Raw genomic sequence first — 112,419 nt, 5'->3', positions numbered from 1 at the left:
TGTTAGTTTCAGGTGTACAGCTTATCTGTCCATTTCTGATCTCTCCCGTGAGCTCTAGACTCAAGTATATTAATAGCCAACATTTATTGAGTGATTACTATGTGTATTATCATTTATCACAAAATTCTACCTCTCCAATAGTTACTTTAGTATCTCCATTTGACAGAGACAAAACCTGAGACACAGAGAGGTTAAGTAACTTGCCCAAGTTCATACAGTTGGTGGAAGAGTCTGGATTCGATCTCAGGCAGCCTGACTCCAGAGCTCATGTATCACCTCTCACTGCTTAAGATGCCTCTCGGGACTTCCCTGGTGGTGCAGCGGTTAAGAATCTGCCTGCCAATGCAGGGGACACGGGTTCGATCCCTGGTCCGGGAAGATCCCACATGCCGTGGAGCAACTAAGCCCGTGCGCCACAACTATTGAATCTGTGCTCTAGAGCCCGCAAGCCACAACTACTGAAGCCCACACGCCTAGAACCTGTGCTCCGCAACAAGAAGCCACCGCAATGAGAAGCCTGCATACCACAACGAAGAGTAGACCCCGCTCTCTGCAACTAGAGAAAGCCCGCACAGCAACAAAGACCCAATGCAGCCAAAAATAAATAATACGTTTATTTTAAAAAAAAAGAATGCCTCTCGATGTCTCCCCTTGGATGACTTAAAGGCGTTTGAATGTAACATATACAAGGCAGAAAGCATAAAACAAAATTATTCCTTGGCTTTCCTCATCTCCATAAATTGTACCACTAGTCACCCGGTTGCTTAAGCCCAAAGCCCATTTAGACACTGGATTTCTCCCTTCTCTGCTCACCCATATCCAATCCATCAGCAAATCCTGTTGGTTCTTCCAACCTAACCCAAGCCACCATCCTGTCTTGCCTCTTCCTGGACTTGCTGCTTCAACTCCTGACCCCACCAAACCATTCTCCATCCTGCAGTCTGGCAAGCTTTTGAGAAATGTAATTCAGATCTTATCACTCTCAGGCTTAAAATGTTCAGTGTTCAGTGTTGTCCCATTTTTCGTAAGAGGAAATTGCACTCCCTCCCATGGTTCCTAAAGCCATTTCTGATTTGGTTCCTGGATACTTCTCCAACATCATCACACTCTGTCTCCCTCGACTCAGCAACTCCAGTCATACCAGTTTTGTTGTGGTGGTGATTCTGTGCAGAGGTCAAACCCTTTCTTTCTTCACAGTCTTTGTATACAGTGTTCCCTCTTCCTGGGAGGTTTTTCCTCCTGGTTTTTGCATGGTTAGCTCCTCTGGCTTCCAGTTCAAAAGTCACTATTAGGGAAATAGTCATTTTTAACCATGCTCTTCATGGAGAAGAATTTTCCCTAAACACCCTGTGGTTTTTTTTTTCCAAACCTATTTCTTCCTCATAGAGGTGGAATGAGTTACCTGGTTGGGGGAAACCAGGGTGACCAACCATTACGGTTTCCCCAAGACTGAAGGAGTCCCAGGCCATGGAACTTTCATTACTAAAACTGGAAAAGTTCTAGGAAAACTGGAATGAGTTGCTTGCCCTACGGACAACAGCCATTGAAGAATTTTATCCACTAGGTAGGGTTAGTCTATCGAATATTGTAAACACAGATTCTCAGGATTTTCTTCTCCCTTTTGACACGGACTTGAGGGTGCGTCTATTTCACAGACCTGAACTTTCTCTCAGATAGACTGCCTAGACTGGGGGAGTTAGTATATAATTTATTCTTGCCACTCCCAACTCAATGGCTTAAAATAATACAAATCATTAACTGGCTCACAAATCTGCAATCTAGGGAGGGCTCACAGGGCATGGCTCATCTCAGCTCCATGTGGCATTAGCTGGGGTAACTTGACTCCAGTTGGGAGGGCTAGAGAAGCCACTTCCCAAATGGATCCATCTCATGGCTATCTGTTGGCTGGGAGCCCAGCCAGGCCTGTGGGCTGGGGGCCAGGTTCCTTTCCATGTGGGCCTCTCCATGGGCTGCTTGGGCTCCCTCAAGCAGGGATAGCTGGGCTCTAAGAGGGAGCATCCCAAGAGAACCAGGAAGATGCTGTACCATCTTGACCTAGTCTGAGAAGTCATATAACATCACTTCCACCAGAGTCCAAGGCCCACTCTGATTCAAAGGGAGGGAACACGGACCTCATCCCTCAATGTCACACTGTAAAAGGAGCACGTGAGATGGGAGATTCTCATAATAGCCAGCTTGGAAAACACCATCTGTCACAGTTACCAATCCCTCTTTTGACCCTCACACGAAGCTACAACTCCTAACCTGGACTTTATCAGTCATGAGGGTGCTATTTTGGGAATTCCCGGTGGTCCAGTGGTTAGGACTCGGCACTTTCACTGCCGGGGCCCTGGTTTGATCCCTGGTTGGGGAACTAAGATACCACAAGCCTCGAGGTGTGGCAAAAAAGGTGCTATTTTGGTTCTCCACTTATTGTTTCTTTTGTCTTATTTTTCCATTAGTTTAGAAGTTGAACAGAGAAATATTTGGATCTCTTCAAAAATCTGAGTCACCTTTTCAGAACAGCCTTCTGATATACATTTACTCTGTATCACATCTCTGCTTATATCCTTCATAATTATCATAATCCATAATCATCTTTTCTTGCTTTGTTTACTGACTACCTTTTTCATTAAGATGTCAAGGGCAGAGACCATGTTCATCTTATTCACCTCTATAGTATCCCCAGTGACTAGTACAGTGCCTGTCAAGTGCTTAATAAATGTTTGTTGAATGAATGGCTATGACCTTTCCAAAGGAGAAATACCATTTTCATTGAGGAAACCATAGTGGCACTGCCCTGCTCAGATGAGGGTATTGATTCTCATAAGTATGAAACATTGATTCTCATAAGTATGAAACATTGATTCCTTTGGTGGAACATGACAGGATGATATCAAGTCCTGGGATTAGATATACTTTGCCACGTAAAGGGCACAGAACTAAGAACTCTGACCAGATTTCTGGAGCACGAAACCTGTTTAAATTCCAGATGACTAAAGGAACAGGACATGGAGAAATCACATTTCCTTCCTATCCTTAAAATCTGATTGTTCTAAATGTTGGCCTGAAAATGAAAGTCACAGAAATAAACTAATAATAGTTCTAGCAATTGTGCTGGTTGGTATGGCTTTTGGCCAGCTTGAGCAAGGGCCATCTATTAGGGAGAGGGTTGAATTTTAGTTGAAGTGGACATAGCCTGGACTTGCCCATGGGAAGAGGAATCATTTTCTCCTCTGCAATTTCAGGCTCTTTCTTCTAGACTAAGACCAAAGTTATCTCTCGAAAGGAAAGAGAAAGTTATCTGGCCAAATTTGAGCCCTTTCTTTCCTTCTGTTTGATACTGGCAAAGTAAACCATAAAATTAGAGCCAAGATGAGGTCCTAAGCTTGTGTACAAGCACTGCTTCTCCTAGACAGTAATGGATGGGAATGATGAGGGACACTTGATGGAGTCTGATACTGGTCCAGCAAAGAATGGTGTGGACAGTAGTAAACTTCACCCTATCCATACCTCCCCTCCCTAATGCAGGAGGCAACACCGTCAGGGAGCTCGGTGCAGTTCCAGGGATAAGACCTGGATACACAGGGGTTCGTTATACTTTTATCACTAAACCTATGTCTGAAAATTTCCCTAATGTTTTAAAATGTAATTGTTGTCATGATACTCACTGGTTTGGAAAAACTTATCGGGCAGTTTAACTTGATTTGGGACACACTGTCTGTTGTATCATTCAGACTTGTAAGATGCTTGAGGCAGAAATGGATCAGAATCCCAGCACTGAAGTCCCCTCAGCGGGAGGAGGGCCATCGTCCCTCAGGAGGAGCCACGACAGAGAATGGGAATTCCCACCATGTGCCGGCGCCACTGCAGCAGGCCCGAAACCCTACCTGGACCCTTCCAAGCTCCCCTCCTATGAGCCACCACATCCCACCCCACACGCCTGGCCTCGGTCAGGCTGGTTTCCTTGCTAAAGCCCATAGTCACACGCCTGTTCTTCTCCATAACTCCTCTTAGGTTGTTCCTCCTGCCTGAAGTTGCTGGAGTTGGAAAAAAAAACAGACCAGAAACAGGACTCCTCAAATTTCAGATAAGTGACAAATAGTTTGTAGTATAAGGAGCTCCACCTGGAACACCCTCTGTCCTGGTTTCCTGATTACAGGACCTCTGGGCACTCATTTTGAGGAAGCCTTCAGGAGTGGCTCTGGAGACTTCCCTGCTGACGCTCCAAATGCAGCATTTCTCTGCCCGCCCTCCCTAACTGCAAGCAGCCTGGCGACAGAGGCTGGTGACAGGTGCTGAAGGGTGCTCCCTTTAGCACCTCAAGTGATGAGTGTTCCGAGAACTACTTCCTGGTCATGCAGAAGGGTGGGGACAGGTGGCAGCTCAGAGTGGTGAGAAGCCAGTGTGAGTGGCAACTCTCCATCAGGGCTACAACATTTCAGAGCTGGAAGGGGCCTCAAAAATCATTGTTTTGGGGGCTTCCCTGGCGGTCTAGTGGTTAAGAATCCGTGCTGCCAATGCAGGGGACTCAGGTTCGATCCCTGGTCCGGGAACTAGGATCCCACAAGCCTTGCAGTGCAGCCAAAAAAAAAAAAAACCACAAAAAAACATCACTTTTGTTTACAGAAAGGGAATCTGAGAGACAAGTGACTGCCCCCATAGGCTGACTGACATGCCTGGAGCTAGAAACCCGCCTCCCAGGCAGAAGCTTCTTCTGCTGACTCACAGGCAACAGGGCTGCAGGGTGATGTTCTGGTACCAGCATGGGCAGCTGGGTGCCCTTCTTCCTCTTTTTGTTGGTTAAGAGTGAACTGCGGCTCATACCCCTCCTTCCTCTGACTGGGCATTCACTGCCCCAGTTCCAAGGAAATGCTAACACTGGGCGAGTTCAACTTAGTCCATCTGTATGGAATGAACACATCAGACATCACCATCAGACTACCATACTGTTGAAAGTTTTATTTATTTGTATTTATCCACTTTGGGTGGATGCAAATTTCAAGATTTGACTAAAACCTCATTCTTTGAAAAGTAATACATTACACAAGGAGTAAAGAGGTTAAGAGCATAGGTTCTGAAGACAAACTGCTCGTTCAAGCTTCGGTTTTGCCACTCACACCAGTCACCTAATTGTGCCCATTTCCCTTATGATATAAGGCACATGTTAGCACATGCCGGGCACAATTATTAAGTGCTCAGTAAGTGCTGACATTATTAAGTTCAAACAGCACCACTGGTGAACTAGGTACAGATTTTAGAGATGGATACTGTCTATGCCTTCTCATAGTTAGGTGGATGCTATGGTGAGCATTTTAGATCAAGAGGCCTTTGGGAGTAATTATGAGAATGGTGGAGGAATGGATGTCCCGTGGCACCCAGAAATAAATGTCAAAGGAGCCCATTTCATAATATAGCAACTTCCGGGCTCCCAGAGAAGTGACTTGGAGAGGGTGGGGTAAGGATGACAGCAGCCCCACCACTGCTGTGCATGCTGACCTTCGGGGGATGCTTCCTTCTACCCTGTAGTGAGATACTCAAGGGGGCAGGAAAAGAAAGAGCATCCTTTGACCCAGGAGATGAGGCTAAATCACCCCCTTGGCTCAATCGCACTAGGCGTTCAGTGCCCCAGTTCCAAGGAGCTGCTAACAAGTGCTGTTCACACTTGTCCACTTACCAGGCAAACAACAACACAGATCTCCCCATATGCTGCAGGCTCAACTGAATGAAGCTGCAGTAAAGGACTTCTACTGAACGTTCTTTTGCTGCTTCAAATTAGACAAGGTAAGAGGTAAGGGAGTACAACACATAAAAAACACCAGCATCAAACAAAACACCAGCTCTACACACTTCCTAAACTCTTAAATTCACATTACAAGAGCCAAGTATGAAAAAGGTATGGCAGGGAACAAACAATGGCATTTTCCCCCTCTTCCTCAACAGAAGCCACAACAGTTACTGATATTTATTCCCTTGTGAAATTCATTGTCTTATTTCATTATCCAAAGAGGAAGTTCTGTCCTTAAGGATACCCTAAACTATGTTATTACTCTGTGGCATTAGCAGCCTCCTGGTACTGGGACAAAAAGGCAAGCAGCTCCTTCCATGTACAAAGTTGTTGATCCATAAATAGCACAACAATAGGATCATTTCACTGTTACCAGGTCTCCTGGGAGGGTCCCCACATGCCTTACCCAGTGGGCCCTGAGGTCAATATACTCACAGCTAAGCAGACTGTGAGCACTTCTAGGCAGGAAGGCATCAAAGTAGAAAAGAAGTTTCTAGCACTGGAAACTTCCTGCAGTTCACAAACAGTTCATATAAACTAAGTGTAGTTTTCCAGGAGAAGAAATCAAAGTTACATTTTGATAACTTCATCTGTTTCTAGATTGTTATTTTTCAGTACTGCTACAATTCTTAAACTCCGAAAAGCTGAGGAGTGGAAGAATGATCCTCATCTCTACAATCTGAGATTATAACCTTGCATTTGTTCAGCAGATAAGAGACTGAAGCTATTGGGTGCCAGGCTTTGCTCTCCTCCGTCTTTGAGAAGTCGGCCCGTTGACTTTATAAGAATAAGCCACGAGCTGTAGAATTTACATTTGCCAAGTTTATTTAACATTTTCCTTTTTTAAATGGTGGCTTCAGATCTGACTATCTAACTGCACAGGTATAAGTACATTTTTTTCTCCTACAGAGGTATAAATCCTTTAGAGTGGTGTAGGTATGAAATGTAAATTATTAGATGTAGGTATGTAAAGGTAAATTATTCTACTTTTTTCTTTTAAAATTATTATTATTATTTTGGGGGGCTGCGTCAGGTCCTTGTTGCTGCGCGCGGGCTTTCTCTAGTTGCGGCGAACGGGGGCTAGTCTTCACTGCCATGCACGGGCTTCTCACTGCGGTGGCTTCTCTTGTTGTGGAGCACGGGCTCTAGGGCACACGGGCTTCAATAGTTGTGGCACGAGGGCTCAGTAGTTGTGGCGCACGGGCTTAGTTGCTCCGCGGCATGTGGGATCTTCCCAGACCAGGGCTCGAACCCGTGTCCCCTGCACTGGCAGGTGGATTCTTAACCACTGTGCCACCAGGGAAGTCCCTATTCTACTTTCATTAGAAATTTAACTTTAGTCCTCTTTCTATCACAGAGTGATTTTCATGAACCATAAAACTATTCTAGAAAAAGCTATTTCTGGTCTTTTTGTTTTATTAATTGGTAAAACTTCCACAAAATTTTAATCAGTAGCAAACCATATAACAAGTTTGTGTTTTTAACATAACGTTATGACTTCAATTATTATTTGAGTGTTCTACTTTGGGTAAAGTTCCTACAAAAGGACAAGAAGAGAAAAAGTATAAGAAAACAGACTCTTTCTGCTTAAATCCACAAATGGCAGGTTCACAGTGGGCTGGAATAGAACCAGCAGGGGTCTTCAGAAACTCGAGAGTTTTAGATTGAGGCTGTGGAGATTTCTTCCACAAGCCACTCATCAGGAACCAAAATTCTGAGCTAAAGGAACTGCTGGGGGGCTTTCCTGGTGGTGCAGTGGTTGAGAATCTGCCTGCCAAAGCAGGGTACATGGGTTTGAGCCCTGGTCCGGGAAGATCCTACATGCCACGGAGCAACTAAGCCCATGCAGCACAACTACTGAGCCGGTGCTCTACAGCCTGTGTGCCGCAACTACTGAGCCTGCATGCCACAACTACTGAGCCCACATACCACAACTACTGAAGTCTGCGCGGCTAGAGCCCGTGCTCCGCAACAAGAGAAGCCACCGCAATGAGAAGCCCGCGCACCACAATGAAGAGTAGCCCCCGCTCGCTGCAACTAGAGAAAGCCTGCGCACAGCAACGAAGACCCAACGCAGCCACAAAAAGAAAGAGGAACTGCTGGGCTGGTCCAGTGCGGCATTTCTCGTGTCCTTTCACCATCTGATTAAGCTACCAGTAAAGGCTAAGAGCATTCACACCTCACAAAATCCTTGAGTGAGATCTCTCATTCTCTGTGGTTCTCTCTGTGTCAGGTAGCACGACATCCCTTCTATACAGAGGTGGCAGATGGCCAGGGCTGGACCACGAGCCACAACAGGGCTGTGCTAAGAGAATCTGTGCATAACGTGCGGAAGGCAGAGGCTCCCTGCCTCTCGTGGGCATCAGAAACACCCGTGTACCTTTCTAAACGTTCCAGGGCTCGGACCCCTCTCCCTGCCTCTACAGGTGGGGCTGCAGGTAAGCGTGCCTAGCAAAGCTTCACTGGCTTTCTGATGTGTGTCGGAGAGAACCAGCTCCTGGCGTAGTTTCTGCCAGGACTTCACAGCCGGTATTTTGCACAGCTGGAGATGACTGATCAGTGACGCATTTTACAAGATCACTATTTTAAGAATTCTTTGGCCACCCTGAGTGAGCGCTGCCCAGGAAAAAAGGCATGCATAAAATGTTCGTTCCTTTCGTAACTAAAATTAGGATCTTAAATGGTCTCTTTACTTTTCACACTTTACTTCTCTTTCTGTGGTAAAGCCAGGATGTCTTTTTTGAATTCTTTTTGTAGTTAGTTTGATTGAATGTTCTTCTACAAGGTTCTTCTACAATTAGTTCTGCTACGCATCTCTTGTTTTAAAGATAAAGAGGGGACTTCCCTGGTGGCGCAGTGGTTAAGAATCCAGCTACCAATGCAGGGGACACGGGTTCGAGCCCTGGTCCAGGAAGATCCCACATGCCACAGAGCAACTAAGCCCACGTGCCACAACTACTGAAGCCTACGCTCTAGAGTCCGCGAGCCACACTGCTGAAGCCCACGTGCCACAACTGCTGAAGCCCACACGCCTGGAGCCCGTGCTCCGCAACGAGAAGCCACCGCAATGAGAAGCCCACGCACCTAATGAGAAGCCCACGCACCGCAACGTAGAGTAGCCGCAGCTCGACGCAACTAGAAAAAGCCCGTGCACAGCAACGAAGACCCAATGCAGCCAAAGATAAATAAATAAATTTATAATAATAATAAAAAATAAAGATAAAGGGATTTGTATATTAAATGTTCTTCTATAATGTTCTTCTACAATTAGCTCTGCTACTAATCTCTTGTTTTAAAGATAAAGGGATTTGTATATTCCTAAAAAAATAAAATTGAAATCATTCACCTTAGTAACTTCTGATAAAGATAAACCTGATTTTAAATTACTACTGATTTTGACCAACCTTTTAAACTTTAATTTATTAAAGAGGATCACAATTCCTTCCCCCATTTACTAACACCCACAGTGTTTCAAATTCCCAAAAGGAAAGTCCACAATACCATGCTGGAGAATTTCTCATGTGTCAGCTTCTGCAGTTTTTCTCTGCAAAGGAGCTAGGATCACCCCAACATTCCTCTCCTCACTCTCGGAGCTATACAAACTATGCTTCTCAATATATTCCTGGACAAGGTCTGGTACCAAGTAGCGAATGCTCTGGCCCCTTCTGAGGGCTCGCCGGATCTTTGTGGATGAGATGTCATTGGTGATCCATTCATTCACCAGGTGAATGTTGTTCTGGTGTTTCCACAGCACGTCGGATTCATAGATGAATTTCTGAGCATCATTTCCAGCCCGAGTAATACATATAAGCCCATAGTCTCCCACGATTTTGGTGATATCCTCACCCTTCCACAGATTGGGCACACCAAAGGACTCCAAGAGATCTGCTCCACACAGCAACTTCACCTTTGGCACACCTGGGAAGAAGAAGAAAACAGAGCTTCAGGGTTTGCCTTTTTTTCTTTTTTTAAAAAAATATTTATTTATTTATTTGGTTGTGTCGGGTCTTAGTTGTGGCAGGCGGGCTTCTTCGCTGCAGCTTGCAGGCTCCTTAGTTGTGGCATCCAAACTCTTAGTTGCGGCATGCATCTGGGATCTAGTTCCTGGACCAGGGATCGAACCCAGGCCCCCTGCATTAGGAGTGTGGAGTCTTAACCAACTGTGCCACCAGGGAAGTCCCAGGGTTTGCCTTTTTAATAACGCCCTGCATCAAAATGAATGCATACGTGTGTTCTTCTGAGTTCATAGTTTCTATCAGATTCAGATTCTCTAAAAAGAGATCCAGGATCCCTCAAAAGTTAAGGTCGACCTCCTGCAGGATAAATAAGCTCAGGGTGCCTCTGACTCTCCCCTCCTTCCATCATAAAACTAACAAGGGGTGGGGAATTCCCTGGTGGCCTGGTGGTTAGGATTCCGGGTTTCCAATGCCATGGCCTGAGTTCAATCCCTGGTCGGGGAACTGAGATCCCGCAAGCTGTGCAGTGCAGCCAAAGGGGAAAAAAAAAAGAAAAGAAAACTAACAAGGGGCATTTTCCAGGCACCCACACATACTGAATATGAAAGTAAAATACAAAGGGGGCTTGCTCAGCTCTAGAGTCTTATCAGCTATCATTGGTAAGTCCTGGCAAAACATACAGACCTTTTGTTTTTGTTTGCTCTAGTGATTTCTTTTGACTACAATCTTGTCTTTGTTCAGCCCACTTCCTCTTCCGTCCAGGCCTTTCCAGTACAGGTGAGTCCTGCTGCTGATCACAGCTACTGGCTTCCAGCTTCTCTTGATGGTGTCTATAAAGCAACAAAGCAATAGAACATTTCTCTTTCTCACTATGGTCAACTGAAACGTCATCCCTCTGGAGATGCCTAGGAGCCTCTGATGCAATGTTAAAGGTTGGGAGCTGTTAAACACATTTAACCACAGGTACGATGCCGAACTACTCAGAATGGATGCCTTCGAATACATAGTATTGCTGGGTCGGAACGGATGCTGGCTAGGATGTGGCATGGCAGCCCTGGGCTCTGGCTGTCAAGAATGGAAAGCAAGGAAAATCCTGGGAGCACAGCAAATGGTAGCTATTACTATTCTAAGCTGTATGTGTCTGTGTCATAAAAACAAGCGTTAACATTGATTACAGAAAGTAAGTTCCCTAAATACCAATGAGGTCCCTTCTGAGAGCACGTTCATAAGTCCAACAAAGTTGGACTTTGTTGTTCTTAAGTCCAACAAAGTTAGCCTAGGTACCCAACTAACACAATCGGCTATATAGTACTGTACTGTAATAGGTTTATAATACTTTTCACACAAATAATACATAAAAAGCAAACAAGTATATACTGGACCCCGACAAGTAATCTCTTACCATGTCAGCGTGGTGGCCAGACCCTATAGACTGGGACAGTTTAAGAGCAGCATCGTTGGCAGCAGAAGCAGGAACAGTTTCTTGACTCCAACTGCAGTTAAGGAGGCATGACCTTGAAACAAGCCACCACTTCTACTCTTCCAGCCCTTTCAACATTTCTGCATGAGCACCTAAAATCCCTTTCTGCTTAAAATGCTCAGAGTGGTTTCTATTTCCTATCGTAAGCCTAACTGATATGGTTAGAACCAGAAGGTTCGAACTCTAAGAACAGACATTAGACAGGTTTTTCCAAAAGTCCTGGTGTTTTATACTCAAGAGAACATTCAGCAATAATTAGATGTTACTCACTCTGGTTTCTGAACCCTTAAACTGGAGCTGTTTCAGCGTTCTGAGCACGGCGATTTGTCACAACCCCCATATGCTGTCAGGGAAGCAGTTCCCAAAACCAGCTCTCTCCGTGATCAAGCATCATGGCTTCTCTTCCTTAAATTACCTGCCTCTCTCTTTTATACTTAAGAAGACTGACCACAGTAACATCATCTTACAACTTCACCTTTCTCACTTGGGGCACAGACAGGCCAGGTGTGCTTCCTCTATTCTTTAATAGGGATATACAGTTAACAAGTGTGCAAACATCTCAAAACACGGTGACGGCCATAAAGGCTGAGCACCACCCACACCCTGTTACCATGTGATAACCTCACACAGGAATGGCATGGCAAAGCTGACTGCACCATGGATACCTTAGCACCGTGGCAGTCTCTATCCAATCCTGTTGAAGACTTTCCCATGTATCAACTTCCAACCATTTTGAGTTCTTGGTGGCGAGTTCTGCCATGATAACTCGGTGATGGGCAGAGATGAGTCCTTTCTTCTTATATGCATCGCCGACGGGAGAAATTATGCCTTTGATAACTTCATATTTCCCTGGGTAAAGAAGCAGATTTGATATGAGGTATTATAACAAATTAGATTTTATGCACAGGAAATATCATCAATATGGTTTCATAATCACAGATTTCCCCCCTCCTCCTTTTTTCACAGGGATCCAGGTTTATTTATTTACTTTTAATTGTGGTAAAATATACATAAAATTTACCATTTAAGCTATTTTAAGTGTACAGTACTGTGACATGTTGTACGACCATCACCACCGTCCATCTCCAGAACTCTTTCAACTGCCCCAAGTGAAATTTCTGTACCCATCAAACACTGACTCCCCATTCCTCAGCAGTTTAAATTTTGATTGATGTTGCCAAACTGCCTTGTAAAAAGCCTTAATCTATTTGTATACACAGGAGCCCATTCCTTCCCAACACCTGATATTTGACATTATCAAGTTTCAAAACTTGTGTCAATGTGATGGGAAGAATATATCTCATTTTTTATTTTAGTTCCCTGATTATTAGTGAGTTTGGACACCCATCCATCTATCAGCACACAGCATGATCACTTACGTAACAAAACAAAGTAAATCTGTGTGTATGTAGGGGAGAAAAAGTTTTCCTCGACCCTCTTAGGGTCCCTGGTGGGGTGTGAAACAGACAAAGATAGATTAACAGGAGAAAAGCATACAAATTTACATAATGTAAGATTTATGTGACACGGGAGCCTTCATAAGGAAATGAAGACTCCAAGAAACAGTTAAACCTAAGTACAGTAAGTCCCCTACATATGAACCTTCGAGTTGCGAACTTTCAAAGATGCGAACGTGTGTTCGCATGTCCAATCACATAAGTTAGTTAACATGTCTGGCGTACACTGTCACGTGCACTGCATCCTCTACAAGTGGTTGTGCTTTTGTGTACTTTACTGTACAGTACTGTAAGGGTACAGTAGTATAGTATCTTTATTTCTAGCTAGATTTGTAAGAGGACGACTTCACTGAACTCCTTGCTGTGCAACACAAGGAGCTTACTAATGAAGCTGTGATGGAATTGGAGGCCCAGAGAAAGGACAAAGAGAGAGGAGAGGAAGAAGTAACTGAAGAACTGAAGAGATTCACGACTCAGGAAGTGGCAAGGGGATTGTCTTTATTTGAGGCGGCACTGTTAGTTATTGAGGCATAGGACCTGAACATAGAACGGTACACGAAGGTTGCGGCAGCCGTTCAGAATGCAATCCAGGGCTACCAAGTCATCTATGATGAGAAAAAAAGAGCTACTACCTAGATTGTTTTTTCAAGACGGTAGATGGAATTGAATCCAACAAGGAACCAAGGAACCAGAACCTGTGCCATCAGCGTCAGGCGTGAGTGACATTGCAGCTCGCCCTCTGTCTCCTGTTGCTGACGATCCTTCAGCTCTACCATCTCCCACCTTCTCTCCCTCCTCCAGTCAGTAACTCTTCTTGCCTGTTCACTCGATGCCAGCCCCTGTATGCCAGCTGTTGTCCTGTACTACTGTACTTTTCAAGGTACTGTACTGTAAGATTAAAAATGTTTTATTTTTTGTGTTTGCTTGTTTTTTATGTATTATTTGTGTGAAAAGTATTATAAACCTATTACAGTACAGTACTATATAGCCAATTGTGCTAGTTGGGTACCTAGGCTAACTCTGTTGAACTTACAAACAAATTGGACTTATGAACTCACTCTTGGAACGGAACTTGTTCTATATAAGGGACTTACTGTATTTTTATGCTAGATTAGATGAAGGGTAAACAGTCATGGCGGAATACGATAGGGCAAAGAGTACAAGGTAAGTATAGAAAACTCAGGGGAATTTAGCAAAGAATGTTTGCTTGACTTCCCTTTGTCTTCAGAGATAAGGATGCTCCTTTTCTCCGGGTTTAGGGAGAGCACCTCTCACATGAACGTTTTACGATCTGCTTCAGGGAAGAGGGGTGGAGGGAGGAGGTCAGAGTGATCTTCCTGCCTCTGCTGTTTTATCAAAGTCCTTCCGCTTAAAATATCCAATATGCCAAAGTGCTGTATTGTAGGGCAGTGCATCCTGAACCCCATCATTGCTTTTGGCTACTCTTCCTACCTGTTCCATTCATGTAGTCCCTGGCCAGCTCAAACAGCCTGAGGTGCATATTGGTGATAGGATTAAAGGAACCACAAGCAAGGAGAACCACTTCTGTCTTCTCTGAGTTTTCCATGCTGAGAATTTGAAGTTGTAGATCTAAATGGAAAACTCTGACACCTCTCTTACTGTCTACAAAGGAAAAAGAAAGTAAGTTCAGTTACAGGGCTTCTGATGTCTTTCCATGTTCTCATTCCAAAGAGGTGGAATAAATAGTTAGCTTCACTGACTATGCTGGGTGAATTGCAAAAATGACCCCTTTTCTCCACCCGTCCTTTTCAGCGTGAATTTGCAGCTCCTACCATACAGGGATGGAATCTCCTTCGCACCCTTTGTGACTTGCTTTGGCCCAAACAATGTGGCACACAGGAAAGTGTTCCCATTCTGAGCCTAGGCCTTCGAGGTGTTGTACACTCCCACTCTCTTTTGGACTCCTGCCCCTGACATGAAAACAAACCCAGGCTAGCCTGCTGGAGGATGACAGAACTTGCAGGAGAGAGCTGGTGCTCCGGCTGACAGACAGCTAACCATCAGCTATGTGGTTGAGGCCATCCTAGACCATCCAAACCCCAGACAATCTGCTTAGATGCACGAGCAAGTCCAGGTGAGATTAGCTGAGCCTGGATCAGATCAGCAAACACACAAGCTGAGCCTAGACTCATGAGCAAAAATGAATGTTTGTTTTGCGACTGCACTATTGTGGCCGGGTTAACAGATACAATGACATTATCATCCACCAAATATAACTCCCCAACAACCCGTCCTTCAAAACCGTATTTTGCCTCTTAGTCAACATGGTCATGTTATCACTTTCAACTGAGTAACAGTTTACAACGGACAAACTCTTTTCCATATCAGTTATTCCATTTGATCCTTCCATCACCCTAATGAAGTAATGCAAGGCAACTGAGTTTAAAATTTTATTAAAAATTTTTTATTAGGGCTTCCCTGGTGGCGCAGTGGTTAAGAATCCACCTGCCAATGCAGGTTCGAGCCCTGGTCTGGGAAGATCCCACATGCTGCGGAGCAACTAAGCCCATGCGCCACAACTACTGAAGTCCACGCACCTAGAGCCCACGAGCCACAACTATTGAGCCCGCATGCTGCAACTACTGAAGCCCACGCGCCTAGAGCCCGTGCTCCGCAAAAAGTGAAGCCACCACAATGAGAAGCCCGCGCACTGCAATGAAGAGTAGCCCCCGCTCACTGCAACTATAGAAAGCCCGTGGGCAGCAACAAAGACCCAACGCAGCCAAAAAATAAACAAATTAAAAAAAATTTTTTTAATTAAACGAATTCACGTATATAGATTTGAAATCATAGGGTGACAAAAGGCCCATAATGGAAGCAACAGTCATTGGCCATATCTCACCCACCAACCCCTCCAACCAAATCCCTAAGAGGCGACCACTTTTAACTTTTTCAGCTATTTCTTCTGGTCGAAGCTATGGTAATTCTATATTATGTGCTTATAATATTATTTCTTAATTTATTCAAAGAGTGTCTATTTACTTTCTCTCATGATCAAAGAAAATTAGCTCATACACCCCCATTACACTCAGGCTATATACTTGGGAAGTTTGGGAGAGAGTCGTGAGGGTGTATGAGAGCTAATCCTCATAGATTATGTATAGGGGGGAGAGATAGAGAGAATCTCTAGTCTATGCTGAAAGTCACCTTCTCCCACAATTCTGAAGGCATTGCTTCTAGACTGCAGTGCTAACAGTGAGAAATCCAAAGTCACTTCCAGTAATTCTGATCCTTTTAATGTGGCTTATATTATTTCTCCCTTGAAGCTTACGAGAACTCTGTCCCCAAATGTTCTGAAATTTTACAGTGATGTTCTCCAGTGTGGCTCTATTTTCATCTATTGTGCTGGGCCCTGAGCAGGCCCTTTCAATCTCAGAACTCATAACCTGCAGTTCTATAAAATGTCCTTGAGTTATTTCGTGGATGATTTTCTACCTTCCATTTTCTCTGTTCTCTTTGGAAATGCCTAAGAGTTAGAGCTGAAGCATCGGGACTGGTCTTCCAATTTTCTTACCCTTTCTCTTCTCTTTTCCATCTCTTACCTTCATGCTCTAATTTCTAAATATCCTCAAATTCATCCTCCAATCCACCTATTGAGGTTTTCATTTCTGCTATTATACTCAGTTTTTTTTTTTTTTCCTTTGGGCCACATCTCAAGGTTTTCAGTATCTTAGTTCCCCGACCAGGAATCGAACCTGGGCCCTCGGCGGTGAAAGTGCTGAGTCCTAACCACTGGACTGCCAGGGAATTCCCAATACTCAATGTTTTAGACCTTTGTCCTCTGAATGTTCCTTTTTATGGTATTCTGTTCTTGTTTCACCAATGCATTACGCTCTCTTATTTCTCTACCAATATTAATGATACATTTTATATTGCCTTCAAAGAGCTGATAGGAAGTTCTAAGTGGGTAGGTAGGGCTTCTGCACAGTGGGTTTCATTGTATGGTAACTTGGCTGTATTACAGGTCTTTCTCCTGGGATTGGTCAGCGTCCATAAAAAAAGTATCCTCCAACCTCCTGCCTATATAGCATAACAGCTACAAACCCCTGCTCTGAAATCAGGCTGTCCAGGTTCAAACCACAGCTCCAATACTTACATGAGCTGGATGACCTTGGGCAACCTAACCTTCCTTTTGCCCCAGTTTTTCTGTCTTAAAACAGAGAAAATAATATTACCTACCTCATGATTATTGTGAGAATGAGACAATACACATATGCTACATAAAGCTGCTTTTGGCAAGTAACAAACACACTATGAATATAGCAATTATTTATGTTGCATATCATGTTGCTGTAATTCAACTCCTTTTTTTAAAAAAATTATTTATTTATTTATTTATGGCTGCGTTGGGTCTTCATTGCTACACGCGGGCTTTCTCTAGTTGCAGCAAGAGGGGGCTACTCTTTGTTGCGGTGCACGGGCTTCTCATTGCGGTGGCTTCTCTTGTTGCGGAGCACAGATTCTAGACGCAGAGGCTTCAGTAGTTGTGGCTCACGGGCTCTAGAGCACAGGCTCAGGAGTTGTGGCACACGGGCTTAGTTGCTCCGTGGCATATGGGATCTTCCCGGACCAGGGATTGAACCCTTGTCCCCTGCATTGGCAGGTGGATTCTTAACCACTGCGCCACCAGGAAAGTTCCTCAACTCTTTTTGATCTTCAAAAAAAATTTATTTCAAATGGTTCAATCAACTATTATTACTCTACTGAATCTGTTTTTTCATGGAGGCTTTTTTCCTGAAATTCTTTCTCTAATCTGGGCTGAAAATCTCTAACCCATTGTGCATCTGTCATTCTGAAATATGACATTTCACCTCTCTCCTAAGGGAGATCCCCTATTTCTTAGAACCATGTCATTGTCTTTCTTGTTTTTCTTCCTAATTTTTCTGGAGCATATCCTCAAATAGCTTCATAATAAAGGGCAAATGGGAGATAAAATAAATGTCTTTATTCTTCCTTAACTGAGAGAATTCTAGGCTGCAATTTTCTTTTAAAATTATGAATGCATTCTTCATTGTTTTCTGGCACCGAACACTGCTCTTGAAAGTCAGGTGCTATTCTGATTCTTGTTCCTTTTCATGTAACCTGCTTTGTCTTTTTGGAAGATCTGAAGCATGTTCTTTTTATCCCAAATGCCATAATGATGCATCATAGTGGGGGTCTTTTTCATTCATTGTGCTGGGACTCAGTGAAGCTGTCTATCTCCAACTCAAAGCACTCAGTTCTAATTATTTCTTTAATAAACACTCCCTATTAACTATCAATAAATAAAATACTTTCAGGAGTTCCCCGGATGCCAAATTGCTCAAAGTGTTTTGGGAACTTTTAGGGAATCACCTGTAGAGCCTGAAGTATTTTTATAATTAAAGTTGAAACATAACGAATGACAATAAAGAAACCAACATTTGGGAATTCCCTGGCAGTCCAGTGGTTAGGACTCTGAGCTCTCACTGCTGAGGGCATGGGTTCAATCCCTGGTCAGGGAACTATGATCCCACAAGCCTCATGGCGTGGCCAAAAAAAAAAAAAGAAGTAAACTAACATTTATATGATACTTTCTAACTTACAAACTACTTTTCATGCACATTATAATTTAATTCTCACCATAAAAGAACAAAAAATGGCCAAAGACATTTAGTTTGTTCCGAATAATAACCTATTGTTAGATATTTAGTTTTTCTAGTTAATCATCTATCATTGGTCATTTAGATTTATCTAATTTTTCACTATTACAAACATCTCGAAGAAATAATAAGTTGAGAATGAGTTGGAAATTAAGGCTATAAAACATCTCACTGTGTACCTGTAAGCCTTGCCAACACTCAGAAGACCTGTATCAGGACCATTTATTTGTAGCCCAATTGTGTTCAGACCCAATTGTTAGTCTGACCAACTTACTTTTGCTCAGATTTTATGCTCGCGTGAGACAAAGTTAGTGAGTGGCAGAACCAGGGCTAGAATTTAGGTTTCCTGACTCCTAGGTTCTCTCTCACCAAAAAGAAAAATTCGAGATAAGTTGGAGGTGTGTAGATTGGAAATGAGCCCTTCTGGCTGAGGAGTTGAGGAATGTGAACTTCAGTTCCTTAGACAACAGGAAACTTTGACGGTTTCTGAGCAATGGAGTGACAACAGGGTTCTAGAAAAACAATGCTCTAGAAAAACAATGCTCTAGAAAAATAAGGTGACATGAGTGTTTAAAAATCCTTATATGGTTGTATGATCTTGACCTGATCACTTAATTCTGTGTCTTAAGTTTCCTCAGCTGTAAAATAGAGATCATGATATGTTACGGCAAAGTGCTTATGACAGTGCCTGATGCATTGTCAAACAGCTACCAAATAAATGATAGCTGTTATTTGTGAGGAAAGTGATAATACTGATGATGGTGATGCTATTGGATTAACTGGAAGGGGCAAAACGATAGGAAGGCCAGTTACAAAGTAATGAAAGCTTCAATTTAAGTACAGTCAGTGGGAATGGAAATTAGGAAACATTTATTCAATAAATACTTGAGGTCTACTCCAAACAGTGGCAGGGATCACAGGGACACTGCTAATTGTTAATAGGAAATAAAGGAGAGAAGAGTCAATAATGCTCCACACAGCATTAAAAAAATGAGTTCACTGGTTAGAATGATTTAAATGTCCTACCTTTCAATTATCATCCCAAGGATGATACCAGGATTCACTTGGGGCTTGTTCCCCCCCTCCCACTCCTTATCTGCCCCCCCAATTCCCATGCAAAGTACCTGTGGTATTATGGAGTGGCCCTGGGCCCACAGGGAAATCAGGGTATCTGGCCAGCTATTGAGCATGCTCTCAAGGACCGTGGTGGAGGGGCCTGATTCAGCTGGAGTCCAGCGTCAGTTCCAGCCCCACCCATCTCAAGTTTCAGGTACCACTCCCCAGGGGGACTAAGCTGTGAGCTGAAGAACAGTAAGCTTGAGAGCAGGAGGTGCAGATCCCCTGGGAGCTGCTGGCTGTGCAGGGAAGGATGGAACAAAGAGCTTGAAGCCCCTCCCTGACCTTGGGGGCGAGCTCAGGTTTCCAGGTCCTCCCCAAGGGAAGGGGTGGGGAAGGGGTTGGGGGAAGCTGATCTCTCAGCTTAAAGGAAGCTTTCTCTCTTTTCACATTTCATGACCTGTCTCAAATATCCAGCTCAGTTCTATTAATTCACTGTTAACACAGCCAGCTTTAGACTTTAGATCCTCAAAGCCATAGAAGAATTCGGTTACAGCGAGCTTCTATCTATCATAGCTTAGAGTGGCTTTCAAAGAACAAGGATCTGCCCCTCTCCATTGGAGAGTACTTCCTCCGAATCCCCGAAGGGTTCGTGTGGAGGGAAGGGGGCCTCGGCAGGTGAAGAATGAGTGTAGAGGAGGTTTAGAAGCTCTAACGGGACTGTTCTGGGTCTTCCTTGCCTTTTGCTCCAGGTGCTCAAGGACCAGGGCCACCATGATTCACTTCTGTCTGGCTCATACAGCCTATCACTTGCACTGCTGGCTGCCAAGATCTCATCAGCTCAGGCTGTAAGTGCCCCTCGTCAGCCCACTGTGGCAAAAAGTTCATTTCTTCCTGAGGCTGTCCTGAGGTTGAAGTAAAATTTATTTTCAACTTTAAAATCACTGACTTTAAGTTTCAAAAACATTGATGTGTAAACATTAATGAAACATTTTGTAAACATTAAGTCAGTTTTTAAAACATTAACTTAAAAAAAAAACTGTTTGGCTTTTCTTGTCACACTTCAGAATGCTCAATATAATTAAATCTATTTTGACCGACTGTTAATGCAATTGACTTGACAACTTCTCAGATTTACACCTCTAAAGGGACACTATTCCTTTTAAAATAGTAACCTTAAACATGTAACCATATTCTAGTTCTAACAATGTGCCATTGCTTTAGTCTGGGGGTATATATATATACATATTTTTTTTTTTTTTTTTTTTGCGGTACGCAGGCCTCTCACTGTTGTGACCTCTCCCGTTGCGGAGCACAGGCTCCAGATGCGCAGGCTCAGCGGCCATGGCTCACAGGCCCAGCCGCTCCGCGGCATGTGGGATCCTCCCGGACTGGGGCACGAACCCACGTCCCCTGAATTGGCAGGCGGACTCTCAACCACTGCACCACCAGGGAAGCCCTGGGGGTATATTTTGAAATTGCTTTTTGTTTTGAGTACCTTCACTGGGGGTAAATCTTTGTCTTTGGAGGGGAGATTTAATTTCTACAAATACCCTAAAGTCATTCGGTGCTAAATCCAATTAATAAAATAAATGAAGGTGAATAACAGTTTACAGTAAAGAGGTAGAACTATTAGTTAAGGAATAAGATTTTCCTACATGTGTGGAAACTATGTAAGTGTAATCTCAAAAGAATTTCAAAATTGAGCGGTAACCACAGACCTCATTTGGTTGTGTAAGTTGTGGTAGGTACGTTAACTCACTCAGTGTGAACCACCTGGCTGGGGGGAGAGCGAGCACAGTACAGGGCCACAGGGTCCTAACCATGCTGTAGCTCACCCTCTGCTGTAGCTCTACTGCTCGCTACTACTAGGTGTTTGTCCTCAGACTAGACATTTAATGTTTCTGAGCCTCGGTTTCCTCATTTATAAAATGGGAAACCACAGTCCCATTTCATAGGATTGTGTGCATATTAAATGAGAAAGTGAATAAAAAATGTGACACATTTGTCTACTAATTATGAATATTAATAATTCTTACTATTGCTTGTGGGTTGTCTTATGGCATTAACTTACAGCCATGGTAAAGAAACGAAGGTTCTCAGGGACTTCTCTGGTGGTCCAGTGGCTAAGGCTCCATGCTCCCAATGCAGGGTGCCCAGGTTCGATCCTGGTCAGGGAACTAGATCCCACATGCTGCAACTAAGAGTTCACATGCTGCAACTAAAGATCCCGCATGCCGCAACTAAGACCCAGCACAGCCACAATAACTAAATAAATAAACAAATAAATAAGAAAGCAAGGTTCTCAAGATTCCTTAGAGACCAGTAATCACAGTGATATAGTAGGAGCTCAATAAATGGTTACTATTATTCTTACTAAAGTATTATTAGACATAATTTTGCTGTAATGGGATGGATCTTAGTTCATCTTTGCTATGTTTAAAACTTTTATTTCTGTGGTTTGATGTAACATTCTCGTGAAACAGAACTTGAATTTGGTTTCTTGAAGGCATTTTATCACTGAAAAAGTAATGTATCATGTAACTCACTGTATCCCATGCAGCCAAGTGACAGTGTTCCTGTTTGGGATCACCATTCTGACCCTCCAGTTCTATGTTCTGCTGAAGTAAGTTCTTTCTCCAGCCAACCCCCTCCCCTGGCAGCTCAGCATGCACGTCTTACCTGTGGAGATGGCTCGGGTGCCCTCTGCCATTCCTGTTACGTGTTTAATTGCAGCCTGCCCCATTGTTTTGCCCCTATTATCAATGGTAGTCACCTGTTTCACCTCTTCGAAGAGTCAAAAATCTCAGTACAGCCAGGAGAGCTGGGATTTGGGCAGATTGAGTTTAACTTTTAGTCAACAGTTATTTCTTCTAGTATAAGAAGTCGTCAAATGGGAAACAACGAGAGCACCGACGTTTCAATTTATAAATTCCCTAGAGAGCAGTCCCAACAGCCTAGCATTAGCTAACTTCTGCAAGGCTGAGGGTGACACAGGCACACTCAACCAGATTATGACCTGACCTGTTATTTCAGATTCTATGCTGGAAAGTAGTTTTGGCTGAAAAAGGCAGTTAATACCTTTTTCGGGCAAACGAGGCAAATGCAATTTGATACATTCAAAATCAACTGCAGTTCTAAAAATCCTAAAAAAAAATCTGAAAACTTAAGTGATGGGGAAGGAATGGAAACCGTGACACTCCTTGTAATTAGCCTAACTCAAACTTGCCAGCTTCTACTATAAGAGGTTTGTGTGTGGTAGGGCATATTTCCTTACTCCAGAATTTCCACAAAATGCTTTTTCACCAAAATATCAAATTAACATGAATTAGAAAAATGGTAAACATTATTTGTCCACCAATTAAGATATTAGTAACTCTTAATAATATTTTTATTAATGCTAGCATTAATTAATTTGCAGTCACAGTAAAGTAACCAAGGTTCTTAAGAGGAGTGAGTTGCCTGGAGCCAAATGAACCTAGTGCCACAATTAGAATTCAAGGATCAGGGCCTTCTGGTGTTACACTAACAGCGTGGATTTCTTCTAATAAGTAATCAATTTATGTATGACCCAGGGTATTGATTTTTAGGCCCAGATCTTCTCGATACTGCAGTCAACCTCTCCTCACCAACCTGGTTGGTAATATCATCTTTACTTTCTTCACAATTGGTAAGTGTGCAGTCATTCTGTCAGGCACTTTTAAGTGTCTACTATTTGCCAGACACTACTAGAATAAAAACAGGTAGAATAGGACTTCTTGCTCTTCAAGAGCTCAAAGACCGAAACCTAAGAAGAAATTCACATTTAGAATTCAGGTGAAGGGAATTCTTCTTTTTGGTTTTAGTTTTTGGCCATGCCGCACGGCAGGCGGGATCTTAGTACCCCAACCAGGGATCGAACCCGTGCCCCACTGCAGTGGAAGTACAGAATCTTAACCACTGGACCGCCAGGGAAGTCCCTGAAGTGAATTCTTAAAAAGTTCCTTAGTATCTCTTTTAGTCATCCTACAACTTGAATATGAACCCAAATTAAATTAAATACTAATGTTTTGTTTTGATGTTATAAAATTCTTTAGTTATAAAAATATCAGATTTATCCACTCATTCAATAAATAGTTACTAAGGAGATGATATAGGTAGAAAAACAGGGACCTCAACTAATTGAAGTCAAAAAATGATACAGAAGAGTTGGACTCTGAAATGTGCTGAAGTTTTAGGAACACCTTAAACTAGTATATTTTACTTATATTTTCCTTTGTATGTACTTTTAAGAGTGATGTGAACTTTAAATTAAGGCTATGTCTAAATTTTTATAAAGTGAAAAAAGTTATTGGATGCCTTAACATGGTTCTAGAAAGAGCCTCCAGAGAATTCCCTGGTGGGAGGCCAGCTCAAACAGTAATCCCACAACAGCAGGAGCTACTTCTTCTCTCTGACCTTTCTTGCCCTCATTTCTAAAATGGAGATAAAAATACCTGCTTCACAGTTTTGCTGTAAGGTTTAAATGAAATAATGGGGGAATTAAAAAAAAAACTGTCACAGTTATTATCACTAGCATTGCCGATAGTAAGCACATGACCTCGATCAAAGGAAAACCTTAGCCTGGCTAGGTTTTGAGCACTTTTGTTCCACAATAGATACATGAGGAAACACCTTCTATTTAGGGTCTGCATTCAAGAGTATACTTCTGAATGAAATAATGCCATTTTGCAGCAACTATATGATATCACTTATATGTGGAATCTAAAATATGATACAAATGAGTATATCTACAAAACAGAAACAGGCTCACAGACATACAGAACAGACTTGTGGTTGCCAAGGAGAAGGGGGAGTGGGGGAGGGAAGGATTGGGAGTTTGGGGTTAGCAGATGCAAACTATTATATATAGGATGGATCAACAACAAGGAACTATAATCAATATCCTGTGATAAACCATAATGGAAAAGAACTTGAAACAAATATATGTATAACTGACTCACTTTGCTATACAGTAGAAATTAACAAGACATTGTAAATCAACTATACTTCAATAAAAAAAAAAAGAGAAATGTATTTCTGAGATAATTCAACCCAGTAAACTGAGGCTGTTCTGCTGTCCTTTTAGGTTTTACCGTGCTGCTTACTCAGATGGAACCGGTCCCACAGGCACTAAAGAGGATGTTTTCTGTATTTGGTGTGGGGTCCTTCAGTGAAGGAGTCTGCCCCGTAGTGTTAACATTTTTGGCAACCGACTGTGTACGTTCTTAAATACTGAATTTCCAAAGGCTCATCTTAACCTGAAAGCTTGGCTGTATACAATGCACCATTAGTCCTCAACATTTATTTTCTACTTACACTAGGCATAGAGATGGAGAGATAGAACTCCTCAGTAGACACATCACAGTTAAAACATTTCAACAGGGAAAGTTTAAAAATTCCATGAGAGATTTTTCTTTTTGTAGAGTGAAGTCTGCTTTACTAGAATTAAAAAAAAAAAAAGTTAAGACATTAATCAACAGTGGTAGGAACTGCTGGACGGGGCTGGCACATTAAGCAGCGAGCTTTCCATCTCCCGCTAAGTTGGTGCCTTTGTTTAAACCCTTTCAGCAAAAACATTTAAAATATGTATTGCAATTAAAAGACAAGTATTCCTAACAGTTCTTTCTTCCTCCCAAATATAGGAAAAAAGGACTCCTGAACTTTACTACTTGCCTGTGATGCTTTCAGTAAGCAGCGTGGTTTCTACAGGTAAGCAAAAACTTCCCAAGTAACCCATACCTATTTAAAGGCTTAACCAGTCCTTCAAGGGAAGTAAATGCTCAGGTAGGATTCTTACATTGCAAGGGGAACGTATAGCTCCTCTTAAGGCAGGAGCTCCAAGAAGCTGCTCCAAGAGTTTTAAAAGCAAAGAAAAAGCAGAGAGGGTTAGAATGGGATATAAAAAGCCATCCTTCTCACATTATTTCCACTCCATTTAATTAGATCCCATTCTTTATCCTACAGTGTTTTGCTCAAGCCTGGGGCTGACTTGGCTGGCCAGTGTAACCTGTCAAAGGCCAGATGCTAAATCAACAGTCTGAAGCTGACATCTGAGCCTTGCTGGTCCCCTGCCTTAGATATATGTCTTGGCAGGTTAAGCCTTTTCCAGCAGCCTTGTCATCTGACTACTGCCAGCAAACATGTGACCATCTCCACCCTGCCACTCCTAGACGAAGTGGGGTCAGCTGAACATCAGAGCCACGACAACAAGAAGCACAGCAAAACCAGTCACTGGGAAGAAATTTGTCAGGTGACAAGATTAATGAGCACTGACAATGGATAAAAAGGAATCGTTCAACCAAAATCACTGGGTCGATATCACAAGCAAATTCAGCCCCAGTAAGGATCTCCTATTAGATACTTTCAAGATCATTAGTACTTTGACTTTCTGAACCTCCTTTTCTGTTTCAGTGAAGTTAGTAGCATCAGCTGGATGGCCACTATAAAAGTACTGAGAAGGAAAAAGAAAAATATAGATCTTAGTAATGAACAAAGGTCTAGTCTCAAAAGAACACAGTGATCCAGAGTGTATATTTGAACAAGGTCAATCGATCACTTCTTTAAAAGTGCAGTGGGAGATTTTAGAGTAAAACTCATCACGATCTCCCCTACCTGGGCTACACCAATCTCTTGCATCATGACAGTCAACTGCTGTCTAGAGAAAACAGCCAACTGACCTGCATGATGTTGTCTTTTGACTTGTTCTGTGTGTATGCACAGATTCTGAGGGATTTTAAGTAGTAGTTAGATACTCACAGATGCTCTCAAAGTCTTTAGTAAGTGGAGATAATGCCATTTCTTGAGGGGAAGAACAGTATCTCTTGGCAGAAGGAACAAGTTTAATACAAACATCTCGCAACACATCTATGACAGACACAGATCTTCACAAATGGGAATGATTGTTTTCCATCTGCTTCTCTGTTCAGGTGATACTTGCTGCAGGGGAAGTTACCCACCAACACACTATCCATCCACCACACTGACATTTTCTGAGCACCTTTCACATTCCAGACATAGCGCTAAAACTTAGGAGTTAGAAACGTGAGTAACTCATAGGTTAACAGTGAAATCCCCTGAAATAATTCTTTTACTATGGTTAACAGAAACTATTTAAAAGTAACACAGCCTTTTACATTCTCTAGACCTCATTAACCAAATATCAACATGTCAGATGAATGTCAACTTATCTCAAGATAGGATTTTTATCAGAAGTTTCTTTTTTTCTGAACTATCTTGCCCCTCACCCCCAAACCTGATCTACTTGAAGATCTCAGCTGATGACAAACCCATCCTTCCAGTTGCTATAGTCAAGTACCTCAAATCATCCTAAACGCATTGTTTTTCTTTTCCCATACCCCATCAGGAAGTCCTAATGGCTTCACCTTCAAAATACATACAGAATCCAACAATTTTTCGCTAGTTGGAAATTTTTAACTGACTTTTTCTAAATGCAAGAGGCTGCTTCTTAAGACCAAGGCTTCTTGGTACTTCTTTTTTTAAAAACTAATTTATTCATTTGGTTGCTCCGGGTCTTAGTAGCAGCAGGCGGGCTTGCAGGCTCCTTAGTTGCAGCACATGTGCTCCTTAGTTGTGGCTCCAGGGCTCCTTAGTTGCGGCACACGGGTCCCTTAGTTGTGGCATGTGAACTCTTAGTTGCAGTATGCATGTGGGACCTAGTTCCCTGACCAGGGATCGAACCCGGGCCCCCAGCATTGGGAGCGTGGAGTCTAACCCACTGCGTCACCAGGGAAGTCCCTGCTTGGTACTTCTGTGTCTTGAAATTATGCAACATTCTTAACGTAACTCCAGAAAACGGAATTCTGTTTCTTAATTGATAAGCATAACTTGAAGCAAAATTTAACCAGCACCTTAACCCATAACCTATAAAACTGAATTTTCATGCACATTTATGCTGTTATCATTTCCTCCAAAACCAAGTCACCAGAGTTAATTTCATTAAGAAACGTTTATTTTATGCTACCAATATCATATGAAATACAAGGCATGCTCTTTCTCCACACAGGTGAAAAGTATAAAATTCTAAAACTGCTATTTTTTAGCCCCTCATAACTTAGACAGCCATGATCAGCAATCGTCCCTCACAGACTGACAACACTTTCTGCTATAACCCATGTTTGCTCCGAGTGGAAAACTTTTGCTGAGCAACTTCATGGGGGATGCTTTGTTTTAGCAGTTCTCAATCTGCGACCTGGGCTTCAGAGGTACAAAGTCTCTGAAGTTGTAAGCAAAATGTTGGGCATGTGCACCTATGAGCAACTTTCTGGGAGAATGTAAAAGGAAGTCTGAGAAAATAAAAACATTAAGCATTACACTCATTAAATTTACTATAAGAAAAAAAATACTTGATGTTTGACATCCACTACTCTCCATTTAAAATTTAAAAAACGGGGCTTCCCTGGTGGTGCAGTGGTTGAGAGTCCGCCTGCCGATGCAGGGGACACGGGTTCGTGCCCCGGTCCGGGAAGATCCCACATGCCGCGGAGAGGCTGGCCCGTGAGCCACGGCCACTGAGCCTGCGTGTCTGGAGCCTGTGCTCCGCAATGGGAGAGGACACAACAGTGAGAGGCCCGCGTACCGCAAAAAAAAAAAAATTAAAGTTAGTCTTCACACGACTTTTTCCACAGCTGCTAAACCCTAGAAGTGAAAACTTTCTAATTACTAATTGAATTGAATTGAATATTGAATTTCTAAATGCTCATCTAATCTGAAAGCTTGGGTATATTCAATATACCATTAGTCTTCAATATATACTTTCTACTTAGATTAAAATTAAAGATATGTAAAAATGGAATTCCTAATTAGACATATGTCATAGTTAAACATTTCACTGGAGAAAGGTCAAAAAATTCCACAAAGAATTCTCTTCCTTTTTCTACTTTACTATAATTTTTTCTAAGTTAATATGGAACTGTTGGAAGATTGTTTTAGGGTGTCCCCATGCTCAGAGTTTGGATTTTATCCTGTAGGGAATGGGGATGTTTTAGAGGGCTTAAATAGGGAGTAATATATCAGTGCACTTTAGAAATAATTCTCAGGACTTCCCTGGTGGCACAGTGGTTAAGAATCCGCCTGCCAAGGCAGGGGACGTGGGGTTGAGCCCTGGTCCGGGAAGATCCCACATGCCGCAAGCAATGAAGCCCATGCGCCACAACTACCGAGCCTGCGCTCTAGGGCCCGTGAGCCACAACTACTGAGCCCATGTGCCACAACTACTGAAGCCCACGTGCCTAGAGCCCATGCTCCGCAACAAAAGAAGCCACGGCTCACTGCAACTAGAGAAAGCCCACGCACAGCAACAAAGACCCAACAGTCAAAAATAAAAATAAATAAATAACTTTATTTTTAAAAAATGCATTCGTATAATGGCATATTAAATAATGGGGCTATGAGTAAAACAAAGTAAGGCAAGAGGATAAGGAGTGTTGGAATTCTAAATAGGGTGGTCAGGAAAGGCCTCACCATGTGACATTTGAGCAAAGAATTAAAGGACACAAGGGAGTGAGCCATGCAGACACCTAAAGGAAAAATGTTCTAAGCAAAGGAAACAATGCAAAAGCCCTGAGGCAGAAGCAGGCCTGCCCAGTTCCAGGATCTCCAGCGAGATCAGAAGGGCTGAGCAGGAGTTAACAGAGGGAAGGAGTTTTGGTAGATGTCATCAGCGGTAAAAGGGAGCCACTGCAGGGTTTCTGAGCAGAGGAGTGACATGACCAAACATATTTTCAAAGGATCTCTCTGGCTGCTAAAGCTGACAACAGAATGTAGGGGGAACAGGGTGGAAGAAAGGAGACCAGATGGGAAGGTACTGCTGTAACCCGGGTGAGAGATGATGCTGACATGGACCAGGGTGGTAGCAGTGGAAGTGGTGAGAAGTCATTCGATTCTAGATATATTATAAAGGTAGAGCCAATGTGATTTGCTGATGGATGGAATGTGTGCTGCGAGAGAAAGAGGAGTCAAGAATGACTCCAAAAATTTTTGGCTTAAGCAACTAAAAAACTAGAGTTACCTTTAACTGAGAAGAGAAAGGTGGTCATGGAATAGGTTTAGGGGAGAAGATCAGTAGTTCAGCTTATAAAGAAGTTAAGTTTGGGATGTCTATTAAATATGCAAACAGTGGTGTTAAGTAGGTAACACAGAACAGAGCCCAGGTCAGGGGAGAGGACAAGAGAGTTACTAGATTTGCGGTCATCTGCATATAGATGGTATTTAAAGTTGTAAGACTGGATGACATTACCAAGAGACTGAGTGAGACAGAATGCAACAGCAGTGTGGGCATCACCGGGGAACTGGTTAGAAATACACAACCACAGGCCCTACCCTAGGTCTACTGAATCAAAATTTGCATCTTAACAAGATCCCCAGGTGATGTGTATACATCTTAAAGTTTGTAACGCTCCACTGGTCCAGGTGAGAGATAATGAAGGGTAATAACAGGAGGGATGGTGTCAAGGGTTTACAAGTAGATGAGCTGAGTGAATGGAGGAGGGAAGGAGGTGAAGGGAGATTTCTGACTTAAGAGACCACTTAGATGGTGTGCCGAGAGTCAACAGAGAGTATTAGGGGAAGCACAGGTTGGGAGGTATGAAGGGAAAGCATAAAGAGACACACTACGGTTTTAAAGGTGCTGCTGAACTTGAGGTATACACAGGACATCCGAGTAGGGAGATCTAGTAGGTAGACAGAAAAAGAGAGAGACTAGAACCTGGCAGTAAAACCCAGAGACACTAAAGACTACCTTCAAGGAGATATCACGGTTAAAAGAAGGCTGTTTATTTGATTTGATTTTTTTTTTGAAGAACAGAATTAGAATGTTGGTTGGTTGAGGGAAAAGCACAATTAGGAAGCCACACAGCCTGCAAGAAAGCTAATAATTCATGGAGAAAAGTCCCTAAGGAGGCCACAAAGAAAGGATTTTTTTTTTTTAAGAAAGGATTTTAGGTACAAATTAAGAGCATAGCTTAAAAATAATGAGGAGAAATGAAAACATACATCTACACAAAGAATTGTATGGTTTGGCTTTATACGTAACAGCCAAAAGCTGGAAACAACTCAAATGTTAATCAAGAAATGAATGAATGAATGAAGTTTATTATTAGCTCAAATAATGGAATACTACTGAGCAATAAAAAGGAAGAAACTACTGATACAAATAACATGGATGAATCTGAAGAGACATTATTTTGAGTGAAAGAAGCCAGATACAAAAAAGAACACGCTATATGATTCCAGTTATATGAAATTCTAGAAAAGAATTTATAATGACAGAAGACAGATCAGTGGTTGCCTGGGGCGGGGGAAACTGACAACAGAAGGGCAGAAAGCTTCAGGGTTCCTGCTATGGAATCCTTATTTTTTCTCCTGTGCTCTTCACTGAATGGCAATACATTCACCCATTCTCTTTGGATGGGCTTGTTTCTCAAAAATAAATATCCAGTTATACTAATGTAACTATAATGATGGTGACAACTATAACAGTAACATTCGTTGAGTTCTTCCTGTGTGCCAAGCAATATAATATACTTACAATATACTAAGCACTCACGTGATCCTTACAACACTCCAATGAAGTAGGTACTATTTTTTTCTTTCTTTTTCCCTAGCATATGAGGAAACTTAAGCTGAAAGAGGTTGATTAACTTGTTCAAGATCTCACAGTCTGTGTAACAACCTTGACTCTAAAAGTTCATGCTCTTACCGTTACACAAGATTTACAATGGTACGTTATCTACTCGTAGACATTAGAAAGAGGTCCACGCATTCAGAGTGCCTTTGGCTCATGGTACTTCTTTTTTTTTTTTAGATGTTGGGGGTAGGAGTTTATTAATTAATTTATTTATTTTTGCTGTGTTGTGTCTTTGTTTCTGTGCGAGGGCTTTCTCTAGTTGTGGCAAGCGGGGGCCACTCTTCATCGCGGTGCGCGGGCCTCTCACTATCGCGGCCTCTCTCGTTGCGGAGCACGGGCTCCAGACGCGCAGGCTCAGTAGTTGTGGCTCACGGGCCTAGTTGCTCCGCGGCACGTGGGATCCTCCCAGACCAGGGCTTGAACCTGTGTCCCCTGCATTAGCAGGCAGACTCTCAACCACTGTGCCACCAGGGAAGCCCCATGGTACTTCTTATTAGCCACTCAAGTTTCATCTGCCCCTGCATATTCCCTACCTAGTTGGAGCAGCTAGTGCTCTCTGGACTCCCATCCCAAGTCCAAGTTGAGGTGTCCTAAACCTTCCCAGCTGCCAAGTAGTATTTATCTGGTTTTCCAGTTATGACTCCCAGTTCTGAGGTTTTCTTCCCCAATGCTCTCTCCTGTGACTACCTACCTAACATTCATTCACCTTTTCCCAACATCTTCTCTTCCCTATTTCCCCTCCAGGCTTGTATTCTATTTTTGTTTGAGAACTGGAACCCAAACCAATTTCTCTTGTCTATGCACTAGGAATACTTTTTCATTGTCCATTAGCTCTAAAGAGAACTCAAAGGTATGTAAGAATACTCTCAGCATAGAACCGCTGAATCAGATTGTCACCGAGAAACAGCACGCAAATACAACGCACGTATGGTGAGGCCTTTCCTCCACCACTTCTAAGACTGTACACACTAAAACCAACATAAATGCCTAAATAGAACACCTTATTATCATCATCAAAATTAGGGGATGAACACAGTGAGAAAATGTTTATTCAGCAAGTTCTTCCAATGATGAAAGAAGTATATTTTCCAGTTTTGTTTTGTGTGGCACTGGCCCTAACTATTTGTCATTGAGAGTTCGATATTCCACAAAAACGTTGACGCTTCCACACATATTCACATGTCAAAAATTAGAGTTAATTATATTAACATAACAGCCACTTACTTTTACAAAGCAAATTCTGTGAATCTGAAGCGTTTTGCGAGGTAGGCTATTGGAACCATTCCAACTGGTGTGTCAACAGCCTTCTCTAAGTTGGACTTAGAAGAGTGGTTTCACATGCAAATTGTAACTCTGAGAAACAATTTACGGTGATAAATTAAGACATTCTATGATTGGACAAACAATTCATTCTGGTGGAGTTCTACGGTAATCTTGGAAGTTTGTCCTGGGTGGCTGAAATATAATTAACTTTAAAGACAACACCTGAGAAACAATTTCGCCGTAAACCCTGATGTCGTCTTGTGGACTAATGACTTCAAGGAGATGGGCTGGGAACATGTGAAAATGTTTTAATTTTCTGAGTAACTTCTAGACTGTTGCCAACAGCTAGCAGTCTCTCCTCAAGAGGAGTGAGTGTCCCGCTTCCAGGAACATGGATCCAGTCTTTTATAGATTTGGAAATTACGGATTTCAGAAAAAAGAAAAGTGCCCCGCCAAGCCCAAGAAGCCTCTAGAAAAGGATTTTTTTCCCCAGGGTGCACTCACTTGTTCCAGAGGCAAATTTACCGAGGTTTTCGGTTCCACAGAGAGAAACAGAAACAATGAAGGGGCAAGACTCCCTGTTCCAAACTTGAATGTGACCTAGCTTCAGGGACAGTTGTACCTTACCCTCAAAGACCCTAAGCAGTCCTGAGCTGACTCCACCAGAGACGGGTTTTTCAAGAGCTCTGGGAGGTGACTTACCTCCTCCTCAGGGCGGACCAGCCCGAGCTCTCCGAGAGACGCTCCGCAGCCCGGACGCTAATGAGGGTAACACCCGCGGCCGCGCCCTCATTGGCTCCAGGAGGCCGGAAGTGCGTGCGTCTGACGGAAGTGCTCCTCTTCTACGCGTCCGCCGAGCGGGGCCCCTCAGGTAGGCGGGGCCCCTGGCTCCGAACTCTGGGACCGAGTGATGGGTGGAGGCGGAGAAGGGACCCCGAGGGCCTGAGGAGGTGGTTCGGTTTCTGGTCCGGAAAAGCGGAAGAGTTTCGGAGGCAGCGGATTCCCGGCGACCTCTGGTGGCAGTCGGGCCTAGTCGAGCCGGCCGCCGCACGACCCAAATGCGGGAGCTTCATGTTCCCCGTTGGGAGATGGGATTTGGGGTTGTGATCGGGGCTGCTCCCTGACCGCTGACTCCCTGTCCGGATGGTTGAGGTCCAGACGCTGCTCACTTCCAGCCGGGAAAATGTATGCGCTCCTTTTCCGTGGTTTTGGATATGACAACTTCCTTCAAGGCAGATCCGGGTGCGGGGTTTTCCTGAGTAACACTCTCGGCCTCACTAGAAAAAAACCTCAGAAAGACTGCCAGAGGCACAGTCGCAAGAGAAAACGGGTTTCTCCCCCTCCTCCACACCCCCTCCCGCCCCTATGATGTCGTCCTAGAAAGAGAGGGTGTGTTTCAGTTGCAGACTGCCCAAGTGGCAGTTACTGGGACTGCTTTAGGTATACGTTTATGTATAGTAAATAAAACCACTTTTTAATGGTTTCCCTTTTCCCAGCCAGCTCCACCCCCAGGTGGTTTGAACTTTGAGCCTCTTATAGTCCTGATGAACAGTTTCGCTTTCCTCAAGTTTAAGACACTTGGAACTTCAAGAATTGGAGGTTTATGCAATTTGAGACCGGTCCGCACTGAGCAGAGTTCAGAGGATTAAGAGACAGGTGAGCATGAATGAGTACCTTAATTCTCAAAAATTAAGTTTTTGGGCTTCCCTGGTGGCGCAGTGGTTAAGAGTCCCCCTGCCGATGCAGGGGACACGGGTTCGTGCCCCGGTCCGGGAAGATCCCACGTGCAGCGGGGCGGCTGGGCCCATGAGCCATGGCCGCTGAGCCTGCGCGTCCGGAGCCTGTGCTCCACAACGGGAGAGGCCACAGCAGTGAGAGGCCCGTGTACTGCAAAAAAAAAAAAAAAAAAAAACTTACAGTTTTTGAAGAATAATTTTGCAGTTTCGGTAAAAGGTGCACCACCTTTATTGAATACTAGGTGGTGCCCGTGAGTTAATCTTTCTGGGATAAATCTCAAATAATGTAGCATGAGGGTAAGGTTTTTAAAGCATCTTCATCTTCTCTGAAATTCATTTAGAATAGCTTTACCTCCTTACAGTACGTTGTGCCTTTATACAGTTCATTCAGTTATCGAATATGTAGTCTGTATTAAGTGCTGAAAAGGCTAAGAAAGGAATCAGACCCATTTCTGCTCTCAGTTTACAGTCTGGAGAGGAAGACAGACAAATAAACAACAAGCTATGATGAAATCACATATAATTCAAGGCAGACATAGTGTTAAATGGAGACTAAGACGTAGAATGCCGTGGCAAAAGCAATCAATTATCATTATTCATTTACCATTTATTTATTCAATACCTTCTATCTGCCCAGCATTGTGCTAGACGCTGGTGTATAAAGAAAATGTAAAATCCCTACTCTCAAATAACTCACAATGTAGTGATTGGGAGGGAACCAAGGAAGGCATTATGGAGAAGGTAAAACTTGACCTTGAAGGATGGATGACTTGGCCTTGATAAGTAGAAGAAAATGCAGGCTCAAAAGAGAAGGATGAGGACTTCCCTGGTGGCGCAGTGGTTAAGAATCCGCCTGCCAATGCAGGGGACACAGGCTCGATCCCTGGTTCAGAAGATCCCATATGGTGCGGAGCAACCAAGCCTGTGCGCCACAACTACTGAGCCTGCACTCTAGAGCCTGCACGCCACAACTACTGAGCCCGAGTGCCTAGAGCCCGTGCTCCGCAACAAGAGAAGCCACCGTAATGAGAAGCCCACGCACCGCAATGAAGAGTAGCCCCCACTCGCCACAACTAGAGTATGCCCGTGCACAGCAACAAAGACCCAACGCAGCAAAAAAAAATAAGTAAAATTTTTTTTTTTTTTTTTTTTTTTTTTGCAGTACGCAGGCCTCTCACTGTTGTGGCCTCTCCCGTTGCGGAGCACAGGCTCCGGACGCGCAGGCTCAGTGGTCATGGCTCACAGGCCTAGCCGTTCCGCAGCATGTGGGATCTTCCCGGACCAGGGCACAAACCCGCGTCCCCTGCATCGGCAGGCGGACTCTCAACCACTGCGCCACCACGGAAGCCCTACCCAGTCTTTTTTTTTTAAAAAAAAAAGAGAAGGATGAGCTTCTTCTCTGTCCCTTTAATCTTGCCTCAGGTAGTTTCTTGGCTACTCCTCCCTTGATTAGCAGCTATTCAGAATCCACCCTTTGGAACTCAGGGAAGGTCTCGAAGGCTGGAGTCTTACCTGTAAGAAATGGTGGACAGGGAGTTCCCTGGTGGCACAGTGGTTAAGAACCTGCCTGCCAGTGCAGGGGACACGGGTTCGATCCCTGGTCCAGAAAATCTCACATGCCGAGGAGCAACTAAAGCTGTGTGCCACAACTACGGAGCCTGTGCTCTAGACCCCATGAGCCACAACTACTGAAGCCCGTGCTCCACAATGAAGAGAAGCCACCGCAATGAGAAGCCGGGGAACCCCAACAAAGAGTAGCCCCTGCTCGCAACAACTAGAGAAAGTCGGTGTGCAGCAATGAAGACCCAACACAGCCAAAAATAAATAAATTTTTTTTAAAAAGAAATTGTAATAACAAAAACCTTATTTCTGATATTAACAAAAAATACAAGATATCTAAGAACACCCAGTGTTTAAAGCCTTTGTGAATAAAATAATACTTTTTTTTAAACTAGAGATCATAAAAGAAAGCTTTGATAAGTGGAGAGATATATTGCTTGATTGGAAGTTTCAAATTTTAAGGATACAGATTTTCTCCATATTAATTTTAATGTAACCCCTGTCAAAATTTCAACTGAGGGACTTCCCTGGTGGTACAGTGGTTAAGAATTCGCCTGCCAACGCAGGGGACACTGGTTCGAGCCCTGGTCCGGGAAGATCTCACCCATGCACTACAGCTACTGAAGCCCGCGTGCCTAGAGCCCATGCTCCACAACAAGAGAAGCCACCGCAGTGAGAAGCCCATGCATTGCAACAAAAGGTAGCCCCTGCTCGCCACAACTAGAGAAAGCCTGCGTGCAGCAACGAAGATCCAATGAAGCCCAAAATAAATCAATAAAATAAAATTAAAAAATTTCAATTGAATTTTTTTTGGAATTTGTCAAAATGATTCTTAAATTCATCTAGAAGGGAAAATGTACAAGTATAGTCAAGAATTTTGGGGAAAAAAAACAATAATAGAGCCAACTCCTTATCAGTCATCAGTATACACCAGCTCTAAAGCTATAATAATTAAAATAGTAAAGTAATGCCTTAGGACCAGAATATTATCAATGAAACAGACTTGAGTCTGTTTCTATTGAGTCTCAATTAAAGGTAGCATAAATAAATACTAGTAAACAGTGTTGGGGCAGTTGGCTATCCATTTGAAAGAAAATAAAAGTTAGATCCCTACTTCACAGCATTAACAAAAAAATAGTATATTTTTGGGAATTCCTTGGCAGTCCAGTGGTTAGGACTTGGTGCTCTCACTGCCATGGGCCCGGGTTCAGTCCCTGGTCAGGGAACTAAGATCCCACAAGCCCCACGGTGCAGCCAAAAACAAAAACAAAATAGTATATTTTAAAAAATCTTGAGATGGTCAGGACTTGCTTTCATGGGACACAAAACTAAGAAAACATAGAGGAGAACATAGGTTTGGCCATTAAAAATAATAATTTACCATAACAAAAAATGCCATAAATAAAATTTAAAGCCAGGAGACAAGAGATAATATTTGCAACATAATTGCAAGGACTTTATATCCATGTTATATAAATCAGTAAGAGAAAGATAATCCAGTAGAAAAATGGGCACATTTCCAAAGAAGAAATTCACATCAAAAGTTGTTCATTGGGTTTCCCTGGTGGCGCAGTGGTTGAGAGTCCGCCTGCCGATGCAGGGGACACGGGTTCATGACTCGGTCCGGGAGGATCCCACATGCCATGGAGCGGCTGGGCCCGTGAGCCATGGCCGCTGAGCCTGCGCGTCCGGAGCCTGTGCTCCGCAACGGGAGAGGCCACATCAGTGAGAGGCTCGCGTACCACAAAAAAAAAAAAAAAAAAGTTGTTCATGCCCACAAGTCATTAGGTAAATGCACCTAAAGACCAATAAGATAATACTAGGAGTATTCTGAGTCCTGGAGTGTACTTATTAAGAATGAAAAAGAATGTTAAAATGAATCTTGTAAAGCAGAGTCACGCCTGATCTGTTTCTTTATAAATCTGTATTTTCATCTATCAAATATGTTTAAAGTAAGATAGACTAATAGTTAAGACTTCTAATTAATTTGTGAATTCAATTAAGAAGACTCCCAGGCATTTTTGTGGGGTGTTACTACTATATGCGTTTCACCTTTTATATATAAATTGAGATTTTTTTTTGCACGACAATCTTCCCCACACCTGTAGCTCAGAAAGAGTATAGCCAATTTTTTTTTGGCTGTACCACGCAGCATGCGGGATCTTAGTTCCTAGACCAAGGATCGAACCAGCACTCCCTGCAGGGTAAGCGCAGAGTCTTAACTACTGTATTGCCAGGGAAGTCCCCACCACTTTTTTGTGTGTGTGTGTGTGTGTATAGCCTACTTTAAATTGCTTTATTGTTCTACTTAGTAAAATGGCTTCCAGAGGAAAGACAGAGACAAGCAAATTAAAGCAGAACTTAGAAGAACAGTTGGATAGACTAATGCAGCAATTACAGGACCTGGAGGAATGCAGGTAATAGTATAATTGTGTGCTGCTATGCTGTAAAATGGCTTTTGTCTCCTGCAGCTAGATTATAAGCTCCATGTGTGCAGGCCCATGTGTGATTTTGGTTTCCCCTGTAGTGTTCTTCACAGTGCTTTGTCTGCTGGAGAAATAAACTCAGTACTGGCTTTGGAGTTAAAAAGGCTGGAATACTGAAAGTATTTAGATTAATTTCAAAGTGAATGTGAACTTGGGCTAAATATTTAACCACCTTAAGTTTCCATTTCCTTGAGTATGAAATGGAAATAATAACACCCATCTTGTCTTCAGTATTTGAAGTAGGCCCTGCCTGGTATCAAGCTGAGAAGGTACTGCTTGAACTTCTGGTATGTCTTCAGCCTTAACTGCTCAAAGAAATAAGACTGCTCATTGCCTTTTTAACAACCTGGAAAGACTATTGTAACTATTGCAGATGAGGGAACAACACAATGCTTGGCCCAAAGCAGGCACTAGATAAATGGGAGCTGTTTTGTAGTAAATGTTTAATAAATGGCTTGTTTGGAGTACTCAGATGGCAAGTACTGCATTGCTGTTGTATTTCAAGGTGCATAAAATTTTACCTACCATTAATGATAATGATGGTAATAATAACAGCTATTTATTAAGTACCTATTATATGCCAAGTACTTTCCATATTTCATTTAATGCTCATAGCAACCCTATAAAGTAAGTACTATGATTATCTACAGCTTATACAATAGATAAAAAAAACTCAGACTTGGCTAGTCAAATATCTTGCCCAAGGTTATACCATTGATTCAGAGACTGCTTAAAAGGAAGTTATTATGTGGTTTGTTTGTTAAGTCTGTCTCATTTTGGTTTAAAAAAAAAATAAGAAAGTTTAATTGTCAGAATTGCAGGAAAACGCCCACACTAATGTCTGAACACATCCATCATTAGTATTTTGATATTTCCTTTCAGCCTTTTTCCCCCAGGATATTTTTTGTATATTTATGTATCTGAAGTCTTAGTGTATAAATACTATGATTGTTTTTTTCTTTTGGAACTCTATATTTTTCTATATTATGTTCACTGTACTTCAGAGAGGAACTTGATACAGATGAATATGAAGAAACCAAAAAAGAAACTCTGGAACAACTAAGTGAATTTAATGATTCACTAAAGAAAATTATGTCTGGAAATATGACTTTGGTTGATGAACTAAGTGGAATGCAACTGGTAAGCATAATTTACTTACATTGGTGACACAGTTTGGTTTTTGTTGTTGTTTTTTTCCAGTAAGTATATTTAAGATAGAAAATGTACCCTCTTTGGGGTTTAACTTCTAGAGGAATGTCTACTTATGGATAAAACAGCATTTGCTTCCAGATCTTCATCTAGTTATATATTTGACTCCAGTGACATGCATAGAAATAGCAAATGGATACTAAAGTTGTAATACTGTTTGAGGAACAAAGAAGACCTATTAAGAATTGAAGACCTATCAATCAAATATTGTAATATCTGCTTTGTTGGACTATTTTGGTTAGTTTTCACCTTCTTGTATTTCTAGGCTATCCAGGCAGCTATCAGCCAGGCCTTTAAAACCCCAGAGGTCATCAGATTGTTTGCAAAGAAACAACCAGGTCAGCTTCGGACAAGGTTAGCAGAGGTAAAGTTTCTTTAAATTGATCCAGTCCCTGTATGTATTTCTTTTCTCAGCCCAAGAATTTGCTCATTATGTTATTCTAAAGTTTAAAAATTGGTCATTTGAAAATGTACAACACCAAGAGTGAACCCTAGGGACTTCCTTGGCAGTCCAGTGGTTAATACTCTGTGCTCCCAGTGAAGGGGGCCCGGGTTCAATCCCTGGTCAGGGAACTATATCCTGCGTGCCGCAACTAAAAGAGCCCGCACGCCGCAACGAAGACCCGGCGGAGCCAAATAAATAAATAAATAAATAAATTTTAAAAATAAATTAATTACATTTAAAAAACAAAAAGAGTGAACCCTAATGTAAAGTATGGACTTTGGGTGATTACGATGTGTCAGTGTAGGTTCATCAGTTGGAACAAATGTACCACTCTGGTGAGGATGTTTATAATGGGGATACTATGCATGAGTGAGGGCAAGGGGTATATGAGGAATCTCTGTACCATTTGCTCAATTTACTGTGAACCTAAAACTGCTCTAAAAGATAGTCTATTTCAAAAAACTAGTCAGTTGACTTTAAAGCCACAACCCACAACTAGGTTTCTGACAAAATTAGTCCTTTGAGCAGTGGTTGTTGATAACAAATAGAGGTTTAACCAGCATATGGCAGTTTAAATTGCTACTGACTGCTTCTGCTACAACTTCACATTTAAAGTTTTACTATTTATTTCTGGAGCTCTGAATTGAAATCCCATCTAGCATTCATTAGCAGCCATGCTTTATGCATGTGTGGCCTTTCCCATCTAAGAATTTCAAACATCTTTATAAACCTGACACTTGAGGAAGTCTGTTTATAGACTTGAATATAGTTAAGACATTAATAAGTTATTTGCAGCCATTGGTAACTTAATAGCATAGTGGTTAAGAGCATGGATTTGGATCAAACTGTTTGGATTTGTACCCCTGTTCTACTGTGGACATATGTGACGTTGGGGAAGTTATTTTCTTCAACCTCTTTTTTTTTTTTTTCTTCTTTTTTCTTTCTTCGGCCGCACCATGCGGCATGTGGGATCTTAGTTCCCCGACCAGGGATCGAACCCGCGTCCCCTGCATTGGAAGGCGGATTCTTTACTACTGGACCACCAGGGAAGTCCTTCTTTAACCTTTTTTTGTGCCTGTTTCCCCATTTGTAAAAAGGCAGTAATGATAGTCCCTACCTCTTATGGTTGTTATGAGGTTTAAATGGACTAAAATGTGTAAAGCACATAGAATAGTACCAAAGCATAGTACATGCTATCAATGTTTCTGGTGGTAGAGGTGATATTTAACCAAAGTTCCAGGAGATCTGTTACCAGTTGTCTCATTCAGGCCTTTAGACCACACTTCAGTTTAACGAAATAGAATTCTTAGAGGATAGCTCCTCTTTAAAGAAGCTATTGACCTACTAATTCCTCAGTAGAGTTTATAACTAAGACAATGGTTATGATTAGTATCAAGATTTATTAGAACTGTGTAATAACATTTCTATCATGTTTGCCTTGAGTTGTTTCTATAGTTCTTTATAATATTAATTGGTAGAGGACCTTTTCTTTAAAAAGTACATCTGAAAAGCTTGATTTTATGCAAAGAATGCTTTTAACTTAAATACCATATGCTTTGCATTCATCTATTACAGATGGATAGAGATCTCATGGTAGGAAAGCTGGAAAGAGACCTGTATACTCAGCAGAAAGTGGAGATACTAACAGCTCTCAGGAAACTTGGAGAGAAGGTACTTGTATTTAATTTAATATATTAGGTATAAAGAAAAAGTGTGAAGTATTTGGTATAGAATTTCTTGATCTGTGATTTAGTTTGTGGTCCTAAGACTTTTTTTTTTTTTTTTTTTTGCTGTATGCGAGCCTCTCACTGTTGTGGCCTCTCCTGTTGCGGAGCACAGGCTCCGGACGCTCAGGCTCAGCAGCCATGGCTCACGGGCCCAGCCGCTCCGTGGTCTGTGGGATCTTCCCAGACTGGAGCACGAACCCGTGTCCCCTGCATCGGCAGGCGGACTCTCAACCACTGCGCCACCAGGGAAGCCCCTAAGACATTCTTAACAGTGATTCCTAGAGCCACTTTGTTCACATTTGAACTCAGTCCTTTGGGTTTTGTTCTGTTTGTTTAGCTGACTGCAGATGACGAGGCCTTCTTGTCAGCAAACGCAGGTGCTATACTCAGCCAGTTTGAGAAAGTCTCTACAGACCTTGGTGAGTACCCTCGTATTTCTGAAAGCTGGACATGAATTACTGCTCTAGATTGACAGATGGCACGGGTGAGATAAAATGATGGCCTTTTCTTGAGTTTAGAGGTGAAACCAGAATTGTTTTCTTTATAAACCGCTTTTTAATGGGTTTGTTTTCCAATACTATTTAATTAAAAATAATCAAATTAATATAGCCTAATGCTTTAAAATATTTCAGCTAAATGTAAATATAAAAGTAAACTAAAATGTTACATGTTCTATTTCATACCCTAATTAAAGTAAGTATTTGTAACCAATAAATTGCCCTATGTGGCTTAGTTGTTTGTGCAGGGAAGGAAATTGTCGTGGCAGTGGGGAGGGTCAGGGATAATGCGCTGATAATAAAAACTCGTTTCATTTTCTGTTTTATCATCTACGTGATAGATTTTCCTCTCTTTACCTGGAACTATAAATGCATTTGAAATGACATTTCTGTTTATTATGTGTCTTTCTCCTTAGGCTCTGGCGACAAAGTTCTTGCTTTGGCAAGTTTTGAGGTTGAAAAAACAAAAAAATGACATGGTGTGAAAACTTAGGACATTGATCGCATTCTTGTTGTAAATGGCATTTTTCTTCCGGGGATTCTGAGTCATGGCAAAGAAGTCAAGAGATTCATGAAGTGTATTAATAACCTAAGAAAAGGTGACAGAAAAACATACTTAAGGCTTTTGTTTATGCCCTTCGTCATTGTGCTTTGTGTAGGGGTACCCACTTCTGTGATCCTGGACTTGTTGGGATGGAGGGGCTCACTGGACCTTATTCATTATGATTTGTCTGTTTAAGAGAAAACAAAATAGTGTCTCTGCCTGTCTTTATTGAGCCTCCTTGTTTTTAGATGCTGGTAGTAAATGAAAAGATGTGAACTGATGATTCTTTTCTGCTCATAATTTATCCCCACTTGTTGGAGTAAATAATGTAGCAACATCAACAGACCTCATATGTGTTCACAGAACTTTAGAGTTCTGAGTGATCTTAGAATCATTTTCATTTTACAAACAAGGAAAGTAAGGCTCAGAAAGAGCAAGTGACTTTCTTAAAGTCACATTAGAGACAGAGCTGGGAATAAGACTTGGGTGTCCTGTCAGTTTAGTGTCCATTGAGTTTTATTTCTTTATTTTGTGCTGCTTTTAAAAAATAATTCCCACATATCGGTATAAGTCCGTATTTATGAAAATTCAGTGTCCCCAAAAAAGTTGTCACTGAGTGACCATTCCCCAGCCTGTAAGCTCTCAGTATGAATGGTGCCCATTGTGTCTCTGAGTTTTGAGCTTGGAACAATGGGAGCCCTGTTGAGAGTCTCCTGAAGTAACTTAACCTCCTGCATTGTTTCACCAGGGAAGCAATTGGAAGTGGCAGCTCGAGGCCCTCCCTGTGTGTGACCTCTTTGCTGAAACCCAGAGGGTGGTGACTGTAAACTACTATTTACTCTTCAGTTTTGGGAGAAACACAGAATAAGTTATGAGAAGAAGCCGGTTTCTCTCCTGAGTGTTTATGTCTCTCTGCATGCTCAGATGTATAGATTTTTCCCATATGCATGTACGTCACCTTATTTCCTAGGCTCTGGCCACTTTATATTCTTTCACATTTTTCTCAATATTCTTTTTCTTTAGACTTTATACAAATTAAAAACATTTAAAGCTTCTTGTGTACTGTAAACTCTACTAGGTGCTCTGCCAACTGGACAAATTAGGGGACCTCAGCTACATTAATGCCTTATTTGGAACTTTTAATGGGTAATTTTTTATATATTGGTTTATGATGGTCACAAACTCGTTAAATTGTGACAAACTAAGAAAAAGCAAATTACCTGTTATTCATCTAGGGCTTTATGGTCAATCACCATTATTTCATTATTCTGTGTGTTTTTTTTAACCAAAGTGAAATTCACATGACCATTTAAAATTCATCATTTTAAAGCGTGCAGTTCAATGGCATTCAGTACATTCACAGTGTTGTGCAATGACCACCATTATCTAGTTGCAAAACATTTTCATCCCCCACAAAGGAGACCCCATACTTACTAAGCAGTCATTCCCTCCTCCTTCCAGTCCTCTAGCGACCAGTAATCTACTCTCTGTCTCCATGGATTTACCTATTCAGGATATTTCATATAAATGGGATCATATAGTATGTGACCTTTTGTGTCTGGCTTCTTTCACTTAGCGTAATATTTTTTAGTTTAATCCACATTGTAGTGTGTATCAGTACTTTGTTCGTTCTAATGGCTGAAAATATTCCCTTGAGTGGATACCACTTTGTGTTTATCCATTTATCTCTTGATGAACATTTGGGTTTTTTCCACTTTTTGGCTATTGTGAATAGTGCTGCCGTTATGAACGTTAGTGCCTAAGTATTTGTTTAAATATCCCTTTTCAATTCTTTTGGGTATATACCTAGGAACAGAATTACTGTTTGGGTTTTGTTTTAATTCATAGCAAGATTCCCTTCCAGTAGTAGTAAGACAAGGAAAATTAGGAATATTTTATATTTGAAAGAGGCCTAAATGAATCTGGAGTCCTTAATTTTGGTTTCCCTTAAACTTTCTGTAAGACTAACCTCAGTGAAATATTTTGTCATTAATCACATTAATATATTCATTTTGTAAGTGATGACTAGTACTTAATTTAAAATTAACCTTCGTTTCAAAGTGGCCAGGTTTGCAGTGCCTAGCAAGACACTGTCAGTCATGGCCGTGTGACCTTTGGTAGATGACAATATATATATATATTTTTGGTGACAATATTTTTTGAGCCTCATTTTCCTCATCTGTTCAGTGGGGATCATAGGAGCTAACTACTACATAGGATTACCGTGCATTCCCCTCTCTTTCTTAATGTAGAAAGCTTTACATTGGGGTTAATCCACAATTTAATAGTTTTTTCAAGGGCCATATGATATGTTTATCACAAATTTGGTAACTTAGAAAAATAATTTGAAAAGTCTATACAACTATAGTTATTAAATGACTTGTAAACTATGTTCATGTTATGTTCATATTTTGCTATATTTAATCTTCTGGTTTTTTAGACCTCTTGGGAGGTCTCAGACTGCAATAACTAATGCTAAGGCAGCTTTTTGACATCCTTGGGTCAAGCTAATATTTTAAGGGAAAGAATTCCTGCATTTTTCAAAGAACTGGGGTTGCCGCAGAAATAAATTCCAATGATCAAGTGTCCAACCTGGCTGTTTAATGAAATCTAATAATTTAAAACAATTTCTCTTTCAGTGTTTTGCTTTGTTTTTATCCTGTGAGTGTTAAGTTAGGTAGAGGAAGAAATCAAGCAGTAGAATGAGTTGTTTCCAGGAACGAGTTGGAGTTGGGACAGATGGGTTGTTAACTTTGGTCGATAGGCCTTTTATTGAAGACACTCAGCCAAAGAATGGTCATCTTAGGCAAAATAAAAGACTGTGCAAATCCACCATCGGAATAGTATCTTATTACAGTGACCGGTGGATAGTTTGAAATTATTACAGAAAAAATAAACCCAGACCATTTTGCCTAGAGCTTTTCAATCGCTTTCCTGTCCACTTTTTTTTCTTGTCTTTTCATTACTAAGACCAAAGAACACTCTTCTTTGCCTCTCAAATTGTTTTTCAGCATTAATATGTAAATTAAAACTGTCAGCACTCCCACAGACCCCCGTGAACAAGCTGTATAATTGCTTCCAGTCTGTGTGGCCCTGGAATTGAAAAGATTTAGAAACTGGGGAAACTAGTACTTAATATTTTCATTAAGTTGCAAAAAGCAGGTTAGAAATATGGCTCTACTAGATATCACCCTAGAATATGGCCTTTTGACATCCTCACTCATTTTCTTTTTGAAAGCCCCTCTCCCTGCTCACACTAATAGCAAGGTGGAAAGACTGTAATGCTGAAAGGGCCTCAAACACAAGGGGTTAGTGACATTCTTAAGAGCTTACAATGCAAAGTCCATGCTGTTCCAAGCAGAGGACCAGGAAAGTTGAGTGGTTTGAGGCTGTCAGTTGGTAGCTTCCTAACACTTGGTTGTTTTCCTCTGAGAGCATCACATTCCTTACAGCCTCAGACAATGGACTACGATTAAAAATAAACAAGTAGGGCTTCCCTGGTGGTTCCCTGGTGGCGCAGTGGTTGAGAGTCCGCCTGCCGATGCAGGGGACACGGGTTCATACCCTGGTCCGGGAGGATACCACATGCTGAGGAGCAGCTGGGCCTGTGAGCCATGGCCGCTGAGCCTGCGTGTCGGGAGAGGCCACAACAGTGAGAGGCCCGTGTACCGCAAAATAAAATAAACAAGTAAAAAATATTTTCTATAAAGGAGGTCAAGGAGAACCACCAATTTCCTTTTGAGTTAAGAAAGAAGACAGGGACTTCCCTGGTGGTGCAGTGGTTAAGAATCCACCTGCCAATGCAGGGGACACGGGTTTGAGCCCTGGTCCAGGAAGATCCCACATGCGGAGCAACTAAGCCCGTGCGCCACAACTACTGAGCCTGAGCTCTAGAGCCCACGAGCCACAACTACTGAGCCTGCGTGCCACAACTACTGAAGCCCGTGCACTTAGAGCCTGTTCTCCGCAACAAGAGAAGCCACTGCAATGGGAAGCCCGCACACCACAAAGAAGAGTAGCCCCCACTTGCTGCAACTAGAGAAAGCCTGTGCGCAGCAATGGAGACCCAACGCAGCCAAAAATTAATTAATTAAAAAACAAAAAGAGGAAGATACTGCTAGTAAGAGTCTTTTCTAAGATTATGTATCAGTCACAGGTCCTCTGTCCTCAGCTTCTGGCAACTGTGACTGAACTTCTGAAGCCTTCCCACAAGAACCTCTGATTTTGTGTTTCAGTCATAATTTCAATACCTGGTTTAAGAGTTTAAGTTATTGTAATTATGTCTGTTCATTCTAAAATGTCTTAGTTCAAGTACTATTTTTTTGTTGCTGCTAAATTGTCATATATGTAAGAAGAGTTCAGTGATTTTTTTGGCTTGTATGAAAACCTGATTCTTTTAGGCCTGGCCTTATTCCTGCAATACTCATAAACCAGGCAGGCCAAGTTGAAAACTGAGGCAGTGACCCTCGATGATAATTTAAAAAATAGGTAATCTAGGTAAAAGTAAATATTTGGCCTGGATTAGGTTGTAAGTGATTGTCTTAATCCTATGGTTGACCATGTTCTTAGAAAATGTGGTGTTTATTCATCTTTAAAAAAAATTTTTTTTTTCGGCCACGCCACTCGGCATGCAGGATTTTAGTTCCCTGTCCAGGGATCAAATGCATGCCCCCCTGCAGTGGAAGTGCCGAGTCCTAACCACTGGACCACCATGGAAGTCCCTTAAAAAATTTTTTTTTAACTTAGCACCTCAAATTTTACGTCACGTTTATTCTAGGTCTTGGTAAATTATACCTTAGATTTGGTTTTTAAAGCTCTGAGCTTGTAAATCAACTATACTTCAATAAAAATAAATAAAAATTTTTAAAAAAGATAGCAGCCTGTAGGAGGCAATAAATCTGGCACCCTATATCAATGCTTGGAAGAGAGTCACCCACCGATCAGGAAAGTCCACTTTAAATTCATAGAAGCAAGAAATAAACTTCCATTGTGTTTGAACCACCAAAACAAACAAGACCTCTGAGCTTATACTCATTTATTTAAATATTTTGTTTCATATTTACTCAGGAGAGGAGCATTTGTAATTTTCGAGCAAACAGGCAAAATCTCAGCCCCTTAGCCTCAGCCTCGTGGCATTTATTTTCATCTTGTCTTCCAGAACTATGAGTGGTTTATTCCTCTGCAAGAAAATACCATGAGCAAGAGTCCAAATAAAAGAGTACGTGAGACATACCTAAATCTACTTTCCATTCTCAGGAAGGAAAATGTGAACTCTGTCTTTAACTTGTGAGCCTAGAGCAGAAATGAGGGATGTGAGTGTGTGCTCATTCATGTGTGTGCCTCTCTTCTGGGAACCTGACTGCTCCCACAGTACTCTTACGACCTCCCACGGTGCTGCTCTTGCCAGAGAGGGAGGTTGATTGTGCCAGGTTAATTTTGTTACAATGAAGGCACTGGACAAATTGTGTACACTAGACCCTTTTACTTTGAAAAACTCAAAATGTGCTTTCCCTGGTGGGGATTAGGTCTTGAAAATGAAGAGAATGGGTTTTAGAAAAATCTTAACAACAATTACTATGTGGAAGCAAGGAAAGCTTCTGTCTGCTACCTCTTCTGATTGTGATGTCATTTATTCTTTCATCAGGCATTTATTGAGTGCTGAGATACGCCAGACACATTACTTGGCTCTTTTTTGTTAAATTTTCTAAAATGGATATTGAATAGAGTCCTTTTATTAAAAAAATAAGACTCTTAAGTGTTTATATGGTTAATAGAAGTTTAGATATCCGGCTGCATCACCAAGAGGTTTATTTCACAATGATAAAATGTGTTTTAAATAGACCTACCCCTCCCTCCAAATTTGTCACTCCATCATAGTTAGCTGGATCCTTAGAAACATTATTTCAGATGTGTATTCACATATTATAAGGAAGATTACACTGGGAAATAATTCTGATCTGTACAATTTGATCTAAATGATCTCTTTCATCTATAATTTTTTACCTCATTTTAAAATCAATCTTGTAGGAAATTCCCTGGCGGTCCAGTGGTTAGGACTTGGCGCTTTCACTGCTGTGGGCCTGGGTTCAATCTCTGGTCGGGGAATTAAGATCCTTCAAGCCATGCAAAGTGGCAAAAAAATTAAAAAATAAAATAAAATCAATATTGTAAAATGCATATCTCACTAAAATACACTTGACCCTTGAACAACACGGGGGTTGGGGGTGCCCACCCTCTGCGCAGTTGAAAATTCATGTACAATTTGACAGCCCTTGGTATCTGCGGTTCCACATCCGTGGATTCAAACAACCACAGGTTGTGTAGTACTGTAGTATGTATTTAGTGAAAGAAATCGGTATAAATTGACCCACACATGCAAACCCATGTTGTTCAAGAGTCATCTGTATTTATGTTATTAAGTCATTTTGGAGAATATTAAATGGAAAGAAAGTGGGAATACTCCTGTAGGGGAGGAAAGATCTCTTTCCTCTTTTTGTGTTCTTAACTGGGACCCCTATAACAGAGGCAGATTAACAAGAGAAAAGCATACACATGTATTCACTGTAAGTGTTATGTGACATGGGAACCTTCATAAGGAAATGAAGACCCAGAGAAACTGTTAAATCTGAGTGCTTGTATGCTAGATTTGATGAAGGGTGGAAAGTCGTGGGAAAATGAGATAGAACAAAGGTGAGCTAAGTGTAAGAAACTGAGGGAAACTTAGCTAGATCTGTTTGTTCCCATTCCTTTCTGTCTCTTCTTTGAAGGTAAGAATGTTCCTTCCTTCCAGGTACTGGGGAGGGCACCTCTCACATGAGGGTTTTATGACCTGCTTCAAGGGAAGGTCGAAAGTCCTTACTACTCATGCCATTTCTCAAGTTCCATCAGCTTAAAATAGTCAATATGCCAAGGTGCCATATCATGGGGTGGTGTGTCCCCTGAACCCTGTCACTACATTTCTAATCCTAATTGTGCCACTCTTTTATACTTAATTTTGGTCTCATTTTGTCAAGTCACCTTCCAAATATTCATGTAGATATTTTGTGAAGAATAGTTATTAAATGGTTAAATGGCTTTGAAACTACAGTGTAAGGAACTGTACAAAATTAAATAATGCCACTTTCATTAAAATATTTAAAATCTTAAAATATACATTTTAAGAATACTAAATAAAATAGAGGCGTTGTGTTTGGTTTGACAAAGGGAAGCTTGTGTTCATATCTAGATATTTGAAATAACAGGAAATTAAGATCATAAAATATATTAACTAGGAGTACCTAATGTGGGGAAAAGCCTACAATTCTGTTTCTCCTGTCTTTTCGTTTCCTGGATGTGAGATTAATTTACTTTTAAATTTCCTTTAATGACATAACTTGTGCTAAAGAGATCTTATAATAACCCAAGACATCCTAGTGAAAGGATGTTATTGGGTTTGTGGGAATTTGTGTGTTAATATTACAGTCTGTCTCAGCAGGGTATCATTAGCAGCAGAAATGGAAGGCAAATTAAAACTAGTCCTTTTATCTTTTCCAGACACTGCAGCCCCTTTAGCATGCTGTTTCTATATGTCTTCTCTGAAAAGAAATTAAATGGAAATTGCGTGCTCAAAGTTGTTTTAAAGTCACAAGTGCCACCTGTATGCTTGCTTAAGGACTCCCTGCCTCCTCTTCTCTGTGAGCATGTCTTCTGCTTTCCTGAGAAAGCTTTTCTACTTATTAGTAAAATAAGTGTCCCTTTCTGTTCTGTCTGTACTTAGCCACCAATTAGTAAGATGGGTAGAAATGCTCCCATGCTGAGCATCCTGCTGGGGGCATGGAAGAGGCTGACACTACTTCATGATGTGAGCTATATGAGTGCCTTTTTATCTCCCAGGAGAGGTTCTCAATAGGTTGGTCTGCCCCCTGGAGCCTGTAGCTATTTTAGTCTAACTACTCATTAAAGTCAATCTAAGATATTGCTAAAGCCTTTGGATTCTTCAAGTGCATTGCCTCCACTCGAATTCAGCTAAAAATAGTTCACTTTCACTCCCCAGAGCTGCTTCCAAGTTACATGAACTCTCCCCTCAGCCTCACACTCCACCAAAAATATTGATGTCCACAGCAAGACTAGCTTCTTATTAAAGACCCAGGACTATGGCTGTGAATGCATTCCTAACTGCAAGAATGGAAGAAAAGAATGAATCCCAGTTAAAGCTAAGCCCAAGAATGTGAGATAAATCAGGACTTTGGGGGGGAAAACGGATTTGTTTTCCTCCCAAATAATAAATTTTTTAAAAAAGAAAAGAAAAATAAATGCAAAAAACCCCACCCCCCCCAAACAATAAATTAAATCTAAAAATTGATGAGAGTACATAGCACTGTGCCAGACTCATGCATCATAAATTGAATGCCTGCTGTGCCATTCTAAGCTGATAATTCTAAGCTGATAATATTATACAGTTTTATATTCTGTCCGGTAAAGGCTTTGGGAAAATTAAAGCAATTGTTTGGGGGCTAAAGCAAGGTGGGTTAGGACGAAGAAAGCAACAGACTACCATGTATTTATTCTCCATCAAGAATGGAAAATGCCTTGATGATAGCTGCTTTGATATATTGGAGTATTACTCAACAATTATTTATTCAGACCTTCCTCCCTTGAGGTGGAATATACTTCCTTATCCCGCTGTTTGGGGCCTGGCAATTAGACTGAATTTGACAAATGGGCTGTTTATGGATATGACTCCTGGAGAGGTCTGCAATGTGCTTCCACAGTTTGTCTTGGTACTCTTGCTCTGCCGTTCATCATGAGACGCATGTGCCCTTTGTGGCCTCTGGTTCAAGGAGAATGAGGACACATGGAGCAGACTTAATCCCAATCTACAGCTAAACCCTGTTGGTCCCGGCCTGACCCAGCAGAGTCACAGCCAACCCACAGCCTGAAGTGTGCCCACACCAGGCAATTTGCAGGCCCCTGAACAAAACCCACAAATGCTTGTTAAGCCACTGAGTTTCGAGGTGGTTTTTTTATGCAGCAGTCACTTGCTAATACGCCGTTCTTATCCCACTTTAGTTCATTCTCCTTGCAAAAGCCATAGTCATCTATTTAAATACAAATCCAACGATGTCATATCCTTGTTTAAACCTTTTGGTGGTTCTCATTACTTTTGGGGATAAATACTGAATGTTTAGCATGACCTATGAAGTCCTGTATGATAGGGGCCTGACCTCTTTCCCCATCACTCTGCACTCCAGCCACCCGGCCTTCTCTCACAGTAGTTTGATCTCACCATCCTCTCTTGCTTCCTCATGGCCTTTTTATGGGCTGGTCCCACTGTGTGCTATCCTCTTCTCCCCACTCTTTGCTTAGTTAACTCCTACTTATACCTCAAGTGTGAGCTTAAATATTATTTTCCCAGGGAAACTCTCCCTGACCCTAATGCAAGGTTAGGTTCCCAATTATATGGTTTCAGAGCCCATTGTGTTTCAGCTTTTGGCACTTAACTATAATTGCAATGAATTATTCAGGTGTATAATTCATTGGTGTATGTCTTATCCATGATGAGGGCAAGGACAGTATGTGTCTGATTTGCTGCTTTATCCCCTGCCTCGCACAATGACATGCGATTGGCTAAAGAGACTATGCTTGAACAAAAGCCAGGGGATACATAATAGTTCACGTGTGAAACGTTGATGAAGTTCTGAATCAGTTCAAATGAAAGGTCCCGTAAGAACTTAGAGGAAGGTAGTGTGAATATTGGAACAAGGTCAGAAAAAGACACCTGCAAAGAAAACACAGTCTCTTGTTAGTCACAGAGCCAGGTTAGTTACAGTAATAATGAGCGTTAGATCTCTAAATGTTATTGAATTAGAAATGAAAACTCCGATTGTAAGAGGAAATGTCATTAGCTGCCAGGGGATTGACAATTTGGAAAGGTTGCACTGTAGAACTACCAGTTAGTTTCAAACAAGTGGAGATTGTCCAAGAATTTAAAAGTAAGATCAAACTGTGCCTTTTTTGAGCTCTTAACTTTTTAAAATAGTGTCACAGCTTATGTAATAGGAAGAAACCGTTCTAGGTATCCTGATATATGCAAAGAAAAAGTAAAACCTACCAGGAATGACACGACGTTTGTAATTTGAAGTGAAAATCTCACGAAGGTTTTAGTAGAAAGCACAAAGAAAAGAAAATCAAGGATGGAGCTTCAAGCGTTAGACTTCCAGTGCCCTTAGTGTGTATGAGCAAGAAAGATGCATCTCGAGGGGAGACTTGGGACTCACAACCTCAGGGTTCACTGGAGCCTACGAAGACCTGGCTGAGCCTCGTCCTGTCACTCCCTGGCCTGCACATGCCATCACAGAGGGCAGCCTGTGGAAGCCATTTCATTTTCATATTACAGTTTTTCAGCAATGTATACAAATGTAGCCTAAGTTGCCTTTTTTCTTTTTAAGGGAAAAAAGTGGTAGAGGATTTAAAAAAATTCCTTAGCTGTTAAGTATCTTGGTCTATTTCCTTTGGCTCTATAGCTTGAGTGAATTAAAATGATTTCGACAGAGGATTCTAGAGTGCAGCTTCTTTTATTTTCCTTTTGCCGCCTGTGTTGACTCTCATGTTCTTTGCTTAAATAATTAATAATCATTAGTATCTGTTATGCAGCGTGTGGGAGAAGAGTGGATAATCTGGGATCCCAGGACATTTGCACTATGCCTGTCCCCTTTGCATAAGCTTTCATGTGAGGCTCTTCATTAGCTGGCACCAGGGTGTAGATTTGCTGCCCTCAGCCTGTACTGTTTATTAACTATAAAAAAAGAGCCCCATCTGATTCACAACCAGCTGGGGGCAAGTACTGCTGATGGGAAGTAATTTCCTAGAAGAGCAGTAATGAAGAAAGTGAGGGGAGCGGTGTGTGCAGAAAACAAAGCCACAAAGTTCAGTTAGATTGAGCAACCTCTGCTGGACCAAAATGCAAAATCTAAGTGTCTGTCACATCACTGCAAAGCCCGACCTCAGTCTTACAAATAGCAAGTAGCTAAACATATAGATGTGGAACAGGAGGGTTTATACTCTCAGGTAGGTTTGAAAATTTCTACTCTTAGAACAGTGAAGGGTAGGAGAAAAGCTACAAATATTTAATAACAGGCAAAGCTACAAATATTTAATAACAAATATTTAATAACAGGGCCTGTTATTAAAGGAAGGAATTGCTTGTCAGGAATGGTCTTTTCAGTCTCACCTAAATACACTGGTAACATTTCAATATCTACAGATATAAAATGCATTCGTTTGTGCAGGGGGGAAAGATAGCTGTTCTGTCATTTATTACCAGAGAGTAGAGACTCTTTGCTTTTAGGGATGGTAATTTTTTATGCTTAATTAGACGATAACCAGCTGGAAATAAAAAGGTGATACTGTGCTTAAAGACTAATAGGCTGAATATTTGGATCCAAATTGAGGCCTTATGTTGGTTTGTCTTTACTAGGTGAACATTTGAGGCTCAAGAAGTACACTTATTAGGCATGTTGGTGGGGCTTCCCTGGTGGCGCAGTGGTTAAGAATACGCCTGCCAAGGCAGGGGACACGGGGTTCGAGCTCTGGTCTGGGAAGATCCCACATGCTGCGGAACAACTAAACCCATGCACCACAACTACCGAGCCTGCGCTCTAGAGCCTGCGAGCCACAACTCCTGAAGCCCACGCGCCTAGAGCCTGTGCTCCGCAATAAGACAAGCCACCACAATGAGAAGCCCGCCCACCGCAATGAAGAGTAGCCCCCGCTCACTGCAACTAGAGAAAGCCTGCACGCAGCAATGAAGACCCAATGCAGCCAAAAATAAATTAAAAAAAAAAAAAAAAAAAAAAAAAAAGACGTGTTGGTCTGTCAAAACACTCAGCCAAAGAAGTGAATAATTATTTCTTTATGTTGTTCCCAAGCACAGTACAAACAAGGTTCCGTGATGTAGGGAGCATGTACGTATCAGATGCTGTAGAAACCAACACTCTAGGGACGGGTTGGCGGCGAGCCAGATGTTCAAAGCTGCACATACCCCACTCATGACACAAAATATGTATATCCACTGGTCTACAAAATGCTTTCATCATTGTGTTTAATAATTCCTTATTATCTCCAAAGTAAACTTAAATGACAGTCACTTGCCAAGGTGAAAGAGGAGAATGGCGCACGACCGCGGTATGCTTTGTCTGCTGCGCGCTTAGCCTCCTGTCTCCTGCGTCACTGTCTATCCTCAGAGAAGTTAGAGTTGTATCGCATGTAAACAGGATGACAAATATAGGGACCGAGGGGCTTCCCTGGTGGTGTACTGGTTGAGAGTCCGCCTGCCGATGCAGGGGACACGGGTTCGTGCCTCGGTCCGGGAAGATACCACATGCCGCGGAGCGGCTGGGCCCGTGAGCCATGGCCGCTGAGCCTGCGCGTCTGGAGCCTGTGCTCCGCAACGGGAGAGGCCACAACAGTGAGAGGCCCACGTACCGCAAAAAAACAAAAAAACATAGAGACCGATGCAAAAGACAATTTTTCGAACTTTCTATATAATTGGAAGTTATTAGTGTTTAAAATTTGGTTTTCAAAACACAAAAAGAATTGGTTCTTATTTTTTCTTTACTAAAAAAAAAATCTCTTCTTTATTCAGTACAATGTCTTTTCCTTTCTCTCCCATTCTCACCTTGTACCTGCTCCACTTGTAGGCAGGAGGCCCTCTTATAGGGTAAAATTTGAGGACCACTGTTGCCATAACTACTTCAAAATAGCTTTCCTTCCCTGCAGCCTGCTGTGGCTCCACTGTTGTTTCATACTTGGCCTGAATATTTTACTGTTAGAGTTATCCCTTTGATACAGAGGATAGAGATTTTTTTTCCTCCAGAAAGCAGCTATTTAAAGATACATATATGTCTGGGAGCACAGAGAGGCCCTCCCCAAAGCTGAAAGGGTAAAATATAGAATCATAAATTTATTGAGTGAAGCGTGAAAAAAGGGTTGGTAGCATTGGAATTGCGGGTGGAGATGGGGAAATAGGAGTGGCTATCAATGGGAGGGAAAGTCCTGGGTTCAGTCTTTACACATTTATTTATTCATGCAGTATTTGTTGAGCATCTACACTGCCAGCTACTATACTAGGTGGGAGTGGTTCACAGTGACCTCGTTGCCCTCCTGGAATTTATGGCCATGTTGGGACTGGGGCTGGCCTAGCATAGGTAAAGAAAAGTCTCCTTGAGTTTGGGATTAGCAGATACAAACTACTATATATAAAATAGATAAACAAGGTCCTACTGTATAGCACAGGGAACTATGTTCAATATGCTGTAATAAACCATAAAAGAAAAGAATATGAAAAAGAATATGTATATATATGTTAAACTGAATCATTGTGCTGTACATCAGAAACTAACACAACATTGTAAATCAACTACACTTCAGTAAAAGGAAGAGAAATGGTACTCATATGTACCAAAGCACAAAGAAGTATCCTGTGATCAAGGAATAGGGAGAGGGCCTGCGTGTGGTGGAAGCTCAGTTGGCAAAGGTAGTTCAAGGTCAGGCTGGAGCCAGATCATGCAAGGCCTTGTAGCCATGCTAAAGATTTTGAACTTCATCAGGAAAACAAAGAGGAGTCGTTGAATAGCAGAGGTGTGACAAGATCAGTACATTTTAAGAAGATCCCTCTAGCTGCTGTGTGGGCAATGGATTGACGGTGTTAGGGAAAGCCTGAATGAGGGCACACTTGGAAGTTAGTGCTGGAGTCATGGTGAGGGCTGATGATGGGTTAAACTGGAGCAGAATAGTGGAGAGGGTGGGAAGAGGGGAGATTCAAGGTATGGTCTGAGGGTGGAAACAACATGGACTGAACGTGAGGGATAAAGGAGAGCGTGGTGTCAAGGATACTCTTAAGTTTCTGGTATAAGCAACTTGGTGGAGTGGCGCCAGCTGTTGACAGAGGAAAGGCAGATTTGGGGACCTATTAAGTGTGAGATGGTTTGTGCAGAATTGGTGCAAGGTCTACTGAAACCATGGAACATACCATGATAGGTTCTCTCCCTTTCACTTTCCTTCCCTCCAAATCTTGGTCTCTGTGTCTGTCCAGTAACATTGCCTCATTCCTTCAGAATTTTCCATGGGATGGGTGGAGGATGATGCTAACATTTTTGAGGTCACATCCTTACAGCTCTTGATCCAACAGGAAAGAAAGAACTTCCCTTCATTTCCAATTCAGAAAGTTTCAGAGAAGGACTCCAATTGGCTCCGCTCAGGTCACATCCTCTTCTTAGCCAATGGTCAAGAGAACGCAGCACTTAAATTGATCAAGCTTGGGTTCACGTCTCCACTGTTTGCTTTTTTTGTGGAGGGGAAAGGGTAGAATACTATAGTTGGTAACCTCATCAGCACCTCTGGTGGGTAGACGGTGGGGAGGAGCAGTTCCCCAAAGGGCAGAGGCAGTGCTGGGCTGTCAGAACTAACAGATGTTTCCTGCCTCCTAAGCCTTCAGTGTTTCATTCTGCGTTAATCCTGCAGTAATACTGCTATCTAGAAATGCAGAATTTTCCAACTCTGAGCTGATGGGGTAGTTAAGGGCCTGGCTATGTTGATGAACTTATTGTAATTTTGAACTATAAAAACAATGTATTTATGAAAATTTTGAAAAAAGGAAAAAAGCATCCACTATTTCACACTGACACCTTTTCATTTTGTGCATTCCTTTCCCACATTTTTCCTTAAGCATATACCTTTCTTTTTTCCCTTCTTGCATGTGGGAATCTCAGTTCCCTGGTCTCATTTCCCCAACCAGGGATCAAACCCGTGCCCCCTGCAATGGAAGCGTGGAGTCTTAACCGCTGGGCCACCAGGGAAGTCCCTTAATTCATTTGTTTATTATTTTTTAAAATATTTATTTATTTATTTATTTTGGTTGCGCTGGCGGGCGCCTTAGTTGCGGCTTGCCGGGCTCCTTAGTTGCGGCTTGCCGGCTCCCTAGCTGTGGCATGCAAACTTTTAGTTGCGGCATGCACGTGGGATCTAGCTCCCCGACCAGGGATGGAACCTCTGGCTCCCTGCACTGGAAGCTTGGAGTCCCAACCACTCTGCCACCAGGGAAGTCCCAATTCATTTGTTTAAACATCAATATTTACATGAAAATAACTTGAATATGTAAGTTTGTTGTATTGGTATGCGCTGGGAAACTTGAGGGACAAGCTTGTAACTGTATTGCAAAATATTGCTTGAGCTCTTGTTATGGGCCTGGTAGTCTGGAAGCTGATGGAGATACAGACATCATTAAAATCTATTTCTGGCCTTTAAAAGTTCATAATCTCATGACTTTTGATAAAATTAAAGTATTCCTCAATTGTAACTAAAAAGTTATTAAATCAAAAGAGCAATATGGACATTGGAGGATATAAATACAGTAAAAAAAAAAAGTATCTTGTATCCTTGCATAGGGAAGGGAAAGAAAAGTGAGGGGAGTGGAAGAGGATGGGACAGAAAAGGAGTGAAAAGGCTGGGGAAAGCGGGGCAGTAAGGCCTCTAAACTGTGGTTAGTGTCACCCCATGCAATTGTTAAGTTAAATGTTGAAAGTGAGACCACACTTGAAGACACGCGTCCCTTTAAAAGGGAAGGTGGGTGTTCAGAGCAATTCTCATTTTGCCTAAAAGGGGCTGTTTCTATACTCTCTCCAGACAGAGCCAGATTAGCAGACATAGTCAGACTTCCTATAGAAACATTTTAATCAAGGTCACCCTTCTCCCCAGAAAAATGCACTCACTACCAATACAAACAGTATTCTAAGTTTAACCCACAGAGGACCATCCCTGGGCTCTCTGGGCTCGGTGGATCCAGGTTAGACAGGCCCCCAGTTCAAGAGTCGGCCTAAAGGTAGCAATACTCCCAGCTCCAAGACTCAGGAAGACCACTCCTCTAAATGTTTTGCAACCTCGTCCATTTCAGATTTTTCAGGGGTCCTGGGTAAATCGGTCTCACCAAGGATTCCGCCCCATCTGGCTGCTCCCATTTTTAAACACAGACCCGTGCGTGGGAGAGGCCATTATTTTTACGGGATCACTGTGCTTCTGGAGCAGCTAGGGACAGGCAGAGTTGCTTTACCGCAACGCCGGGTCCATCCTTAACTCGGGCTCCGCCCTCAGGCCGCCTCCTCATCCGAGCCCCCGCCCCTCCTCCCCTGCCAACCCCCGACCCGCTCCACCCCTTTGCTCTGAGAGCCGGTCGGCCACTGCCCGCGACCGGGTTCCACCTGCCCATCTCGTGGCTCCGCCCCGGGGCCACTGGTCCCGCCCCCTTCGAGGGGCCCAATGAGCGTGCCCGAGCACTCCTCAGCCCCCCCCACTCAACTGGAATCCCCGCCCTCTGTCCGATTTAACCAATGAGAGCCAAAGGGTGTTCCTGGCCACGCCCACCACATCATCAGGTCACGCCCCCGGCGCCCGGCCCCCCCGGGGCGTTGCCGTGGCCGCGCCTCCGCCGCCCGAGCGGAGCCAGATGCCGCCCCCTCCGCCGGTCCCTCCCCCGGCGGCCTGGCGCCTCCCTCTCTCCCCGCCGCGGTGACTCACTGAACGGGAGGCGGAGGCTGAGGCGGTTGCTCCCGTTGCTGCTGCTGTTGCTGCTGCTGCTGCTGCTGCCCCCGCGGCTGCTCGGGCTGTGCGCGCCCCGGAACAGGCCGCCGCGCGCCGCTCTCGGACCCGCAGCCCCCGCCCGCCCGGCCGGGTCGGGCGGCCCAGGTAAGCGCCGAGGCCGGCCCTCGCCCTCAGCGCCTGGGCCCGCGCCGCGCCGGGGCTCGGGGGAGCCGCCGGCCCTTTGTCTCTCGGGGAGGGGCCGTGGAGGGCGCCCCCGACCCCGCTCGGACCCACCAGCCGTACCCCCGGCACGGCGCCCTGGTCTGGGCCGGGCCTCCTGCCCCACCTGGCCCCCGCTGCTCCTGCCACTCGCCGCCCCCGCGACAGACCACCATCCAGCGGTCCTCAACCCCCCTTACCCCGGGGGTCGCCTCCACAGGTGTCCGAGCCATCCACTCTGTTGCTCACCCCACCGCGTTGGCGGGGTTGTCACCGTCTGTCGGCACTCCAGGTCCCGTGCCCTCTTGTGTCTTCCCTCACCTGCGCCCTGCTCTCAGCATCCTGACCCTCTGTATAGAGCCCTCCCATATTTTCCCAAACTAAATGCTGCCAAGATCTGGTCACTGATCCACGGTTCCTCTCCCTAGTCTGGTTGAACTGTCGTGTCCCCATCCCACCTCTCCTAGTGAGTGTTCCTAGACGGTGCACATTGTAGGCATACATCTCACCTGTATGGCAGGCGTGTGTATGTGAACCTGCAAGATTAACCACTCAGAGCCCCAGACTGCACTTCTCGCCTCCTTTCCATCATCCCCACCCCGACCACTTTCCTTTTTCTTGAACCTGCTAACCGAGACACTTAGGTCTGATACCCAACCTCTGTTAGGCCCCGCATGCCTGCCTCTCTCGTGTGTGCTGAACTTGTCTGAGCAGTACCTGCTGTCAGGTTAGCCCCTGGGAAGGCCCAGGAGGCCTGTGTTGGCCGCAGATGAAGAGTTTTATGAATAATGAGATGTGAGGCTGGCAGCACCTCCTATCTGAGAATCTAAGTACACTATAGCTGTTAATTACTTTGCCTCCTGTCACTCACACTACTTAGGGAAGTGTGCCTGGCCGACGGCTGGGTAAATTGAGGCACAGGGTGTGTGGGCAAGGGACCTGGAGGCAAGTCAGAGTTTGTCCTGAGGTTCTGCTCCCAAGTATCTTGGCTCTTAGCTCCCTGCTACAACTACTGGGCTCTAGTTCCTGGCTTTAGACTCTAAGTGATACTGATCTCTTGGGCCATTAAAGTGTCCAGAGAGACCAAGTTTCCTTTGATTTAAAGCAGGACTTTGAATTATAAATAAAGGTGCTGGCTGTTAAATGCCAGTGTGTCATTCATGGTTTCCTGGTGGAGTGAGTGGTCCTTGTGTATGTGTCAGGCAGCATTCCAAGCACCGGGGGCTACAGTGGTGAAGAGAGACACAGCCCCTGCCCTCCTGTAGCTGACCTTCTGAAGAGGAGGGATTAAACAAGTAAGTGGACAAAATAATTTTAGTCATGGTAAGTGCTGTGAAGGTGGGAAGAGCCAGTTTGGATTTTATTCCAAGTGCAGTTAGAAACCACAGGTGGATTTTAAGTAAAGAGGTGATAAGATCTGATTTGTTTTCAGAGATCATTCTGGCTGCTCTATTGAGACTGGATTGTAAGGAGCAGGGATACTAATTGGGAGACAGACTGTTGCCGCTTCCGGTCAAGGGATGATGGTGGCTTGGACCAGAGTAGGGGTAGCAGAAGTGAATAGGTAAAACCAGTCTGCTCCCCCTGAGAGAGGCTCAGAGCTTTAAAGCAAAACTTCAGGGAACACCGACTTCGAGTTATACTTCTGGCAGAGAATTTCTGGACCTGACCAAGCTCAGGTTTAGCTCAGCAAACCTTACTCAGCACCTGCTGTGGGCCAGGTACTGTGCTAAACTCTAGAGATACTGATGTGAACAGGGTGAATAGGGAGCAGTCTCCACATTCTAACAAGGTGCTCACAGAAACGTCACCCACCCCCTCCTTGAGGGAAGAGCGTTTGTAGGCTTAAAAATCAGTTCGAGGTGGAGGAGGGCAGAACACACTGGCCTTCATTCCCACATCCGGCTGCATTATTTAAATGAGAGCGTTATTGCCCTGCCTCTGCTGTAAGATGTTGCCCAAAGATATTGGGACTGATCTCATGGTGGGTGGGAGAGCAGCTCAGTGGCCGTGAACTTGAACCATTAACCAGAATAAAACTTGATCTCCACGTTGCTCCAAATCTGGGCTGTCAGAACACATCCGAGCTATAAAGGACCGTGGGGCCGGGCCCCTCTTACGGCTGGGCACCTGTGGTCCCTAGAGGGTGAGTAACTCTTTTGAAATCCCATAGCTGTTTGTACATTTGCTAATGGTATCCGTCACTTTCTACCTCTCAGCTTCGTATGCACTTGCATGACCCTAAGCTTTCTGAGGCCGGGGTCTCTATTGGATTCAGCTTTTCCATCCCTCACAGCATCTAGATCCTGCCCCAAAAGTACACTCATCAAGTACGAATTGACTTGCCTGGGTGTCCCACAGCACCTAAAACTAGAGCCCAGGAATCCTGACCCTGTCCATGTCTTTTCATTAGATTCCTCCTCAACCAGAGTGCACCACGGGCGTCAACCCAGCAGACTCCATGTCACTGAGCTCACAGCCCTTCCTTGATGGGCTCTCTCTCCAGCTCTGCCTACAAGGAACAGCTGCTGAGGGTGCTGACCAAGTAGTTACTCGACACTCGGCAGATAGGAAGCATAGCTCTTAATCAGAGCATGGACTTCATACCAAGACTATCTGGGTTTGGGTCTTGGTTCTGCCATCATGAGCTTCGTGACCTTCAGCAAGTAACTTAACCTCTCTGTGCCTCAGTTTCCCCATCTATAAAATATTAATACTTCATGGAGTTGTTGGGAGGCTTAAATTAAGTAATACCTATTAGATGCTTAGAACAGCACTGAGCACCTTGGTATGGCTTGGTTGAAGTAGTAGCTGTTATTTCACCATTTTTTTAATCTGATTTTTATCTCCCATCAGAATTTAAGCTCTTTTAGGGCAGAGATTTTGTCTTTTTTTTTTTTTTTGGTCTACAGTTAGACTTTGTAGGCACGCAATAAATATTTCTTAAATTGTATGGCTTATTGAACACCTACTGTGTGCCAGGCACTGTTGTAGATGCTGGGGATATAGCCAAGAACAAGATCACCAAGTTGCGTGATCTAATGAAGTTTACATTCTAGTGGGAGAGACAGACGGTAAACAAGTACACAAGTGAACAAAATAATGTAGGATGGTGAAAAGAGATGCATGGAGAATAAAACAGGGCAATGAGATGGAGAGTGCCTGGGTCATAATTTTAGCGAGCTCTGAGGAGGTAACTTTGAATGGAGACCCTGCGGATGGGCAGAGAGGACAGTAGAAGCAAGAAGCCTATGGCAGCTGGAGTGTACAAGAAGCCTATGGCGGCTGGAGTGTACTGAGTGAGGAGGTGGCAGGAGTGGGGTCTGCGGCCACAGTGAGGAGTTTGGATTTTACTCTTCAATTCTGAACAGTGGGAGGTCACTGCACAGGAACCTTTCCTGGGGGTCCATCCTAGGAGAAAGACCCGGATGATTGGAAGAGCAGTGAGCAGGCTCTCCTTGTCCTGGGAAGGCTTTTGGAGGCCATCAGTGTTGTATTTATTCCCCTCAGGTTTCTCATGTCTCTGACCTAGGTACCCAGGAGATGTGGGATCCATCAGCTAACTTAAGGAAGTTCCAGGTGTGTGTGTCTGTGTGTCCTGCAGATTCCATCAAGCCACCTTTCTCCGCTGAGTATGTAGGTAATTGGTCAATGTTTCTTGAGTTGAATGAATGAGCATCGCCAGCTCTTAGCATCTTGTCCTGTACAGCAGCTTGTCCTGTTCTCTGAATAAGGAAAAGCTTCTTGTCATGGTAGTGACTCTGGCGTAACCTTGGAGTTTTGCTGCTGTTCTTATGTGCATCAGGGACCCCCACATACCTGTATGTCACAGTGTCTTCACAGTGTCTTGTTTTGTTTTGTTTCTTCGGTTGCACCGCTCAGCTTGCAGGATCTTAGTTCCCTGGCCAGGGACTGAACCAGGCCCTTGGCAGTGAGAGCATGAGAGTCCTAACCCCTGGACCACCGGGGAATTCCCTGTCACAGTGTCTTTGTTGGAAGTGTACCAATATTGACTGGGCAGCTTTCCTCCCCCCCCACCCCATCCCCATTTCTCTACCAGTCCCCTGCTGAGTACCACCAGGCCACACTGTCACCTCTGAACACTTCCTGTATCATTATTTGATCTACACTCCTGCACATCACTTGATCCAAGTATGGTGGTACCTAGAAAGCATTGGCTGTCTTTAGTCTGGCCTGAGTGGAGTTGGGAAGCTCAGCAGAAATGGAGTTTCAAACCCAGGAGTTCAACTCACCAGGAATCCAAAGTTGGCCTCTTCAGACTGAGGGCAGTTGGCCAGCCTTTCAAATCCTCACTCAGGCATCCCCTTGTCTGTCAGTGTCCGTGATGCCAACCTGCTCTGCTAACCTTGAGAGGCCAGTGAGAGTTGGTAGGAATCAAATAGGACTTTTGTGCTGCAAGTCACTCTCAGGGTTCTGGCGTATTTCAGTGGCCGAATCGGAAATGCTTGTTAGTCACGTGTTGCCTGTCTCCTTGTAAAAACTAAACCCGGAGTGGGTGCAACCTTTTTCTCTTGTTACTGTTGTTCTTTTTTTTGTTTTTGTTTTTTTTCATTATGAGAGTGATGCGTACTCATTTAGAAAATGAATGATGACATTTTCTGTACTTTTTCTCACTTAGTCTTCACTGTAGTTTCTAAGTAGCAGTATTACCATTTTGCATATTCAGAAGCTGAGGCCTGGAAAGGTTAAGTACAATAAGCTGTTTGAAGTGAAGATAGTTGGGAACAAAGTCAAGATTGAGACCCAGTTGGTGGGACTCCTGTGTGTGAGTTCTGGACACCATATTAGATGCTGCCTTGCAGCAGAAACAACAGAGAAGAAAAGACATCTCCCTTAAGCCCAGCGTGGATGACATTGTGAGGGTGCCCAGAGTTAGCGCGCTGGCTGCTGCAAAGAGTTTGAATCCTGTGCCTTTTCCCTGTCTCATCTGACCTTGGGCAAACTAAGTCACCTCCCTTTGCCTTACTTTCCTCAATTGTAAATGGGGATAATGATCCTTGTGCCTTAATAGCTCCCAGGGGCATTGTGATGTTTGGGCCAAAGTGCTTTTGAACTTCTTTTATGAAAGGGCACTGAGCCCCAACTGCTTATACTCTGTCATTAAAGATCTATTATGTCCTGATCCTCTGCAGAGCCTTGTTAGAGGGGGAAGACAACAGCCCCCAGAGGGAAAGGTGTCCTTCTGTTGGGGGGCTTCCTCCTTCCGAAGTTTCTTAAGGATTGAAGGTCATGAAAGTTTCTCCATTTTTCATGTTCATGTTGTTCTGTAGAAGCTTCTGGAAGCAGCATGTAAACTGTGCATCGTAACAGGTTCGAGGACCGTTGATGGCAGGGCAGAGAAGGGGGTTATAGGGCTTGGTTTCTAATCCCGGCGGTGATGTCTTTGTAATATAAACCAAGAACACAGAGATAACAAGAGGTGATGACTATCTTCCATTCATCCTTCCTTTCCTCCTTCCTCCTAATAACTCACTGATTCAAGTAATAAATATTTACTGAACTTTTATTACGATCTGGGCCCCATGGTAGGCCCTGGGAATACTGTGGTGAGCAGGGTATACTCATGGTAGGGAATACTGTGGTGAGCAGGGTAGAATTAGTTCTTATCGTACAAATCTTAGAATCTAGGGCCAAGAGGCTTACTATCTAGTTGGGAGTCGTGTGACTAAAGCAAGAACATGTTGGTGAGTGTTTTGAACTCTCAGGAGGAGAGTCAGGATATAATTTCCAGATGTCCACATCAGCCGCATGGGTACCTGCCCTGGACGGACGTTACGGTGGAGGGTTGGGTTTGGCTTCCCAGAAGAGCTGGGGAAGAGTTAGTAGATTGGAGCCCTTGTGTGTCACACTTAACAAAAGCTGTGCTAGTGTGGGTGTCTGTAGAAACAGTTAGCACCTTGGCAGTCCCAGTTAGTAAGAACTACGTTTCCACTTAAAAGCTTATTAACCCTTTGTTACCCGAGTTCAAGTCAGGGAAGAACGATCATGGCATTGAGCTCTTTCCACAGTTTTTTTTCAAATAAAATTTATTTATTTATTTTGGGCTCTGTTGGGTCTTCGTTGCTGCGCGTGGGCTTTTCTCTAGTTGCGGCGAGCGGGGGCTGCTCTTCATTGCTGTGCGTGGGCTTCTCATTGTGGTGGCTTCTCTTGTTGCAGAGCACGGGCTCTAGGCGTGCGGGCTTCAGTAGTTGTGGCACGTGGGCTCCGTAGTTGTGGCGCACGGGCATAGTTGCTCTGTGGCATGTGGAATCTTCCCGGACCAGGGCTTGAACGTGTGTCCCCAGCATTGGCAGGCGGATTCTTAGCCACTGCGCCACCAGGGAAGTCCCCACAGCTTTCTGAAGTTATGCCATCAATCCAGTGCCTATCTTATGAGAAGACCATCAGTGCTTGTCTCCCCGGAATTCCCTGCCTGCCTGACAGGTCTCCCTTGGCCAACTTTGGAAAGCAGGCACACGGAGGCAGGCAGGCTGTGGGGCTGGCTGCATCGGTGCTCTCGGCATGATGCCAGGGACACCTCTGTCTGTGAGCCCCCATTGGGGTCAGTTTATGCAGAGTGGGGTGGGGGAGGGTTCTTTCTTCCCCAGGTCTGCCCAGCCACAGGCCTCAGGATCCCTCCAAAGAGTGCGGTCAGGGAGGCCCAGCAGTTTCTGCAAAAGCACCCAGTGTTCTTCCACTAGCCCTCAGGCCAGAGCTGGGGTGGAGAGGGCACAGGGCTGGCAGAGGCGCCTGCCCACATCCAGAGTGAGAGGAAGGTGCCAGGACAGGGCTCCGCTCCCGGGCAATGTTACTTTCACCAGCCCCTGCAGTGTCACTACCTTCCTGGTGCTGACCAGGTGCCCCTTCAGTCTGGAGGGCCTCAGAACCATCCAGCATCTGATCAGGAGGAAAAGGCCAGTCTGGTGAGGAGACCAGGTCACTCAGTGCCCCTGGGCTTGTTCTTGTGCGGTCGGAGCCCACGGTGCTGCCGGTTCAGCTGGGAGAATGTGACCCACTTCCATCTTCTCTTCCACGTGGAGAGCTGGGTGGGAGGCTTTTGGAGACCAGCTCCAATTAAGGCTTTTTCAGCCTGAGTATCTCCTGAGTATCCAGCCCACATGTTTCCTGCTGCTGGAATCCTGTGGTCCGTGTCCCTGAACTGAATAACAACTCCAAAACAGATGAAGTTACCGCCTTGTCGTTCTGCAGTTCCGGCTTCCACAAGTGGGGCTTCCTTCGGGGGTCAGGGTCCCTTTTGGATTCAGACGCCTTTCACAGTGTGGGCCCCACCCTTGTTCTTCCAGCTAAATCACCTGGCGAACCAGGGGCCCAGTTTCCAAAGAGATGGGTTAGCCTTGACCTCCCTGCCCAGACCAAGGCCTCCCCGCCCCCTGCCCCAGGCAGCCCTGGCTTCCGACAGACCGATCCATCCTGACCCTTGTCCTCACAGTATGTCCTTCTGCTGCAGGAATATGAACTAAAATGTGTTTCGGACCCTCTAGGTTTCTTCCATTCTCTCCAGGTAGAGAGCATTTGAATGATTTTCCATTTATAATTTTATGTTTCTCCGGCGGCGGGGCTGGGGGGAGGGGCGTTGGAGGAAGACAGTTTAAACACATGAGGCTGTGGGTGCTGCCGAGATGATCTGGAGATTTTAAATGGTAAGGGGGTAGTTCTGAGCCCCTGAATGATGCAGTCTTACTTACTAAGGAAGGAGCAGAGGTGATAGAGAAACCGCCAAGGTCAGGTCCGCTGAGCTGTGATCTCAGACCTCTGTGAGTGCCGTTTCCCACTATGTGCTCCACAGCCGATCGCTGGAGTTGCAGGAAGATGGGGTGCTGATGATTTTTAGGGGGAGCACGGTGGGGCCTACAGGCTGGTAAGCTGGCTTACGGGTGTCTCTCCAGGGCCCTGACTCTACTTTCCTGCGCAGAACAGCCTTCCGGAGCTTACGGTGGGACGTGGTGGGGCAGAGTCAGCCAGCACAGGGGCAGAGTCCTTCATCCCTACCCCAGGGAAGCTGCTGCTGCCACCCGAGAGCCATCACTTTACGTCTGCTCCGGGACTGGCTGTCCACCCTCACCTCCCATCTCCGAGGAAGAGAAGAGCTCTCGCAGGCCTGTGAGCGATGGTGGCAGAGCTTGGGTGCTCAACAGCGGCCACGGCACTGGACTGGCTGGCTGGGCAACCAGCCACCAAAGTGGAGGAAGATCTTTTATTCTCCTCTTCTGACCCCATTCCACGTCCTTTAAAAAATATACGTTGGGATTTTTTGGAGTAGGTAATATATACATAGTACAGAACTCAAAAGGCTAATTGTTGAAAACTAAGTCTTCCTCCCTCCCTGAAAGAGACGCCTCGAAAAAGACACCTGTTAGTGGATGTCTTGTGCATCTTAACCAGAGACCTCCTACACACGTACAAGTGCATCAGGTACGCGCTGACTGCACACGTGCCCGATGTGCACTGTTTTGTTTCCACACTGTATACACACTGTCGTGCACCTTACTTTTTTCACTTCACGGTAAGTACTGGAACTCATTCTGTTCCACCATCATCATCATCGTCATCATTTGGCTAATACTGCTTCACTTCTCCTGTGCTGGGTATTGTTAAAAGTGCTTTGCTTATGTTAATGCGTTTATTCCTCACAACAAACCTGTGAACTAAGGACTGTTACTGTCCACAGTTTGCAGATGAGCAAACTGAGGCACAGAGCCGTTAAGTTAATGTCTGAGGTCATTTACAGCTACCCCACTCCTTTTAATGGTTCCCTGGCATTCTTTTGATTGGTTATACTTATACTGAGCGAATTGAAGGCAAGTTGTGGGCTTCCCTGGTGGCGCAGTGGTTAAGAATCCGCCTGCCAATACAGGGGACACGGGTTTGAGCCCTGGTTCGGGAAGATCCCACATGCCACGGAGCAACTAAGCCCATGTGCCACAACTACTGAGCCTGCACTCTAGAGCCACGAGCCACAACTACTGAGCCCGTGTGCCACAACTACTGAAGCCTATGCTCCTAGAGCCTGTGCTCCGCAACAAGAGAAGCCACCGCAGTGAGAAGCCCGCGCACAGCAACGAAGACCCAATGCAGCCAAAAATCAATTTATTTTAAAAAAAAAAGAAAGCTGAAGAGCTGCCCTTATTAAAAAGAAAAAAAGCAAGTTGCAGGTATCAGATACTTTGCATCTCCTAAGGCCATGCTCCGACATTATCCCAATACTATTTTCAGCCCCAAGGAATTTACTATTGACCCAGCAGTGTTCTCTGATATACAGCCCACATCCAACTTTCCCAACCACGCCCCTCACTTTGGCCTGCACCAGTTTTTAATCTGGGATCCAACTGAAGATCTCAACTTCACTAGGTTCCCAAGCTCTTTCCTCTCCCTTAGCCTAGAGTGTTCACTAGCTTTTCTTTGTCTATCACGACATTAACATTTTTTAAAATCCAGGACTATTGACTATTAGTCTGGTTTTCCTTAGAATTGGAGTAAAGGTGAACATTTTGGTGAGAAATGATTGTAGCTGACATTGTCCACGTCCCACTGGAGGCACACAATGCCAACCTGCCCCGCTTCTGGTGAGGCTGGGTTTGTGGATCACTCAGTTATGGAGCAAAGTTTTAAAAGTACAAAATAGTAAGTATATTAAAAAAAAACAGTGGGAGAAGGAAATAATATGAAATGAAATCTGTAAGTTATAAAATAAAAGATGTTAAAATCTGATTACATAAAAATCAAAACTCTACATGGATAAAATAATATAATCGAACGAACAATGACAAATTGGGGAAATACGTGTAACAAATATCACAGCCATAGGACAAACTGCCTTAATATATAAAGAGCACTTGTAGATCAACAAGAAGAAGACTGCCAACCCAAGAAAGAAATGGGCAAACAACATAACAGATTGCTCTTAATGATCTGAAATGATGCTCTATTTCCTCATCAGGAAATGCAAATTAAAACTATAATGATATACCACTTCCCACCTATCAGATTAGCAACAAATCAACTTCTGCCAAGGTATGGGGGAAAACAGGTGTTCTTGCACCATTTTGGGGGGCACATAAAAGGTCACCATGTCCATGGAGGGCAACTTGGCAAAATATTAAACATTTAAACACATGCACCCTTTGCTGTAGCAACTAAGACTGTAGGGATTTATCCTATAGACAGACAAAAGCATAAAGATACATGTAGGGGTTTCCCTGGTGGCGCAGTGGTTGAGAGTCCGCTTGCCGATGCAGGGGACACGGGTTCATGCCCTGGTCTGGGAAGATCCCACATGCCGCAGAGCGACTAGGCCTGTGAGCCATGGCTGCTGAGCCTGTACGTCCGGAGCCTGTGCTCCGCAACGGGAGAGGCCACAACAGTGAGAGGCCTGTGTACCGCAAAAAAAAAAAAAAAAAAAGATACATGTAGGAAAATACTGCTCCTTAATAGCAATGAAAGAGAGGGAGTTCCCTGGTGCTCTAGTGGTTAAGATTCGGCACTTTCGGGACTTCCCTGGCGGTTCAGTGGCTAAGACTCCATGCTCCCAATGCAGGGAGCCTGAGTCGATTCCTGGTCAGAGAACTAAGATCCTGCATGCATGCCGCAACTAAAGATCCCACGTGCCACAACTAAGACCTGGAGCTGCCAAATAAATAAATTAAAAAAAAAAAAAAAAGATTCGGCACTTTCACTGCTGTGGCCCAGGTTCAATCCCTGGTCGGGGAACTGAGCTCCTGCAGCCAAAAAAAAAAAAAAAATAATAATTTGGCTTCCTTGGTGGCACAGTGGTTAAGAATCTGCCTGCCAATGCAGGGGACGTGGGTTCGAGCCCTGGTCCAGGAAGATCCCACATGCCGTGGAACAACTAAGCCCGTGCACCACAACTACTGAGCCTGCATGCCGCAACTACTGAAGCCCATGCTCCGCAGCAAGAGAAGTCACCAGAATGAGAAGCCTGCGCACCACAACGAAGAGTAGTCCCCACTCACCACAACTGGAGAAAGCCCATGCGCAGCAACAAAGACCCAGCACAGCCAAAAATAAATAAATTAAATAAAATAAATGTTAAAAAATATTCAAAAACAATAATAAAAGACAGAAAATTTAAGTGCTCAGCAACTTGTTAAAAAAAATTCTTTTTTTTTTTTTTTTTTGGCTGCATTGGGTCTTCGTTGCTGTGCACGAGTTTTCTCTAGTTGTGGTGAGCGGGGGCTACTCTTTGTTGCAGTGCACAGGCTTCTCATTGCGGTGGCTTCTCTTGCTGCGGAGCATGGGCTCTAGGTGCCCAGGCTTCAGTAGTTGTGGCACATGGGCTCAGTAGTTGTGGCTCGTGGGCTCTAGAGTGCAGGCTCAGTAGTTGTGGCGCATGGGCTTAGTTGCTCCGCAGTATGTGGGATCTTCCGGACTGGATCGAACCCGTGTCACCTGCATTGGCAGGCGGATTCTTAACCACTGTGCCACCAGGGAAGTCCTGGAACTTCTTTTTTGGGTGAGTTATTCTATTTGGGACTTGGAAGTCTTATGACTGAGTATCTTTCTGGCAGACTTACATGACTTTTCTAGAAGCAGGTAAGAACCAGTGCGTTGGTGCCTATATTTTCTGTTTTTGTTTTGTTTTAACATTGTGTCATGTGCTCCAGGTAAATTTGCAAGGAAGTTTAGTTCTCTGAGACTTAAAGTCTTAATCCTCAGGAATACCATCAAACTAATGTGTAGTGTAACTAACCTCTCTCTCTCCCGAACCTCCATATAAGCTTTTTCCTCTCAACTGAGAGTTTTTGCAGGAGGTCAGATTTTGCTTGCATTTTGTGGATATGGGCTTGTGAAAGGTCCTGGGTTTCATTTTATGAAATTTGACAGTCTGAGGTGAATAGCTGGCCTTTAAAACCAGGAGTCTTTTTGCCAGGGGAGCGCTCGCAGGCCAGTTTTGCTGGGAGCTTCTTCTCCCTCTCTGTGACTTGGTGACTAATGGTTCCATGGCTTTCGGGGTGGAGGATGTCATTACAAATGGATGATGGGGCTTTGGCTTCTGAACTGGATTATCTGGGCGTGCTGAGTGGGTGGGGAGCAGAATATGCCATCCCAAAATATACCACTTTGGCATATTGATTATTTTGAATTATAGTTTCCTGAGAAACAGCCAGTGCAAGAAGGGCCCTCTGACCCTCCTTTATCCCCCTGAAAGCAGGAAATAAATCTCCCATGTGAAAGGTACCTTCCCTGTACCAGTGGGTAGAAGGCATCCTTATCACCAGAGACAGGGGATTCAAGGCTGAGAAGGCTGTATAAACAAACCTTGTTACTTCCTCACTAATTTACTACCCCAAGCCCAAGCTTCTTTGTCTTGTCAATTCTTCACAAATTTATCGTTTCTTTGTCTAAAAGATATAAAAGATGCCTGCTCTGGTCACTTCTTCAAGCCACATGTCTTTGGGGCTCCCATATGTACGAAATTAAATTTGTTTTTCTCTTGTTAATGTCTCCTGTCAATTTAATTATTAGACCAACCAAAGACCTTAAAGGGAAGAAGGGAAAAGTTTTCCTCCCCTACACTGGTCTGGGTGTTTGTGTGCAGCCCCCTGGGATTGGGGGTAGTTTCTTTCTTAGAGCTTTCACACAGCCGCTAAGGCCTCCCATCCATTTCTGTCCACTCTCCTGAGCTCTTCCACGGTGGCCCTGGCCCTGAGCAGGTGACTGTGGGTGGATTCCTGCTGTTTGGGGCGCTGTGTTTTCCCGTCTCCTCAGAGCCTGTGCATTTTCCCTGATCATCCCTCCCTTCCCCTCCAGCCTCCAGCGTCATTGTCTCCAGACTGGATGAGTTTTGTGACCCATCAGAAGTTCTCATCTTCATGCTACTTCCCCAGCAAGTTAATGGAATGAACACATGTAGATTCTGAAGTTGCCTCTGTTTAAAATCTTTTTTATTTTGATTATTAGCTTGTTAAACATTTAGGGAGGAAGGAAACTGAGTGTTCAGCAGCCTCTTAGGGGGAGGTTTCCTTCTTCCTTGGATTATTTTTTGTTCTGAGGTGGCTGGAGGGAAAGGAGAGGGAAGGTCACGGCCTGTGTCACGGAGCAGAAGCAGTTATCCAAACAAACAAACAGTGTGGCTTATGTGACATGAGGGTGTAATGAGTGCTTGCAGTGTATTGCAATAGTATGGATATGTGTTCGAGGTAAACAAACATAGCTTTATTTTTATACAAATTAACACATACCTGTACGCTGAAAGCCTATAGGAAAGAGGAGGCAGTAATCCTAAAACTTATGTTCTTAAGGGTTTATGAGAAGCTTCACCCAGGAAGCCAGGCCTGGGGCCTCTCAGCTGGGTCCTGAGGACAGCCATCCCCAGAGCTGAGCAGTGAGGAGTGGGCTGGCTCTGGAGGCCACCCCGGCGAGACTGAGCCCTTGCCCTGCGAGCAGCCCAATTGGTTTCAGGACCTAATTCTCGCAACAGGAAGCTGGAGGCCGTTCTGGCCCCATTCTGAGGGGATACAGTGAGCCTGGTCCGGGAAACTTATTTATTTGAAGACTTCAATGGAGGGAAGGGATGGAGGGATAGTGGGGGCAGAGCTGGAGAGGGCAGTGGTCCTTGAGCAGCCCACCTGCTGGCAGGCATCGGAAGACCTGGGCCGCCTTATCTGGGCCTGCCCCTGAGAACAAGTCTTGTCCCCTTCGGCAGGAGGCTGGTGTGAACGAGCCCATCTGGCTCTGAGTGAAGGGACCTTATGTAGCTCCTGATAAATAAACAGCACTGTGTCAGTTTTTCCCCTTCCTCTTTAAAAAAAAAAAACAGCCCCGCCACCAAAAAACAACAACTTTTAAATTTCCCAATTTAATTAACGTTTTAAATGGTGACCCTGCAAGAGTTGGCCTAGCTGTGGGCGGTGGGGTTGATGGAGCTTCCGTGGGTTAAAATTTCCATTCTGGCCTCTTTCTCTGGAGGTGACCCAAGGTCTGTGAAACCTGGCCAGGCTCCTTCCCTGGGATTATTAGGCTTGGAACTGGTCCTTCCGGCCCCAATTTGACTTCAGCCTGATCCCTAAGAAGGCTGACCAGCAATGCAGATTGAGTTTTCCCTTTGGGGGGTGGTGGTGGTGGGTTGTCAGCACGCTGGGGGCATCTCAGATGTTGATCTAGGTCACAGGAGAGAAAAGGTGTCCTTCTGCCACCAGCCTGCACAGGTGAGCTTTTGACACTGCCAGGTGCCGCTCAGCCCGTGGTGAAGGCCGTCCAGCTCGAGAGAGCCTGCCTAGGAGTGGGAGGCGGCGCTTGCACCCGCTCAAGCTGGGAGTGCCTGCCCTTACATCCACTCATAAAGAGACAAGGGCTCTGGAGTCTGCATTACCCACCCCCTTGGAACCTGCAGGAGGCCAAAGGTCAGACTGAATCAGAGGAAAATCCGGAGCCGGATTTTGTAGGCGCACTGGTTCCTGATTTCAGGTCTCAGGCTCCGGCTTGGCCAGGTTCCAGGGCTCCAGCTGTTCTCTGGGAAGGAAAAAAGAATCTCTTTTTAAATTAGGTCAGAAGATGCCTTTCTTTCCTTCTGTCCTTGTCCCCCTACTGTGCAGGGATACAACCGCCACCTGCACGTCCCTCGGTAAGAACTACAGAGCTTAAGGACTTCACCGGGGATCTGAGTGTCTCAGTGCAGCCGAGGAAACTTCCCCCGGCTCCGTGTTCCCTTCCTGTTTGCATTGTGCTGGCTGAACCGCGGAGGCTGTCAGAGCAGGCCTGCCAGGTACTCTTGCTTAGCTGTAAAAAGGACTTGAAGAGACAGTGAGCTCTGGGTAACCTTTTCTACCAATCAGGCCAAAATCACAGGATAAAATTTTTTTTAACCAGAAGTTTTTGCTTTTATTATTATTATTATTGGCCGTGCCGCATGCGGGATCTTAGTTCCCTGACCCGGGATCGAACCCGGGCCCGCTGCAGTGGAAGCGCAGAGTCTTAACCAGTGGACCACCAGGGAAGTCCCCAGAAGTTTTAAACAGACGCCTTTTACCAATCCAGTTACATCAACATTTATAGTCTGTACATGCAGGCTCCTTCAGTTCCTTGATGTCTTAGGTTCTCTGAGGTGAGGACATTCTGAGGCTGGGGGCTTCCTTCTTGGTTCCCAGGTGAATCTGAAATCTGTTCATTCACTTAACTGTGCATGGGACTCCAGATGTGACTGACAGCAGCAGGAACCCACCAGATTCCTCAGCACAGAGCCTACGGTCTTCAAGCTTTTCGAGGGTCCACAAAAATACTGGAGACCTGAAAAGAAAAAGTATCTGCTCCCTCTACTCATAGGAGTTATATGAGAATTCTATTTAATGAGAGATATGGGTCCATTTATTTATTTGTTTATTTGGCTGCACCGGGTCTTAGTTGCGACATGCAGGATCTTTAGTTGTGGCACGCGGGATGTAGTTCCCTGACCAGGGACCGCACCTGGGCCCCCTGCATTGGCAGCACGGAGTCTTAACCACTGGACTGCCAGGGAGGTCCCTGGGTCCATTTTAATATGTCTGTGAGAATAAGGCTGCCTGGGCCCACGAAGGACTTAAACCACCCTGTGGCCTGCCCTCAGAGAGCTTCCAGTTTGGAGGTGGAAATAGAGGCACAGACACCCAGGTGCAGTGCTTGTGCAGTGCTTTGAGTAGAGGAAGTTTGGGTGAGTGTGCAAACACAGGCTTCAAAAAGGTAACGATTGAACAGTGAACAGTAAATAGGGAGGAACATTCTAGGCTGAGGGTACAGCAGATGTGAAGGCCGGAGGTGCTGAATGAGCCTGGTGCAAGTGGTAATGAAGGTGGCCACCCGGCAGGGCTTCTCATCCTCGGCACTATGGGCGTGGGGCTGGGGGGACGGGGCGCGTCCTGTGCACTGTAGGTGGTTCTTCCCAGGAGCATCCTCCCAGTTGTGACAATCAAAAATCCTCCTTTCTCCAGACATTGCCAAGTGCCCCCATCTGAGAACCAGCGCCAAGCAGGGACCGTGGTGGATGGCCAGGGGCTGCCTGCCCGCCCCTGCCCGAGGGTGCAGTGGAGGGAGCCCCTTCCTGTCTAGCGTGCGGGTTTGTGCCTGCCCCCATGTCCTCTGGTTTGTGTGACGCTCTATGTGCAAGAGTGGCTGGCAGGCTCTCTCCGAGGGGAGTCAGGCCACGGAAAGGAAGGTGCACCCCGAAGCCCCCTCCCCAGGCTGGCTGGTTTTCTGTGTTGATGCCTTTCCCCCTGTTGTCTGGGCAGCCAGGCAGGGTGGCTGCGCTCTGGATGTTGGGCGGCTTTGAATGATGTCATGTGGATTTGATTGTAATGCTTCGAGAAGTTCACCAAAGGGCCTTCATCAGAGCGGCTCACACCTGGAAGAGAAAGTGCCCTGTTGCTGTGAAGGGGCAGGTGGCAGCTCTGAGGTAGGAGGTGTTGGGAGGGTGGGTGTTGAGAGTTCCGGAATCTCCTGTGCAGCAGACCTGCGGCCGGGGAGGAGGGCCTATTGGTGTCTGGGCTTCCCAGCTGCTCCCCCGCAGATGAGGGCCGCCCTGGGGCCTCCAGAGCAACTGAAGCCTCTCCTGCTGCGACCCCACTTCCCAGGGGCTTTTTAGTGTTTTCTTGACCTTTAATTTTGATTTCAAATCTACAGAAAACTTGGAATAGTGCAGCGAACACACCTGTGCCCTTTACCTGGATTCACCAGTGTTAACCTTTGCCGTATTTGCGCACGCACTGTCTCTGTTCATACTCACACTCACACATACACACACACACACACTAACACATGCATATACACATACACGCTCACACACATACACATAAACACTCACACACGTACACACTGACAAACGCACATACACAGACACAAACACGCACATATACACATATACACGTAAACACATTCACACACATACACACACACAAGCACACTCATACACGTATACACACTAACACAAACACACACATATACACGTACACATGTACACACACATAAACACACACATATACACATACACACATACACACATACACACTAACACAAGCACACACACATACACACATGCATAAACACACATACACACATACATATACACATACACGCTCACACACACATACACACATACACAATAACACATACACATACACGCTCACACACATATACACATGCACACATATACACACGCACACTAATACAAACACACACATATATACACATACACACATATACATACAACACTCACACATACACACTGATATATACATACACACTCACATATACATGCTCGCACATATACTCACACACATGCATACATATACACACACACTCACACATACACTTTTTTTCCAGAACCATTTCAGAGTAAGTTGCAAGCATTGAGACATTTCACCCTTAAATACTCAGCCTGTATCTCTCAAGAACCAGGATATTTTCCAATGTATCCACAATATATTCATCACATTCAACACATATAACATTGATACACTACTAATATCTAATAAATACTCTCTATTAAATTTTCTCCAGTTGCCCAATAGCAGCCTATGACTCCCTCACCTCTCCCCTCCCTGGATTCCATCAAGAACCATTCCCTGTATTTAGTTCTTATACTGCCTTATTTCATGTTCTGATTAGCAGTTATTTTGGGTTCTGACTTGTCTTTTCCCTGTAAAGTGGGTTTTCATTTCAATTTCAGTTAAAATGGCTAATGGGACTTCCCTGGCAGTCCAGTGGTTAGGACTCTGTGCTTCCAGTGCAGGGGGCACAGGTTTGATCCCTGGTTGGGGAACTAAGATCCCACATGCCATGGGGTGTGGCCAAAAAAATAAAATAAAATAAAATAAAATGGCTAATGTTTCTATCAGCTTCTGAACTGGACGGGGCTGATAGGATGGAGAGAAAGCGTGGATTTTCAAATCCAGGCTTGTCACCTGTTAGCTCCATGGCCTTGAGCAGGTTACTTATCTTCTCTGAGCGTTGGTTGTCTCATCTGTAAAATGAGAATAATTCCTGCCTTGCAGGCTTGTCGTGAGGACCCCATGTGCTGAACAGGCCTGACATTGTGCCTGGCCCTTAGGAATGCTATCGCAACCACGGTAATTATCACTGTTGTTCTGCAACTTCACCTGGCTTCACAGAGCAGGAAGGAGCTTTGGGGCAGGCTGGAATTTGGGTTGGTGACCTCAGGACAAATTCCTTATCCCAAGCTCATCACCTAAGAATGGTGCTGCGTCCTGAGCGGCTCTGCTGTCATTACACCTGTTTTGCTCCTGCTGGTGGAGTGCGGTTCAAGAACGCCGAGCCTGGGTCTGGATGGAGGAGGCCAAAATGTGGAATTTATTTATTAAGGTGGTTGCTCACGAGGCCCTAGATTCCGGGAGGTTGCGGTTTAATTACTGAGAGTGGAGCTTGTGGAAGTTCTCTCTGGTGCCCCAGCTTTGATGTCGCTGGGGAACCTGAGGTGCCACCCCAAGTGGGACTCTCAGCCCGGGCTGAAGATGAGGCTCAGGGCTGCCTTCCTCTGCTGAGCGCGTTTCTGTCCACTTACTTGTTTACTGGAGAGCAGTGTACCATGGTGGGGGGGAGCCTGGACGTTCTGGGTTCGAATCCTGCCCCAGAACGGACTAGGACGGGCTAGCTGGGTGAGCATAGACTAGTGCCCTCATTTGTAAAACCTTATAGGGATGCTTGTTGCAAAGACTGAATGATTCATATACGTGGAGGGTTCAGAACAGCGTGCGGCCAACAGCGAGCCAGAATGTATGTCAGCTGTTTCTTTAAAGCAGTGTTCTCACCTGGGGGGGACTTTACCCCCCAGGGAGCACGAGGCAAAGTCTGGAGACATGCTTGGTTGTCACAACCAAGGGGGAGGTGCCTTTGGCTGGTAGAGCCCAGGGAGGCTGCTAAATAACCTCCCATGGGTGGCACAGTCACCGCAACAGAGAAGTATCCAGTCCCGAATGTCACTAGTGCTGAGGTTGAGAAACCAAGCATTCTGGGCAGCACGTGGAACATGGAAGGAGGTCGTGTTCCTCACCACCCCCACCCTTATCCGTCCTTTGATCTGCTCCCCTCCCCCTCCTCCCCTCGCTGGTGTCCCTCCCACTGTGCCCAGGGCCCCAGTCCAGCTTCCCCAGGCTTCCCCTGGCTCACCTGCTCACCTGACCACTGACACCTCCTTTTCCTCTCAGCCAGCTCGGTTTTTTATCAGAGTACCTATCTCCGTCCTCCTTACTAGGTTATTTACCCACTGATTACTTCTCGTTTATTTCATTTTGTCTGTTCTCCCTTCTCCCTAGAATGTACATAGGGACTTTGGCCTGTTTTTGCACTGCTGTATCCCAGTCCCAGTAAGTGCTCAGAACGTCTGTTGATTGCATGGATGAATGCGTTCCCCAAGGCCACACGGCTGGTACGTGACATGCCAGGATGTCAGTTCTTCGCCGTCACCCATGTCGCTCCTTCTTCCCAAAGTGCCCCCCCAGCCCCCCGCCCCATCCAGCTCAGCGTCTCCTAGAAGTGCCCCAGACGTTTCCCGGATCTGGTCAGTCACCACGTTCTGACTCCGTCTCCAGAACGCTTTGTGGATGTGCACGGTGATACCGACTTCATCTGAAGGACGAGCCTGCTCTGTTTCCACCCAGGGGCTTCTCCGTGGCCCTGGGAGCCCAGCCCCAGCTGTTGGCCTGTCCTCAGGGCCGTCACCAGCAGACCGGCAGCTGGCACATCACACCCACACCCCCTCCCGCAGCCGCAGTGCAGTCCAGGCTCCGACACTGCTCCTGTCCCGCAGTTCCACCTGCCGAAGTGTCCCAAGCCCTCCCACCCTCACCGTCCCTTCTCCGTCACCCCGCAGCCCAAGCCCGGCCCTCACCTGGCCCAGCAGGGACCTGCCCTCCAGCTTCTCTCCATCTCTCCTCACACCGCAGCCCTCACGCCACAGCCACAGGGGTCTCAGGCTTTACCCGACTCTCCCGCTTGAACCTCTCCTCACCCCCCCCCGAGACCCATGTGGTCCAGTACCTTGAGCCCCCTCACCTGCCTCCCTGGCCTCAGCTACACCTTCTTCCTCCAGTTTTCCCAAAGGCCCAGTCTCTTCCTGTTTGAGGACCTTTACGTGTGTGTGTGTGTGTGTGTGTGTGTGTGTCCCCCAACCCAGCTCCTCCTGACCTGAGTAACAGCTCAGAAGTCACCTCCAAGGGTGCCTGCCCCCAGGGCGAGGTCAGACTCCCAGCTGCGCGTCCTAGGGCACCTTGCACTTACCACCCCCGACCCCTGACCCCCATCATTTATCACCATCTGAGGCTCTGTTTACCAGGGTGTGACTTGATTCAAGCCTGTCTCCCCTGCTCACTGGGAGTCATTATCACAAGCATGCTCGCCTGTGTATCCTCAATGCCCAGCACAGGGCCTGGCATATAATAAACAGATGCTCAGTAATTGTTTGTTCAAAGAATGTCTGTTCCCTCTGCCTGCAGCGCGCTTCCCCATCTTCTCTACCAGCAAACTCCTTTTATTCATCCTTCAAGACCCAGTTTCAGGGTCTTCTGCTAGGAGCTGGTCCCTCCCCTTCCTCTGTGTTGCCACAGAGCTTTGCACATCCCCTTACTCTGCCACTTAACTACACTGGGTCGAGGCCCTGGGTTTTTTCCTCTCACCTCTGAGCTGCTCGGGGAGGTGCTGGGCACGGCACGTTACGTGCAGTTGGCACTCTTGGAAGTGTTTGTGTTTTTAACCTGACCTATCTTTTTGGTTCATTGTTACATATTATTTGTGTTGTTTTCCATTTGCCTTGTGCAGTGTGGTTTCCTCAGCCATTCTGGAAGCTCCTGGAAGGCAGGCTTAGTGTCACAGCCCCACCTTTGTATCTCCTGCTTCCTGAGCCTGACACAGGGCTGTGTTCACCTAGAGAGGTTTTATTCTAGTAAATCTTTCCTGAGTCCATGTCATGTCTACGTCAGGTTATGGTCCCTTTGGCAGTTGAGAGCACTTGACATCCTTTCCCTCATTCTGGACTGGCTAGATAGTTGGTGGCACCCGATGCAGGACCCCTTGTTAAACGAGTTATTCAGAATTGTAAGACGGCAACAGGAGAGCATTAAACCAAGAGTAGGGCCCTTATGAGTGCTCGGACCTGTGCTGGTGCCCAGGCCTCATACTCATGAAGCCAGCCCTCATCTCCTTGCATCCTCCGAGGGAGGACACGGTAGAGGTCCTGATTTCCTTTTGACCAGTGGCAAACTGGAGGGCTCAGAGGGCAGTGACTGACCTCAGGTTGCACAGCTGACCATCGACAGAGTAGAACGGGAAACAGAGTCCAGCTCCGGAAGCGTGCTCACTGTCTCCACCGGCTCTGGGGCCCCAGGTGCTTTGGTCCTCGGTTTCCTCCTCTGTAAATTGGGAATATTGACCTGATCATCGGGTGGCAATTGGAACAGCTGGTGTGAGTCCCCAGATGGTCCCATCAGGAGCCACCACATCCCATAGGCGCCCTCTCCTTCAAGTCATGAAACCAAGATTCCTCTCTGTTTCTTGGACAGTCCGAGCCCTGTAGACAGTAGGAGGCTAATTGGCTGTTGGGATAGTTGGAAAATTAAAGCCCCTCAGAAGTGGGAGAAGGTTGTCTCTTTTCATCTCTTTTTGAAGGAATGTGGGGACTTGGGTAGAAGTTTACCCAGGGATCCTTGGTATTTCAGTGCTTTGATGTCTAGAGGAATAAAAGAGCAATTAATCGTTGTAAATGTCTTTCCCGTAGGGTAGGCTGAGGGTGGCGGGGGTGGCAGTGGCGGGTGACTGCTCTTCCATCCCAGGGCCATCACTGGTCTAAGGGCTCTGCAGACCAGAGACCCAGGGTCAGAGCAGCGTCTCCCTGTAGGGGAGGCTTCTGAATCTCACTTCCTCTGGGAAGCACGTTTTCCTCAGCCTCTTGGGTGGGTGAGTAGCAGAGATTGCTGAAGACAGATGGGTTGCAGAGCTCCCCTTGGTCCCCTAGAATAGGTTTCTCAATTATCCAAAGACATCTGTCCTCACCGCAGGGCTGAGAGCCAGGAGTCCACCTTTAAACCAAGTGCTCTGAGGCCCACACGCCGCAGTGGAGGGGTGGCCGGGCTGCCACGGGCAGGCGAGACTCCGGCCCCCCCGCCTGCACCTCCACCCACCATTAGCAGCCTCCCTCCTGCCCGGTCAACCTGCAGAGGACCCAGACGATGAGGGTGTGTGTGGAAGGCCAAAGAAGAGAAGAGAATGTTCTCTGATTCCTAGAAGAGGTGTGTTTGGGGCAAGCACACCTGTGGCCAGACTAGTAGGTTTTAAATTATCTGAATCTGTGTGTGTGTGTGTGTGTGTGTGTGTGTGTGTTCCCCAGGCACACAAACACCATGCAAGTCTGAGCACAAAGTGGGCGGAGCGCCGAGGTAGCTGTGCCTGGCTTGTCGTGTTGTTTGGTGGGTGGGATGCCTTCTCGGGCAGGTGCAGGACTTGCCCATCAGCTGCCCGGAAGTGATTCACTCTGGTCCTCGACATCTCCCAGTCAGCCTCGGTGACTAACCCAAGGGGAGGAGGGTGTGTAGTGACCTGCTTTGGCAGGAAATGACAGTGCATAGCTGCAGCCAGCACCTTATCCCAGGGTGCTGGTGCAAGTTTCTGGGCTGGCCAGACATACAGATATTTCTAGACCGTGCAGGGCCCTTGGCCACAAGCTTCCCGCCATCCGCCTATATCCCACAGCACCGGCCGTGGCTCCTCCTGGCTCCTCCCGTGACCTGGGTTCTGTGTTTCCACAGGGCTGCACCTTCCTCCTTCTCCCCGGCCACAACCTGCCCGTCACAGTTGAGCACCTGTTTTCCTGAAGGTGATTTCCAGAAGCAGGTAAGGACCCCAGGGGAAGGACGTCTGGTAGAGTGGCCATAGAACGGCGTTGAGGAGAGGGCCTCGGGTACTGGCTCTAGGGCTGACCGTGAAGCTAGCACATCTCATATCCTTTCTTCATCGTCCCTGATAATGCTCATTGCTTCAGCTGTGTGGGTTCTTAACCGTGAGCCTTGTGGTTCTGCTGATGTCTTTTAGGCTGTTAAGATGTGTAAGGTCTGAATTAATATTTTATATAAGCTCTGTGAGTCACACAGTTATATGGCACTGTATTTTCATGCAATGTAAACATTGTACAGATGAAAATGTACATTTTAAAACATGAACATCTAAAATATATCACTTTTTTTTTTAAATGGACAAAAGTCAAGTGCTGGGACCCATGGGGGAGAGGTGGCTTGTGTACCTATAGGCGCCCCCTGTTGTCTGGCCAAGCCTGAGGTCAGGCAGCATTTACAAGCAGGTGGTAGACCACCCTGGGTATAAACGTATATTCCAATTTACATAAGTGTGGGTGTTAAACAGCATTAGCTTTAAGTTTATAAATAAAAAGGAGTGCAGGTGGCTGTGTTTGTATTTGGGCGCCACCCCCCCCACCCCCCCACCCCCATCCCCCGCCTGTCAAAGGGAGGCCAGCTTTCAAAGTCGTTTATCAGAATGGGTCTGACTTCTGCATGTCCTGCTCTCTGAGTCTTTCCTGCTCTACCTCCCAATTCTTCCAAAGTGAGATCAGCTGTTTCCAAGCTGGAGCTCATGTGCATAGAGATTAGGTCCCTCTAATCTCTGGGCAGGAACGTGGTATCTTACGGACCACCTCGATGCCTCCCAGAAAATGTGGTGCGGCCTCCCAGGCCACGAGCCACATTTGTCACTTTGTAAGTACCCTTCCCAGTGGTTGGGAACCCCTTCCTGACTGTCTTTTACCTACCAACCTTCCTTCAACAGAGATGCAGGCTCAGAACCAACAGAAGTGTGTAGAAGGTGTGTGTGTGGGGGTGAATGCATCTGTGTGTCTGCAGTGAATGTATGGAACTCAGTTGCTCTGAAGTGCATTTGTCCCAATCAGGTGTGATTTTCTGGAATCACGCCCACTTTCGCGTAAGCCGTGGATATCTGTGACACAGCATCCACTTAGCCACAAGCCTCTCCCCTTGCCTTTCGTTTGCATAGTTGATAGTTGCCTGTTTCTTTCCATTTTCTATGTTTTGGCTCATGTATGCCTTTCCCTGTTTAGCTTCCAGAATGTTATATCTTAAGAGAGGGAGCAGGTCTGTCTCTGACTTGGGCAGTTAACACTGAGGGATTTTCTTAGGATTTAGGATGGAAGCTCCACCATCTTAGGCGGTGGTGTGTTTGTGGGGTCGCCAGGAGACCATATGTGAGAAGCGGCGTTACCTTACCTTCAGCTCTCACAGCTGAGGACTGAATGAATAATTATTGTATCCAAATTCTTCGCAGTTTGGACTTAGGTAATTTAAACACATTTTAGTGGAGACCAGTTCTTGATCCCTACAGGGAAGAATAAGAATTCTCAAGTGAAGTTAATCTGATGTGTGTCAAAACTGTGATGAAAACTTAACCACATGTTCGCTTGGATAGGCACCAAACTCAAACACACTGTAATACACTTGCAGCATTACCAGCGACTGAAAGGTCGTTGTTGTTTGGGTTGATTGTGATTGATTCTCTTCAGTTATTTCCTTCACATTGGCACCCTTGATGCAGCTTCTGTTTCGGACGGAATTATGTAAACAGGTCCCAATGTTCTCGTCCATCAGGATTGGAGTGTGGAGGGCAGGAACACGTGTTCACGCTGCCATCGGCCCTGACCCATTCCTGGGTGTTCTCTCTGTCAGGCAGCAGGGTGGAGTCAGCTCAAACTAGAGCTCGAAGAATCCTAGAAGACCAGCAGTTTTAGGAAGGGCAGGAGTCCTCCCAAGGCAAGCAGTAACAGTTTAAGAACTGGTCTCTGCCAGGGAAGTGTGAACAGGGAGCGACCTGGCCCCAAAGACCCATTCAGGCACCAGCGACACCCCAGGCCCACGGCTGGGTGTGTGAGGCCCCCTGGTAATCACAGTGTGAGCGTGGTGGGTCCCCGGGGATAGTGGAGCTACAGTGGAACAGAACCGGTCCGTACGTGACGCCAAGGGTAGGATTGTTGGGAGGAGCAAAGTTCTGTGAAATAGACCCCGTGTAAAATGATTGAGACGGGCACCCACACACACTCCTGTGGGTGCTGAGCCCTCATACCTCTGTTGGAGGAAGCTTGGCTGGTCAGGAAAGGACAGTGAGGAAGGGGCTCTCAATCTCTGTGAAGCCAGCGTCCCGAGGTCCTGGGACGCACAGCAAAACCAGAGACATATCCTTGCCTGGGTAGAGCTGGCCCCTAAATGGGGGGATAGAGCTTGCTCTGGGACCCAGGACTGGGGGTGGTTTGTGACAGTAGGACCACTATGAAGCCTTGAACCAGAAGGGCCGTTGGGGAGCTTGTGTTGGGGGCCGAGGGGGTGGGGGGTGAGGGGGCAGTAGCACGGAGGTAGGGGAGCGGGTGGGTGTGGCCCTGGGGCTCTGGTTCTTTTGTGTGTGGCGACACCTAGTGGCCAATCCCTTGACTTCCACAAGGAGAGGGCCAACTGACCATTAGCCCTTGGACACAGGACAGACTCAGAAGACTTTTACCCCTGGAAGCCCTAATTCCCAATTTGAAGTCTTCATGGAGCATTTCAGATGACCTCGGAGAACACGACAGCCCAAGGCACACAAAATACTCAGGAATGAGAGTCTTTGGAAAAGCTAAATTTGGTTATGGAGACTGGATTAGGGACTTGTATTTGACCGTAAGTGATGTGGAGATGGTAGGGGGTGGAAGCCCAGACCCCACAGGCTGTCTGGGTTCTCTCTTCAGCCAACTGGGCCAGGGCTGAAGGAAGACGGGGCAAGCGAAGCAGCCACGGCCCCGGCCCTCCAGCAGGTGCAGGAAGACAGTGAGTGAGCACCCCGGCAGGTGCTCTATGAAGCGGACAAGGGACTTCCCTGGTGGTCCAGTGGTTAAGATTCCATGCTCCCAATGCAGGGGGCACGGGTTCAGTCCCTGGTCGGGGAACTAAAATCTGCATGCCGCATGGTGTGGCCTAAAAAAAAAACAAAAGAAGAAGAAACTGGGATGTGATGGGACCACGTGCCCAAGAGGGCCTGGGTGGGGCGCACGACCTACCGCGGTCATGCAGTCAGGAAAGGCTCCCCAGGAAGGCATCTAAGCGAGCGGAAAAGAAGCCAGTTCCAGCCTGGGGACCCCAGTGCAAAGGCTGCTGGGGAGGAGCTTCTTGGCAGGTCCTAGAAACAAACTGGGGGCCAGCGAGACAGAGGGGAGGAGTGGGAGCGAGAGGCAGAGCCGGCCATGTGGGGTCCTGGCAAGGGCGTGAAGCGTATCCTGGGGTAGGTTGGAGTGGGGAGAAATGTCATCCATTCTGGCTTTTAAAAAGATCATTCCAGTTAGGTAGCCTCATCCACCAGAGGGCAGACGGCAGAAGCAAGAAGAACTACAATCCTGCAGCGTGTGGAACAAAAACCACATTCACAGAAAGGCAGACAAGATGAAAAGGCAGAGGGCTATGTACCAGATGAAGGAACAAGATAAAACCCCAGGAAAAACAACTGAATGAAGTGGAGATAGGCAACCTTCCAGAAAAAGAATTCAGAATAATGATAGTGAAGATGATCCAGGACCTCGGAAAAAGAATGGAGGCAAAGATCGAGAAGATGCAAGAAATGTTTAACAAAGACCTAGAAGAATTAAAGAAGAAACAAACAGAAATGACCAATACAATAACTGAAAAGAAAACTACACTAGAAGGAATCAATAGCAGAAGAACGGGTAAGTGACCTGGAAGACAGAATGCTAGAATTCACTGCTGCGGAACAGAATAAAGAAAAAAGAATGAAAAGAGGGCTTCCCTGGTGGCGCAGTGGTTGAGAGTCCGCCTGCCGATGCAATGGACACGGGTTCGTGCCCCGGTCCGGGAGGATCCCACATGCCGCAGAGCGGCTGGGCCCGTGAGCCGTGGCCGCTGAGCCTGTGCGTTTGAAGCCTGTGCTCCGCAACGGGAGAGGCCACAACAGTGAGAGGCCCGCGTACCACAAAAAAAAAAAAAAAGAATGAAAAGAAATGAAGACAGCCTAAGAGACCTCTGGGACAAATTAAACGCAACAACATTCACATTATAGTGGTCCCAGAAGGAGAAGAGAGAGAGAAAGGACCAGAGAAAATATTTCAAGAGATTGTAGTCAAAAACTTCCCTAACATGGGAAAGGAAATAGCCACCCAAGTCCAGGAAGTGCAACGAGTCCCATACAGGATAAACCCAAGGAGAAACATGCCGAGACACATAGTAATCAAATTGGCAAAAATTAAAGACAAAGAAAAATTATTGAAAGCAGCAAGAGAAAAACGACAAATAACATACAAGGGAACTCCCATAAGGTTAACAGCTGACTTCTCAGCAGAAACTCTACAAGCCAGAAGGGAGTGCCATGATATACTTAAAGTGATGAAAGGGAAGAACCTACAACCAAGATTACTGTACCTGGCAAGGATCTCATTCAGTTTCGATGGAGAAATCAAAAGCTTTACAGACAAGGAAAAGCTAAGAGAATTCAGCACCACCAAACCAGCTCTACAACAAATGCTACAGGAACTTCTCTAAGTGGGAAACACAAGAGAAGAAAAGGACCTACAAAAACAAACCCAAAACAATTAAGACAATGGTCATAGGAACATACATATCGATAATTACCTTAAACGTGAATGGATTAAATGCTCCAACCAAAAGACAAGGAGCAAATCAGACTCGCTGAATGGATACAAAAACAAGACCCAGGGCTTCCCTGGTGGCACAGTTGTTGGGGGTCTGCCTGCCGATGCAGGGGACGCGGGTTCGTGTCCCGGTCCGGGAGGATCCCACATGCCATGGAGCGGCTGGGCCCGTGAGCCATGGCCGCTGAGACTGCGCATCCAGAGCCTGTGCTCCGCAGCAAGAGAGGCCACAGCAGTGAGAGGCCCGCGTACCGCAAAAAAAAAAAAAAAAAAAAAAAAAAAAAAAAAACCCACAAGACTCATATATATGCTGCCTACCAGAGACGCACTTCAGACCTAGGGACACATACAGACTGGAAGTGAGGGGATGGAAAAAGATATTCCATGCAAATAGAAATCAAAAGAAAGCTCGAGTAGCAATACTCATATCAGATAAAATAGACTTTAAAATAAAGAAGCTTACAAGAGACAAGGAAGGACACTACATAATGATCAAGGGATCAATCCAAGAAGAAGATATAACAATTATAAATATATATGCACCCAACATAGGAGCACCTCAATACATAAGGCAAGTGCTAACAGCTATAAAAGAGAAAATCAACAGTAACACAATAATAGTGGGGGACTTTAACACCTCACTTACACCAATAGACAGATCATCCAAAATGAAAATAAACAAGGAAACAGAAGCTTTAAATGACACAATAGACCAGATAGATTTAATTGATATTTATAGGACATTCCGTCCAAAAACAGCAGATTACACTTCTCAAGTGCGCACGGAACATTCTCCAGGATAGATCACATCTTGGGTCACAAATCAAGCCTCAGTAAATTTAAGAAAATTGAAATCATATCAAGCATCTTTTCTGACCACAATGCTATGAGATTAGACATGAATTACAGGGGGAAAAAATGTAAAAATCACAAACACATGGAGGCTAAACAATACATTACTAAATAACCAAGAGATCACTGAAGAAATCAAAGAGGAAATTAAAAAATACCTAGAGACAAATGACAATGAAAACATGACGATCCAAAACCGATGGGATGCAGCAAAAGCAGTTCTAAAAGGGAAGTTTATAGCTATACAAGCCTACCTCAAGAAACAAGAAAACTCTCAAATAAACAATCTAACCTTACACCTAAAGGAACTAGAGAAAGAAGAACAAACAAAACCCAAAGTTAGCAGAAGGAAAGAAATCATAAAGATCAGAGCAGAAATAAATGAAATAGAAACAAAGAAAACAATAGCAAAGATCAATAAAACTAAAAGCTGGTTCTTTGAGAAGATAAACAAAATTGACAAACCATTAGCCAGACTCATCAAGAGAAAGAGGGGGCTTCCCTGGTAGCGCAGTGGTTAAGAATCCGCTTGCCAGTGCAGGGGATGCAGGTCCGTGCCCTGGTCTGGGAAGATCCCACATGCCGCGGAGCAACTAAGCCCGTGCACCACAACTACTGAGTCTGCGCTCTAGAGCCCACGAGCCACAAATACTGAGCCTGCGTGCCACAACTACTGAAGCCCAGGCACCTAGAGCCCGTGCTCCGCAATGAGAGAAGCCACTGCAATGAGAAGCCCACACACCACAACAAAGAGTAGCCCCCACTCGCCACAACTAGAGAAAGCCTGCGTGCAGCAACGAAGACCCAACATAGCCAAAAATAAATAAATAAAATAAATTTATAAAAAAGAAAAAGAGGGAGAGGACTCAAATCAATAAAATTAGAAATGAAAAAGGAGAAGTTACAACAGACACCGCAGAAATACAAAGCATCCTAAGAGACTACTACAGGCAACTCTTTGCCAATAAATTGGACAACCTGGAAGAAATGGAAAAATTCTTAGAAAGGTATAACCGTTCAAGACTGAACCAGGAAGAAACAGAAATATGAACAGACCAATCACAAGTAATGAAATTGAAACTGTGATTAAAAATCTTCCAACAAACTGTGATTAAAAATCTTCCAACAAACAAAGCCATGACCAGATGGCTTCACAGGTGAATTCTGTAAAACATTTAGAGAAGAGCTAACACCCATCCTTCTCAAACTCTTCCAAAAAATTGCAGAGGATGGAACACTCCCAAACTCATTCTATGAGGCCACCATTACCCTGTTACCAAAACCAGACAAAGATACTACAAAAAAAGAAAATTACAGACCAGTATCACTGATGAATATAGATGCAAAAATCCTCAACAAAATACTAGCAAACAGAATCCAACAACACATTAAAAGGATCATACACCATGATCAAGTGGGATTTATCCCAGGGATGCAAGGATTCTTCAATATATGCAAATCAATCAATGTGATACACCATATTAACAAATTGAAAAAGCAAAAACCATATGATCATTTCAATAGATGCAGAAAAAGCTTTTGACAAAATTCAACAGCGATTTATGATAAAAACTCTCCAGAAAGTAGGCATAGAGGGAACCTACCTCAACATAATAAAGGCCATATATGACAAACCCAGAGCAAACATCGTTCTCAATGGTGAAAAACTGAAAGCATTTCCTCTAAGATCAGGAACAAGACAATGATGCCACTCTCACCACTCTTATTCAACATAGTTTTGGAAGTCCTAGCCATGGCAATCAGAGAAGAAAAAGAAATAAAAGGAATACAAATTGGAAAAGAAGAAATAAAACTGTCACTGTTTGCAGATGACATGATACTATACATAGAGAATCCTTAAAATGCCACCAGAAAACTACTAGAGCTAATCAATGAATTTGGTAAAGTTGCAGGATACAAAATTAATGCACAGAAATCTCTTGCATTCCTATGCACTAATGATGAAAAATCTGAAAGAGAAATTAAGGAAACACTTCCATTTACTATTGCAACAAAAAGAATAAAATACCTAGGAATAAACCTACCTAGGGAGACAAAAGACCTGTATGCAGAAAACTATAAGACACTGATGAAATAAATTAAAGATGATACCAACAGATGGAGAGATATACCATGTTCTTGGATTGGAAGAATCAGTATTGTGAAAATGACTCTACTACCCAAAGCAATCTACAGATTCAGTGCAATCCCTATCAAACTACCAATGGCATTTTTTACAGAACTAGAACAAAAAATCTTCAAATTTGAATGGAGACACAAAAGACCCCGAATAGCCAAAGCAGTCTTGAGGGAAAAAAATGGAGCTGGAGGAATCAGACTCCCTGACTTCAGACTATACTACAAAGCTACAGTAATCAAGACAATATGGTACTGGCACAAAAACAGAAATATAGATCAATGGAACAAGATAGAAAGCCCAGAGATAAACCCATGCACCTATGGTCAACTAATCTATGACAAAGGAGGCAAGGATATATATACAATGGAGAAAAGACAGTCACTTCAATAAGTGGTGCTGGGAAAACTGGACAGGTACATGTAAAAAAATGAAATTAGAACACTCCCTAACCCATACACAAAAATAAACTCAAAATGGGTTCGCGACCTAAATGTAAGACCAGACACTATAAAACTCTTAGAGGAAAACATAAGCAGAACACTCTTTGACATAAATCACAGCAAGATCTTTTTTGATCCACCTCCTAGAGTAATGGAAATAAAAACAAAGATAAACACATGGGACCTAACGAAACTTCAAAGCTTTTGCACAGCAAAGGAAACCATAAACAAGATGAAAAAACAACCATCAGAATGGGAGAAAATATTTGCAAACGAATCAACGGACAAAGGATTAATCTCCAAAATATATAAACAGCTAATGCAGCTCAATATTAAAGAAACAACCCAATCCAAAAATGGGCAGAAGACCTAAATAGACATTTCTCCAAAGAAGACATACAGATGGGCAAGAGGCACATGACAGGATGCTCAACATCACTAATTATTAGAGAAATGCAAATCAAAACTACAGTGAGGTATCACCTCACACTAGTCAGAATGGGCATCATCAGAAAATCTACAAACAACAAATGCTGGAGAGCGTGTGGAGAAAAGGGAACCCTCTTTCACTGTTGGTGGGAATGTAAATTGATACAGCCACTATGGAGAACAGTATGGAGTTTCCTTAAAAAAGTAAAATAGAATTACCATATGATCCAGCAATCCCACTACTGGGCATATACCCAGAGAAAACCATAATTCAAAAAGACACATGCACCCCAATGTTCACTGCAGCACTATTTACAATAGCTAGGTCATGGAAGCAACCTAAATGCCCATCCACAGACGAATGGATAAAGAAGTTGTGGTGGGCTTCCATGGTGGCGCAGTGGTTGAGAGTCTGCCTGCCGATGCAGGGGACATGGGTTCGTGCCCCGGTCCGGGAAGATACCACATGCCGTGGAGCAGCTAGGACCGTGAGCCATGGCCGCTGAGCCTGCACGTCCGGAGCCTGTGCTCCGCAACAGGAGAGGCCACAACAGTGAGAGGCCTGCATACTGCAAAAAAAAAAAAAAAAAAAAGAAGTTGTGGTACATATATACAATGGAATATTACTCAGCCATAAAAAGGAACGGAATTGAGTCATTTGTTGAGACGTGGATGGATCTAGAGACTGTCATACAGAGTGAAGTAAGTCAGAAAGAGAAAAACAAATATCGTATACTAACGCATGTATGTGGAACCTAGAAAAATGGTACAGATGAACCGGTTTACAGGGCAGAAGTTGAGACACAGATGTAGAGAACAAACTTTTCCCCCCAAGGGGGGAAAGCCACAGCGGGGTGGGGATGGTGGTGTGCTGAATTGGGTGGTTGGGATGGACAGGTATATACTGATGTGTATAAAATTGATGACTAATAAGAACCTGCTGTATAAAAAAATAAATAAAATAAAATAAAAAAATTAAAAAAGAGCACACAACTTATAAAAAAAAATAAATAAATAAAAATTAAAAAAATAAAAAATCATTCCGGCTACTTGCGCTGGGTGGTGGAGTGGAAGGAAGTGAGAAGGGGTGGACAGGAGGAGGAGTGATCCCCCAGAACCGAGCCTCCCCACTCAGCTGTGCTGGGAACTGAGGGCTGTCCGCTGCGCTCGTGCACCTGGCCCCAGGGGGTGGCTGGCTGCCTCTCACCAGAGGTCATTCTGCAGGCAGCTCACCCCTCCTTCCTGGTTACCAGTGTTAATTAGACCCTTTTCTGAACCAGGAGGAGGTGACAGGATAGCAGACAGTAGAAGAGGGAGCCTGGGCTTTGGTGGTGGAAAGGAAGGCCCTGTAAGTAGACGGCACTGCATTGAGTGCACAGCTGCATTGCTACGCAATACACATTTTGCCCTATTGTGCAGGCTTTTAGGGCCGGAGCCCCTGTTAGCTTCTGGGGACTGAGCGGTTGACAGGAGCCTCCAGGGAGGCTGCTGCCCAGGGCTCTGGCGCCTTTCTGAGTCTGCCCTTCACCTGGGAGAGCCTGCTGGTCCAAGGCTTGCTGGCCCCTGAGGGATGGATGGTGTGAGGAGTGTCCTTGGCCCGCAAGCCCGGCTCCCTTGGTCCTCCGAGCGCAGCTCCTTGGCACCAGGGCTGCCAGGGCTCCTCCCCCACCAGCTGCTGCGTTATTTCTGACTCATCCAGGAGTTACAAGTGTGTAACCCAAACCCCTCCACGCCCGGCTTCCTCCCCCCAGCTCCTCCTGGAGGGAGGAAACCCTGGGACTTCTCTCCTGGGACCTTTCTGCAGGTCGGGTCCCTGCTGCACCTGGACGCAGCTGCCGCGTGCAGGAGCCACCCTGTGACAGGTGGGTGGGCTTGTGAGGGTGGCGGCAGCGAGCCCGGGCAGGTGTGTGTGCCCGCAGCCCCGGGCTCGCCGTCCCCATCGAGGGACTCCTTGGAGCCCAGCCCAGGAGGCAGCCTCTTGAACTCGTCAGGGACTTTTGCAGAGGGAGCTGTCTTGGTGTTTGGGGGCTGGGTACTGATCCCATGGCTTCTCCAGCTACAGGCCCCAGCCGGCTGCCTCTGATCATGTCACTTTGCTCCTCATGGAAGTTGCTGGCTTTGAAAGACGGGGACACTTTGGGTTTCATGCAGCACATCTCCTGGGCTCTTAGCAGGAGCCTTGCTGAGGGGTGGCTGGAAGGTAGAGCTGGCAAGAAGTCTGGGTCAGCTCAGCCACCTGGGCCTGACAGCTCCACACACAGAGGGGGCTGGCCACCAGTGCCTGCTCCGGGGAGATCCCTGCTCAGTCTGGCTGTCGGGCCAGCAGGCGTGAGGGAGGAACGGGCAGCTCGCCACCTGCTCTGGGCTCTCAGAAACGAGCCCCTGATGCAACATGGGCGGCCTGACAACTTGTGCCGGTATGCGGGTATGTCTCGTCCTGACACCGCCCCACCCCATGCTTCTCCTCGCTCTGCAGGAGTCCCCAGAGCTGGCCAGGGCATGAACCGCGAGGGGGCCCCCGGGAAGAGTCCGGAGGAGATGTACATTCAGCAGAAGGTCCGAGTGCTGCTCATGCTGAGGAAGATGGGCTCCAACGTGAGTGCCTTCGGGGCGTCGAGCAGCAGGTGTCCCAGGGAGGGTGCCTGATGCCGGCGGGCAGAGGGGCTGTGACCACCTTCTGTAGCAGCTGTGGTCTGGGGATGGGGATGCCAGGCCTCTGGCTTGGCTGTGGCTAATTCAGGCTCCCGGGCACAGGCACCCGCATGTCCAGTTCGGCATGGCACTCCCTGTGCCATGTTTGGGCCAAGTGGGTGAGGGTCCTAAAGGCCCTGACCTTCCTTTCCTCCCCTCTACCGGGAGTCTTCTCTTCCGGTGGTGACCGGCGGGCAGGACAGCCACCGAGAGGGCAGCAGATGTGCAGTGGCCCTTCTCAACAGGAGAGGGAGGGGCTCCCCAAGCAGGGCCTGCCCTATGCTGGAATCCCCGTCCCCGATCTGATCCCGGTGCCAAGGCCTGTGGGCCCCATGGACCAAGTTTTAGGGGTGGGAGCAGAGAGGAGAGGGTGCTCACCCTGGAACTAGAAGGTCAGTTCGCAACAACAGAGGCCCAGGGAGCGGGTGCGGGCCACCCTTCACCCAGCCCTCTCGCCCCTGCAGCTGACGGCCAGCGAGGAGGAGTTCCTGCGCACCTACGCGGGGGTGGTCAGCAGCCAGCTCAGCCAGCTGCCCCAGCACTCCATCGACCAGGGTGAGTCCATTGACCAGGGAGAGTCGAGGGCCCGCGTGGCCAGCGACAGCAAGTTGTGGTTCCTTTAGAAAGCGTAGCTCCAGCCCTTCCAGATGGGTGGTCCACGAGAGAGAGATTTCGGGGCGGCAGCTCCCTCACCCACAGAGCTGAGCCCCAGCTGGCGGCAGCGTCTAGACGTGGAGCCTGCAGAGCCTCCAGAGCCTCCAGGCGGGTCCCTTCTCCTTCCCCAGCTGGGAGCCAAGGACCCAATCAGGTAATGGGGGGGGATCCCTTTCTAGGCCTGGGGGAGGAAGAGGAAGAAATGGAGGTGTCTGGGGGCCCCATAGCTGCAGAGGCTCTGGTGGTTGCATTTCTTCAGCCTTTGCCTGCCCCTGCCCCCCGCCCCCGAGTACCCTGTTCAGGGACAAGGAAACCACCCTTGTGTGCAGGGGCCTGCTCTAGGTGCGGGCTGCACAGTGGCTGCTGTGTTCCTGGCTGTGCCCAGGAAGGTGGCCCCAGTGGTCCTGGAGGTCTCCGTGTGCCCAAGGGAGCTATTTCTCTTTTGAGTACCCTCAGCCAGTTGTAATAATGGTAGTGGGTAACACTGAGTGTTCATTGTCTAGCAGGCTTGAGCTGCCAGCTCTATTACTTCTACTTAGCAGGCAAGGAAACGGGGGTTCTGAAGCAATAAGCCACTGCAGCCAGTTCCTGGGGGGCCCAGGATGCAAACCTGCAGCCCGATTGCAGAGCTGGGTTTGTCTCTGTCTGTCCTGGAGCCGCAGGAAGCTGCTGGGCACTTAATGGGCTCTCCCTTTCTGGAAGCCTTATCCTGACCCTGTAGCCCAGGACCCTGACCACCAATTTCCAATTGCTTGGAATTCTTGGCTGTTGAATCGTGCAGCCGGTGACCTGTCTGGTGTGAGCGGGCTCCCAGGAGCAGAGTGCTGATGGGCGTGTTTGCTGATCCCTGAGGCCGGGGAGGTGAGCAGACCTGGCACACGGGACTGCTTTTCCTGAGGCTGCCCTTGTTTTCCTGGATGTCACACGCCGGGCTCTGCCCTGGCGCAGGACCCGGTTCCCGAGCTCTGACGCTGGGTGTGACCCAGCCTGTGCGCCCAAGTCAGCAGAAATGTAGAGGGTGTTCCCGTGGCCCCAGCAGCTCCCGGGGACAGCCTCTCGCCCGGGCCACCCTCGTGCCGCACCCTGTCTGCGCCAGCTGTGCTGTCAGCCACCGCTGGGGAGGAGATAAGGGGTGTGGAGTCTGCCCCCCCACCCCGTCCTGGGATATTTCTTCTGGGAGAGGTCTTTTCTCCTCCAGGGCTGATCTGGGTTTTAGCGTGGGTCCCTCTCCCCTGCTCCCCAACCGCATTCACTTGAAACCCTCAGGCTTCTGAGTCCCTGGGGCATCACCTTTTCTCCCAGCCTGGTCTTGGGTCACTGGGTTAACCTGAATTTGAGCTGCAGGGGTAAGAATGCCTCTAAGTAGAAAGCTGTTAATGGGAAAAAAATCAAAAGAAGCTATAGAACTGTCAGTATAGAAAACACCACCACATACACTCCCTACCCCCTGCCCATATTCACACACACACGAATGTATGCGTATAGAGCAAAAGAAGCTGAAAGAATATTTACCAGGTTGTTTAGAGAAAATTTTGATGGAGGGTGGAACCACATAAGGGACTTTGACTTTCCAAGTCACACAGTTTTTTGTAAAACTAATTTTTTTTAACATTGCGCATACACTTCTTTTACAATAAGGGAAGTTTTTTTTTAGATTCTGAATGGCTTTTTTGGTTTCCTATTTTTCTTTTTTTTTTAATTGAAGTATAGTTGATTTACAATGTTGTGTTAATTTCTACTCTACAGCAAAGTGATTTAGTTTTACATATATACATACATTCTTTTTTTAAATATTCTTTTCCATTATGGTTTCTCATAGGATATTGAATATAGTTCTCTGTGCTGTACTGTAGGACCTTGTTGTTTAAAGGGGAAGTTTTAAAAAGTGTTTTTAAGCAAACTCGTTTCGTCTTGCTCAGCTAAACCAACAACTGAAAATAAAAATGAGCTCTGCTGAGTTATTTAAGGCGGTCACGGTGACCTCACCTGGCCTGAAACTGCTGAGCAGTCAGGAGTGAGCCGTGGGCCTGTGGGTGTGATTTCGTGGCCCTGGAATCCGGGCCCTCCTGGGTGTGGGGCGTCCACAGACAGACAGGCTGGCCTTGGGTACTTCTCTCCGGGAAGCAGGCTCCTGGGAGTGAACCTGGAGCTGGGTGAGAATCTCTGGGGAGATGGGTCTCTGCTGCTGGGCTGCCCTTCAGTCTGCCCCTCGCCCCACAGTCACCTCCAGCGACAAGCCTCACAGGCTTACTGTATTTTCTTTGTGCCAACAAAACAGCAAGCAGTCCAGTCTCTCCCACTACGGAGGTTCAAGCCTGAGAGCAGGACCCTGCATTTCTGCCCACACCATGGGGCCAGATGGGGCTTTGATAACATTCTAGCCTGCCCACCTTCCCCGTTGGCAGAGCCGACCTCAGCTGATGCCACAGGGCATGTTGCTGTCAGAGTCTCAGGTGCCACCCGGGTGGCAAGAGCCCTGGATCATTGCTTCCAGTGCTCAGGACCCCAGCATGAAAGGCCCAGAAAGGCCTAGGAGCATTCGGGGTGATGGGCGGGACCGTCCCGTAGAAGCCTGGTGTGAGCACCTCCTGCCACTAGGCGGCACTGTCTCTCAGCAAATGCCTGTGCGCTGCTCCGCCGGCTCCCGCAACTCTGACCTGTGCTGTTCCAGCTGCCCTCAGTAGGGGGCCTGAGGCCGCCCCATCAATGGGTCAGCGCTTGGCCATCCGTCCCGGGGTCCTGCCCACCACCTTGGACCCGCACACACTTCCCCTCTGGGGCTGGAGGGGTCTGGTACCGGGAGCACTGCTTGCCCTCCCCAGACCCAGGTAGGAGAGCAGCAAGCTGGGCATCCCTCAGCCCACGCCTCCCGGCCGCCCCCCATCCCATTCTTCCCTCGGTGAACACGTGTTCAGTATCTGCTGGGTCCAGGTAGGTGCTGGAGACCCTGTTGCTCAGGCCTGCACCATAGCGCCTCACCAAATGGTTCCAGGAGAGGGCCCCAGAGGCCCCCCAGTACTGCACTGGACAGTGGGTAGACCTGCCTGGGCTGTGCTGTTCCAAGACCACCCTCGAAAGCCTCCTTCTGGAAGCCCTCCTTTCCCTCCCTTGTCTTCCATGAGACCCCCCTCTCTCTCTCCCCCCTCCCCCATTTTCTGCTTCTCTCTGCTCACTGCCTCCCACCCCCCGCCCCCCCAGTGCCTCCTTTCCCCTCACCATGGTCATGCTGGTGTTCTCCATATTTTGTCCTCTCCTCTCAGTGTCACACGCTCTCCCTGGGAGGTCACATCACTCCCGTGACTCCCAACAGAGCTCTGGTCGATGCCTTCCAAATACACCCCCTCAGCCCAGACCCCCTGCTGACCCCCAGATTGATGCGCGCTCTCTACTGGCCGTCTGGCCGCACACGCCCCACATTCAGCACGTTCAGGGTCGTAACCTCTCCCCGCCCCGGGATCTGTGCTCCCACCTGTATTCTCTGTTGTGAGGATGTGCCACCCCATGAACCCAGTGTCCTGGGGACCAGCCACTGACTCCTGTCTTCCTCAGGTACCTAGGAGGTTACCAGGTCCTCTTGATTCTCCCGCCTTAATGCTCCTCACATCTGCTTTGTCTTCTCCATCTTGGTTTGAACCCGCATTTTGGTCTGAGCCCGTGTTAATTCTTGTCTCGATCACCACAAACAGCCCCTAACTGGCACCTTGACTTCTCGTCTTGCCCTCTCTGTGCACTTTCTACCCTGTACCCAGAGTGAGTATCGAAGGCTACATCAGCGGGTCTCTTCCCGACTTAAAATCTTTCAGTGGCTCTTTACTGCCTTGAGGATAAAATCCAAACCCCTTAGCGTGATGAGCAGGACCCCTGCCCACCCGACACCAGGACCTCATGCCCCACAAACAGCCACAGTGAATGACTTTCAGCTCCCGTCTCAGGCCTCGTGCGTTCACGCCTTTCCGTCCCCACATTTGCCTCTCGGCTGCCAGGAGCCCAGCCCTGAGCCCACCCCCTCCCCTGCCTCCCACAGGCAGGGCCAGGCCCTCCTGTGATCCCCACCGCACACGTGTACCTCGGCCCTGCTACTCCCCATACTGTCTCCTGGTCCATCTCTTGACCAACTCTGAGCCCCTTGTGGCTTCCCTCTTTGTATTTGTGGGGCTGGGCCCCCCAGAGCGCCAGCATGTTCTTGGGTGAATGAATGGACCAGACTCTGGGTCTGGGAGCCCATAGTCCCCCGAAAAGGCAGGAACATGGAGCGCTTGTCTCCTGGTCCCCAGGGTGGCCAAGCAGACCCGACATCCTCGCTGGACTGACTTTGAACCAAAGGCAATCATTGCTTCTCTGGGAAAGTCGCCTTGCTGAGAAGCCCCAGCTTGAGGCTCGGGGGCGGAGAGCAGTAGCTTCCAAAGCAGGCTCAACAGAATGCTGAGTTCGTGCCTTTCTTATTGTCAGTGCTGTTCTCTCCATAACATATGTCGATCGTTTTTCCTGGCTATGAAAGAATGCATAGTCATTGTGGAAAGTCATTGGGAAAGACAAACAGCAGAAAAGCTTAGAGGATTGACTCCTACCGTGTAGCTAGAATCACTATTCCCTTGCATTAATTTCCCAGCAGACTTTTTTAAAAAATATGCATGTATTTTCATTTTCAGAGTTGAGACCATACAGTGTAAACGTTGTAATATCCATTTTAACATCCATGTTTTCACTTATGATAATTTTACCATGTCCTCAAACGATTTTCAAGAAAACATTTTAGCAGTCACGTGATATGCAGCCATGTGGCTGTGCTATCATTTTTTGACCGATCCTTTACCTTTTTTTGTTTGTGGCTGCGCCAGGTCTTAGTTGCGGCACGTGGGATCTTTAGTTGCGGCGCATGAACTCTTAGTTGCGGCGTGCATGTGGGATCTAGTTCCCCGACCAGGGATCAAACCCAGGCCCCCTGCATTGGGAGTGAGGAGTCTTACCCACGGGACCACCAGGGAAGTCCCCTGATCCTTTACTACTCAACATTTGTTTTTCATTTTTGCTATTGATTATAATTAATTTAATTTATCGAGCTCCTCCTATGTGCCAGGTTCCATGTCAGGTAGCATTAAAGTTATTCCAGAGAATCCTCATGACAGCCCTGTGAGGCAGCCACTGTCACAGGCCCACTTTCACGATGAGAAAACAGGCCCTGAGGGGTTGAGTAAGGTGCTCAAGGTCATAGAACGGGTCATGTGGGTCCAGGGTGTGGTAAACAAAGACCGTCTAGGAGTGGCTTACAGGCCATATGCATTTTTAAGCAGAACAGTGTTTTACCAGAGGAGCAGGTGTGCTGTAGGGAGTTAGCATGGTATTTCAGGAGGGCATGAGAAAATTGGAAGGATTTCCTGCTGCCTTCTTTTTCTGGGCCTTTCACCTCCAGGTGCCTTTGAACGTGCTGGTTCTGTTTGAGCTCCAGGTCTCTCTCTGCCCCAGCACCACATCGGGGACGGATGCGGCGAGTGCCAGTTCCAGGCCCCTGGTACACTTGGCAAAGGCCTCCTCATGGCCAGTCGCCTGCAGAACTACCATCCTCGAGTCATGCTTCGTATAGACCTTTGTCCAGCCATCCTGGGGCTGGAGGGACCCTGTCTTGATGTGGCCCATTTTGTTAAGGAAGCCCTCGTCCTTTCTCTTCCCCTCTTTCTGGCCCTGGAGCCCAGGGCCCAGGCCCTGGCACGCTGGCTCCCCAGGCCTGTTCCAGCCTGTGTCTGATCACACTCTTTCTCGAAGAGACTTTCCAGGGAAGGTCCCCAGCCTGAGCCAGCTGGGCGGTCCCAGGGCTCTTCCGGCTTTCCCCTGCGGAAGCCAAGGCTGCAGGCTCAGGGTCCGCTGCCAGCAAGCCTAAAATAGGTCATTTGGTCTCAGGGTTACACTGAGAACCTTGTTAAAATAGCTGTGGTCATGGGCAACCCAGCAGGGAGCCAGCGGCCCAAGGAGAGGGCCCACCCAGTGCACGGCTCTTCCAGGGACCAAGCAAGCTCACCCCTATGCTCATCACCCCACTTGACCCTCTCAGCGGCCCTCGAGTGGGGTGCTGGCACAATCTCTGTTTTACAGCCAGCATTCTTCCTGGAATCCCTTCCCACACCATCTGGCCTCTGCTCTTTCCCTTCCTCTGCCGCCCTCTCTGCCCTTCCAGGGTCGGCCCGCTTCCCTCCTCTGGCTCCTGGACTGCCTGCGGATCTTTCCTTCCCTGTAGCGGTTATCACATCAGGTCAGGAGCCCCGAGGGGCCAGGGTCCGTGCTGTGCTCGCAGTCTCACATTTCCCCGTGGTCCAGCTCTGGCACAGAGTGGGGTCTGTCAGATCCCTGTGTAGACCGAGGCTACCCCTCTGTGCGGACCAGCTGCCGGGGTCCCGGGACCCCCATCTGCTCACGTGCGGCTCTGAGGCTTCTCTCCCAGAGGCTCCAGGTGACAACCAACTCTGGACTGAAATTACTGTCAGGCCCCGGGAGAATTCCAGTCAGTGGGATGGGAAGCTAATCTTTTTAAACTTTAATCAACACTTTCATGAGAATTACCTGTAACCTAATAATAATAAAATTGAACCCAAAAATCTCATATACATTGAATCCGACTGGAAAATCAACCAGAATGACTTGGTACATGATAACTTGTGTCACGGAAAAAGAATAAAAAATACCCCATGTTGAGGGGGATGAATTGGGAGATTGGGATATACACTACTGACACCATATATACCACTATATATACACTATTGATACCATGTATTAAATAGGTAACTAATGAGAACCTGCTGTATAGCACAGGGAACTCTACTCAATACTCTTCGGTGACCTAAATGGGAAGGAAATCCAAAAAAGAGGGGAGATATATATATGATGGTTGATTCACTTTGCTGCACAGCAGAAACTGACACAGCATTGTAAAGCAACTATACTCCAATAAAAATTAATTGAAATAAATAACCCCAAGAAAGGGAAAGAGCTGAAGAGCAGAGCTGGTCGCTCAGTTCGGCCTCTGGTTCCGGCCGGTGAAGGGCTGCCTTGACCTTCCTTTACCAACGTGATGGGTGCTATTGTGTAGAGCTGAGAGCAGGGGCCTCCAAGCCCCTGTGCACCTCTGCTCCCACTCCTGACACCCAGAAGAGGCAGACCTCTGTCCCGGGGAAGAGCATCAAGGCCAGTTGGGCCAGCGATGGCACTGTCCTGTTCACAGTAGCCCATTGATCTGGGTGCCAGGCGACCGCCCCCGGCCTCGAGTTGCCAGCGCAGCAGGGCAGATGGAAACACGGGCAAACACGTAAAGAATTTTGGGTGCAGATCACAGGATGACTGACCCTGAGGGAAGGGAACCCCCCTAGAAAGCCCCAGAGGTAGGATGTGTGTGCTGGGCTCAGTGGGGTATGGGGGGGTGAGGTGGGTTTGGGGCACGTGGGACTAGAGCAGAGCAGGTGTACTAGAACCCTGAGGGGTAACCCCACAAGATGCTGTTTGTGATGCTTTATGCTGCGGACGTTATCCAGGTCAGTCAGATGGGCAGGATACGTGTGTTTTGCAGGTGAGGAAACGCAGGTGGATGTGCAAGGACTTGCCCAGTATCGCACGGGTAGGCAGGGGTCAGACCCAGGTCCAGGTACCGTGATCCACCAAGGGAGCCCAAGCCTGGGGAGGCGCTCGTTGGTCTGTCAGGAGGCCCAGGACCCCTGCCAGGAGCCGCCTCCCACCTGGGCCCAGGTACCACCAGGTACCTGGAGCCTGCCTTGGCTGCTGAGACCTTGGCGACCAGTGTCGTGCTGTCTCTGGGTAAAAGCCATCGTCTGGGAGCTTTGGGTGGCAGAGCTGAGCTGTATAGCAGCCCTGGGCTCCTAGGCTACGGCTGCTAAAAGCAGCACATGCCGCCAGGCAGGTTTGGGGCTGTCTGGAGGGAGACCTAGTCCAGGATGGTGCCCGAGTTTCACCCCCGTGGAGACGTTTGCCCTTGTAGGAGTGTCTGGGACCTGTTTTCCTGGGAGCCTCGCTGCCTGGCTCATCTCCCCAGAGCCAGTAGCTGAGCCGTGCAGTTTTCGGGTAGGTGGGTAGCCGAGTAGCAGATGCTGGTGGGTATGCACAGCAAGAAAGTGAGCTCAGGGGGCAGAGAGGAAGCACCAAAGCCGAAAACCACGTGGTCAGACAAGGGGCAGACGTCGGGAATGGGAATCATTCCCTGGACGCTTTGGTGCGTGTGGCCGTGTTTCCTCTCCAGCCGGTCAGCCGTGTGCATGGAGGATACGGAGTTTTCCAGGCCCCAGTCATTTGCCCTCATTGGGAGGGTGTTAGGCCCATTAGGAGGTCAGGAGGCTGAGATGCCCGAGCCCAGCATGGAGTAGTTGTGCTCAGCTCCGGCCAGGGATGGGCGTGAGGCTTTCAGAGAGGCTGGGGTGCTGCCGCCCTTGCAGGAGCCCATGACCCTGCATCGGGTGACGTGGGTGTCCCCACTTATGGCTGGTGCTGGTGCTGGGAGTCCCCGCCTTTTCTCTGGTGACATCTGTACCGGGCTGTGTCCTGAACTGTGGGGCACTGGGGCTGGAAGGCTTTGGAAGCTGGCCCAGGCTTTTGTTACCTTGTGTTGGTTTCCCGGGGAGGGTCTACTCTCAGGGCTGTTGCCTCTCTCCAGCCACCTGTGAGCATCCACTCCTCCCGGCTGGACTCTGCAGGAGCTGGAAGAGCTCTCCGCAGCCTGTCCCCCCGCAGCCAGGCGCTTTGCTGAGCTGTAGGCTGGACCAGCACGGTTAGCACATCCCTGCTGCCCGACGAGGCTTCATCCCTTCCTTCCGCTGCCTGGTCTCTCTCTCCGCGGGGTCCCTCCTGGAGAGGGGGTGGTGGTGGTGTCTGGAGCAGTCCTCGTCCGCCCTGGAGCCAGGCCCAGCTCCATGTGAGCTCCAGGGTCTGTGCCTTTCCTGGAAAAGGGCAAAGGGCTCCACTAGGATGTCTCCGGCCAGGTCTGAGAAATAGCGGCCGGGTGTACCCTTACTCCGTCCATCACCTTAGGGCTGCAGCCATCTCCCTGTTCCTCTTTCCTGTTTTTTCTCATTCTTGGGCCTTTCTCCAAACCACACTGCTCCCTGCCCGCTGTGCCCCAGCACCCTGTAGTGAGCTGGCTTCCCGATGGCAGCATGCTGGTTCCCTTCGGTGAGCGGGACGTGGGCTGAGGGTGGTGCTGGTGTGTGGAGCCTGGGCTGGGCTTGTGATTCTGCTGGTGTGAATTCATCCTGAGCTTGCAAACAGACCAGTGACCCCATTGTCTGTCTCCCGCCCCCAGCTAGGGGCCAGCCTCCCTTTTCTAAGCTCCTGAATATTTGTCATTTTTCTCTCCCCAGTCACTTGACTGGACTCCATTAAAGGGGCAGAGCTGGCACGGGCCGTGGGGTGGGATGGCCCCCTCGGTGCCCTGCCCTGGTTCAGAGAGCTGTGCCCTCTCCAGCGCCTTGGCCCTGCTCCCCGTGGCAGGGGAGCCATGGGACTAGGGGGGCACCTGGCAGAACAGTAGGCGGGGGCAGGGGCTGGGCGTCTGGGCTCCTCCCAGGTTGGTCTTCTGGATTCCATGTTGAATTTTCTCCAAGATACCCCAGGGCTGCTCTGGTGTTGCGTTATAAATCCTGGGTCTTGGTTCCATTCTAATGGGAGCAGATGGATTACTGCAGTCTCTGCCAGGAGGCCTGAGCAGCCCCAGTGCTCAGGGTAACTGGAGCAGGACCGATACATCCTTTTCCTAATAGAAAACGACAAAACATGTAGTGTAGCTTGGTGTTCGGAGTCTGCGTCGGGTCCTCCCTCTGCCTCTGATTTACTGAGTTGCTTCATCTCTCTGAGCGTCAGGCTCCTCACCTGTAACGATTCGTCCTGTATCACTGTGTTAGATGCTGTGGTCAGTGAGGGCCTGGGGAGGTGATTTTACACAGACTGGCATGAAGTGCGAGAGCTGTGAGCAGAGCATTGAGGCAAAGGAAACCGCAGGTGCAAAGGTCCTGGGTTGCAAGTGCCTGTGCCTGAAGAACAGCCAGGAGCCCATGTGGCTGGAGCGGAGCGGGGGGTGCGAGGAGGCATATAAAAAGGGGTGAAAAGACAGCGAGAGGCCAGATCATGGTGGGTCTTGAAGCCACAGTGTGGAGTTTGGAGTTTCCCTTGAGTATGATGAGAAATCTTACAATAAACCACCTTTGGAGAGTTTTGAGCAAAGGAGTGGCAGGATCTGACTCATAGTTTTAAGAACTTCCTTCTGACTGCTATGTGGAGAATGGACCCTCGGGGTCCAGAGAGGGGAGATCCAGGAAAAGAGGGTACAGGAGGCTAGTGAGAGGGGTAGTGGTGGCCTGGACCAGAGTGGTAGTAGGGGAAATGGTAATGTATTCAGGATACATTTTAAAAGCACAGCCAGCGGGATTTGCTGATGTGTTATACGTGGAGTGTGTGTGTGAGACAGGGAATCGGGAATACCCCAGGGTTTTTGACCTGAGCAACCAGGGGATGGAGGTGCCATGGGCTGAGATGGGGCAGGCTGCAGGTGGGGCAGGCGTGGGGCTGCACCATTTGACATTCCACCAGCAAAGTCTGAGGGTTCAAATTTCTCCACATCCTTGCTAATGCTTGTTATTGTCTGTCTTTTTGATTCCAGCTGTCCATTGGGTATGAAGTGGTGTCTCATTGTGGTTTTGATTTGCATTTCCATAATGACTGATGATGTTGAGCGTCTTTTCATGCCCTTGTTGACCATTCATATATCTTTTCTGGAGAAATGTCTATTCGAGTTCTTGGCCCATTTAAAAAATTGAGTTGTTTGACTTTTTATTATTATTGAATTGTGTTACTTATATATTCTAGATAGGAGTCCCTTACCAGATATATGATTTGCAGATATCTTCTCCCATTCTGTAGGTTGTCTTTTCAATTTTTTTGATAGTGTTTTTTGAAGCATAAAAGCTTTTAACTTTGGGGGCTTCCCTGGTGGTCCAGTGGTTAAGACTCCACGCTTCCAATGAAGGGGGCGCGGGTTTGATTCCTGGTCGGGGAACTAAGATCCCACATGCGGCGTGGCCAAATTGTGGGGAGAAAAAAAAAAGAAAAAAAGGCTTTTAACTTTGATAAAGCCCAATTTATTTATTTTTTTCTTTCGTTGATGGTGCTTTGGGTGTCATATCTAAGAAACCATTTCCTAACCCAAGACTACGAAGATTTACTCCTGTGTTTTCTTCTAAGAGTTTCATAACTTCAGCTCTTATATTTAGGTCATTCCTCCATTTTGAGTTAATTTTTGTATATGGTGCAAGGTAAGGGTTCAACTTCATCTTTTACATGGGAGTATATCTCGTTGTCCCAGTACCATTTGTTCAGTTCTTTCCCATTGAACCCTCGGCACCTTTGTCAAAACTTAATTGACCATAAATGGGAAGGTTGATTTCCAGCTTCTCAATTCTATTCCATTGATCTATGCCAATTTCCACCCAAACTTGTTTACAGTAGCTTTGTAGTAAGTTTTGAAATTCAAAAGTGTGGGTCCAACCTTGTTCTTTTTTCTCAAGATTGTTTTGGCTCTTCTGCATCCTTTGCGTTTCCATATGAATTTTAGGAGCAGGTTGTCAGTTTCTGCAAGAAAGGCAGCGGGGATTTGATAGAAATTGTGTTGAATTTCATCCGGCGATGTTTTAAGACATTGATGTTTTGTTCTTTTTAGAGTCCAAATTTCATACTTCATTTGTTAAATTTATTCCTAAGTATTTTATTATTTTTGCTGCTACTGTAAATGAAATTGTTTTCTTAATTTCATTTTCAGATTAGTCATTTCTAGTTTATAGAAATACAAATGATTTTTGTACATTGACCTTATATCCTGCAACTTAAACTTGTTTATTAGTTCTAATAGTCTTTTAGTGGCTTCCTTAGGATTTTCTATATGTAAGATCCATGTCATCTACAAATATAGTTTTATCAATACTTCTTTCCAATTTGGATGCCTTTTATTTCTTTTTCTTGCCAAATTGCCCTGGATAGAAACCTTCAACACAGTATTGAATAGAAATGGTGAGAGTGGACATTGTTTTCTTGTTCCTAATCTTGAAGGGGGAGAGCTTTCAATCTTTCACCATTAAGTATGATAATAACTGTGGGTTTTTAGTAAATGCCCTTTATCAGATTGAGGAAGTTCACTTTTATTCCTAGTGTGTTGGGTGTTTTTATCATGAAGGGGTATTGAATTTTGCCAGATGTGTTTTCTATGTCTATTCAGATGATTATATGGTTTTTGTCCTTTTTTCTATTGATAGGATATATTACATTAATTGATTTTTGGATATTAAACCAACCTTGCATTCCTGGGATAAATGTCACTTGGTCAGAGTAAATAATCCTTTTTATATGTTGATGTATTCCATTTGCTAGTATTTTGTGAGTATTTTTGCATATCATAGGTATTATGAATATCTATATTCATAAGAGAGACTGGTCTGTAGTTCTCTTTCCTTGCGATGTCTTCATCTGGTTTTGGCTTTATCTTTTAATGGGTCAGAGAGTGTGGAACAGGAGAGACTGATCATCTTCTCCCCTCCTGTGCTCATGGCATCTGGTGGGAAAGGACAAACAGAAAGGACAAACTCTGAACCCAAGTCCAGACAGCGTCAGCAGAGGTACCAGTGGGGTGGACCAGCCTTGTCGGTAAAACAGGATAGTAAACCTAGCTGACGGCGCAGAGGCGGTGGGCTCGGCCTGCTGGCTTCCTTGTAACATCTTCCTGTTGTGAGTCCTGCGTTTCCAGGACAGTGAGAGCATCTGAGGAACCCCCACATCCTAGCCTTTAAGGGAGAAGGAGGGACCATGAGGGTTAACCTTGGAGACCCCTCCTGGCTCTCAGGCTCTAAGAGCTTGAATCTTAATAACTAACTAAGCAGCTCACCCTCCCTGTTAGGTAACTGGCCCAAGTTCCATGGAAAAGAGGAAAGGGAAGGGCAGCATCCTCGCCCAGAGGCCTGTGAGCTCAGGTCAGGCCCTTGTTGAATGATGAGTACCAGGCCAGCCAGTGATAAGGACAGGTCAGACAATGCTCTGGAAGAGCCTGCCCCCGCTCGGGCCCCAAAGGAAAGCAGATCCCTGGTGGTGAGGCCTGGAAAACAGCAAGTCCTTTAGGAACAGAACAGAGTAGGGATGGGCAGCAGCTCTGTGGGCCCTTTCCGCACCCAGCGAGCAGCAGAGTGGGAGGCTCTATAAATGGGAGCTGCAGATTCCTAGCCTTCCCCACCCCAGCCAGGGATGGGGCCACCAGCTGGCGTTGCAGCACTGCCTCAGGTGTCTTGCTAAATAGTTGTTGGAGTCCCTGCATGACCTTGAGGAGGTGACTTCTTTCTCCACCTCTCAGGGTGTAGCCCAGCTACACACACTGGGCAGCCCCCGAGTCTGGGCTCCTCCAAGGAGCCAGTGGCCATTCCCTCTGCAGACTCACTCTTCCTTCCTGGGGCAGCTGGTGCTATTTTTGTGCCTGCAGAGGCCCAAGGTCCCTTCGAGAAAGCCCACGAGACGGGCAAGGAAAGAAGTGAGTGGGCTGTCCCTGTTCATTGCATCTTTTGCTCACAAGTCCCCTTTCGTGGTCTCTCTTCAGCCCCCTCCTGCTCAGCGAGCTGGAGAGGCGGCACTCGGGAAAAGCCGGCATCTGTTAGGTAACCAGCTCAGCTGCCGTGCAGGGTATGATGTAACCTTGGATTCTGTGGTTGCTAGGAAAATTCTGCCGCAGTGGTATTGCGTGGTCCGAGGACTGAGGCGAGAACAGAATGTTCCCGGGACGACAGGGGAAGGACTGGTAGGGCTTCCCAAGCAAAGGAGCCCAATCCCAAGAGTCAGATGATTTGAGCTCCTTTCTAGAAGCTCGTTCCCCTTTGCAGGAATAGAGGTTGTACTGGTAACAGCAGAACCCCATCAAGGCAGATGGGGCATGTGTGGCACGGTTACTCCCCTGTGTAGCACCTTGGCCCTCTGGCGCCCCAAACCGAAGGACACGCCTGTAATGTTACATCCTTGTGGACGGGCCCTCCTTCTACAGCACCCATGCCTGCGTGCCTCCTCCGTGTGGCAGGGCAGTTAGGAAGGAGGTCAGGACGAGGCTGCCAGTGGGAAGGGGTGACTCCCTGTGGCGTGGACGGAGGTGGCCGACACCACGCCCCGGGGTGGGGGCCGGCCGTGGTGGCGTCCTGCCCTCTCCCTGACTCCGTTTCACATGTCCGCCGCCCCACCGCGCCCCGCTGCCCGCGCGCCCCTCAGTGGCCTTTCCTGTTTCTGCTGCTCCGATCCCCCTCCCCGGGAAGTCCTCCAGCGGAACAGAAGAGAAGTTTGTCTAAAAGGCCATGGGCAACTGACTGTTACTTCACGTTCAGGGTGCTACCAAGAACGATCCTTTAGAGAAAGGGGAGAGCGGGACTTCCCTGGGGGTCCAGTGGTTAAGACTCCGTGTTTCCACTGCAGGGGGCACGGGTTTGATCCCTGGTTGGGGAACTAAGATCCTATATGCTGTGCAGCCAAAAAAAAAAAAGGGGGGGCAGGGGGAAAGGGGAGAAAGTGGCAGGGCCCAGGCAGGGTCCGGGCCCAGGAGGTGGGGTGGGACCTGCAGGTCACCTCACCTGCCCTGCAGGGTCTGCCACTCAGTCCTTCCTGCCCAGCAGCTTCAGGTGGGGGAGGCAGGTCAGCATTTCAGGCTCTTTCCCTCCTTCCTGCCTTTTCTGGCTGCATGTCAGAGCCTGTCTTATGGAAAACAAGACAAAGGAAGTGATTTCATGAGTGCCTGGACCAGAATCCTCAAATCCACCATTAAAAATAACAACAAAAAGATTATGGCCATTATCTGTCTCCATGGGAGCCGGGCCGACCATGGGCTGGAAATGGGCCTGGCCGCGCTCCCCTGAGCAGGTGCTGGGTTTGGGCAAAGAGGACTGGCTGTTAGGAATTATGAGCAAGATCCTCCAAAGGGATCAAAACAAGAGTCTTAAGAAGGAAGAGAGAGGTTCCCAAGGGCCCCCGGCTTTGGTGACCTTGGAGCAAGGGTCACAAGCAGAGCCCTGCTCCAGGACAGCAGCCTGGGTTCTTGGCACGCTCACCTCTTCACCGTGTAGCCTTGAGCGAGCCTCTGAGCCTCGCCCCTGCGGCCTGCAGCCCACAGCCGTGCAGCAGGGTTGCTGGCCTACCCTGGCCAGGCTGTAGGGGAGGCCCAGGCCCAGAGGGGAGGTGGGCTCCCCCAGAAGCACTTTGTTCTCGGAAAGCACCCCGCTACAGTGGACTGACTGACACTGCATCGGGGGCCGCAGCCTCCTCGCCTTGTCCCAGGTTGCAGCCCAGGGCCAGAGGACCATCCAGCAGCAATTCTTTCACCCTGGTCTGCAGGTGCAGAGGATGTGGTGATGGCGTTTTCCAGGTCGGAGACGGAGGACCGGAGGCAGTAGCTGCAAACCCCTTGGAATACCCTGGAGGCTGGCAAAGGCCAGGAGATCTGTGTGGACCTCACCGGCTGAGTGGCAGAGGGTCACCTTCCCTACCCCGACCCCCTCACCCCACCCCTTCCCGTCCCGCCCCACGGCCACTCAGAATCCTCCAGGGAGATACCAGTGGTGCAGTTACGATTGGCTTAAAGGGACGGACTCATGATTGGCTGCGGGAAGAAACCTTTTTATTTTTAAATCTCGACCAACGCAAACCTTTTTATTTCTGACTCTTATTTAAAAAAAAAAAAAAAATGCGCCTCGGTGTATGGCTTCTCAGGAAGCTCTCCGAGCTCTGGTGCTTTATTTCGGTCACTTTTTAGGAATGTGAAGAGGTCCGATTGGCTGCTTAAACTGGAAAAGGATTTTGATTGGCTGGCTAATGGGAAACGGTTTTTTTTCTTTGATTGGCTGCAGGTGTTCTGCTGATGGCAACAGCTCCTCTCTTTTGAATGTTGAAAACAGGGTTTGGGACGTTGGTTGTTATATTTGACTTGAAAAAAGAAAGAAAGAAAGAAACCAAGTGCGCTTTGCAATATTTATTACACAAAGAGCTTGCTGCTGCTGCTTTGACGTGTTTTTTGTGTTTGCATTTGATTGGCTTTCGATATGTGTGTTTGGTTTCCCATTGGCTCACCCATGACTCCTGTTGCCATGGGCTGCCCACCCCCTGCTGCGTGCGGGCCCTCTCCAGCCCGGGGGTCCACCTAGAGAGTGCTTTTGCTTTAATGACCACAGCAGGCTCCATCAGCGAGGGGACCCCTAGGACGCCAAGCAGGGCCCACAGCTGGAAAACAGGGCCCCAAGGAGGTTTGTGTTGTCCTGAACGAGCAGCCCAGAGCTTAGAGGTGACCATTAGCCAGGATTTACACGCATCACTTCATGAGTTGGCAACCAGCCAGCATCCCTTGGTGAGAATGGAATCGCTCACACGCGCCATCCGGGCCTCTCCAGCCTGCCCGCGCTGAGCCATTCCCTCCATATTCAACTTCCTGAGGCCTCATGGTGGGGGCTCCTCTTATAAGGGGCAGGAGCTGCTCCCAGCTCTGAGACCGCGAAACATAGCAGAGGTCTCTGCCCGAGAGCCCAGAACCCCCACAAAGGCCCCAGCTTGGCTCACAAGGCCCAGGAGGCCTTTGGCGCGAAACGCACCCTCCCACCTCCCCCAGCCTCCTCCCGAGGTGTGCGCTGCCAGCGCAGTGGGTCCTGCCCAGCCCTGGGAGCTCTCTCATCCGAGGCCGTGCCCTTCACTGCACTGCCTTCAGAAGGGTCTCTCTCCGCAGCAGCCTGGAAGGGACAGTGTCATTATTTATGAAGTGCCCACTGGGACCGCTGGCTGGGTCTTCAGTGAGCGAGTGCCACCCGGCTGGCCCTCAACCCCGCCCCCAGAAAGACATTGCAGAGCAGTGGTCTTTGAAGGGCTGCAGGAGCCCCAAGTCTTCCCACCTGCCCTCCTCCCCCTGGAGGCGGCCTGTCCTGCTCCCTGCATCTCTCGCGGGAGTGGAATCTGGGTGGGGAGTTGGAGGAAGATGCGGGCCTGGGGAGGGGAAGCCTCCCCACGCCCCCGCCGCGACCTCCCACCCCCATCCCGGAGGTAGTAGATGGCTGAGGTCTCCTTCTCACCCCCGGTACCCAGAGCCAGGAGAAGACGCTAAGGGCCAAACTTCCCCCTTCTCGGGGCTTGGGGCTGTCGTGGAGCAAGGGAGCTGAACGCCAGCGTGTCCCGGGCCCCAGCCCCCGGGAGCCCCATGGCCCCGTGGCCGTTCACACTGTGCTCTGAGCTTCCTCTGAGCCTTGCCCCAGCGGAGGACTTGACACGACCTAGACACCCCATCCTCCTACACACAGGGGCCCCCCGCCCTGGCTAGCTGGCCATTAGTCTGAAAAAGCCGTTGATCCCCAGGGGACAAGGACTGTGGACCCCAGCAGGGGCCTGAGAGCATCCTCCTCCAGGGGGGGCAGTGCGTGTACACACACATGTGTGTCTGTACTCGTTCCCAGCTCAGTGGCCCGCAGCTCCAGCTGAGCCCCTGGGGAAAGGTGAGTTTTGTTCAGTCTCCCCCCACCACCCAGGTTGTAACATCTGTTATCAGCTGTCTTTGCCAGTGTTGCCGGCTGGCCCCTCTCCTTGTACCTGTAGCCCCCGTCAAGGGTCCGAGTCCTGGCTGACGGTGTGTTCCTGCCCCAGTCTGTCCTTGTCAGGGTCATGGGCCTCCCTCTTGTAACTTGCGATGGCCCTGATCTGTCTCATCTTCTGCAGAAGAAAAGTGGAAATGTTGCTGTGGCTTCGTATTTCAACTAAAAATATTTCTGTTGAAGAAAATAATTAACAATAAAGATTTTTAATAGTTTGGCTCATGAGCTGATTTCCCCGCATCACGTGGACTCTGCTGCTGGGGCCCGCCCTCCCCGAGGAGGGGCGAAAACACCATGTTTGCTAGTTGAATTGTCTATGACCTGGAGTGGAGCCGGGGGTTTGGGAGAATTCCCAGATCTACCCACCCCAGCTGACACGTCTGTAGGAAGGGTGAGCCCCCTTTTTGACCTGGAGGTTCCCAGTATTGTCCTAGTTGGGCTGAGGTCAGTAATCCTCAGACGTGGCCTCCCCACTCCATGCTCTCAAGCAGACACTGAGCACCCCGTCTATCCAGACACCCCAACATCCTGTGTGATGGCAGTGGTCTTAGAATGCTTGTAACAAAAGTCCAAACAGACTATCCATCCGTCCATCGTCCCAGAAACAAGATCCGTTGGTGTTTGGCTGTATATTCAAGTTCGGAAGCTAAAGTCATTTC

General features: G+C 46.4%; 3 protein-coding genes across 11 annotated transcripts; 2 read left to right on the top strand and 1 right to left on the bottom strand.

Annotated features, from left to right (window-relative positions):
* Positions 1-8,865: 8,865 nt before the first annotated feature.
* Positions 8,866-33,058, bottom strand: NMNAT1 (nicotinamide nucleotide adenylyltransferase 1). 3 transcript variants are annotated; one of them, XM_060013826.1, is made up of 6 exons: positions 33,010-33,033; positions 24,717-24,839; positions 14,134-14,304; positions 11,890-12,073; positions 10,429-10,574; positions 8,866-9,706 (listed from the first exon to the last, which is right to left on the bottom strand). In XM_060013826.1, exons 3-6 carry the CDS (start codon positions 14,246-14,248, stop codon positions 9,306-9,308), a joined length of 846 nt encoding a protein of 281 aa, XP_059869809.1. In that variant the 5' UTR covers positions 14,249-14,304; positions 24,717-24,839; positions 33,010-33,033; the 3' UTR covers positions 8,866-9,305. The 3 variants fall into 3 exon arrangements, with proteins under 3 accessions (XP_059869809.1, XP_059869799.1, XP_059869818.1); XM_060013816.1 differs by having other exon boundaries at positions 14,134-14,300; positions 33,010-33,031; XM_060013835.1 differs by lacking the exon at positions 24,717-24,839 and having other exon boundaries at positions 33,010-33,058.
* Positions 33,059-33,135: 77 nt separating this feature from the next.
* On the top strand, positions 33,136-54,298 carry LZIC (leucine zipper and CTNNBIP1 domain containing). Of its 5 annotated transcripts, XR_011246499.1 has the most exons (10): positions 33,136-33,178; positions 33,804-33,963; positions 37,916-38,020; positions 39,094-39,229; positions 39,564-39,662; positions 40,721-40,789; positions 41,319-41,414; positions 41,808-41,889; positions 42,384-42,566; positions 43,260-45,349. XR_011246499.1 is itself a non-coding variant. In XM_069540720.1 (9 exons), the coding sequence occupies exons 3-9, from the start codon at positions 37,920-37,922 to the stop codon at positions 53,999-54,001; spliced, it is 618 nt and encodes a 205-aa protein (XP_069396821.1). In that variant the 5' UTR covers positions 33,136-33,178; positions 33,804-33,963; positions 37,916-37,919; the 3' UTR covers positions 54,002-54,298. The 5 variants fall into 5 exon arrangements, 4 of the variants coding, with proteins under 4 accessions (XP_069396821.1, XP_059869764.1, XP_069396823.1 ...); XM_069540720.1 differs by lacking the exons at positions 42,384-42,566; positions 43,260-45,349 and adding an exon at positions 53,967-54,298; XM_060013781.1 differs by having other exon boundaries at positions 42,384-45,344.
* Positions 54,299-59,049: 4,751 nt separating this feature from the next.
* CTNNBIP1 (catenin beta interacting protein 1) lies at positions 59,050-111,971 on the top strand. 3 transcript variants are annotated; one of them, XM_060030614.1, is made up of 6 exons: positions 59,210-59,227; positions 73,855-74,024; positions 82,042-82,126; positions 93,277-93,395; positions 93,956-94,046; positions 109,530-111,971. In XM_060030614.1, the coding sequence occupies exons 4-6, from the start codon at positions 93,300-93,302 to the stop codon at positions 109,586-109,588; spliced, it is 246 nt and encodes an 81-aa protein (XP_059886597.1). In that variant the 5' UTR covers positions 59,210-59,227; positions 73,855-74,024; positions 82,042-82,126; positions 93,277-93,299; the 3' UTR covers positions 109,589-111,971. The 3 variants fall into 3 exon arrangements, with proteins under 3 accessions (XP_059886542.1, XP_059886597.1, XP_059886638.1); XM_060030559.1 differs by lacking the exon at positions 73,855-74,024 and having other exon boundaries at positions 59,050-59,227; XM_060030655.1 differs by lacking the exons at positions 59,210-59,227; positions 73,855-74,024; positions 82,042-82,126 and adding an exon at positions 92,573-92,662.
* Positions 111,972-112,419: the final 448 nt, after the last annotated feature.

The sequence above is a fragment of the Delphinus delphis genome, chromosome 1 (genome assembly GCF_949987515.2).
Source record: "Delphinus delphis chromosome 1, mDelDel1.2, whole genome shotgun sequence".
NCBI lineage: Eukaryota > Metazoa > Chordata > Mammalia > Artiodactyla > Delphinidae > Delphinus > Delphinus delphis.
Note: the sequence above shows the minus strand (reverse complement) of the source record. Positions and strands in the feature narration are given on the sequence as shown.

Coding starts and splice junctions, on each gene's coding strand:
- LZIC (XM_060013781.1), top strand. CDS start 37,920: ATGGCTTCCAGAGGAAAGACAGAGACAAGCAAATTAAAGCAGAACTTA. Junction 40,790..41,318: donor CTTTACTACTGGACCACCAG/GGAAGTCCTTCT, acceptor CATCTATTACAG/ATGGATAGAGATCTCATGGT. Junction 41,890..42,383: donor GAAAGTCTCTACAGACCTTG/GTGAGTACCCTC, acceptor CTTTCTCCTTAG/GCTCTGGCGACAAAGTTCTT.
- NMNAT1 (XM_060013816.1), bottom strand. CDS start 24,760: ATGTGTCTACTGAGGAGTTCTATCTCTCCATCTCTATGCCTAGT. Junction 12,074..14,133: donor GGACTACATGAATGGAACAG/GTAGGAAGAGTA, acceptor TTCTTTACCCAG/GGAAATATGAAGTTATCAAA. Junction 9,707..10,428: donor AGAGCAAACAAAAACAAAAG/GTCTGTATGTTT, acceptor TCTTCTTCCCAG/GTGTGCCAAAGGTGAAGTTG.
- CTNNBIP1 (XM_060030559.1), top strand. CDS start 93,300: ATGAACCGCGAGGGGGCCCCCGGGAAGAGTCCGGAGGAGATGTACATT. Junction 93,396..93,955: donor TGAGGAAGATGGGCTCCAAC/GTGAGTGCCTTC, acceptor TCGCCCCTGCAG/CTGACGGCCAGCGAGGAGGA. Junction 94,047..109,529: donor CCAGCACTCCATCGACCAGG/GTGAGTCCATTG, acceptor CCTGGTCTGCAG/GTGCAGAGGATGTGGTGATG.